The following is a 144179-nucleotide window of genomic DNA, read 5'->3' as shown; positions in this document are numbered from 1 at the left end:
TGAGACTTGTAAGTTTTCATTGTGACATACGTTTGCACATTCTGAACAATTTTTAGCTTTCTAACTGCATTATTTAGCGCCACTTATTTTTTTCTTAAAATAATGTATTTAGCAAAGCTTATTCATTTGATCATTCGACTGGTCCCGGAAGAGGTTCGAGTACTCCCTCGGGCATGGGTGTGTGTGTTTGTCTTTAGGATAATTTTAAGTTAGGTAGTGTGTAGGCTTAGGGACTGATGACCTTAGCAGTTAAGTCCCGTAAGATTTCACACACATTTGAACATTTGATTATTATCAGATTTAACAATTTTAACATTGGTGTACTGAAGCATACACTGGCAAAGTTTGGTAAAGCTATTTCCGGTTTTTAATTTCACTCTTTGATTACGGTGCAATACTTTGTATGCTATGCACAGGCACATTATGATGACGCGGCGCTAGTAGTAGTGAACTGGGGCAAGTTCCGACACCCTCGCTCGCATCTGTGTCTCTCACAGTGATACAGCGCTTCCTTCGCCACAACCGTACCACTGAAGGCATAGCAGAAGGGAAGAATACAAAATGCAGATCGAGAATAGGATACAGCAACCAGGTCATGGAGGATACTCGCTTTACCACCTATACCGCCCTCAAGAGGAAGGGCAAGGAAAGAAATGCATGGGGAACTGCTGCTAACCAACCTGATGATTGAAGATATAAGAAGAAGAAGAAAATCAAATGGTTCAAATGGCTCTGAGCACTATGGGACTTAACATCTGAGGTCATCAGTCCCCTAGAACTTAGAACTACTTAAACCTAACTGACCTAAGGACACCACACACATCCATGCCCGAGGCAAGATTCGAACCTGTGACCGTAGCGGTCGCGCGGTTCCAGACTGAAGCGCCTAGAACCGCTCGGCTACACCGGCCGGCGAAGAATAAGAAGAAGTTCAGAATGCACAGCAGATGTATCAAAAGTTTTTAATCACTTTACAGGTAGTCAGTGTGCACACTATTTGTGACGTTGCGAACATCAGTATGTGTGTGAAGTTAATGGCGTCTGGAAAGGTGCCAAAGCAGCTTGCTTTGGAAACTGTTCATTGGTTAGCCCGTCTGCGGACACGAAATACGCCATTCAGTCACAATAATGTGACCACCCGCCAAAAGCATGAGTGACCAACTTTTGCGATACTGACCTCTGCAAGATGTGCGGGAAGGGAGTCAGTGAGGTTCTCGAAAGTAGCAACAGGGACGTGGAGCCACACTGATTCCAGTGTCGTGGCCAGCGGCGCTACGTTTGGCTGTTGAGGATCCGAGGCGCGAACGGTCCGCAACAACGTGGTCTCATAGATTCTAGGTTGGGTTAAATCTGGAAAGTCTGGTGGCCACTGCAGTGCGGTAAATTCGTGCTGGTGCTCTTCTAACCGCACACACATACACACACACACACACACACACACACACTCTGCGAGCTGTGTGACATGTTGTATTCTCCTACTGGTAGATGTCAATGTGTCGAGAAAAAATGAAGTGCATCTATTGGTGGACATGGTCCCCAAGGTTACACGCACACTTGCATTGATCTGTTCTGCTTTTCAGAACGATGAGATCACCAGGGAATGTCCTCCAGGCTGGACCCTTGTTGCAGGGTGTTTCCTTTTATACATTTCACGCCGCACATGCCAACGGCTGTCTGTCCGATGGAGCATAAAACACGATTCATCTGAAAAGACGACCTGTCGCCAATCAGTGGACATACAGTTGCCGTACTGGCGTGCACATTCCAGCCTTAATTGCTGAACATCAGTCAGCGTGGATATACGAGGTGCATTCAAGTTCTAAGGCCTCCGATTTTTTTTCTCCGGACTGGAAAGAGATAGAAACATGCGCATTGTTTTAAAATGAGGCCGCGTTCATTGTCAATACGTCCCAGAGATGGCAGCACCGTACGGCAGATGGAATTTTACCGCCAGTGGCGAGAATGAGAACTGTTTTAAATACTTAAAATGGCGACGTTTTCCTTACTTGAACAGCGTGCAGTCATACGTTTTCTGAATTTGCGTGGTGTGCAACCAAATGAAATTCATCGACAGTTGAAGGAGACGTGATGATGGAGTTATGGATGTGTCGAAAGTGCGTTCGTGGGTGCGACAGTTTAATGAAGGCAGAACATCATGGGACAACAAACCGAAACAACCTCGGGCTCGCACAAGCTGGTCTGACGACATGATCGAGAAAGTGGAGAGAATTGTTTTGGGGGATCGCCGAATGACTGTTGAACAGATCGCCTCCAGAGTTGGCATTTCTGTGGTTTCTGTGCACACAATCCTGCATGACGACCTGAAAATGCGAAAAGTGTTATCCAGGTGGGTGCCACGAATGCTGACGGACGACCACATGGCTGCCCCTGTGGCATGTTGCCGAGCAATGTTGACGCGCAACGACAGCATTAATGGGACTTTCTTTTCGTCGGTTGTGACAATGGATGAGACGTGGATGCCATTTTTCAATCCAGAAACAAAGCGCCAGTCAGCACATAGATTCACCGCCACCAAAAAAATTTCGGGTAACCGCTAGTGCTGAAAAAATGATGGTGTCCATGTTCTGGGACAGCGAGGGCGTAATCCTTACCCATTGCGTTCCAAAGGGCACTACGGTAACAGGTGCATCCTACGAAAATGTTTTGATGAACAAATTCCTTCCTGCACTGCAACAAAAACGGCCGGGAAGGTGCTGTTTCACCAAGACAAGGCACCTGCACATCGAGCTAACGTTACGCGACAGTTTCTTCGTGATAACAACTTTGAAGTGATTCCTCATGCTCCCTACTCACCTGACCTGGCTACTAGTGACTTTTGGCTTTTTCCAACAATGAAAGACACTCTCCGTGGCCGTGCTGCTATTGCCTCAGCGATTTTCCAGTGGTCAAAACAGACTCCTAAAGAAGCCTTCGCCGCTGCCATGGAATCATGGCGTCAGCGTTGTGAAAAATGTGTACGTCTGCAGGGCGATTACGTCGAGGAGTAACGCCAGTTTCATCGATTTCGGGTGATTAGTTAATTAGAAAAAAAATCGGAGGCCTTAGAACTTGAATGCACCTCGTATGAATCACGCGCCTGCTGTGGACGCCCAAACGCAGCAACGTTCGCTGAACGCTCGCTGAGGAGACGCTGTTGGTAGCCCCTTGGTTCATCTGGGTGGTCACCTGCTCAACAGTTGCACGTCATACTTGGCCCGTGGTGCACTACAGTTGACTCAGTGCCTGTTTCGTATACAGGGTGAAAAGTATTTAAACCGACAAACTCTGGGAGGTTGTAGGGGACATCAAAACAAATATTTTTCCCTAATGTCATTATTTCCTATGAGGATTATTTAAACCGGTGGAGACCGTATTACGGTCTTCAGTTGTTAGAAGGTGTATTACGCTCTTCAGTTGTAGGCAACTGCTGTCCACCAGTGTAGTAGTGCATTGTCTCTGTTTACTAATGGAGCGATACACCTGGGGTGAGTACACTGATATGGTTGGTGTGTACTACGCAGCGCACCACAACGGACGAGCTGCGCAGCGGGTTTATCAACAACAATATCCTAATCGCCGTATCCCGCATCATACGACCTTTGCTGCTGTGTACCATCGTCTGCGTGAGACCGGGTCATTTAACAGATTACCTGTACAGGGACACCATCGCACGGTAAGAACGCTGCAATTTGAGGAAGCTGTCTCGCACCATGTGGAGCGGGAGCCTTCAATCAGCACTCGTGCAATTGCACGTAACATGGGGACGAATCAGACGAATTTAAGGACAGTCTTTCGAGAGCAATTGTTTGACCATTTCATTTACAGCATGTCCACAGCCTGGAACCAGTTGATTATCCACCCAGAGCACAGTTTTCGCAGTGGTACCTGGAACAGTGTGAAATGCATCCTACATTTCCATCCTCTGTGTTGTTTACCGATGAAGCAACGTTCGGGCGTGATGGAGTCTTCAACATGCACAATTCGCAAGTTTGGAGTGAGGATAACCCACATGCCACAGTTACTAGCGCTCATCAAGTACGGTTCTTCGTTAATGTGTGGGTCGGTGTTGTTGGGGACTGTTTAATTGGGCCGTATCTGCTACCTAGGCCATTAAATGGCAGGCACTTTTACAATTTTCTCGCCAGAGCATTGCCAGAATTGCTGGAAGACGTCACGCTCCCTACAAGACAACGCATGTGGTTCCAACATGACGGGGCGCCGGCACGTTTCAGTCGTCGTGTGCTTCGATTCCTGGACCGACGGTTCGCAGAATAGTGGATTGGCATAGGTGGTCCTGTACCATGGCCTGCTCGATCCCCAGATATGTCCCCTCTGGACTTTTTTGTGTGGGGAGGGATGCGCAACATTGTTTACGTAACTCCTGTTGCATCGGAAGAGGATCTGGTAGCCCGGATGGTAGCAGTAGCAGGAACAATTCAGGAAACTCTTGGAGTTTTTGCCCGTGTCAGACAGAACATGATCCGACGGTGTAGCCTTTGTTTACCTGTCAGTGGAGGCATTTTTGAAAATCTACTGTAACTGAAGTTGGGTTTTGTTAATGTGTTGTGTCTTTCATAAAAAAGTGGAAAAGTGTTTGTTGGTTTAATTAATTTGCCGCCATAGAAATCTTCCTCTACCGGTTTAAATACTCCTCAAAGGAGAAAATGACATTAGGGAAAAATATTTGTTTTGATGTCCCCTACAACCTCCCAGAGTTTGTCGGTTTAAATACTTTTCACCCTGTAGCACCATTTTGTCATCACGGTATATTTTAACCACGGTGGCACGTGAACAGTTTACAAACTTAGCCGTTTCGGAAATGATTCCACCCATGGCCCTAAAGCCATGGACGTCAGATAAAGCGCTCCGTTTCCATACCACTACAACGACTGTACTTGTTTTCCGCCCCTACCCCCCCCCCCCCCCCCCCCGCTGCAATCTGCCCTCTGTGAGTGGTTATTGAACGTTGACATCGAACATAGCTGGCGGTCACATTAATGTGACTGGACCGCGTAATTCGATGCGATAGTAGGAAGCGGATGATGTAGCTACATGTTGTGACACATCTGCCTCCTAGTGCAACTACGCCACGGCACGTATTACGAATTGAAACTTAAGAGAGCTGATGTGTGTGTCACTTTCTGTATGTGTCTATAGTTTTTGCGCAGGGTACTTCCGAAACCCCAGAGGTATTTACGGAAAACCATGTGTATTGTGAGCAGCAGCAGTCCTATACCCCTTCTTTACAGTACGCCCGAAGCTTAGGCTGGTACATATAAGTTTGTTAACGTTTGTCTTTTGCATGTTGGTATTATGATTGCTATTGGTTTATTTATCGACTGCTGTTTTTTATTTGTAGTTCACTGTTGCTATCTGAGTTTGCACGTTGTCACTGTCATTTGTAGATAGAGAGTGGAGCTGTGGACGCTAAGAAATGGAGTGCCATGTGGAAAAATCGGAATGTTTCCAGCATATCCCTCTGTTTCAACTCATTGGAGGGGAGACAGTAGCGGAGGCACCCAGCAACATTTGCACCGTGTATGGGAATAATGACACCGAACAGAGCACAGCAAGAAAATGATTTTCTCTGTTTAAGAAGGATCGTTTTGATGTTAGTGACACTCTGTGTTCAGGAAGATCGTTTAAATGCACGTCATTGTACTCGATAACCGACAAACTGTGATCATCCCACCATCGTGCAATCTTTGCATGCAGTGGGGAAGATTCAACAAGCAGGTTTATAGGTACCGTATGATCTACCTCAAAATCACAAAAATCAGCTGGTGGCCATATGTGCATCTCTGCTTGCTCGTCATCAATTGGCTCGTGAACAACATCGACCGTTACTATGCTGCATCGTTGCTGGTGAGGGGAAATGGTGTATTTATGCTAACATATGGAAAAGAAAGGAATGGTTGTGACAAAACGAAGCAACAACTCGTCTTACTAAGACCTACGCGCATCCACAAAAGATAATTCTATGCGTCTAATGGAACAGTGACTGTGTGGTGTACTTCGAATTGCTTCCGCAAGATGTAACCATCTCTCCTGGCACTTGTTGTCAACAACTGAGACGTTTTGCAGACGCAATCCAAGAGCAAGGGAGATTGCGTGAAGTAATGCTACTCCACGATAAACACGAGCCCCGCCCTCCCCCCTCCTCATTCTGCTTGTTGGACTGCCAGTTAACGCTATACAGGAGCCGGGTTAGGAAGTCATTCCTGACGCAACTTATTCAGCTGATCTTGGGCTCTCAGATTTTCACCTTTTACGTTTGTAATAAAACTGGTTGTAGTGACATAAAATGCATTAACCGATATTGAATAATATGAAATGTTTGATCCCCAAGTTCAGACTCAAAACCCAGAAATTAACTAGCAAATAGCTACAAGAAAATGTATAATCGGTAACATATACAGGGTGTTACAAAAAGGTACGGCCAAACTTACAGGAAACATTCCTCACACACAAATAAAGAAAAGATGTTATGTGGACATGTGTCCGGAAACGCTTAATTTCCATGTTAGAGCTCATTTTAGTTTCGTCAGTATGTACTGTACTTCCTCGATTCACCGTCAGTTGGCCCAATTGAAGGAAGATAATGATGACTTCGGTGCTAGTGTTGACATGCGACTCATTGCTCTACAGTACTAGCATCAAGCACATCAGTACGTAACATCAACAGGTTAGTGTTCATCACGAACGTGGTTTTGCAGTCAGTGCAATGTTTACAAATGCGGAGTTGGCAGATGCCCATTTGATGTATGGATTAGCTCGGGGCAATAGCCGTGGAGCGGTACGTTTGTATCGAGACAGATTTCAAGAACGAAGGTTTCCGACAGGAAGACGTTCGAAGCAATTGATCGGCGTCTTGGGGAGCACGGAACATTCCAACCTATGACTCGCGACTGGGGAAGACCTAGAACGACGAGGACACCTGCAATGGACGAGGCAGTTCTTCGTGCAGTTGCCGATAACCCTAACGTCAGCGTCAGAGAAGTTGCTGCTGTACAAGGTAACGTTGACCACGTCACTGTATGGAGAGTGCTACGGGAGAACCAGTTGTTTCCGTATCATGTACAGCGTGTGCAGGCACTATCAGCAGCTGATTGGCACAACATGTGGTTCATGCACGATGGGGCTCCTGCGCATTTCAGTCGAAGTGTTCGTACGCTCCTCAACAACAGATTCGGTGACCGATGGATTGGTTGAGGCGGACCAATTCCATGGCCTCCACGCTCTCCTGACCTCAACCCTCTTGACTTTCATTTATGGGGGCATTTGAAAGCTCTTGTCTACGCAACCTCCAGCGCATCAGGGATTCCATGCGACGGAGGGTGGATGCATGTATCCTCGCTAACGGAGGACATTTTGAACATTTCCTGTAACAAAGTGTTTGAAGTGTTTGAAGTGACGCTGGTACGTTCTGTTGCTGTGTGTTTCCATTCCATGATTAATGCGATTTGAAGAGAAGTAATAAAATGAGTTCTAACATGGAAAGTAAGCGTTTCCGGACACATGTCCACATAACATATTTTCTTTCTTTGTGTGTGAGGAATGTTTCCTGAAAGTTTGGCCGTACCTTTTTGTAACACCCTGTATAAACAATTTATGTAATTACGATGATTATTATGAACTTCTGATAAAGATAGGCAATGATAAACAATTATTTGTACTTTGTTTTCGTAATGCGTGTTCCAAAGTTTATTTTGCATGAATGGATTGATATACGATAGTATTTTATTTGTTATATATTGTCATATGTAAATCTTTGTTCTTGTTCAGTACGAATATGGCGTACGAGTCACGTGTGTTGCGTTAGCATCGAGGTTGAACTTAATTGTACTGTGAAGTGGAATAACTAAAAATGTATCTATTCGACAACAGAAACTCAACCATTGTTCATATCATTTAAGAAAATGGAGCCGAGCATCCCCTAGACCAGTATATGAAATTGCATCTCAGAATTTAGCATGGACATGGATTATGAACCTACAACTTTCGACAACAACGAAGAACAATAACAGATGAGTATTATGAAAACTGTTTCTTTAAATTCTACAGTTGCTACCTCTCTCTGCAGTGTGTCACTATCTGAGCGTGCCAATTGCTGTGAAATTACGACCAGCCGCTCAAATTAAAATTCACTTCAGAATTAATGAATTGACTGTGGGTTCTAAGAGGTTGGTGGCGGTTAGACACTCTCTAACGAACAATCTTCAAGGAACTTCATTTCCGGATGAAGATGCTCACCGAACATACACTATGTAATCAAAAGTATCCGGACACCCCCAAAATATACGTTTTACATATTAGGTGCATTGTGCTGCCATATACTGCCCGGTACTCCATATCAGCGACCTCAGTAGTGATTAGACATCATGAGAGAGCAGAATGGGGCGCTCTGTGCAAGTCACGGACTTCGAACGTGCTCAGCTGATTGGGTGTCACTTGTGTCATACGTCTGTACGTGAGATTTCCACTCTCCTAAACATACCTAGATTTCCGATGTAATAGTGAAGTGGAAACGTGAAGGGACACGTACAGCACAAAAGCGTACAGGTCGACCTCGTCTGTTGACTGACAGAGACCGCCTACAGTTGAAGAGGGTCGTAATGTGTAATAGGCGGACATCTATCCAGACCATCACACAGGAATTCCAAACTGCATCAGGATCCACTGTAAGTACTATGACAGTTAGGCGGGAGGTGAGAAAACTTGGATTTCATGGTCGATCGGCTGCTCATAAGCCACACATCACGCCGGTAAATGCCAAACGACGCCTCGTTTGGTGTAAGGAGCGTAAACATTGGACGATTGAACATTGGAAAAACGTTGTGTGGAGGGACAAATCACGGTACACAATGTGGCGATCCGATGGCAGGCTGTGGGTATGCGAATGCCCGGTGAACGTCATCTGCCAGCGTGTGTAGTGCCAACAGTAAAATTCGGAGGCGGTGGTGTTATGGTGTGCTCCTGTTTTTCATGGAGGGGGTTTGCACCCCTTGTTGTTTTGCCTGGCACTATAACAGCACAGGGCTACACTCATGTTTTAAGCACCTTCTTGCTTCCCACTGTTGATGAGCAGTTTGGGGATGGCGATTGCATCTTTCAATACGATCGAGAAACTGTTCATAATCACGGACTGCGGCGGAGTATTTACAGGACAATAACATCTCTATAATGGACTGGCCTGCACAGATTCCTGACCTGAATCCTATAGAGCACTTTTGGGATGTTTTGGAACGCCGACTTCGTTCCAGGCCTCTCCGACCGGCATCGATACCTCTCCTCAGTGCAGTACTCAGTGAAGAATGGGCTGCCATTCCCCAAGAAACCTTCCAGCACTTCATTGGACGTATTCCTGTGACAGTGGAAGCTGTCTGTCATCAAGGCTAAGGGTGGGTCAACACCATACTGAATTCCAGCCTTACCGATGGAGCTCGCCACGAACTTGTAAGTCATTTTCATCGAGGTGTCCGGATACTTTAGATCATATAGTGTAGGTCGATGAGTTCTTCGCTTCAAAACCATGTGATTTCTACAATCGCGGAATGGAAAAGTTACCCCAGCGTTGGCAGACTTTTTTAAATGGGGGGGGGGATATATTATTGATGACTAAAGTCTCTGTTATGTGTATCTGTTGTGTTTATTAAAAGTAAGGAATGACGCTGCGAACTTATGCACCATCCCAAAACTTCCAGGTCTAGAGATTTCTCGTCATTAATATCGACTTGATAAGTTCCTTTTGCTAGAAACAGTCCAGTCCAATTGCAAATTTGTTTAGATTTACAGTGCTCCCCCCCCTTTTTTTTTAATGAAGCAGCAGTGGCGAAACTACGCCGAACGCCACTCAGTAGTCAAGAAACAGGATATCAACCAGGGAATCGGTATCTGCTGTCTTCTGGATTTGGCGAAAATACAGAGCAAGATGAGTTTCATTAGGTCGTTGTTTGCGGATTCGACGGAGATTTCTAAAGAGGAAAAATACCCGAAATTTAAAAAGAGATTGACGTCAGCGATGTAAGCCAGTTCCTTTCGACAACCCTACTTGAAAAAGAGAGTGACCTGTCGTTTTTCCAGAAATTTTCATCGTTAGTTCCTCCGACATACAATAACCAGCTGCTAGAAGAGGACAAAACTCGTTACCATACTCTGTACAGAAACGTATATGTTTCACATCAGGTGCAGTCGCTTCTCCTTTATTGAGAGTTTTTAGCGGATTTTCCATACAGCTGTCACTTTCGTGTTTGCAAGATAGTTGAGTGGAGAGATCGTAGTGCAATCTTTCTCATTGTATCAACCGCTGAAAACTTAATTTAGTATCGTGACCTTGTCACTCTCCTCTTACATTTCGGGACCAACAGGATCACTGAGTGACTGGATAAATGGTTTCATTAGTCTACTAACAAAACGTAATAACATAACTTTTTACTACTTTCTGTCAGATCAGTAGATACAACTTTATTTTCAAATTCGTAGAACGCTTTACTCACAGCTCTTCTTATTTTTATTTTATCTTTGTTAAATTTTCGTTCCTCAACAAAGATTTGCCTAATATGTAACAAAGCCTTAATATTTAATATCGTTATCGTTGGTTTCGGAGGACGTTCCTAACAGAGCTATTGAACCAGGGTAGGTCCTTCTCATCCTTCAGAACTTTATTCGACACTTGCAAAACTCCTGAATTTTGTTAATCATCTTCAGGTATGCCTTAGAAGACTAAACTAGGCTTTCTATACCGCAATGTTTGTTAGTGTGCTGTACGCATTTTGCACATATCTCAAAATCGGTAGTAACGAGATTGTCAACTCTACCCTGTAAGCGCCTTCGATGGTGTAACTGCGGAACTTAGCTGTCGGATGGGTTGCCGCGTTCGTACTGTCTTTAGGCGCATTGTGCCGGCCTCGCTGAGAGCGGAAATAGGGTATTCCAAGCGTTATCTAACTGATAGTAATTGCCGCGGTTAACGAAGTTTTTTGCCGTACATACCATAACATATTCTATAATAATAGAGCCCCACAACGGTGTTGCTGTCGCTGTCTTATACCATACTCGATTGAATGCCCTTTGGTGCTATATTTCTCGGCAGTAGTTATTTTGGAGGTTGCATACAGTGACTGCGACAAAGTTATGGATTTTGCAGGCATACTACTATCCCCCTCCACCCCCCCCCCCCCTTTCCCCAATGGCTAGCTACTGACTTCCGCTGACAGTTGTCTGTTACTCTCTCGAGTAAAATATTGGTTTTCCCTGAACACAGATTTGAGGTGGACGAGATCCATGAGCAAACTATCCACTTATGCCTTTACTTCAGTTACAGACCACAAAATGAAAGGGTCACTTTTCGAAATGACACAATTGTCTCCCATTGCGATACAGAAGTTTGAAATTTGGCTCGAAGTGCCTACAACCTTCCAGTGTGGCGCTCAGTTCGGCAATGCGCTCTTTATCACCTACACGTCTTTGTTGGCCATTTTAAAAGTGTACATGAGGAGAAACAAGCAGTCATTGATTCCGATGCCCACGTGACATGCATCCCTTCCGATACCCCTTAGATTTCGCATGCAGCCAACAGGCGCTAGTTCAGCGACTTAGGGCCACTAAGACCAGAGGCATCGAAATGGTTGCCTGTCACATCGGCGCCTAGGAATCAATGATTGACCGTCTCTATACAGATAAATTTTTAAAGTAATCATGTAACAGACGTATGGGTGGTAGCGAGGGTGTTGCCGAACTGGGGGATCGTAGAGGGACCCTTTGCCGTTTTATTTACGCTTGTGTCAATGTCGCCATCATTCCTCCGTCTAAGAAGATCGTCAGGGTATGGCAAGCAACCATATTTTCTTGTTACCAAAGTGAAATGCATATTCTTATCTACATCTACATCTACATGGATACTCTGTAATTCACACTTAAGTGACTGACAGAGGGTTCATCGAACCACCTTCACATTAATTCTCTGTTATTGCACTCTCGAACAGCGCACGGACAAAACGAACACCTATATCTTCCCGTTCGAGCTCTGATTTCCATTATTATATTATGATGATAGTCTCTCCCTACGTAGATTGGCGCCAACAAAATTCGGAGGACAAATTTGGTGAATGAAATTTCGAAGGAAGATTCCGCCGCAACGAAAAACGCCTCTGTTTTACTAGTGTCCATCCCAAATCCTGTATCATGATATCATGTCGGTGACACTCTCTCCTCTACTTCGCAATAAGACAAAACGTGCTGCTCTTCTTTGGCCTTTCTCGTTGTACTTCGTCAATCCTACCAAGTAAGGATCCCAGACCGCGCAGCCGTACTCCAAAAGAGGACCGACAAGCGTAGTGTAGGCAGTCTCTTTAGTAGATCTGTTACATTTTCTGGCAATAAAACGCTGTCTTTGTTTTACCTTCCCCAGAACATTTTCTATGTGTTCCTTCCAGTTTAAGCTGTTCGTAATTGTAATTCCTAGGTATTTAGTTGAATTTACTTCCTTTAGATTAGACTGATTTATAATGTAAAGTGAGTTTGACGGGATCCTTTTACCACTCATGTGGATGACATTACACTTTTCATTATTTAGAGTCAATTGCTAATTTTCGCACCACATAGATATCTTTTCTAAATCGTTTTGCAGTTTGTTCTGATCTTCTGTTGAGTTTACTAGACGACAAAAGAGAGCATCAACAGCAAACAACCTAAGACGGCTACTCAGATGGATAAGGAACAGCAGAGGGCCTACAACTACGTTTATGAACGCCAGAGATCACTTCATTTTACTCGACGACTGTCCGTCAATTACTACGAACTGTGACCTCTCTGACAGGAAATCACAAATCCAGTCACATAACTGAGACGATATCCCATAAGCACGCAATTTCATTGCAAGCCGCTTGTGAGGTACAGTGTCAAAAGCCTTTTGGAAATCTAGAAATACGGAATCAATTTGAGATCCCTTGTCAATAGCATTCAGCACTTCGTGTGAGTAAAGAGCTAGTTGCGTTTGACAAGAACGATGCTTTCTAAATCCGTGTTGATTGTGGCAGTAGACTATTCTCTTCGAGGTAATTCAGGATGTTCGAAAACAATATATGGTCCAAAATCCTGCTGCATATCGACGTTTATGATATGGGCCAGTAATTTAGTAAATTACTCCTACTGCCTTTCTTGAATACTGGCGCGACCTGCGCAATTTTTGAGTCTTTGGCTACGGATCTTTCGTCGAGCGAGCGGTTGTATATGATTGTTAAGTACGAAGCTATTGCATCAGTATACTCTGAAAGAAACCTAATTGGTATACAGTCTGGTCCAGAAGACTTGCTTTTATTAAGTGATGTAAGCTGGTTCGCTACTCCGAGATTATGAGTGAAGCTGAAATGTTGCGACAGCTATATTAATTCACTGTGGGGCTACACATTCGAAGTATCGTCAATATACCAAACAGTAGTTGGCTTTCGGGTTGCTGTTTTCGAGGCTCTCTCCTCAAAGTCCTCCATCAATATAGTTGACCGCCGAGGTAGAGACAGGGTTTCATATGGCGACCGCTTCAGTCTGTTCAGAATATTTGTGGTTAAACAAAAAGAAAGTATAGGAAAGTCCATGTCAGACTACCAGTTGCGTTCACGCGAAATACACAGATAGACCAAAAGGTAGGGTTTGGCAAGCACGAAGACAAGCAGTAGAAACTCTCGCAGTGTGCAGGCGGGCATTATCTTGCTAAAATGTAAGCCTAGGGTGGCTTGTCATGAAGGGCAACGTAACAGGGTGTAGAAAATCGTCGACGAACCGTTCTGCTGTAAAGGTGCCACGGATGACAATCAAATGGGTCCCGATACGAAAAGAAATGGTACCCCAGACCATTGCTCCTGGTTGTCGGGCAGTACGTGGGGCGACAATCAAGTTGGTATCCCACTGCTATCGGAGGTGTTTCCAGACACGTCATCGCCGATCATCGAGATTCAGTTCCAAGCGGGACTCATCAGTGAAGACAATTCTAGTTCATGAGACTCCAGGCATAATGTGCCCAACGCCATGCAAATTGGCTTAGTATACTGACGTGAGTAATAGTCAGCGTAAGGGACGCCATGAGCTCAACCCACTATCTGTAAGCCGCCTAATTATCCCTGTGGTCACTGAAACAGCAGTTGCAAGTCAGGTCGATGACAATGATGGATCCGGATCTCTTAGTGTCTGTCTGTCGTCTCTCTAGATCGACCGCTTCCTTCTTGACGCAGTATTCGGCCACGGTACACCCATTGGCGCCAAAATCGTCGAATGATGGCTTCGCACCTATTCAAATGTCGAGCGACTCGCTGATTACTGCAACCAGCTTATTTGAGCCCCGTTACACGTCCACTCTCAAATGCTGACATCTGCCTAAACATAAACAAAAAGCACCTGCTCACCTTACATGAAAACTACCACATTCAAAAAACCACAACAGAAGGGGAACAACTCATAAATGATCAGACGAACTTGGCAAAGCATACACACTTTAAACTGATTGTCCACTTAATATCACATTAAATTTACACATTTAACCACAGGCTTCGTTTACCACTACCACCCCTTCCTTCCAGATTCTGTCCTACAATTACCATCCAGGCCCATCCCCGCCTCCCCCCCCCCCCCAAAAAAAAGAACATTTGTAATCAACCCCCCTCCCCTTTCCTCTCACAAATGTACCCAAGATACAAAAAATTTTCATTAATTTACACTAAAACACCCACCCACCCACACACACACATACACATAAAAGTAATTTCATAGGTTGGCAACATTCATATCGTGAACGAAAACAACGAACAGACATAAACACTGTTGCTGTGCAGAGTTGGAAACACAGTTAACTTCAGGTCAGTTTACACAAGTGAAGTGTTAATAGTGCAGCGCAAGAAAACCTGCCAAGTACATACGTGAATCGAAGTCCTTCGACGTCAACTGCTGCTAGTAAAGAGGCAAAAGGCAGAATATGTAAATAAACACTGTAAGTAATTTGCACACCAACTTTATAAACAAAACGTTGTTTTAGCCTAAAACAACCAAAAATGTACAAAAGTATGCATCTAATTTGCAGAATAACGACGGACAATTAAGTTGCAGTGAGCTCAAGACGGATAGATCTGATTCTAACAGCTGCTGCAGAAAATAGCCATACAAACAAACGTATTAATAATTCGTGGCTGCGCGTCTAAATGCATGCAAGCTCTTGATAGCACACGGCGAAGATAAGATCTTCAGTGGGTACCTTTTCAGTTGAATAATGCTTTCTCGTGGGCCTTGCACGGAGCTGAGCGTTCACATAGTGTGGCGGACAATCCAACTAATGTGACGTCACAAGTTCTTTACGAAGCACGTATTTCTCGTGGGGGCGGTTTTTGGTAAAGAAACTCTGTGGTTTGCGACCCAAATAAAACCGACAACGACGGCTGGAGGGCGCTGAGAGCGCAAATCGCGTTAACCATCTCGTCCCGTGTGTCGACGGTGATACACTATGTGATCGAAAGTATCCGGACACCCCCAAAAACATAGGTTTTTGATATTAGGTACATTTTGCTGAAACCTACTGCCAGGTACTCCACATCAGCGACCTCATTAGTCATTAGACATCGTGAGAAAGCAGAATGGGGCGCCCTGTGCAACTCACGGACTTCGAACGTGGTCAGGTGTCATACGTCTGTAGGCGAGATTTAGACACTCCTAAACATACCTAGGTCCACTGTTTCCGATGTAATAGTGAAATGGAAACGTGAAGGGACACGTACAGCACAAAAGCGTACAGGCCGACCTCGTCTGTTGACTGACAGAGAGCGCCGATAGTTGATGAGAGTCGTAACGCACAATAGGCAGACATCTACACAGACCATCACATAGGAATTCCAAACTGCAGCGGGATCCACTGCAAGTACTATGACAGTTAGGCAGAAGGTGACAAAACTTGGATTTCACGGTCGAGCGGCTGCTCATAAGCCACACATCACGTCGGTAAGTGGCAAACGACGCCTCGCTTGGAGTAGGGAGCGTAAACACTGGACGATTGAACAGTGGAAAAACGTTGTGTGGAGTGACGAATCACGGTACACAATGTGGCGATCCGATGGCAGGGTGTGGGTGTGGCGAATGCCCGGTGAACGTCATCTGCCAGCGTGTGTAGTGCCAACACTAAAATTCTGAGGCGGTGGTGTTACGGTGTGGTCGTGTTTTTCATGGAGGGGGCTTGCACCCCTTGATGTTTTGTGTGGCACTATCACAGCATAGACCTACATTGATGCTTTAAGCACCGTCTTGCTTCCCACTGTTGATGAGCAGTTCAGATATGGCGATTGCATCTTTCAACACGATCGAGTACCTGTTTATAATGCACGGCCTGTGGCGGAGTGGTTACACAATAACATTCCTGTAATGGACTAGCCTGCACAGAGTTCTGACCAGAATCCTATAGAATCCCTTTGGGATGTTTTGGAACCCCGACTTCTTGTCAGGCCTCACCGGCCGACATCGATACCTCTCCTGAGTGCAGCACTCCGTGAGTAATGGGCTGCCATTCCGCAAGAAACCATCCAGCACCTGATTGAACGTATGCTTGCGAAAGTGGAAGCTGTCATCAAGGTTAAGGGTGGGCCTACTCCGTATTGAATTCCAACATTACCGATGGAGGTCGCCACGAACTTGTAAGTCATATTCAGCCTGGTTCAAATGACTCTGAGCACTATGGGACTTAACATCTGAGGTCATCAGTCCCCTAGAACTTAGAACTACTTAAACCTAACTAACCTAAGGACAGCACACACAGATTTTCTCTGCCTCGTGATGACTGGGTGTTGTGTGCTGTCCTTAGGTTAGTTAGGTTTAAGTAGTTCTAAGTTCTAGGGGACTGATGACCATAGATGTTAAGTCCCATAGTGCTCAGAGCCATTTGAACCTTTTTTTTTTTTTTTTGACATCACACACATCCATGCCCGAGACAGGATTCGAACCTGCGACCGTAGCAGTCGCGCGGTTCCGGACTGAAGCGCCTAGTACCGCTCGGCCACCGCGGCCGGCTATTCAGTCTGGTGAGAGGTCGGATTTCCTTTCCGCGTAGATGTCGACGTTAGCTGCCTCGTCCCATGTGAGGACGGCTTAAAGGAAGAAACGAGACAGAGGCGGATAGGGCCAATTAATGGCAGACGCTCGGCTCGTGCTGCGACGGGAGCAGGCGCTGGCCGACCAGAGCGCGGAGGTTGGTGACCGCCGACCGTCGAGCGCCGAATGCCCGCGACCGTCGCCAGGGTCAGTGCCGGACAACTAGTTCTGCGGGAGCAGGTCAGCGGCCTCGGCCCGCATGCCGGCTACCGGTTTCTCTCGCGGCTGGCCGGGCGTCTTCTGCGCTGCTGCATCTGCATCTACTTGAAGTCTCCTCAGTCCATCGTACACTGACTTAGCAAATGCCATGGGATAGTGGGGCACAGATGGCGCAGGTGTTATTGTCTCGCACCACACTCCCCCTGTGGCAGCTGCAGTTGTGTGGGAAACATTCTGAGAAGTGTCTGTGCAAGTGATTTGTGTAACATGAAAAGTCGTCGTGAGGTGAAGCCGTTCGAACGGGATATGTCGGTCGCTCCCCAATGGGTGGGAATTTCGGTTTCGGTAGTAGTGCAGGAATTCGGCTTCACACGTTCAGCAGTGTCCAGGGCGTATCGTGGATAGTTGAATGACGGCGTCACAGTCCACAATAGACGAACTACCGGCCGTCCACCCACCCTCGATGACCGTGACGTTTGAGACAGATCGTCAGTAGTGCCAACCGCTGTCATTTGTCGCCAATCAGCAGGAATGGACACTGGAACAATGGCGTAACATGATATGGTCGGACGAACCACGATTTCGACAGCACCATTCCGATGGGAGGAACATGGATCGATGGCTCCCGCCTTCGAAGAAGGTGTGGTCCAAGGTAGTGGTGTCTATGCTACGATCTGAGATGCATTTTCCTGGTACAGATTGGGCCCCCTAGATGTTCTGAAAGGGACTTTGAATAGTCCACGGGGGGACCATCTGCATCCCTTTTTGTCCCTGGAACACACTGACTGTTCTGCAGTGCTTCAAGATGATAACGCGCCACCACATCGCTCCCACGTCGCCCGGGAATAGTTCCAGGAACGTGCAGGGGAGGTACATAGACTGAGATGACCATCCCAGAGCCCTGATTTCAACAGACCAGAATTGGCTTCTACACTGCAAACGATTTAGTGTCAGCTGCTTCCAGAGGAATACCAGGGACTTGTAGACTCACTTCCATGGTTACTCACTGCAGTCTGCAGGACCAGATATTCCAAGCGATATTATGTCTCTATCCCAGTGACTGACGGAGGGTTTCATCGCACCAATATTTTCGATTCTCTTTCCCACTGCATTCGCGTACTGATCGACGGAAAAGCAAGCGTCTGAATACCTGTGTAGACGCCTTAATCTCCCTTATCTTTCTCATAATCCCACACTGCCTGAAAAAAGTATCTAAAGTACCTATTAGCCCTTTCGCTGCTACGTACGTGCTCTCTGCATTCCGTACTGAGGGCGGATTTTATTATGATTGTACTGCTCGCCAAATGCTGGTGCCTGTATTGAGAGACGGGGCTCTGCCTGCTATGAAATACTTATCATCTGATTTTAGGAAAATAATTCGCTGAAAAAATTTGATTTCTCCACGTCTGACAGTCTCATATCTTCGCTCGATAACAGACTGAATTTCTTTTCGTTACTCATCATAGTTACTGTGCTGCATCAAATTAAGTAAAACATCGCACGGAATTTTAAAAGACTTTGCAAAGGTAAAAACGCGTTACGTAGCCTTTGCTAATTTTGGAAATTTGTGGTACGATCTTATGGGACAAAACTGCTGAGGTCACCGGTCCCAAAGCCTACACACTACTTAATCTAACTTAAACTAACTTACGCTACACACCCATGCCCGGGGGAGGACTCGAACCTCCAACGGGAGGAGCCGCGCGAACCGTGACAGGACGCCCCAGTCCGCGCGCCTACCCCGCGCGGCTAAACTTTGCGTACGATTGATTTTATCTCATACATTGCAGTAAATGAAATGTAGATAAGATATAGAATTTTTATTCAAAATTAAGAGCAGGACATTATCTCATTTTGTTCTCGAGTTATTGGGTTTTACATCCAACGGACGATCCAGTGCGACGTGCCCAGTTCCGTCCATGCAAACTTACTGGCTGCTATGAAATACTTATCATCCGATTTTTACAAAACTCAGGGGCGAAAAAAATTGAGTTTTACAAAAAAATGGTTCAAATGGCTCTGAGCACTATGGGACCTAACTTTAGAACTTAGAACTACTTAAACCTAACTAACCTAAGGACATCACAAACATCCATGCCCGAGGCAGGATTCGAACCTGCGAGCGTAGCGGTTTCGCGGTTCCAGACTGTAGCGCCTAGAACCGCTCAGCCACTCCGGACGGCATGAGTTTGACACATCTGACAGTCTGATATCTTTACAAGATAAAGAATTGAATTTCTTTTCGTTATCCATCATACTTTGTGCGCTGCATCAAATTAAGGGGCTCCGGAACGCCCTATACTTGCAATGTTAAAATAACGCTTATAAATTACATCTTTCCTCACAAAGTATTTGAGGTAGGAAGTTGAACTTTTTACAGATTATTTATTGGAATATGGGCTACAACTTAACACAGGGATTTTACAAAATTTTAGTTCAGTTATTAAAGATGATTTTTTTTAATTGTAATGAAAATTCACGACATTTTTTGCAATTTTTTATTTATATATTCAAAAATATACATTTTTTTGGAAAAAGGCTGTGTTAAATTATGCAGAAGGTACTGTGTAACATTTACTGAAAGTTTTAAACAAATATGTTTGGAAGATTCTTAGAAAACATGTAATTAGTATGAGAAAATAAAAGTTTTGGGAATCGAGCGACAAATAATGGATTAACTTTTTAGTGGATTCCAGGTCCATAGGATGGATTATCTTCATCCTCAGCTTCCTCTTGTTCCTCCTCCTGTTTACTCTTGCTTGTATTTCTAGACTCTTTACAGCCCTGTCTGAAGCCCGAAGGCGTTCCTTGTCTAAAGCAAGCATCGCTCGTACCATGTTAGAAACTATCTTCATTCCCATATTTCTAAATACCTTGCACCTTACAATGTTGCCATCATTGAAAGTCGCAACAGCAACTTTACTTTTACTCATTATTATACTTCAACAAAACAGAGACTCAAGAAACAGAATTAATTACGAATATTTTCGAGATAACGACACAGTAAATAAACATGAAACAATCGACAATCACACCAGCGATATATATTGAACCATCACAGGTTAGCCACAACACATACTTTATCTCACATCACTAAAATGTACCTGATGAACACGGACGTTAATAATAACACCATTTGACAGCAGTTTAACAGCGCTACAGTGGGTCACGCCCATGTAGAACACATTTCAAAAAAAAATTAAAAATAGTTGTAGTCTTCGGAATTGAATAAATTATATATCTATTAAAAGGTAATAGTCTGCAGATTCAGAAAACGCAAAAAAGTAAAAATTGAACTTTTCATGATTTTGAGCCTTTCCGGAGCCCCTTAAGTAAGACACTGCATGACATTTTAAAGAGTTTACAGAGGTGAAAACGCATTGCAGAAATTTTGCTTGTATTTCATTTAACTTATACACTGCAGTCAATGAAATGTGGATTAGATATCGGAATTTTATTTATAATTAACAGCAGAACGATATCTCATTTCGTTCTCGAGTTATTATGTTTTAACTTCCGAGAGACCGTCGTGCGCGACGCACCCATCCACATGCTTGCGCACCACGAATCATATGGTTATAACAGTCGCCATATCTCATAAACGACTGAAGATTCGAAACGAGGTTTTTGGAAATTATATCAACCAAGTAGGCACATATGTTGTATGATAATTACTCGAAACATTTTTATTCATCGAGATATTGAAGTAACTCATATGCAGCAGCGAGAGGTCGCCAGCTCAGGATCCATACAGACGTCCATAGTAATGTAGGCAAACCCAAGTGGCGCCCTCAGCACCTGGGGAACGGCATAACGGCACCAAAGGGCTAGAATGGTTACTAAGCAGTAACAGGGGTGTACCAACCCATCGCCTTTATTACAGCTTGAACTCTGATCAGGATACTTTCAGTAGGGTGTCTGAATTTTTGTGCAGGAACAGAAGTACATTCTTCAACCAGAACCGAAACCAGAAAAGATAGTAATGTTACACGGTAGGGAATGGAGCGAAGCTGATATTCTAACTGATGCCAAAGGTCTTCCAGTGGCTTCTGGCTAGGGTTCTGTGTGGCCCAGCCCATTTCAGGAATGTCACTGTTCAGAAAGTATTGGCTCACAAAGGCTGCTAAACTACAGAGATCATTGTCCTGCTGATACAATCACCGTCTCTGAACTATTCCTCTATTGTACGCAGCACAGAACGCTGTAAAATGTCTTAATTTGGCGTTTTTATATATAGGAGGAGCATGCCCTAGCCACTTAAAACACTCTCATACCGAAACTCCATAACATCTGTACTTCACTATTGGCACAGCACACGATGGTAGGTAACGTTCACCAGGCTTCCGTCAGACTCAAACCCTTCCATCGGATAGCCAGAGGATGCAGTTTGATTCACTGAACCGAATCAGTCATTTCCAGTCATTCACTACCTGGCGGCGTGGTTCTTTGTATCACGTCAAGCGCCGTTTAGGACAAGGATGTGTGATTTACTGTTGCTGCTCGCCCATTGTACCCGTTCCTTTTAACTCCCTACACACAGTCATCGTGCTAGCTTGACTGCTGATAGCGCTTTGGAACTCACTACTAATTTCTTCAGCTGGTTTCACGCCACTTTCTACAAGCATACTCCACAATGCTCGACGGGACATGTCCGTCATCACATGAGGTCTTCCTGGTCTTGAAACCAAGATCAGGTTCCTTCACGTTTCCATTACACAACCAGCCTACCAACAGTCGACTTTGGCAACTTTAGAAGGGCTGAAGGGTCGCTGATGTATTTGTCACTGAGGTGAAGTCTGATGACAAGTCCATGTTCGAAGTCACTTCTATCTCCTAACGGACCTGTTCTGCTATTACTGCTTCACTTCTGACCACACAATACTCCCCAGCTCATTTTATACTGGCGGATCCGCCTCTCGTGACATCTAGTGGTCAATTCCGCACTGAATGTGGGTGTCCTATACTTTTGGTTCCATAGTGTACTTAAATTATTCGCAAGCCGCTATACAGTGGACGGTGGAGAGTACATTGTAGATTTTCTGACTTATTCCGTTTGCATATGGAGCCAGACAAAAATGAGTAGGTGTCCTAATCTCATTTATGATAATCTCGTGAGCGCTACGCAATATGTAGGGTGTATTGTGTATTAAACTGGGGACCTAGAAACGATGGAGAGGCTTCGTCCCGCCGTAGCCCTCAGTGGTTCACAACCCCACAACAGGCCACAGCAGTGCACCCAGCACACCGAACCCAGGGTTATTGTGCAGTGGACCTCCCCCCCCCCTCCCCCTCCGGAGCCCGCATCTCGTGGTCGTGCGGTAGCGTTCTCGCTTCCACGCCCGGGTTCCCGGGTTCGATTCCCGGCGGGGTCAGGGATTTTCTCTGCCTCGTGATGGCTGGGTGTTGTGTGCTGTCCTTAGGTTAGTTAGGTTTAAGTGGTTCTAAGTTCTAGGGGACTGATGACCATAGATGTTAAGTCCCATAGTGCTCAGAACCATTTGAACCTCCCCCTCCCGGAACGTCTCATAGCAGACGAGTGCAACCCCAAATGTTTGCGTGGTGGAATAATTATGTGTACATGTACGTGGAACCGGTGTTTGTGCAGAAATCGCCGACATAATGTAACTGAGGCGGAATAAGGGGAACCAGTCTGTATTCGCCCAGGTAGACGAAAAACCGCCTTAAAAACCATCCACAGGCTGGCCGGCACACCAGACCTCGAGACTAATCCGCAGGGCGGAGTCGTGCCGGGGACCGGCAAGCCTTCCCGCTCGGAAAGTAGCGCGTTATGCTCGGTTTACACAAGCAAGTTATTGCAGCAATTTACTTGCGCGGAGGAACTTGCCGCGCGATTTGCGAGTGTAAACATATCGCCAAGTCGACTTGCGACCGTAGCAATTTATTGCGGAAGTGACTTGCTGCACGTTTTCCGCTTCCAGAGTGAACACCACGCAAGAAGTATCTCAAGTAACTTGCAGCTTTAAGGATATATTTCTATTTCCTGCAAGTAGGAAGCGCAAGTTATAGTAAATGTCGTCTGCATAACACTCATGTCGAACATTTTACTTAATGTGGTGACTTAATTTTATACAACCATCTTACGTATTATATGCAAACAAATTTCAGAAATGGAGGAGAAACGGGAATGGATAAAGCAGGATACAAAACATTTTATTGAAGCCCTGGAGAGCTACCCCGAAATATGGGACGTGCATAACCGGGACTTAAAAGATGGAGTGAAGAAGATGAGCGCATTAAATGAAATCTCGTCGATATTCGACACATCTGTGAAAGAAGTACACAGAAAAAGTAGCATAACTTGAAGACACAACCCGTTTCCCACCTGCATCCACTCGCTTGTAGTTTCAGGAGTCTAGAAAAAGACGATGTGTAATTATTACATGTTCTATTTAATTAGCTTGTCACTTTCCATTTTATGAGCATCAGAAAAAAAAACATTTTTATAAGCATATCATTCTGTAAAATGCAGTTTATTTCAATAATAATTTAATTTCATTGTCGTGTTTTCACATACCTTCAAATAATTTTCCCTTTTCATGACGTCAAAAATGGCTCTACATACATCGGGTACGATCAGAGAAATCGTACTGACGGTAATATGAAACAAGTACATTAGGGACTTGTATGAGTCTCCTACAAATAAAAGATTTCAGAATTCAAACTTTTTTGGTTGTATGTTTCACATAAATAAATGAAAAGGTCTATTTTATTCGTAGCTCACCTGTAGCTATAAATCGTAGAGTGACTAGGAAACGTTCCTTTGCTGAAATAGCAGTACGGAAGTTTGTCTCTCGTTTTGATATGACGGGCGCTAATAACGTCAACAAACACTCCAGATGATTTGAGAACATTCTGCAGAAGTTTTCAAAAGTATCCGTGCTCTCGATACTAAGTTCTTGCAAAAGGTTGTTAGAGGCATCATTCTGCGTTCTTCTCATTATCCACCCTCTAACCCAAATACTTCTGTTTCTCTTTTTCACGTTTCTCATTACAATTACAAGAGCTGCAGCATATCCCACCCGCCTACTTGTCATTTTATACTTCGGCTGACACTCGTAGTAGTACTGAGAGCATATGTATTATGTAAACAGTATCAGCAAGTTGTTCTTGCCAAAGAACTTGCAGAAGAATCTTGCCTAATTCTTGCGCCGCTGTGTAAACAAAGCTGCAAGCCGCTCGCAGTAACTTGCAGCAATAACTTCTGCAAGCGACTTGCTAATGTACACCCAGCTTTAGACCGCGCGGCTAGCCCGCCCGGCAAATGTAGGGTAGTAGGAGCAGAATGGGGTGCTCAATCTTGTGCGAACACAGGTTCTCTAAATGAATGCAAAATGGTCTCCCAAGAACCACGTCGTCTTTGTTCTGAGGGTTATGTATATGTTCTCCTAGAACTTCTATTACACTAGTGCACGTCCTATACGATCCTGTCAGCGCATCTCTTGACTCCGATGATTCGTGGCAAGCATGTATGTAGCAAGAGTCTACATGGTAAGATTTCCAAACTCTGGAACAATGTTCTAGAACTGGTTCCACTTTTATCTTGTATACGATTTTTTTAGAGGTGCATCGTGCTTTCCCAGAACCCTTCTCGCAAATCTTTGTCTTCCATGCGCCTTCTCTAGTACTGATTATATGTGATCATCCCATTTTATCCTTTCGCTGCTACAGATGTGCTCTCTGCATTATGTGCCGGGCGCGGCTTTGTCGTGGCAGTATCGCTCTCCAAATTATGATACCACTCCTCAGGGACGGCGTTCCCGCCGCTGTGAAATACTTATCATCCGATTTTAAGAGAACTATTCGCTGAAAAAAAAATTTTTTGCACATCCCCCAGCCTAATATCCTTGCACATTTTCGCTCGATGAAGGACTCAATTTAGTTTCGTTATTCGCCATAGTTACTGCGCTGGGTTAAATTAAGTAAAACATTGCCCACTATTTCAAAGAGTTTGCACAGGTAAAAATGTATTCCGTAAACTTTGTGTATGGTCGGTTTTAGCTCAGACATTGCAGTGTATGAAATGTAGATAAGATATCGATATTTTATTTAATATTAAGAGCAGAACAATATCTTATTTCGTTCTCGAGTTATTCATTTTTATAAACAAGTGACGATTGCGTGCAGTGTGCCCAGTTCTGACCATGAAGACTTGCTGGCTGCTATGACATACTTTGCATTCAATTTTAAGAAAACTATTCCCTGAAAAATTTTGGTTTTCGCTCGTCTTACAGTCTAATATCTTTGCTCAATAAAGGACTGAATTTCTTTTCGTTATACGTCTTAATTACTGCACTGCATGAAATGAAGAGGAACACTGCACGAATATTTAAAGAGTTTGCAGAGGTAAAAACGCATTGCATAAACAACGAAATTTGGTTTAAAATTTAAAGCAGAATGATGTCTCATTTTATTTTAGAGTTAGTGATTTCGATATCCGCCAGAAGGTCGTGCACGACGCGCCGATTTCCGTCACTGCGAATATGGAGTTTTATGGTGATGATGATGTTAGTTTGTGGGTCGTTCAACATTGTGGTCATCAGCGCTCGTCTAAGTTCCAAATCTTTCCATTTCCAGTCTCGGCACTTCCCGAATGATGATGAGATAATGAGCCTCTGGGTGGAGTAAACCTCGACCCGCCTAGACCACAAGCTGCGGACGGAATTGACGGTCATAACAATCGTCATATTTCATATATGGTTCAAGATATCAACATGAGTTGTTTGTTTCTTTCTTTTTCTCAAATGACACACCGGAAAGAGGGCATATGTTGTTCGATAAATACTCGGAACTCTTTTATTCGCCGTGATACGGAAGTAACTCGTTCATAGCAGTGAGAGTTCGGCGGGCCAGGACGCATACAGACGTCATTAGGCACTGTAGGAAAACCCAATCGGCTTCCACTGTAGCTATCATGCCTGAAACTTTTGTATCTATATTTTGTTTATTGACTTATTATGTTTTTATATCTTTTTCATTATGCAAACGTTTGTCAGAACGTTGTATCCTCCACAATATCACAGAAACTGAATGCAGCATGAATACCTCATATATGTAGTTAGTTAATGAATATTTTACTATTTTGCCAGTAACTTTATATATGATTACCATCGATATTAAAAAAACCGTGGTAATTTAAGAAGTGGTCAATTGCATGCATTAGCTGACACTACTATTGAAAAGAGTGCCAAAAGACGGTGCCAATAAGCAGACATAAGTAATTGTTTAAGTAATATTTAATATTTTGTTCTCATATAATGTGAGTGAACTTGTGAAAGAATGCTAGATTATTTATTAATGAATAGACATTTATTTATATTTATTGTAAACCGCCTGAGTGTGACTGAATGTTTATTTCTTTCTTTAAATATTGTTTATAATATATTAGTTCAGTCCAGAAAGTGAGAAAGCTGAGTCAAAATCATGTCTGTAGATCATATGAACGAAGTGTTTTTGGTGGGGATGGTGTTCAGCCAATGAGAATTAGACAGTGGCGGAACACTGCTGGAGTCAAGTGGAGACACTTAGACACTTTTTGAGTGGTGCACTCAGAGGAAAAATTATGTACTCTTTTACGTTTAATCTTGAAGAAGGCAGACCCGTTTGTGGTAACGTGTGTTATTGGTCGAAGGGTGACCAATATCCGCTACAATAGTTTACCTCGCGAGATCCGAACGTACATCAGTGCAGAAGTTGAACTTTTCCGCTTACATTACGCAACTAACAGTAGACAGAATATGAATTCTTATTCGCTGTCTCTCATGTGTTAATGTGTAAATCTGAATTATTTTGAGCTGGCGAATATCTCGCGCATTGTGATCACGAAATGGTCATAGTTTTTCGTGCGTCTTGGATGACTGTTTAGCTTGGGGATTCTGCTACCATTCTCGTACTTTCACCGAATCTGCTTTACTGCGCATGACGTGTCCGTACCATCTTAACCTGTTTTCCCGTAGTTTGTCTGACATGGGTGTAACTCCAGGTCGCCGTCGAACTTCGATGTTTGTTGCATGCCAAGTCGGGTAAGCCCAAGAGACCATCGGAGCCTACGCATTTCCACCACGTGGAGAGTCTGCTCATGCTTCGTTGTCGTTGGCCAACACTGCGACCCATAAAGTGCGACTGGGCGTACTGCAGTCCTATAAAGGCACACGGCGAACAGACAGGACGCCGATCATCTGGCGCCATTTCATGCAGGCTGTGTTAATACGGCCACGGACATCCGGTTGAATTTCACATCACTGCATATGAATGAGCCAAGGTATTTGAATTGTCCCACTTCCTTCAGGTCTTCTACACTGACTTTGGTGGTCCAGTCAGTTCGAATACCACACTCTATGTATTCTGTCTTCTTGATATTCAATCGGAGGCCAAGTTTAACCAAGTCGTTGATTCCATTGCTGCGTCTGTTCATCGAGGTCTTCACGGCGTCCGCTTGCCAGTGAAACATCGTCAGCACATAGGAGTGACCAAGGGTGGGTTGACCGTAGGTCGTATGTCACAGTGTCCATATAGAGGATAAACAGTAGAGGTGACAATGCTGAACCCTGATGTACTCCGACACTGATAGTAAAAGGAGGCGATGTTCCCACTGCACATTGGACATTGCTGGAGACATGTCGATACAGCAGTTGGACCCATTATAATAAGGTTTCAGGGACACTCTGAGTTCGGAATACGTGCCAAATAACCTGATGTTGGACACGGCCGAAGGCCTTTTCCAGATCTGTTCTTCTCCGGTGTCCTCTGCATCAATTACTGACGTTAGAACAAAACCATTTTTATCAATTCTTCATTTCTCTTGTATTTAATATTTCCGTACATTCTGTTAATTCGTAATGCTAGCCAATGCATGCACTGACTGCAGGATCACAGCTACAGATTATTATCTCCAGCGAGGTAGCTGCCAGGCATGAAAGCAGATGTGTGCGGCTCACCCTAAGACATTACGAAACTATTCTTTTACACAGAGGCATGCATTTCCCAGTTACCTTAGATACGAGTAGCCAAATGCAAAGTCACAATTGATTTGATCTTATGGGATGCTGGTTAAAGAAGCTACCGCTCAGCAGAATGTTCCTTAGGTAACGTCCCAATGTGACGATGAAAATGATCAATTGGTTGGAGATACGAAGAGCTTAGCGTACAGTGAAATTATTTCCATACCACTTCCATGCCTATTGGCTCATGGCAAGGTGGGCTATCTTACTGAAAGACATCATCCTTCTAATGGAAGACAATTATCACCTACGGTTACATACGATCTCAAGGATAGATTTCTGGTTAAATCACTCAAGAGCGCGTTCCGAGTTTATTGATAGTTTTGCAGAAACTTCTTCTCTTCACTTAAGGAGTGGACTTTATAGCCTTTTCTGTCTTCACAAAAGCCATCTTTTCCTTGGTCTTCCTGTATCTCCCTTTCCTTTAGATCTATAGTCTGTTAAATGTCTGACTATCCTTTCTGCCATCATTTTTTCAATGTGCTTCTTCCATTTTGTTATCCCGTGTTCTGTTCGTTCATTCACGGACAATGTATTTAATTTTTGAATGAAAACAGTCTCAGCAAAATTGTTTTTATTAATAACAGTTGCGGGTTTTGCCCTTGTGAATGGTCATCAGATTACGCAAAAATATAGTAGAATAAGCTTTATCTGTCAATTGCCGCCAAAGGGCATTAAATAAGAATAAGAATAAGAAGTGTCTGTATATAACACGCGGTCGTCAAATGTATTATCAGATAAGTGAAAGGAACTTACATGTACTTAAGCAGGCTCAGCAACCGCGACTGTTTTCATTCAAAAATATTCATAAGCTGTTGCTGCATCAGGTAGTCAAAATGCGGTAGAACCTATATGCATTTAATTCTTTCCTTATTTCTGAATCCTCTACTTGATCTCTCACAGAACATTCCTTTACTTTTCTTAAAAATTTCATTTCAGCTGATCGCAGCTTTCTTTGGTATTTCTTATTTATTGTCCAGTTCTCACTTAGGTATGTGAACATAGATCTTTCCATTATTTTGTAGAATTTTATCTCTGTTTCTTTTCTGATTATATTGGCTAATGTTCTATGTATCATTTGAAACTTGTTTCGCTTGTTGGAGATGTCATTGTCATATTGATCAAATAGCTTACAATCCAATTAAATTATTCATAACTTATATAACATATTAATTGCTTAAAGTGAGATAGCTGTTTAACTGATTTTCCATTCAGCATTATTTTAGAATGCACTATATATTTTCCTTTAAAGGACATAATTTTGGTTTTATTTACTGTTACTTTAGAGTTAAATACTTTGCCTATTAAGTCTGGGTGATGTGGAGCAAATTTAGATCATTCTCCTTCTTTTGTAAAATTGTTTGGTCATCAGCAAAGAGGAGTATTTAATTCTTGGAATTAATTTTATTCCTGTGCGAACTTCTTGTTTCCAGTGTCTTAACAATGTCATTAAATAAACTGCATGAGGGACTGGACCCTTGTCGCCCTCCTCTGTCATCTGCTCTTTGTCTTGTTCTCTCTTTGCCTGTATTAATCAAAATTTCGTAATATAAATACAAACTTCTTATCAGTTGTATTAAATGTTTAGGATAACCTCGTCGTTCCATTATATTCCACAGCATACATTTTTTTCACTCTATCGAAGGCTTTTTCAAAATCTGCAAATGCAATGTAGGTCTCCAGATTATGTTCTCGTCGCTTTTCAGTTATCTGCCGCACTAGTGTAATATCGCGACAGCGTGATCATCCTTTCTGAACCCACTTTTTTCCTCCAGTAAGAAGGCATCAGCTATTCTTTTCAGTTTGTTATTAATTATTCTGCAGAATAGCACGAAAATGTTAAGCCTCGTTTACGCTGGTGAATGAGCACTCACAGAATAATTCACTAGTGTTCAACACCATTTGCTTATATCTGCGTAGACTGGAGGGAACGGTAGACAATGCGAGATGATGAGCATCTCAGCACACTATGAAGAGTGTATTAGATTTTTTGGGGAGGGGGGACTACAGTCGTCATTCAGTGCAACACTAACTACAGTCGCGATGCAAAACAGTGATATTCAAAAAGGACGTCTCTGCATGGTGAGCGCATTGTTGATAATGCTGGCAGCAAATTAACGTGTCCAAAGTTTTACGCGACAGTGAAATTCGTGGTGGTTGTGAACTTACCACTGAGTTGCCACTCTAACCTTGCTCCAAAACTTTACATCTGTTTCGCTGTTTCGATGGGCGATTTTCGGTAGCTGCTTCCAGCAGTTGTGGTAAAATTGTTTTTTTTTTTTTTTTTTTTTTTTTTTTTTTTTTTTTTTTTTTTTTTTTTTGACACAACAACCAGCTGTGACGTCCATGTCCTTCTATTAGCAGTTTTCAGGCAGAAGACAGCCGAGCCATGCAATAGATTGAGTTACATCAATATTGACTTGTACACCAAACCAAGAAGAACGCATTCTGCAGGCTGTCAAAGATATATTGCTGTAGTATGTGATAAGTCGTACAGCACCACATGGGAAGTAATGCATGAGCTGATCCTGTAACAATATCATCAGCGCTTGGAATGCCTTTTGCCAGCCAGTCACAATCACAGAAGAATTTTTGCTCTATTTTACAAGTTGCAAATTCTTGTTTATATATACACTTCTGTTTACTCACAATGCACCATTAGGAAGAGATGAAATAGCAAGTATTTGCAAACTGCGTGTCCAGAGCCATTAACATTTTTATTGCACAGTTTTGTGTAACGGAAAATTATTCAGAATACTCTCGTGGATTTCTTACAGTTTCTACCCCAGCAATTAAGAGGAGACGAATATTTATGCATGATACTATCGACGTTCGCCAGATCTCAATCATTCCGATCGCTGTTTTATGGATATGCTAATACAACTGGTTAATGCAGAGGACATTCTTAATGCAGAGTGCTTCGTCAACCTGTCAGGGGTATCAGCGAAACTGTTTAACAATGTCGGTGGTTGTCTGAAAGTGTGTGGCAGTTCATGCTCCGACGACACGATGCGAAGTAGGATACAAGTTTCCAGTTTCACTGTAAGTTAATTGAAAATAGTGTACTCCAGTCGTCTAAGAGGTCTGCTGTATCTATTCTCAACATTACACTAGATTCTGAGTTGTTTAAGTAGTGCAACATTTATCTAATCATTTGTCTACATTCTCCTAAGAACAAATTTGGATAGGTTTAAGTAACTGATTAGAGATACATCAGAAAACAACAAAATTATATTGCCAGTTCATTAGTCATAACATAACATACATATATAACTATATTATTGATGCTAATATTTGTGTAGATTTCGACAAATGCAAACTGCACCGAGGAATTACATCTATGAAGAATGATTCGTTACTGTAATAATGTTATTATTCAGGGTGTTTCAGCTGCCCCTACCACAGGCTTTTACGCAACTCGCAACACCTCCAAATACCGGGTGCAATATTGTCATATTATCTCACTTGCTACGTGCAAACTATTAGTCCTACGGAAAAAATGAACAGTACCCTTTTCTAGGAAATTTAATGTAGTTAAATTTTGCACTGGGACATGTTTTTGCTAGAGGCCATAGTTTTCGAATTATTCAAGGAAAACTAACAAAAAACGCGTTTTGTACTTAAACTTTACTATTACAGTATGTTTCCTAAAATTTAAGTACTTCTACCTACATTTTCATTCTTTTACAAGAGTTTACCAGCAGTTTTGTAGGTTTGTGGCTATTAAAACAGCAAAATGAAGTGCACCTGGATTTATGTATCACATTTCCTTAAAATACTATCGTAAAAGGTGGATATATATATTGTAATTTATGCCATGTATCTGTCGGATGCAACAACAGAAAAGGCGCAAATTTTTTGAAGATAGCACTCGAGTGTCATATGTCTGTGTGAGATGTTCTCGGATATGATACTCCATCGTGCGTGAACCACATCTCCAGTCGTTGTTGGAAGGGTACCTCCTGTAGCAGGACAGACATCTCGTTTGATAGAACCTGACAAATCCTTTCACCGGTCGACTTGTTTGGAAGCATGTAATCTTGTGTTTGTCTGTCGCCAATAGTTCCTGCCAATAATTCCTGCCCATCTATTAACTGAAAATCGGCTCTGGCGCCTTCATTCATCATTGCCTGTGGATGTGCAGCAGGCCACACATTTTGGTTATGAAAACTGACACTCCCATCTCGCTTGGTTCAGCCTCGTCTGTGAGTAGTGTCCTCGTTGCGAAAGGTGGACCTTGACCACATCTTTGCAACAGCCATTGGGGGAACTATATTCCGGCATGCTGATCTTGTGTCCCGCACGCTGTACATGATATGGGTGTAGCATCTGTTCATGCACGATTTCCCATACTAGAAGATGAGTAACCCCGATAGACGCCGGAATTCTACGCACACAAGTTCCAGGATCTTCTCACACTCGTTGCAACACTCCTTCCTCGACAACAGCAGTACAGATGGTGCGAGGTCTGCTACGATCCGCCGCAGTTGGAGCTATGGAGCCAAGTCTGCTAGTTGCTAGAAAAGATGGCTGAATAATTATGCAGGTGGTACCCTGCGTTCTGTGTATTTTCAGCATAAAGGACACGGATTCGGTGGTTGCTTCCATTCGCCAGAACATCACAGAAGATCATCGCTGCCATTTCCCTTGTGGAATAATAGGTTTCCACTATACTGGTAAGCGCAAAGATAAAACTACAACGTAAGAGCTTTTCAGAAACCTATCAAAACACAGACTGGTTCCATTAGAGCTGATGTACGCGCTGGACTTACCTGGAACTGTGAATACGGGTTGCAATAACAACACCAACAAAAGTTTACTGCATGCTGTATGCACGGACAATAACAGAAGAATTTGTCCTTATTTGTTTACTCCATTCGGTAAGTCTTTTGCGAACAGCAAAGAGCTTGCAGTGGAAGAGATGTGTTTCACAGTAACAAAGGTGAACAAGTGTTCATATCTCTTAAGCTATGCATTTTAGAGCCCACGTTTACTAGACTTCTTGTCTTGTTTCCGGTCTGTATACCACTCTCCAAAATATAGAATCATTTATTTAATACTGTGTATAAAGTAAACCAGAAGTAATTGCCAATCATATCTACATCTACATCTACATCCATACTCCGCAAGCCACCTGACGGTGTGTGGCGGAGGGTACCTTGAGTACCTCTATCGATTTTTCCCTTCTATTCCAGTCTCGTATTGTTCGTGGGAAGAAGGATTGTCGGTATGCCTCTGTGTGGGCTCTAATCTCTCTGATTTTATCCTCATGGTCTCTTCGCGAGATATACGTAGGAGGGAGCAATATACTGCTTGACTCCTCGGTGAAGGTATGTTCTCTAAACTTCAACAAAAGCCCGTACCGAGCTACTGAGCGTCTCTTCTGCAGAGTCTTCCACTGGAGTTTATCTATTATCTCCGTAACGCTTTCGCGATTACTAAATGATCCTGTAACGAAGCGCGCTGCTCTCCGTTGGATCTTCTCTATCTCTTTTATCAACCCTATCTGGTACGGATCCCACACTGCTGAGCAGTATTCAATCAGTGGGCGAACAAGCGTACTGTAACCTACTTCCTTTGTTTTCGGATTGCATTTCCTTAGGATTCTTCCAATGAGTCTGTCTGGCATCTGCTTTACCGACGATCAATTTTATATGATCATTCCATTTTAAATCACTCCTAATGCGTACTCCCAGATAATTTATGGAATTAATTGCTTCCAGCTGCTGACCTGCTATATTAATACTACTCATTATTTACTGTTAGTACACTTTACAGAGGAAGGCTACAGGGGCTTCTTCCATCTGTTAATCTATATCTTGATTTGGTACACACCCTTCAAAGCTCTCTTTCGCGATGAGCTTTATAGAATAGGATGTGGGACTCGACTGAATGAATGAGTAAGTGCTTACAAAAAAAAGGGGAAGAAGGAGAAGAAGAAGAGTGCTAGCGGGCAGAATTCAGCCCCATTCCGTCCACAACGTTCATCACGCCACTCTTAAATCCTCGCTAGAGTGACTTCTCTCAGTTCAGACCCCATACTTCTGGAAGCGACACAGAAACCTTAGTGTTAGTTACCTTTTCTGCCTTTGAGGTGGAGCAAGAGTTCTGTAAAAAATTGAGCTATTCTGGAAGTTTGATTAATAGAAAAAGAAGGCATTTGAAAAAGAAATGGTTTATTTGAGAGTGGCTTGGATGTGATACAGAAACTAGGGAGTAATAAGTTAGAGGTGAAGCTGTGACAGGTGCTGGTGAACTAGGAGTGTAGTTTGGCCATGGAGCAGTCAGTCCGGTGGACATCGTTGGGCCGGTCGCAGACGCGCAGCTGCGGGTTCCAGACGGTGCCCTCGTAGCAGCTGAACTCCACCGGCTTCCCGTACACGCACCGGTAGTACTGCAACAGACATACACACACATACAGTGTCACACATACCAACGAAGTGAGTGGACAATTTACTAGCGTTCACGCTGAGTTCTCCGAGTGCTCAGAATTGAGGAACGAGGTACGAAAGAGACATTTTCCCACAAACATCCAAAAAATGAGTTTTTTTCCTGCTTCGACAGCTTATGGCATTTACAGCTGTTAAAAATCTCACACCTAGCATCTTAGGCCATTATATTAAGCCCCAAATTTTGAATTGTCGTCACTCCAATGCCAGATGAAGCCGACCCACACCAAAAGAAGGGGGGGGGGGGAGGGGGGGAACTAGACACACTAGGCGATGCACGGAAATGTGTCCTATCTTCATGTCGCAATGAATCGATCTCCGCTGTCGAACACCATCCTCTCAGAATGAATCTGTAAACTTCTGCATGCCATCTTGAAATGGCTCTATAACCAGCTCATGAAAACGAAGTAACTCGTCGCAGCTAGCTGTAGATGCATTTCATTTATTATCCAGTCATCGCAATTTACAGAACCCATAATGAATAAGCTTACTTAGAAACAAAATTCAGATGGAGAACGTTAAAAACTACAATAATTCTTTGGCTTATGATCCGTGGATGGAAGCATAAGCGGCCAAAGACTCTACCACCCATGGCGAGCTAACATACACCTACAAGCGATAACGTCGACAAGCCCCTGCAAATCAGCAACACTGACAGTGTATGCCAGCTGCTATTAAAGCCGACCAACAAGCTACAGCAGAGAAGTCGACAAGCTCGCACACTAACGCACAAACAAACTGCCAACACTACCCTACAGTGTGAATCCGATATCTGACCTATCGGACACAAAATGATGACGAACCTGTTACAGATATGCTGATGCTTACCGAGAAGCCAACACCGGCACCCAGCAGCAGCCGCCGAGTAACACCATCACACAAAGCCAAAGGTATCGACCTGCATGATACCCACTACTAACAAAGCCTACCCTTGCCATGACCTGTAGCAAGCAGTAACAAAATCGGTACTGCTCTTACCACCCGACCAACTATCGCAGAGGTTTTTTTTTCCCTTGGCACTTTTTTTCCGTGTCCGTAACAGAATGGAAGCGTGTATTTCCGCTGCCGATGGTCATCTTGAACACAACCTCTGATGGTCAGTTGTCTCGTCACTGGTCAGCAATCCACATAAATAGTGTATCTACTTGTGTTGTTCTTGAATGTGTGTACCTCAGGTATTGTACAAGTGTTGGTGTGGGAATTTATCAAAAATGATATCTCGTAAACGTCTCGTACTAGCATCCTGCAAGAAACACCACTGACATTCTAATTAATCCTACGTTTAGTTTGTTAATGCCAATAGGCAATTTACATTTAAAAAGTGTATTTTTGCGCAAAAACATATTTTCTAAGCGTTATTAAAATTTGCTGATTGGCTAACAGTACGTGCCCCTGACTACCAGTCCATTCGGTGAAAACCGCATATCAGCAGCACTTTCCATTTCCGAAATGTTTACGGTGCAAGTTTTAGGTGATTCACCCTGTATAGGTTGAATTTGGTAAATGGGGACAAACTGCAGGAAATGATCGCTGAAGGAATAAGAAGCAAAAAAGGTCATATGGACATTTTGCAGGAAATGCCTTCCAATGGAGATACACCCACTTGCAGGATTAGGTTCACGATCTGTGACAGTGACTTAGATATCAGCACCAGATAGGTGACCCGCCAGACGACCGTGTAGAACATTCTCCATGACAACTGCCACTATCCGTATCACTTACAAGGCTTGTAGGTCTTGTCACCTATAGACTTACCTCTGCGGCGACGGCGTTGTCGCTGATTCGTCGCACAGGCCATTCATCGTATTCACAGATGAAGCTACATTTATGAGCGACGGTACCGTTATCCTACGCTGCACCCATCTGTGCGCTGTGGAGAATCCCCATGGTACGGTGGCAGCCAACCATCAGCACCAGTTCAGCTTAAATATGCGGGCGGGGATTATTGGCGACCTCCTCGTAGGACCAGTCATCTGTCCACAGCGCATCACGGACGAGCATAAATGCACTTCCTGCGGCTGACCCTGCCTTCCCTGCTGGAAGGCGTGTCCTTCCTAGTACGAAGAGTAATGCGGCTAGTAGTTGATAGTGCTCCGACTCATTGCCCTCTTGAGTGGGGGGTAAAACACTAACACATTCAGAATGCTACCACTTGCCTGGTGTGTTTACATATGTGCTTTCAACCACTGAAACCTACGCTGCCAGAGATCTTATCTGCACCTTCAAGTGGGTGTAACTGCCTCTGAAGACATTTCCTGCCATATTGTAATATGATATTTGTAGCTCCCAACTCTCTCAGGGACGGTTTCCTTCAGTTTGTACCCACTGAGCAAAATCATCCTGTAGACGAGGCCAGTTCGCATAGGCCTATCAAATTTCTTTGTCAAATATCTTTGTCAAAAATCTTTGTCAAAGATATTTGATGGTGTAATAGGGAACTTTGTCAAATGTCGTCCAATATTTGATCAAATCTAGAGACTCGCTGTAGATTTGATCAAAGAAGTCGCTTGTCTTCTGTTCACTGCAATGTGACATGCTACCACATGGAGCGCTAGCATCCTTGCAGCGTTCTGTAGTCTGTAGTGTTTTTATAAATATTGCCGGTAAATACAGTTGGTGTGTGCCGACAACTACAAAATTAATAGAGATGTATGAATCTGATAAGGCGCTTTACAACGTGAGGCACTCTGAGTACAAAAACAGATTAAGAATATTGGAGATCTGATCTGACCTGACCTGACCTAACCTAACCTAACCTAACCCTCTCCTGTAGCAAGGAATCGGAGTGTTACAGTGAGTCTGTCTTCTACAGATGTAGCAGTTCTTAAGTGAATAGTATGCCTTGTGATATGAGGATACACTTCACTCAGCACATACAGAAATGTATGCTTATCCATTCTTAAGTAATTGATGTACGGCTTGACGTCCTCCACTATAAGCTCACGTAACAAGGTTTGTTGAATGCTTTTATCGTGTCGTCGGTAAAACCCACGGCTTCACCCAGGTACATTTCCTTTTTTTCCCCCGCTTCTCTTCCGCATGTGCACACATTGCAATTGTGGTACATGCAACTGCTGCGGTTAATAACAAGTTGTTGTTGTCAGCCATCTTGAACTTTGATGAAAAACATTATGACAGTGTAATACCACTTCTAGCGCTACGTCAAAGATCTTTGTCAAATATATTTGACGGAATATTTGATTACATCTTTGATCAAATCTTTGACAAAGAAATATGATAGTGTAATACCGGCCATAGTACAGTTGATTCCGGCCATCTCGACTTTCAAATTTAGCGCATTTCTCGTATGAATTTCCAAAAAGTTTCTACTTAAAAAAAACAAGCGTTATACTACGGCACTCACCTTTTCAAGATCTTTTGAATGCCGCTACGAAGTTATATCGTTCATTTAGAAAGCCATATTTGATTCAATTACTCGTTGATGCGCGGGCTAAGAGGATTAAACGAGCCACAAAATCTCGTGCTCCCCTACAACTATCGCTTGCCAAAACGCACATTTCGGTACCTTGAACCCATCACCAGGTAAAAATATTTGACTCATTCTCCACAAAAACAGTGGCAGAGGACGTTGGGTGTGGGTTCTAGTTTGAGATGAAGAGACTGGTACAGGAACAGAAATTTGTCTGGTTGCTTCGCGCCAGGCAGAGCACCGATGACGGAAGCAAGTGTAAGAAGACAAGGCAGCTGGTGGAGGGAATGGGATGACGCACCTTGCTGCAGTCATGGTGCGGCACGAAGTCGCCGTCGCTGCAGTCGATGGCGGCCGGCGGCAGCTCGTTGTCGTCGGGGGCAGCCGGAGGCGGCTGCGTCGACGGTCGGGAGGCGGTAGTGGTTCTCCTCGTCGTGGTTGTGCTGCTCGAGGAGGAGGGGGCGGCGGTGGTGGTCGGCGCTGGTCGGCGTGTGGTGCTCTGCGTGGGGGCGGCGGTCGGGCGGCGCGTCGTGGTGCTAGCGGGGGCGGCACCGGGCTTCTTGCCGTCGCAGGGGGGCGGCCGGTCCCAGTCGGGCTGCAAAAGGGGACTCACTCAGAAGCGCGGTACGTGAGGACGTGAGGTTCGCAACAACGATCCGTCGGCAGACTACAACTTCATGTGTCTTCAACTACCGCAACGATAACACAGCTCGACATGAGTTCTGTCGTTTGGAAAGTAAGTCGTGTTCTTCACTAACAACCCTGAAAATGATTTCAATTTTTTTCCGTTCATGCAGTTGTCTCTGCACAGATGCCCCTCCTTCCAACTTACAACTGGCTTCGAACTCTACGTTATGCAGTGTAATTTAAATTCCTATCACATAATTGCAAGGTATAAGCGGCTCAGAGCTTTAGCAGTGAGCCGCTACTGCTTCTCCAATATCACACAAATCTGAAGTCTTTAAATTCAACTAAATACTTAGGGATTACAATAACAAATAACCTGAATTGGAACGATCACAAAGACTATATTGTGGGTAGAGCAAACCAAAGACTGCGATGCATTGTCAGAACACTTAGAAGTTGCAAAAGGTCTGCTAAAGAGACTGCTAACACCACGCTTGTCCGCCCTATTCTGGAGTATTGCTGTGCGTTGTGGGATCCGCATCAGGTGGAACTGACGGATGACATCGAAAAAGTTCAAAGAAGGGCGGTTCGTTTTGTATTATCGCGAAACAGGGGAGATAGTGCCACAGGCATGATACGTGAATTGGAGTGACAATCATTAAAACAAAGGCGTTTTTAGTTGCGACGGGATGTTCTTATCAAATTTCAATCACCAGTTTTCTCCTCCGATTGCGGAAACATTCTGTTGTTACCCAACTACATAGACAGAAATGATCATCACGATAAAATTAGAGAAATCAAGGGTCGCAAAGAAAAATTTAAGTGCTCGTTTTTCCCGCGCTCCCTTTGAGAATGAAATGGTAGACACACAGCTTGAAGGTGGTTCATTGAATCCTCTGCCAGGCACAGCAGAGTTATCATGTAGATGTAGACGTAGATCTGGTCCCGCCTGAAGCTACACTAATTTTCATCCTGATTATCCTCAACTACTACCCGCACCCTACTGTCAATAAAATCTAGGAAGATTTTGTCCACAACTACAGAAATGTGGCAACACTGCATTGTTTGTAGGTCAGTGCAGTAGAGAGGGATAATGAGATTCTAAGCCGACGTTCCGTTATCCCCGCAAAAATCGTCGAGTTAGTGCTACAGCTGGAACAAGGTGCTTACAAGCTTTGTCGTGAGTGGTTTTATTTCATTGAAGCCATGTTAAAAATATCAGGGAAGCAGTGTGTGAACAGCCCGGATACATTTTGTTGTATCTGTGGAACTTATGTGATAAGTGCAAGACGTCGGCAAATAACACAGTTCGTGCAGAAATCATATTTTGCTTATTTCGGAATGAAGCTCGGAGATACGAACAAGCCACTTTCTCCACACATTGTGCTTCACACATGCTTTGAGCAATTTAGGAAATGCAGTGAAGGTGCTTAAACTTCGCTATTCACATAGCACGACGCGAACAGAAGAATCATGTCGATGATTTTTATATTTCTTTATGACAAAAGTGTAGACCAAACAAGAAGAAACATGAGCAAAATCTTATATCCAGACTTAGATTCGGCTATTAGACCTGTCCCTCTTGGTCCAGGTCTGCCGACCACTCTCCAGTAACACCACCGGTACATATGAATTCTCTGAACCAGAGGTTAGTCAAGAAAATAGTGAATATGATTATCCCGAGTGTGGTACCGATAGCAATCCACAATCTCTTACTCAAACATAACTTAACAATTTGGTGAAAGACTTAGGACTCTCAAAAGAGGGAGTTCAACTTCTGGGATCAAGTCTCAGTGAAAATAATTTACTTGCACATGGTACAGCATATTCAGTGTACAGAAATGTTGATAAAGAGTTTAGGGAATTTTTGTTGAAGATGATTTATTGCTGTTTTGCAAAGACGTCGCCGGATTAGTGACGAAAGTGGGATCTCTGAAGTATGAGAGTAAGCAATCTAGATTACTTAGAGTCTTCGAAGCGAAGTCTGAACGCAGTATTGTTACCTATTGGAAATGAGCTAGGATCAATTCCAATAGCATATTCAGTACACTTAAAAGAGACATACAGTACCATGACAGTACTCCTTAAAAATGTAAAGTATGAAGAACCTCAGTATCTTATGTGTGGGGGCTTTAAAGTGATTGAAATTCTTCTTGGCCAGCAAGCAGGTTACACCAAGATCCCTTGCTATATATGTGGATGGGACAGTGGACCATAACATTAGTACTGGAGTAGGAGAGAGTGGCCTAAGAGGCAAAACCTGATAGCGCGATCAAAGAATATTGTGAATGAACATTTGGTTAATCCATAACACATTTTCATGACTCCACTGTACATAAAATTAGGACTAATGAAGCATCCTGAGAAAGCTCTGGACAAAACAGGAAACTGTTTCCAACACCGATGTAGCCAATTCCCAAATCTTTCGGCTGCAAAGTTGAAAGAAGGGATGTTTATTGGATCAGGTGTACGTGAGTTGATGCCTGATGAGCACTTCGAAAATAAAATGACAGAAATAAAACAGCAAGCTTGTAGAAGCATTGTTTCCTTGACCAGAATAAGCAGCATGATTACAAGGAAATAGTGGAAGATATGCTATAGTCATTTTAAACAGTTAGGATGCAAGGCTTCTCTAAAACTACGTATTCTAATGTCACACTTAGACAATTTTCAAGAAAATTTGTCTGACACATCAGAGGAACATGATGAACGGTTCCATCAGGAACTTAAAACTCTGGAACATCGCTATCAAGGTCGTTGGAGAATAAACGTGATGTCTGACTACGCTGGTGCATCATACGTAAGGTGATCTGACACACAAAAGGAAGGATACCAAGCGTTCATTCATGGGCAAACGTCCAACATAATATATGCTTCTTCTAATTTATATGTCTTTCAAGAGTCTTTTTTAACGATTTTGTTGTTCCAATTCCCGTGCATCGTCCTGTAATTGCATTCCAATTTCATTGGGTACAGATTTCGACGACGTCGTTGATGATGGTGGTGGTGCAAAGCCTGACGTGATGTGGAGAAACAGGCTTCATATTCATGATGAACGGAGTCGATTTAGTAAGAAATTCATATTTTCGTGGAAACCACACACAAAAAGTCAACACTTGTCGACCTATGTAATTAACTGTACTGTAGTTGCGAAGTCTAGAGACTGCGTGAAATAATTTTGACAGACTGCTACCAGTTGCATTTACATTTATTTCGTGTTTAATTTAACATAACGCTAAAAGTTTAGAGTATGTTCTGCTCATCTTCAGACGTTTATACGTACGTACACACACACATACATAAATTTCACTTCTCATTATGTTTTTACATGACGCTTACTACACTGTACTAGTACCTTACATCTCAATGTATAGGTGATTCTTATAGGAGGTCTGTGCATAAGACTCGCACCAAAATTATAACTAGCTCGTTATCTTGTGTTTCTATAGTGATGTTTGTATCCTCAGTAATTTATCAATCATCGAAAGAAGAATGCTTTCCAGATGCTCTAAGGTAAGTTGAAGCAAAGCTCTTCCCAATCATATCAATTGTGTTTGAAAAATTGTTGCAATTCAAATTCAGAATTTCACAAAAAAATACAATATGATCTCAATAAAATGAACTGTCTTCACACAGATAATAGCACAGTTTGCACTGTCACTAAATTTGTAGAAAATAACTAATTTAATTTCGGACAGATCCCAGAAGGACAAGAGGGTTTTCTGTTATTGCGCATACCACTCCCTTCTGTTCTGTGATTCGAAAGATACGAAATCAGGGGTAATGTTTTTATGTAGCTCAGACAAAAAAAGAGAGTTAGTGAGAAAGCAAAGGCCAGTGTAACATCAGAAACAGGTAATTATTTCTTAGACTAGAAAATAATTTTGGAGCGAACCCTAATGTTGGCAATTTTTATGCAAATAATTTATCCTCAGATATAAATTTATACTCAGTTTTGTTTTCAGATGCCACATCTGCAATCACAGATGAAATAACAGATGAAATAACAGAAAAAATTATCTCAAGTATCAGACATATGCCATACAATGTAGAATGTTCGTCTGATTCAAACTGATCGAAAGTAAATGGGACAAAGATTCAACTAAAGCAGTTTCAAATTCTGAAGTTGTATTCAAACGAATTACAAATTACTTGTAAAAATTATATTCATAACGAAAGTAATTATGTCAAACTTTTGGTATTACTTTTGGGAAGTAAACATCTATCATGGTCGATACACATACACATTCCCTGGCAAATAAATCAAACAAGATTGCATCTGCAGCGACAATACTGTATTTGGTTACTGACAAGGATACTTTCAGCGGACTACGCACAGATGTTTTGTATCTATTGTAAGGCATAGAATTATCGTTTTGAGGGACCAGTCAGTCTAAATAGAATTTTGTCACTACAAAAAAGCTATATAATACGTATGGTGAGCACTGTTTAGAAAGATAAATATTTTACATACTTGTATTCCATTACGAACTATTTCTCTTTATATACACTCCTGGAAATTGAAATAAGAACACCGTGAATTCATTGTCCCAGGAAGGGGAAACTTTATTGACACATTCCTGGGGTCAGATACATCACATGATCACACTGACAGAACCACAGGCACATAGACACAGGCAACAGAGCATGCACAATGTCGGCACTAGTACAGTGTATATCCACCTTCCGCAGCAATGCAGGCTGCTATTCTCCCATGGAGACGATCGTAGAGATGCTGGATGTAGTCCTGTGGTACGGCTTGCCATGCCATTTCCACCTGGCGCCTCAGTTGGACCAGCGTTCGTGCTGGACGTGCAGACCGCGTGAGACGACGCTTCATCCAGTCCCAAACATGCTCAATGGGGGACAGATCCGGAGATCTTGCTGGCCAGGGTAGTTGACTTACACCTTCTAGAGCACGTTGGGTGGCACGGGATACATGCGGACGTGCATTGTCCTGTTGGAACAGCAAGTTCCCTTGCCGGTCTAGGAATGGTAGAACGATGGGTTCGACGACGGTTTCGATGTACCGTGCACTATTCAGTGTCCCCTCGACGATCACCAGTGGTGTACGGCCAGTGTAGGAGATCGCTCCCCACACCATGATGCCGGATGTTGGCCCTGTGTGCCTCGGTCGTATGCAGTCCTGATTGTGGCGCTCACCTGCACGGCGCCAAACACGCATACGACCATCATTGGCACCAAGGCAGACGCGACTCTCATCGCTGAAGACGACACGTCTCCATTCGTCCCTCCATTCACGCCTGTCGCGACACCACTGGAGGCGGGCTGCACGATGTTGGGGCGTGAGCGGAAGACGGCCTAACGGTGTGCGGGACCGTAGCCCAGCTTCATGGAGACGGTTGCGAATGGTCCTCGCCGATACCCCAGGAGCAACAGTGTCCCTAATTTGCTGGGAAGTGGCGGTGCGGTCCCCTACGGCACTGCGTAGGATCCTACGGTCTTGGCGTGCATCCGTGCGTCGCTGCGGTCCGGTCCCAGGTCGACGGGCACGTGCACCTTCTGCTGACCACTGGCGACAACATCGATGTACTCTGGAGACCTCACGCCCCACGTGTTGAGCAATTCGGCGGTACGTCCACACGGCCTCCCGCATGCCCACTATACGCCCTCGCTCAAAGTCCGTCAACTGCACATACGGTTCACGTCCACGCTGTCGCGGCATGCTACCAGTGTTAAAGACTGCGATGGAGCTCCGTATGCCACGGCAAACTGGCTGACACTGACGGCGGCGGTGCACAAATGCTGCGCAGCTAGCGCCATTCGACGGCCAACACCGCGGTTCCTGGTGTGTCCGCTGTGCCGTGCGTGTGATCATTGCTTGTACAGCCCTCTCGCAGTGTCCGGAGCAAGTATGGTGGGTCTGACACGCCGGTGTCAATGTGTTCTTTTTTCCATTTCCAGGAGTGTATTAAATGCAGATTTCGTTGCAGGAAACAAATTTCATTATTTTCAACATATTTACAAAAAGAAAATCTTGTCACTTTCCCACAAACAAATAGTCAGACTCCACATTACGCGGACGTAAAAAATCTATAAAGAACTACAAGGCACCGTATTTTGTAATATGAACTTAGTAGTTCCAAAAATCAAAGTTATTCTCTATCCTTATGTAGAAATGTTATTATTCTGTAAAATGTTTTAGTTCTTCATTGAAAAATGTAGAAAATTTTCGCTGGGGGCTGTAAGCAATTAGTGATTTATGTTTTTAAGATTATACGTAATCTGTTTCAGTTGTACTTCTGGTCTTTAAGAAATTTTTTATGAGTCTCCTGTACATTAATTTATTGATTTAAATTTGTGTGGAAATATAGTAAAACTGACTCTGGTTCTGAAGACTCTAAAGTGTTTTACTGCTTCAGGTTTTGTTTTCTTTTTATGATCCAGTGGGGTCCTATTGATGCTACAATATTATTATGCACAGTTGTAGGGAAAAACATAATTAATTTAAAATACAATCATCTGGGTAATCGAGCCTTTTCATACAACCTCTTCAATATTCGACGTTTCTAACCCTCTGCTGGGATATTTTGCAGGAGTCTTTTGATGTCCCTAGTTGCAACAATGTGGGAATATGAGAAGACTCCTTACGAATATTCCAATAGTGGGATCAAGACGCCTACTTCTGATGAAGAACTTTGACGCGTAAAATGACGGTTCGTGATCACCCACCAAATTCTACCTTCAATGACAACGCCTTGTAAGCCTGCAGACTCATATAAAAAGTTGAATTACTTTTCGGTAGTGGCCTCACTACTCACCCTCTTGGTGGTGGAGTACTGAATGTCCGGCACGATGTAATCCTTCATGTTGTTGTACATGACGGAGATGAGGGCGTCCTTTGGACCACATACTCCGCGGAAGTCGTCCATATCGATAGCCCACGTCATGGCACCACCGTAGCCCTTCGCCTTGATGAAGTCCATCTTGATCTGTACACTCTTTGGATTCTCGAAGCCCACCCACTGAGTACCTGCGACCAGGGAGTAACATTAAGTCAGTGTCTCGCAGACCATGTAAATCCTAATAAATCCTAACCTATATAGCGGCGTATGTTTCAAAAATCACTTTAAAAATGTTTTGTGGCATTTTGCAAAGTAACAATAAACATAATCTGAAAGAGTAAATCTGTAAGGTTTTCTTCTCATTGCAGGTTTGATGTGTAGTTCCATGTATGGTCGCTAGGTGGCGTCATATTCAATACGGCGCTTTTTGGAGTTCAGAAGGCATTCTGCCTGCTACAATTTGACAAAAACAAAGAGTGCAACAGATGTCCAACGAAAATTTAGGGTGAAGTATGCGAAAACATCAGCAACGAGAAAGGCAATCTACGGCTGGCATGTGAAGTTTGTTGAAACTGGGTGTTTCTGTGACAAGAAGAGAAGTAGTCGGCCAGGTATGAATGCAAATGACACTGAACCAGTGAGAGAAGCGTTCACAAGGAATCCGGCAAAATCTCTGCACAGAGCTTCAATTGAGTCGGAAATGTCAACAACGACTGTGGGGCGTGTCTTGTTTAAAAAATTAAACATGAAACCATACAGACTATGGTTAGTGCAAACGTTATATCCTGTAGACGAACGCCAATGATTCAAGTTTTGCTGTGCATTGCAGGTTGAAGAAGATGGTTTTGTGAATTCGATAATTTTTTCGGACGTGGCAAAATTTAATGCAAATGGGAAAGTTCACAGACACAATTGTTGGATTTGGGGAACAGAAAACCCGCATAAAATTTCTGAGCAAGGACGAGATTTTCCGAAGATCAGTGTTTTTTGTGCCACGTCTTACACGAAATTTTATGGGGCTTACTCCTTTGAAGAACAAACTATTAATGGAGAGTGCTTACTTCAGGAACTGGTTAATGCCCTTGTTACAAACAGAATCAGATAACTTTGTCCTTCAGTTAGGTGACGTACCCCCACATTTTCAGCATGATGTTACGGCGTATCTGAACATAGTGCTACCAAATCGCTGGATTGCTCGTGGTGGAGAAACAGAACAGTGTGCTCTAAAACGGCCTCCTAGGTACCGGATATTTCCTCTTGTGATTTCTTTTTATGGGGTTATGAAAAGGAGATATTTTACGTCATGGTGTGGGATTGAAAGGGAGAACTGAACAATCAACAGCCACAATCTCGGAAGACATGTTGGCCCGTGTGTGGAAAGAGTTCGATTATCACATCGACGTTTGTAGGATCACACATTTATTTACTCTTTCAAATTATGTTTATTGTGACTTTATAATTCTATTCATTCAGCTACAATAACATTTTAATGTGTTCTCGGATTTTTGAAACACAGTTTCATTACAGTAATAATTATTAGTATTCAACCGTAATTTTTGTCCTACACGCAATTACGGCTGAATGCTACCAATTATTACTGTGGGAACGTAACAGCCGTCACCTCACGTGGGAAATGGATAATAATAAATTTAACATTTTCTTTATTTTAAAGACATTAATTTTGTTATGAATCGTGAGTACGTTCAGACGAAGGTCTCACAGTGCCTTCTTCCGTGCGTCAGTTAATCAGTGTATGGTTTCCCAGGTGTAGGAAAACTATTGTGCATGTTCGAACCCTCCAGTTGAGGAAAATGACAACTGGATATCTCGAAGCACGATTTTTAGGCGGTCGCTGAGCTGATACTGAATTTTGACTGGTAAATGTAAAAATCGTGATGAAGATTTAGGTAAGACTTGAGCATTCCACATGGTTGGTATATAATCTGAGCTTACCTTTGTATGCATACGGAACCTTTCCAGCTTCATCCCATTTCTCCGTCCATCCACCCACTTCTTGGATTTCGAGACATATCTGTAAGCCGCAAACACATCACTGAATTAATAACTGTCTGAGTTCCTCCCCTTCAGAGGAGTAAAAATTATCACTAAATTTATAAAACAAAAAAATTGCGTCTCTTCTCCAATTACACCGGCTATACTCTTACGTAAGCTTGTTATTTTTGGATCCGTCATTTAATATAGATCCTAATGCTAGAATGCGTCATTAAATTTCATCCCGAGACAGTTAGGCTGCTTCTGTCTGAGCGTTCCTAGGCCCTCCCCACACCATTCCTCCCTCTCCCACATTATCTCTGGCCCACCTCTACCGCCATGCCTGCTGTTCCTCCGCCTTAGTACACCCCGGTCCCCTCAGTAGCGTCCCACTATATTCCATAGCACTACCGGTCATTCTCTACTTATTGTTTTGCCCTCACTAACCAGAATAGCATTCATCATTATTCTTAGTATGCGGAAGGAATTTCGAAGGCACCATAACTCTAAGAAACAATCACTATTGCTAGAAATGGGGAACATTTTGTGGTCAGCTATGTGTTAATGGAGTAAGATAAATCTGAACAGCCATATGAAGATGAACCAACAAGGGCGCTATTTTCTAAGTAATGGAACAATTAAAAGTTTTTGGTTATTCCCGTCACTTTCAGTAAGAAACTACCTGTATTTAAATCATTATCATTGCTACTACTGTTCTTAAAAATGGCTCTGAGCACTATGGGACTTAACAGCTGTGGTCATCAGTCCCCTAGAACTTAGAACTACTTAAACCTAACTAACCTAAGGACAGCACACACATCCATGCCCGAGGCAGGATTCGAACCTGCGACCGTAGCAGTCTCACGGTTCCGGACTGCGCGCCTAGAACCGCGAGACCACCGCGGCCGGCAACTGTTCTTAATATAGCAAGTTATTTCATTTAACAAAAAAAAATGTGGAGATATGGAATACAAACAGTGGAGACTGTTTTATTGTCCAACGTAAGTCAGGCACACCAAGGTAGCAAGATTATAAAAATGCTGTAAGTATTTAATTTTACAGGTTACACTACTTTGTCTACACGGTCTATCAGTAACATTTATTCCTTCAGTTCAGTTGGATAACAGCGACAGTGACAAATCCAATCTAAATCAATCTTCGTTCCAATTTAAATTTTACATTGCAATACCAGTTATGAGAGTTTCATACAACAAGCTGAAAATGTGCAGCGCTAAGAAAAACAAATCAGAGTACTCATAGATGCATATATATGTTATTTTTTAATACATTCGGTTTAACAAAATCTGCAACGGGCATAACTAGAGTCATTTATCTGTAATATCAGTTATAATATGTATTCGTACATGTCTTTTTGTTATAAAAAGTTTATTTCTTCTACCAGAACCTCTGATTACAAAACGTCCGTGATCGTTTTACCCTATTTTCCTCTACCTCTACATTAATCTTCTGGAATATTCTTCTACTTCACTGACGGACATATCCCCTGCATTCATATATTGTGTGGTGCCCCACTTTTTTCTTCATATAGTATGTGTTTTGGAAGTCTTTCCTCCTGAATGCTGTTAACCCATCCATACAACTATAGGTGCTGCTGAATGTTGAAAAGCATTCCTGTCGCGTACTGTTTCGGTTCTCATTTCTTCTGATATTGATATTCTTGTCGAAAGTCTCAATAAATGCATTTAATGGTTCAAACTTCCGAATCATTTGTGATAATGGTCCTAAGAACTGTGTTAATTTTCTTTGTTTTTGTATTAACTCTTATACGTTTATCCAATAAAAATCTCGTTGATAAATAAATATTCTTCTTTTAAAAATTTATAATTTTATATATGTTCTTGGACTTGCGTCCTATAATGTGTAATTTTCATCTCTAGGAATGCATAACTTCAGTAGCTGCTGCTGTTCCTATCCCTTTTCCAATGTATCTTCACTTATTGCACCAATTACTTTATCATTATCTCGTTATGATCTTTTTGCATTTATTTCACAATTTTTATATTTCTGCATCAATATTTTATCTTCGACGAATTGGCCAGTGGCGTACTGTGATGAGTAAGTTACTGTTACTATTTATGTAATTCTCAAGCTTTTACTTTTTTTATCATCGTACAGCGTTTTTCTGTAAATATTGTATGTAGTGTGCAGTGATTTGAATAAATTTGTAATATTAAATCTAGATTTTGGTGTACAATTTTTATTTAGTGTTTAAATTACCATTATTAATGGTGGATTGGTTTCGATTGACTTTAAAGCTCCACATCGTTTGCCTAAAAATGTACTTTCATTGGAATTTTTTTGTATTTATGAATACAAAATTGAATATTGTCTTCAGTTATTTCTTATTGGCAAAGAGTGTGATGTAATGTTGATCCACCAACTCTAAGGCCTACTGATTATTCAGCATCCATGTCTTAGTATTTCTGCCATAGGGCGTGTAGAATAATTTCTTCCGTAAAGTAGAGGGGAGGACAAAAATGTGAAAACATCAGAAACACGACACAATATCATGCCTAATACGGTGTAGGAAGCCCGTTGGCTGTAAAGCGACCTTGCAGTGTAGCCATGAGGACTATGCAATACTACGATATGGCTGTCAAAATCATCTCCGATCCCCGCCATATTTCACCCTTGGGACGTAAGCTCGGCCAGAAGTTGGAAATAGTGTGAAACAGAATGTGCTCCATAATACAGATTTTCCGGCTTTGGCACCGCGCTTTTCTGTTGTTGGCATTTGCATCACTGACGAGTGGTTTTGAAATTCCAGCTCGCCCTGCAGTCCTAAGTTTATGGAGCTCCCTTCGTGTTGTTATAGTGCTGACAGAATTCGCGAGTGTGACATTCAGTTCTGCAGTAACTCCTGCAGCTGTAGCCCTCTTCTTTTTCGTAACATTTTCTTCAATAACCGTCTGTCACGGTGACTCAGCACACACTTTCGTTAGCGGATGTTTTTTTTCGGCTTTCCTTGTATCTAGACAAATCTCCAAAACGGTGCCCCTAGAACCACAAAACATTTTGCCTACCTTGGGTATGGAAGTACCCACCATACGAGAATCAACTTCCGCCCACTTTGGAGTTTATTTAGCTGCCACATAATGCACTCACAGCTGCACACAATACTGTTCTGACCACTTCCGATACTTATAATGCATTGAAGACACTGCACAGGTGCAACTTGCAAACTTGGCTAGTAACTGCATTTATGTTCAAGCATCCATTTTTCGCGGTGTTTCTATATTTTTGTCCAACCCCTGTATGTTCAAAGTGGTTACTGAACTGTGTGCGTCGATTCCTGTACTTGAGGAAACTCTTTGTTTAGCGTTGCCCAGCTAAGGCTTTCTTGGCGTGCCGAGCCTGGGGTTGCTGGCTCAGCAAGTGATTTAAGTACTCACGCAGGTCAGCCGTGTTCTACTGTGCTTCGGCAGTTATAATGAAATCTCACGTGGTGTCGAGGCTTGTACCTCGGAGCCGGTTGGCTGCTCATCGTTTCTACGAGACTGTTCTTTACTTCGCGGGCCCGCCTACTGGGGTGTTGCAACTTCAACATGGCTAAGCCGTGATGGGTTCTAATCTGGAGTTGGGCTTCAGGCATATTCCTGTTGCCTTGGTTGGTGGATGAGGCCACGTACGCTGTCCCTGATTTGCGCCGGCCCGATATAGGAACGATATTGAGCAACATTTTTGTGGATTCGCGAGTCCCCCTCCTTTTGCAGTCACTTCTGTGTGTCGTGTTTTCTTTTTTTTTTTTTAATCGGATTCGGATCACTGTAATGGCCGTGTCTGGCCGATGGCTTTGTGTGGATCAGTGTGCCGGTGATAACAGTTTCTCTAAAACAAGTAGTCATTTAATTGTAAGAAGGTATCAGCTTTAGGGGTGTATGGATTAATTAAAGTTTTAGTTTCTGTTGATTTTTCTTTGTAAGTGCCGTTTTATATTTATTTCCTTATCAGATACTAGTGGGCCTCATGGACTCAGCTGTGTGGCTTCATGTTTCTGTTGTGATAGGGGGGTGGGAGGGGGGGGGGGAGCTGCGTACTGACTTCTGTGTAAACTTATTTTTTACTTGGTGTGTATGTTTTAGAACTTGTCGAGCAACCTGTCTTGGAGATCGGCCGCATTTCGAGCCGTTACTCTATTTGTCTAATTTACACACATCAAAAAAAGTTTTGTATCACCTTGGGTCCGAGAGTTCCGGACCCCTTACAGAAAATTGGAATAGAGATCAACATAAGCATCGTTTCCACCCTTTTTATTGCTCATGAAAATCACACATTGCATGTTATATCACCATACAGCGAGACCTTCAGAAGTGGTTGTCCAGATTGCTGTACACACCGGTACCTTTAATACCAAGTAGCACGTCCCCTTGCACTGATGCATGCCTTTATTCGTTGTGGCATACTATCCACAAGTTCATCAAGGCACTATTGGTCAGGATTGTCCCACTCCTCAACGGCTATTTGGCATTGATCCCCCAGAGTGTGTGCTGGGTCACGTCGTCCACAAACATCCTCTTTCAATCTACCCCAGGCATGTTCGATAGGGTTCTTATCTGGAGAACATGCTAGCCACTCTAGTCGGGCGACGTCGTTGTCCTGAAGGAAGTCATTCACAAGATGTGCACGATGGGGGCGCGAATTGTCGTCCATGAAGACGAATGCCTCACCATTATGCTTCCGATATGGATGCACTATCGGTTGGAGGATGGCATTCATGTTACGGCGCCTTTCATGAGGACCAGTGGCGTACGTCGGTCCCACACAATGCCACCCCAAAACAACAGGGAACCTCCACCTTGCTGCACTCGCTGGAGAGTGTGTCTAACACGTTCAGCCTGACCAGGTTGCCTCCAGACATGTCTCAGATGACTGTCTGGTTGAAGGCATATGCGACTCTCCTCGGTGAAGAGAACGTGATGCCAATCCTGAGCGGTCCATTCGGCATATTGTTGGGCTCATCTGTACCGCGCTACATGGTGTCGTGGTTGCAAAGATGGACCTCGCCATGGACGTCTAGAGTGAAGTTGCGCATCATGCAGCCTATTGCGCACAGTTTGAGTCGTAACACGACGTCCCGTGGCTGCACGAAAAGCATTATTCAACATGGTGGCATGCTGTCAGGGTTCCTCCGAGCCATAATGCATAGGTAGCGGTCATTCACTGCAGTAGTAGCCCTTGGGTGGCCTGAGTGAGGCATGTCATCGACAGTTCCTGTCTCTCTGTGTCTCCTCCATGTCCGAACAACATCGCTTTGGTTCACTCCGACACGCCTGGACACTCCCCTTGTCGAGAGCCCTTCCTGGCACAAAGTAACAATGCGGACGTGATCGAACTGCGGTATACTCCGTCGAGGCATGGCTGAACTACAGACAGCACGAGCCGTGTACCTCCTTCCTTGTGGAATGACTGGAACTGATCGACTGTCGGACCCCCTCCGCCTAATAGGCGCTGCTCGTGCATAATTGTTTACATCTTTGGGCGGGTTTAGTGACATGTCTGAACAGTCAAAGGGATACAACATCCACAGTCAACGTCTATCTTCAGGAGTTCTGGGAACCTAGGTGATACAAAACTTTTTTTGATGTGTGTACATGTTTGAGGCCGTAAGCTTGCCCAGCACTTCGTTCTCATAAAAGTGCTTGGTAAACCTCTCAGTCTGCTCCACAGGCGTGTACGTTATTCTATTACACATATTAGCGAAACAGGTTGTTTCACAGCCATGCACGTAGAGTTAAAAGTCAAAAGTCTGCTTCATAGAGGTGTACATTATTTTAAGTTCATTACCTCCAAAGATTATGGATATTAATGAAATGGTAATTCCCTTTGCCAGCTTCATAGCACAAGTAATTTTGTCTGTGTGACTGCAATTTGTTGAACCTAAAGTCTGCTTCGCAGGCTTGAACGTTTTTTTTTTTTTTTTAAATTCTGCTTTGTATGTAATTGATGTTTATTGATGGCAAAGTTTCCTTCACGAACGTGTACATTATTGTAAATTTTTTGGTTTCTATGAATATGGAATTCCTATTAGCTGCTTCACAGCAGTATGTGTAAAGTTTTAAAATTTTTTACAATTTTCTCATCTTGTGGCACCCAGTGGTCCAAAAACCTGCTTCACACACATGTACATTGTTTCACATTTCTGCTTTCCATCATTTTGCAAAGTAGTGAGGTATCGATTGAATCCGCTTGCTTTTCGGCTCTCTATGTAATTTTTTTAAAATTTTTGATATTTACTGATGCTACTGTCTATTCTGTACCTGTCGGTTTCACATACGTAAATATATAATTTCTTGAGTCACCTGTTTGCCGTTTTGTAGTACAGGATCTGTTTGAATAAATTTTTTGATAAATTTTTGGTTATTTCTCAGAACCTAAAGATTTGTATTAGATCTTTCCCTACGTAGAGAACAATTATTACTTTCTTTGAAATTTAAATATCGCTTTCTGGGACAAATCAATAAATAATTTTACTTCGAAAGATTTTTCTTTGCTTAATACCTTACTAAACCCAGATCCTAACTTACTTGCGGTTCAGTGATTTCTAAATTAAGGGTCCGCGTTCTGCCCTAGACGAGCTAATGACGCCTGACCGACCACCGTGTCGTCCTCCACCAATGGCGTCATCACATGTGGCATTGAAAAGAATGTGGACAGCACACTCCCCACTCCCGGATTTCTTAACTGTGGAACCGTTACTAATCGGTCGAGTGGGTCCTCTGTTGGCCTCGCGAGGCTCGGTACGCCTCAGGTTAGTCGCCCCACGAAAGAAAAACGTCTGGCAGTACCAGGAATTGAAGCTGGGTGCCCCAGCATGACAGTCGACCACGCTGCCCACTCACCTACGGAGGTAGTCTGTGGCGCTACTCGACTGATTACTACTCCCAGAACCACACTCTGCTACTGATGAATTTATAGGGAGTGCTGATCTGCGAGTAGTAGGGTTCTGAGCGAAAATAAAATGTTTGAAGTATAATTGTTCATTGATTTGTCCCAGAGGGCCATTTTTAAATTTGAAAGCGAGTAATATTTGCTCGCCGCATAGGCCAAGTTTCAAAACAAATCCTTAGGTTCTGAGATGTAGCTAAAAATTTATCACACATTTATTCAAAGAGATTCTGTAATACACATCAGCAAATAGCTGACACAAGAAATAATATACGTATGTCTGTGAAGCAGACAGAATACGGAACAGACAGTAGCACCAATAAATACCAAGAATTTGAAAAAAAAATGATATACGCAGCTGAAAAGCACGCAGAAGGAATTGTTGTCTCACTAGTTTGTACAGACAGGGAAAGCAGATATGTGAAATAATGTACACGTCACTAAAGCAGATATTCGTACCACTATTATCACTAGATGAGACAATTTCTACAGTTTTAAAGCGTTGCGTATGTGGCTGTGAAGCAGCTAAATAGAACTGCACATTCATAGAAACCAGAATATTTAGATTAATGTATACGCCTGTGAAGCAGACCGAGGCGTTTACCAAGCACTTTTATGAGTAACGAAATCCCAGGCAGTCTTAGCACCTCAAGCACGTAAATTAGGCGAATGCAGTAACGGCTCGAAGTGGCGCCGACGTTTCAGACAGTTGCTTGACAAATTCTAAAACGTACACCCAAAATACAAATTAAATTTGGACAGCAAGTGCATGAAATCAGTAGGCAGTCCCCCAATCACAACCGAAGCACGAGAGTACACAACTGAGTCAATTTGGTCCACTAGTATCTGATAAGAAAATAAATATAAAAGGGCATTTCAAGTGAGGGGACAACAGGCAAAAACGTTTAACTTAGAAAACACACACGCCTCTTGAAACTGATACCTCCTGACAATCAAATAAGTACTTGTTTTGGAGCAGTTCTTATCGACAGGATGTTGATCCACAGAAAGGCATCGCCCATACACGGTCAGTACAACGTTCGGAATCTGTTTAATGTCAAAAAACAAATGACTCTCAGAGATGACTGCAGAGGGAGTGGGTATCGTCTCGTCAATCTTGACCAACACTTATGCCCACAAAAACGTTTCTCACCTTCGTTTCTGTATCAGGCTGACGCAAATCATGGACAGCGTATGTGGCCGCATCCACCAGTCAAGGCAGCAGGAACATGCCTGAAGTCCAATTCCAGAATATGCAGAATATATGACCCATCAGCGCATAGCTGGGGTGAAGTTGCAACTATCCAGTAGGCGAAGGCTCACCCCGCCTCACGAAATTAGCATGAAACGAAAAAACTGCAAAGAACGAAACTTGTCTAGCTTGAAGGGGGAACCAGATCGCGCTGTGGTTGGCCCACTAGATGGCGCAGCCATTGGTCAAACGGTTATCAGCTGCGTTTTTTAAAATAGGAACCCCCATTTTTTATTAGATATTCGTGTATTACGTAAAGAAATATGAATGTTTTAGTTGGACCACTTTTTTCGCTTTGTGACAGATGGCGCTGTAATAGTGACAAACGTATAAGTACGTGGTGTCACGTAACATTCCGCCAGTGCGGACGGTATTTGCTTCGTGATACATTACCCGTGTTAAAATGGACCGTTTACAAATTGCGGAAAAGGTCGATAGCGTGTTGATGTATGGCTATTGTGATCAAAATGCCCAACGGGCGTGTGTTATGTATGCTGCTCGGTATCCTGGACGACATCATCCGTTCGCCGGATAGTTACGTTATTTAAGGAAACACGGAGGTGTTCGGCCACATGTGAAACGTCAACCACGACCTGCAACAAATGATAATGCCCAAGTAGGTGTTTTAGCTGCTTTCGCGGCTAATCCGCACATCAGTAGCAGACAAATTGCGCGAGAATCGGGAATCTCAAAAACGTCGGTGTTGAGAATGCTACATCAACATCGATTGCACCCGTACCATATTTCTGTGCACCAGGAATTTCATGTGCGACGACTTTGAACGTCGTGTACAGTTGTGCCACTTGGCACAAGAGAAATTACGGGACGTTGACAGATTTTTTTGCACGCGATTTAGCGACGAAGCGTCATTCACCAACAGCGGTAACGTAAACCGGCATAATATGCACTATTGGATAACGGAATATCCACGATGGCTGCGACAAGTGGAACATCAGCGACCTTGGCGGGTTAATGTATGGGAGGGAGGAAGGATAATTGTCCCCCATTTTATCGATGGCAATCTAAATGGTGCAATGTATGCTGACTTCATACGTAATGCTCTACCGATGTTACTACAAGATCTTTCACTGCATGACAGAATGGCGATGTACTTCCAACATGATGGATGTCCGACACATAGCTCGCGTGCGGTTGAAGCGGTATTGAATAGCATATTTCATGACAGGTGGATTGGTCATCGAAGCACCATACCATGGCCCGCACGTTCACCGGATCTGACGTCCCCGGATTTCTTTCTGTGGGGAAAGTTGAAGGATATTTGCTACCGTGATCCACCGACAACGCCTGACAACATGCGTCAGCGCATTGTCAATTCATGTGCGAACATTACGGAAGGCGAACTACTCGCTGTTGAGAGGAATGTCGTTACCCATATTGCCAAATGCAATGAGGTTGACGGACGTCAAATGGTTCAAATGGCTCTGAGCACTATGCGACTTAACTTCTGAGGTCTTCAGTCGTCTAGAACTGAGAACTAATAAAACCTAACTAACCTAAGGACATCACACACATCCATGCCCGAGGCAGGATTCGAACCTGCGACCGTAGCAGTCTCGCGGTTCCGGACTGAGCGCCTAGAACCGCTAGACCACCGCGGCCGGCGACGGACGTCATTTTGAGCATTTATTGCATTAATTTGGTATTTACAGGTAATCACGCTGTAACAGCATGCGTTCTCAGAAATGATAAGTTCACAAAGGTACGTGTATCACATTGGAACAACCGAAATAAAATGTTCAAACGTACCTACGTTCTGTATTTCAATTTAAAAAACCTACCTGTTACCAACTGTCCGTCTAAAATTGTGAGCCATATGTTTGTGACTATTACAGCGCCATCTATCAAAAAGCGAAAAAAGTGGTCCAACTAAAACATTCATATTTCTTTACGTACTACACGAATATCTAATAAAAATGGGGGTTCCTATTTTTAAAAACGCAGTTGATATCCGTTTGACCAATGGCAGCGCCATCTAGCGGGCCAACCATAGCGCCATCTGGTTTCCCCCTTCAAGCTAGACAAGTTTCGATCTTTGTAGTTTTTTCATTTGACGCTTATTTCGTGATATTTGGCCCGGTCACGATCAATGGACCACCCTATATGAAGGGCTTATTTCAATAGTGGTAGAAGTCCATTTTTGGTCATCTTGAGATACAGAGTCCTTAAGTTAAATGAGCGCTGAAAAATCTGCAGCTGAGATACCAGAAATATTCACGCATATAGCTTCTTGCTAGAGATGAACCTCTCTTTCTGTTTGTTTGGATCATTAATTGCAGAAGCATTATAGGCATAAAAGTGGAGGTAATGTGTGTGTATGATATTTTTAAGGGTTACAATGTTTTAAATACTCATATCCTTATATTTCATTATTATACAGTTATTATACTCATTCCTATATTTTATTGCTATGTTTTTTTTTCAGGAAGATTTCGTGCATTCCCTTAGATGATTCCGGTCGTAGAAACATTCGAACCATAGAAATTCTGAACACCACGAGCGTCTCCAGAAGGCAGGTTTGCCACAGTGACATTTTTTTGCATGAATCTCATTTGGGAATGACACGTCATTAACATTACTCAGGGTTTCATGCCCTGGCAATAATTTCGCTGCAAACCACGCATAACAGATCACTTTAGCGAAAACTGGCGCTTAAAAGTGATCGTGAATCAAGATACACACAAGAATTCCACCAAAAACAATTTGAAATAAATTCTCATTTATTTATTTATCTAAATTAATTTGTCAGTAGACGAATAAGGGCAGCGTTGTTTCAATAAAGATTGGAAAACATTGGTGTAGTCATGTTCTACGGTCATTCCTAGAAAACTGAAACATAATAACAGTAATCAGGTTTAGAAAAATTATGGAGCCGTGACGCTAGCTACTGTATCACTGCTTCTGTTAAACCAATCGCTCGCTAAAAGGCAAACAAAATACCCCGAAAACTTTGAAGGTCGTTTTCCCAGAAATTGGTGAGTATCTATGGCTAAGCCGAGACACTTATTTGGTTATTTTGACTCTTCTTTCACCGACCGAAGTTGCTGGGAAATCCTGTTATGGCACTTGCCCTCTTTTCCTCGTAAGCAACACTAGGCAAAGAGTTTCTTCAAACACAGTAATCGATATAACCACGCGCATGACTCAGTTACTCATAGATCGGTATAATTTTTTCAGTCTTTCTCACTTTCTTATGGATTACCGAAACGCATTCTATTTTCCCATCACTCGCTAGATCCTCTTTGTTGAGACAAAGGTAGCGTACGCACCTCGTAGTAGGCGAGGAAGCCCTTGGCCTGCGTGTAGTTGCCCGGCTTGCCGCCGCCCGCCTCCTTGTTGATGTACGTGCCGAGCTTGTAGTCCTTGTTGCCCGCGCTGAGCGTGAAGCTGCGACCGTAGAAGGGCACGCCCACCACCAGCTTGTGCGCGGGACAGCCCATGTCCTGCCACAGCTTCAGCCCGTCGTGCTGCAAAACACACACGGCGACGTCACGTCATTCCTGGACAGCTGACATAGTGTATTACAGGCTAAGAAGGAAAGGCTCAAAGGTGGAAGGAATACACAGAGGGGCTATACGGAGGAGAGGAACAGGAAGACAACACTGTGTGAAGGAAAAGGAAGTTCACATATACTGAGGCGACACAAGTCATGGGATATCGCCTAATATCGCGCCGGTCCTCCTTTTGCCCAGCGTAGTGAAGCAACTGAACGTGGCATGGACTCAACAAGTCTCTGGAAGCCTCCTCCAGAAATATTGAGCAACGCTACCTCTATGTCGTTGTTGTTGTGGTCGTCAGTCCTGAGACTGTCAGCTCTCCATGCTACTCTATCCTGTGCAAGCTTCTTCATCTCCCAGTACCTACTGCAACCCGCATCCTTCTGAATCTGCTTAGTGTATTCATCTCTTGGTCTCCCTCTACGATTTTCATCCTCCACGCTGCCCTCCATTACTAAATTGGTGATCCCTTGATGCCTCAGAACATGTCCTACCAACCGATCCCTTCTTCTAGTCAAGTTGTGCCACAAACTTCTCTTCTCCCCAATCCTATTCAGTACCTCCTCATTAGTTATGTGATCTACCCATCTAATCTTCAGCATTCTTCTGTAGCACCACATTTCGAAAGCTTCTATTCTCTTCTTGTCCAAACTATTTATCGTCCATGTTTCACTTCCATACATGGCTACTCTCAATACAAATACTTTCAGAAATGACTTCCTGACCCCTAAATCTATACTCGATGTTAATAAATTTCTCTTCTTCAGAAACGCTTTCCTTGCCATTGCCAGTCTACATTTTATATCCTCTCTACTTCGGCCATCATCAGTTATTTTGCTCCCCAAATAGCAAAACTCCTTTACTACTTAAAGTGTCTCATTTCCTAATCTAATTCCCTCAGCATCACCCTACTTAATTCGACTACATTCCATTATCCTCGTTTTGCTTTTGTTGATGTTGATCTTATATCCTCCTTTCATCTACATCTACATCTACATCCATACTCCGCAAGCCACCTGACGGTGTGTGGCGGTGGGTACCTTGAGTATCTCTATCGGTTCTCCCTTCTATTCCAGTCTCGTATTGTTCGTGGAAAGAAGGATTGTCGGTATGCCTCTGTGTGGGCTCTAATCTCTCTGATTTTATCCTCATGGTCTCTTCGCGAGATATACGTAGGGGAAAAGTGTCCTTTCAAGACATTATCCATTCCGTTCAACTGCTCTTCCAAGTCCTTTGCTGTCTCTGACAGAACTACAATGTCATCGGCGAACCTCATAGTTTTTATTTCTGCTACCTCTATAGTCGTCCATAATTGCGAAACTGTTGCCGGTGCAAGATTTTGTGCACAAACTGACCTCTCAATTAAGTCCCTTAAAAGTTCGATTAGATTCATGTCGTGCGATCTGGGTGGCCTAATCATTCGCACGACTTGTCCAGAATGTCCTGACATGGTGCGACGTCATCCATTAAAATTCCTTCGTTGTGTAGGAACATGATGTCCATGAATAGCTGCAAATGATCTCCAAGTAGCCGAATATAACCATTTACAGCCAATGAGTAGTTCAGTTGGACCAGAGGACGCAGTCAGTCCACACCATTATGGAGCCGTCACAAGCTTCCACAGTGCCTTGTTGACAGCCTGGGTCAATGGCATTGTGGGGTCTTCGCTACACTCGAACTCTATCATCAGCTCTTACCGACTGAAATCGGTACTCATCTGATCAGGTCCCGCTTTTCCAGTCGTCTAGGGTCCAACCAACATGGTCACGAGCCCAGGAGAGGCGCTGCAACGATATGGTGCTTCTAACAATGCCACTCGCATCGGTCGTCTGCTGCCAGAGCCCATTATCCCCTAATTTCGCCGCACTGTCCTAACGGATACGTTCGTCGTACGTCCCACATTGATTTCTGCTATTATTTCAAGCAGTGATGCTTGTCTGTTAGCACTGATAACTCTAAGGAAATGCGGCTGCTCTTGGTCATTAAGTGAAAGCCCTCGGCACTGTGTTGTCTGTGGTGGAAGGTAATGTTGACATTTGGTATTCGCGGTACGCTCTTAACACTACTGATATTGGAATACTGAACTCCTAATGATTTCCGAAATGGAATGTCCCATGTATCTAGTTCCAACTACCATTCCGCGTTTGAAGTACATTAATTTCCGTCGTGCTGCCATAATCACGTCGCAAACTTTTTCACATGAGTCGGCTGAGCACAAATGACATCTCCGCCAATTAACTGCCCTTTGATACCTTGTGTAAGTGATACTACGGCCATCAGTTTTATATATGTTCATGTCGCTATCCCATCACTCTTGTCATCTCAGTGAAAAGGACAGAAACAAAGATAACATTTTGTGAAGGAAGAGGAAGATGATATACATATGTTCTAAAATCTTATAATATATCACGAGCTCAAACGCAATGACGTATCTCGAACAGAATGTCCTCCAAGCAGCGTGGATTTCAGAGACATCCGTCATGCGAAACTGAACCCATTCTTTTCTCACATTACATCAATGAAGTCAGTTGGATTCAACATTTTTTGATATCTGAAAAGTATTTGATTCTGCTTCACACCTCCACTTATTATCGAAAGTACTACCTCATGGGGTATCGAGCTTAACTTATGACTCGATTGAGGATTTGTTAGTAGGGAGGACGGAGCATGTTATGTTGGACGAGAATCATCGACAGAAGTAGGAGGCACTTCAGGTTTACTCCAGAAAAGTGTGTTGGGTCTCTTGCTGTTCATGTTCTTCATTAATAATCCGGTAGATAATAGTTCGCTATTACGAATGTATTTTTTAAAATAGGGTATGTTTTCAATAAGAATAAAAATACTGTAAATACAATTAAAATTTATTTCTGTCCGTTTCTACGTATTTTTACCTAGTTTTCTACGTAATTTCCGTGGCTGTTCAATCATTTGTCATACTGCTCAACAAGTATTTAAATTCTGACATCAAAGGAATTTGCCGGCTGTAAAGAAACCCAATCAATGACTGCAGTTTTCTCTTCTTTGTCGTCTTTCGAGCGTAAACCACCAACGAACACCTCTATGTAACGAAACAGGTGTAAATCATTGGGTTCAAGGTCTAGACTGTAAGTTGGATGATCCAGTTGTTCCCACCCAAATTACGTAATTAGACCTTGTGCTTGTACAGAAACATGTGACCTTGCATTGTCGTGAAGCAACATAAGATTGGAAGACACTATACCACGCCGTCTGTTTTGTACGACATGCTGGAGCATTTTCCACTCGACAATCAAATTACAGATCGTATCTCACAATTGTCGGGGTACTTAATTTTCTTAAACATTATAGACTTATACAACTCAGCACACAGACAGACAGTACAACTGCAAATGGTATCTAAACATGCGCAAAGCACGGGGGGAGCCGTCGCGCGCACGCACTGCAGCCTTTCATTCGCAAATGTGCCTTATCTAAAAAATATCCTTCGTAGTAACCTCAAACCTTTTGCAAATGATGCAGTTATCTGAAATGAAATTCTTTCTGAAAAAGTCTGCACAAATATTGGCAGACATTGACAAGATTTCAGTGTGGTGCAAAGATCGGTTAGTTGCTTTAAACGTTCAGAATCGCAGAGGTGTCCAAACAGGGGTGAAATGTGAGTTAGAGGGGCTGTGACGACCTTCCCACTCTGTGACACGTACGCAGTAGCGTTGGGGGAGAATTGTGGTGACGTTTAGTACCAATGTGGCATCATTAACCTACCCCACGGCTCACATGAACTTCTGACCTATGGCATTATCCTCGCATGTGTCGACGCCTTGCCGGTAGAAGCATCATCAAGATCGAGGTTGACGTCGCAGTGTGGCACGTCTTTGTACTATTACCGAAAAAGGTTGTACGCACCTTTGAATCAAATTTCAAACCTAAGCTTTGCAACGGGTGTGAATTACGGGATTTCGAAAAAGTGATCCTTTAATTCTGTTACGCAGTGTATAAAGTTTACAGGCAGCAGCTGTAAGAGTCAAAGGAATTGAAAGAGGGGGTGTTTTCGAGAAAGGAATAAAACAGGCTTGTAGCTTATCCCTGCGTTTTTCTAGTCTGCCCCTGCGTCTGCTTCCAAACTCCACAGTATCTTTTCTGATATCCGCGGATGGACAGCATCTTCGGAAAGTTGCAAAGTTTACATTCTGTGTGAAACCGCGCCATCTATTAAGAAGTGAAGAGGCTGAAAATGAGGGAAGACATAAGCTATAATATGATGGAGACCATTGTTTGCACGGAAAGTAACTGCTAATTAAGAAATTAAGGGAAAGCTTCTTGAGTAGCCCAGTTCTATTTTCTATATGCACTGCAGGCAGACGACGTATGACAAGATAGTCTTAACCAGACGTGGAAGCATCAACCTAACAGGCGATAATGTAATAATGTGGTCTTTATTATGCTCAAACGGAATTTTACAAAATTCTCAAAAATTATTTTACACCGCATGCATATCAGTGAACGTTGTGGGTTGAGATTCAAGACGACCAGGAAATGAAAGGCTCTAAACAAATTAAAGAGAGGTACTGGAATAGCAAAGGTTGGTTTGGAAAAGGTAGAATCTCCTTCAGGCTCAAGGCACCATTTCAGGCTATACAGAACTTTTCCTACTACTTGTACGATGGGATATCTGCATACGGCAATGGAAACTCTATTGAGATTGCTAATTCTTTGTTCCGAACCAACAATGTTTCTACAAGTTGTTTAATATTAAGGGTGTTACTGTTTCTTTTACTGATGTTCGCTGCACGTATTTCAGGTTGACGTGAATTAGGTTGAGTGAGAAATGCGACGGGCCAAAGTGTAGCGTAATACTCACGACGTTGAGCTTCTCGTAGGCCCACTGGTCGTGGGGTCGCTTGTAGAGCGGCGAGTGGGTGTCGGCGAAGCCCGCCCAGTTGCCTCGCAGGTCGTACGACATCACGTGGATCGCGTCCACCAGCCTGCAACACAGGGGAACCATAGGGCCGCTCTACAGTTTAGGTGTCCTGAACCTAGGCCCCCCAGTTGTCCCACATTCCAGTCGACTTTCATACGCAGTTTGGGAATATCCAAACTTTTCCACTGTGAGCGAAATTCGCTCAGCAAAGAGGCCAAATATTTTATTTCCGATTTATGACATCGTCGAAAATAAATAAGATTTAAAATGACAGTTGCAGTTATTGAGGATGCTGTTCCAAAATTTATTCTGGAAAAAAGACGTGGCCTAACCTGAATATTTTAGTAGAGCCTACAAACATTCATGGAAAATGTAAATGATAGATTGCAGCGATCAGTCGTCCTTTTTAAATTTTTTATTGTGCTGATCTAGATTTCGGCTAGAAGCTAGCCATTCTCAATGCTAAGAATACAAGAGGTACATAGTTAGATGATGTCGTAAAAAGTTACAAGTAATGGCTTAGGTCGTATGGTTTGTACATTACATACTACTATTATTTTCGCTCAATGCATGTAATTCCTGTTGGTCGGGCTTCATCCGCAGTTCATTGAAGACTACTGTTTGCGGAAGGCAGGCTGTATGCAGAACAAAAAACATGGCTCTGAGGACTATGGGACTTAACTTCTGAGGTCATCAGTCCCCTAGAACTTAGAACTACTTAAACCTAACTAACCTAAGGACATCACACACATCCATGGCCGAGGCAGGATTCGAACCTGCGACCGTAGCAGTCGCGCAGTTCCGGACTGAAGCGCCTAGAACCGCTCGGCCACCGCGGCCGGCTATGCAGAACACATCGGTTGGTCATAGTAGTGGTATATAATATACAAACCATATAAGTTAAACCATTACTTGTAACTTTTAACGACATCATCTAACTATGTACTTTTTTTATCCTTAGTATTGAGAATGGCTAGCTTCTAGCCGAAATCTAGATCTGCACAATAAAATTTAATAAGGACGACTCATCGCTGCAATCTATAATTTACAAGTCAATATAACAGTCGCTGAGTGCAACAGCTTTGTGAATGGAAGGTAACCTGATCCACGGAAAAGACTAGACATTCTGGTTGGAATTAACGTCTTGTCGCAAATGAACGATAAGCCACAACTGCCAGTGGCATCGTTAAAATACTGGTAGCTTAGCTCGACTGCTCAGTGTAATGCTGAAATGGAATTTTACAAACTGGTCAAAGAGTGTTTTGCGCCACACTCGTATCTGTGAACGTACATGAGATAAAATGAAAGAATAACGATTATGCATCTAAACAAATGAATACAGTGAAATAAAAAACAGTAATAAAAAAGACAGTCTGTTCGAAGTACACGTGTATGAACTAAATTCTACTGCTGGGTAACATTCCTGGCGGATTAAAATTGTGTACCGGCCCGGGACTCGAACTCAGGGCCTTTCATATGGCCCACACTCTGCTGCAGAATGAAAAATTCGCTGAGGGATTCCGTTTCTTGTCGCTCTTACCCATCCTCTGTAACATGCTTTGTTGTTCATCGGGAATGACGGTGCACCCCCTGAAGCCATCCAATGTGCGAAGCGGGTTCTCGCGACGAGACTGCAAATTTTTACTGCTGGCCTGGATATTTACTAGAGGACCACGTCCCGTTACTACACTGCTGGCCATTAAAATTTCTACACCACGAAGATGACGTGCGACAGAAGCGAAATTTAACCGACAGGAAGAAGATCCTCTAATATGCAAATGATTAGCTTTACAGAGCATTCACACAAGGTTGGTGCCGGTGGCGACACCTACAACGTGCTGACATGAGGGAAGTTTCCAACCGATTTCTCATACACAAACAGCAGTTGACCGGCGTTGCCTGGTCAAACGTAGTTGTGATACCTCGTGTAAGGAGGAGAAATGCGTACCATCACGTTTCCGACCTTGATAAAGGTCGGAGTGTAGCCTATCGCGTTTGCGGTTTATCGTATCGCGACAGTGCTGCTCGCGTTGGTCGAGATCCAATGACTGTTAGCAGAATATGGAATCGGTGGGTTCAGGAGTGTATATACGGAACGCCGTGCTGGATCCCAACGGCCTCGTATCACTAGCAGTCTAGATGACAGGCATCTTATCCACATTGCCGTAACGGATCGTGCAGCCACGTCACGATCCCTGAGTCAACAGATGGGGACGTTTCCAAGACAACAACCATCTGCACGAACAGTTCGACGACGTTTGCAGCAGCATAGCCTATCAGCTCGGAGGCCATGGCTGCGGTTACCCTTGACGCTGCATCACAGACAGGAGCGCCTGCCACGGTGTACTCAACGACGAACCTGGGTGCGAGAATGGCGAAACGTCATTTTTTCGGATGAATCCAGGTTCTGTTTACAGCATCATGATGGTCGCATCCGTGTTTGGCGACATCGCGGTGAATGCACATTGGAAGTGTGTATTCGTCATCGCCATACTGGCGTATCACTCGGCGTGATGGTATGGGATGCCATTGGTTACACGTCTCGGTCACCTCTTCTTCGCATTGACGGCACTTTGAACAATGGACGTTACATTTCAGATGTGTTACGACCCGTGGCTCTACCCTTCATTCGATCCCTGCAAAACCCTTCATTTCAGCAGGATAATGCACGACGGTATGTTGCAGGTCCTGTACGGGCCTTTCCGGATACAGAAAATGTTCGACTGCTGCCCTGCACATTCTCCAGGTCTCTCACCAATTGAAAACGTCTGATCAATGGTGGCCGAGCAAGTGTCTCGTCACAATACGCCAGTCACTACTCTTGATGAACTGTGGTATCGTGTTGAAGCTGCATGGGCAGCTGTACATGTACACGCCATCCAAGCTCTGTTTGACTCCATGCCCATTCGTATCAAGGCCGTTATTACGGCCAGAGGTGGTTGTTCTGGGTACTGATTTCTCAAGATCTATGCACCCAAATTGCGTGAAAATGTAATCACATGTCAGTTCTAGTACAATATATTTGACCAATGAATAACCGTTTATCATTTGCAATTCTTCTTGGTGTAGCAATTTTAATGGCCAGTAGTGTACAAAGACCAAAAATAACTCCAGATAGCTAGGAGTTATGTTTGAAATCGGTACATAATACTTGCCAGCCATTCATTCTCTCACTTCACAAACGAATGAAACGTAAAAGTGTTCAAATGTATGTGAATTCCTAAGGGACCAAACTGCTGAGGTCATTGGTCCCTAGGCTTATTCACTGATTAAACTAATTTATGCTAAGAACAACACACATACTCATGCCCGAGGGAGGACTCGAACCTCCGGTGGGAGCCGGCATGCAATCCGTGACAAGGCGCCCCAAACCAAGCGGCCACTCCGCTCGGCTAAATGAAACGTAAGGAAAGCCTGATTCGCGGTGCAGTGGGAGGCGGCAGAATGCGGGCGCGCTACTCACTCGCAGAGCTCGGGCACGTGGTAGCCCTCCTGCAGGCGGAACTTGGCGAGCGGCACGGCCATGGTGATCTCCCAGCCCTTGCCCTCCGCGTCGAACGCCTCGCGCAGCTCCTGCACGAAGCACTTGAAGTGGTTCTTGTCCGAGAAGCTGCCGCCGCGGTCCGCCGCGCCGGGGTACTCCCAGTCCAGGTCGAAGCCGTCGAAGTCGTAGCGCTTCATGTACTCTGCGGGCAGCCGAGACGCAACTTAACGCCCTTCTCCAAAGCTACATGCCTCTGCAAGTGTGCCATACTATTTTCACGAATTAGTCACTGTGCGAGCAAGAATTAACAAATCTGGCTCCTTTTTTTATCGGCACCAAAGATACGAGTGTTAATACATGTTATGCTGGAGTGTGTAACATGCAATATCTCTAGCTGAACTCATATTGTGTGTGTATGTATGCAGTGAGTATGGCCTATGGAGTAATACTGTCGTTGTTGCGGATGTAAAGAGAAGTATGTGAAAGGAACATCAGATACTTTTCATAGGTATGTACAACAAATGTATTGTTGTGAGGCACTGTATATACTGAAAAAATCTGGGGACAGGTATTATAAACTCTTTTATTACAGAGATAATTTCTGTGATTTTATGGCCATGTGTTTACGAGACAAGTGCTAGATAAATTTGAAAGTCTGTTTGAGTAAGCTACCATTCTCTGTTTACATATTGGTGCTATGTTCATATGCAGATAAAGCTTATGCATGACAATTTGATTGATTTCCCCCAATTAATGCAAACACTTGTGTGTAACTACGCATTTCTGCATAAGACAATTTCCTGTACAGTGTCTTGTAACGTAATTGATCAGAACAAATTCGACAATATCAATCAGTACAACAGAATAACTAAAAAAAGATATTGTTGGCGCCACTTCTTTTATTACTCCGAAATACGAGCACTGAAATTGTATTTTTATTTTCTTGCGCGCACCGTATGATTTTCCTTTTCTGAAGAGATGTCGAGAAAATGTTAATATTTTACTTGTCTATTAAAAAGCAGAAAGGCAAATAAAGAAAAATTGAAAATAATAGTGTACAAGCAAGTGGTGCAAATCGCATACCGCATTCACTGTAACAATTTCATAGGTCCAAATGCATTTTTTTCCTTGATACTTCGCCGCAGTCACTTGCACAGGGTGAAAATTATTGAACTATACGAAATAAAATCGTCATAACTTTTGAACGGTTTGCGTTAGGACGTTCAAACTGCACGGTTAGCCGCGGGGTATGATGGGAATTAGTATGCGCATTATGATTTCGTTTAGCGACGAAGCCCACTTGCATTGGGAAGGGTTCGTCAATAAGCGAAACTGGCTCATCTGGGAGACTGAGAATCCGCATTTCGCGATCGAGAAGTCTCTTCACCCTCAACACATGACTGGTGTGCAGTGTCCAGTCACGGAACAATCGGTGCGGTATTCCCTGATGGTACGGTGACTGCCGAAAGGTACGTGAAGGTTTTGAAAGGTGGTTTCATCTCCATTATCAAAGTGACACTGATTTCGACAAGATGTGATTCATGCAAGACGCTCGACCCCATCGAAGCGTGAGAGTGTTTGATGTCCTGGAGGAGCACTTTGGGGACCGCATTCTGGGTCTGAGTACCCAGAGGTTATTGACATGGGCCTCGATTGACCGCCATATTCTCCGGGTCTGAACACATGCGACTCTTTTTTGTGAGGCTATATTAAAGACTAAGTATATAGAAATAACCCCAAAATCATTGCTGAGCTGAAAACAGCTATTCAGGAGGTAATCGATATCATCGATGTTCCGACACTTCAGCGGTCATGCAGAATTTCGCTATTGGTCGGCGCCGCATCATCGCCAATGATGGTAGGCACATCGAACATGTCATAACCTATATCATAATATCTGCAGTGTCGTTTACATGTTCAAAATATAATGTGTGCGTGTTTGTAACTAATTAGTTTGTAACTAATTTACGTTTTTCAAATATGGTCCAGTAATTGTCACCCCGTACGTAATGATTAGAACAGAGATTCTGAAATATGAATAAGTGAAAGAGGAAATGTAAAAAAATGGCTCTCACTTTTTACTCCGTTATCGAAAAGACGCGAATTAAGTGGAATCTGAGCTATGACATTGTGGCGGAAAAGTACACTATCATTGCTCCTCATATCTTTAACGAAAATTCACTTTATGGTACCAAGCTGTTAAGATGTCTGTAAAACACGTATACAAAGTTTCACGGTATTTCTCAAGGTCATCTATTTGTAGCAGTGGAGTAATAAAACTCAAAATACGCTAAGCGCTATACAGGTAAGATGCCTAAATTGGATGCTGAAGTACAGCTGTCAGTGTGTGCCAGTCAAAGATCCTCGTATTTCGTTTCGTGCCTAACCAGTTTTCACGAAATACTACGAACTCTGCTTGCTAATGCTATAGCTAAAACTGCTTTCCTTTTTCTCTGTTGCATTTGCTTCTAAGTGTTCTGTCTCACTTGGGGTGAGGTTAATAATTACTCTTGTTTCAGTACTCTTTATTAAAGATCAGATATATTGGTATAAATTTGATAGGTTTTGTTAGGCAATTTTTATTCCAAATTAAACGTCCAAGCTACCTTAAATATCTGCAAGGAGCATGTTCCACGACATGGCGTCACAGTCCACTACTGGAGACACTGAAGGCAGTCATTCTACAACGACAGACTACGAGGATCAACTAAGACGTATTTGGTCCTACATGTTTTCAGTCGCGACCATACACATAAACTTAAACCAAAGTATACGAGTAATAAGTGTTCCAAGTAGGTTCGACTATTTTCCACATAATCCCCGATGCAGCTTAATCATTTGCCCATTCTAAGTTAGAAACTTTGGCTTTAACGTGCTTGCCTTTGGCTTGAGGCGCGAAATCTGGGTTTGAGTCTTGGTTCGGCACAAATTCTCACTGTCGTCATTTCATTTCACAGCTGATGTTCATATTCGCAACTGCGAATGCATTTCATGAGAATACTGGTGGTAAACATTCCGCAAGGCTAGAATTCGTGATTAATGAAAATCAGTTGGCATTCCTAAAATGACTGAAAACTCAGTCCCTTTCGACAAGCAGCCTTTTAATCATTTGCAGTGACCGCTGTCAATATACCTACGAAAGTGTGAAATCTTGTGCGTAAGGGGAACAGCTATACAAGACGCAAGGAGAGACATTAGCGATGTGTGCCTATAGTGCACATGGCCCCCGCAACGCCTGCGTGGAATGTCTGGCTGTTACGGCCAGTGGTGACGGTGGGTGTGTGATTGTGAGGTGGTCACACAGACTGGGAGAGCGCTCTCGTTTGTCCTCCGTACTCTGTACTCGCGGTACTCGTTACTGGTTTCTAGATACTAAGTACTCGGTACTAGGTACTCAATATTCGTTACTAGGTACTCTATACTTGGTACTCGTTACTAGGTAGTAGGTATTCGATGGTCTGTACCTGGTACTTGTTACTCGTTGCTAAGTACTAGATCCTCGGTACTAGGTACTGTGGTACTCGTTACTAGGTAGTAGGTATTCGATGGTCTGTACCTGGTACTTGGTACTCGTTGCTGGGTACTAGATCCTCGGTACTAGGTACTGTGGTACTCGGTACTCACCGACGACGCTGGCGATGAGGCTGCGCCTGCGTGCCGGCACGGCGGCCATGGCGGAGTACTTGCGCCCGCCCTCGGCCCAGCCGCCGATGGCCAGCTGCGTCTTCAGGCCTGGGTACTTGCTCTTCAGCGCCGTGAAGTTGGCGAAGCCGTGGTTCTCCACGTCGTTCTGCCGAAAAGCGCCACACACACATACATATATATCGTATATGTCTATGAATTTACCATTAGAATAGTATCTGAAATAAGTAACAGCTCAACACGAAAAGTAGTCTACTTCGCATATTTTCATACGCTTATGTCATATGGTATTATTTTTTTGAGGTAATTCGTCTGATTCAAAAAGGGTATTTTTGGCTCAAAAACGGGCTGTTCGAGCTGTATGTCATTTAAGTTCGAGAACCTCTTGTCGACCCCTATTCAATAGTCTGGAAATTCTGACATTGCCCTCACAGTATATATTTTCTTTAATGTCGTTTGTTGCTAGCAATATTAGCTTATTCCCAAGATTTAGCAGCTTTCACTCAGTTAATACTAGGCAGAAATCAAATCTGCATGTGGAATGCACTCCCTTGACTCTTGTGCAGAAAGGAGTGCACTATTCTACTGCATCCATTTTCAATAAGCTACCACAAGAACTCAAAAATCTTAGCAGTAGCCCAAACGCTTTTAAGTCTAATCTGAAGAGTTTCCTCATGGCTCACTCCTTCTATTCTGTCGAGGAGCTCCTGCAAGAGCTGAAAAATTAAGCAAATTCCAGTGTTACATTGTTGATTTTCTTTATTTAAACTTACGAATTGTCGCCTGAATACGTTTCTTGTATTTCATTTTATGCGACAGCATGCGTCCCTAAAATGTTCCAAACCGCGTGGCATAAAACGTGATTTTCCGGTGTTCGTACCTCGGGTTCTGTTGGTGGTAAAAAGGTAGCGTCAAGTGTTTTGGATAGCCGTTGGGCTAGGTACGGACCATTTGTGTACCCAATAAAAGGATCGTCTGCGTGTCACAACCTACAGTACACATCACACACTTTCTCTTGCTTAGGCAAATGGAGCCTGATGAGCCTTATGGAGCCATCATCAGTTCCTCGGCGGTTCCTCGAAAGACCCCACAAATAGCGTATTTTTACTATATTTTCGCCGTCACCAGCGGACCAAAACTCAATCGAGGATTCCAAGACGGCTATGCACAGCAAATGGCTGAAATTTTTAAGATCTCGAACAGTCTTGAAAATTTCCATCATATCTTTTCCCGTTTTTGGGGTGCAGAGGTTCATAGTTACCCTAACCGTGCACGTAAAGTACGCACGTAAAACCCGATGTGCGGCAAGAACGTAGATTATAAACTGACAAAGCAAAGAGAAATATGCAGCAAAGTGTCTCCTTTATCATCTGGGAGCCCCTTGTTTTAGCACTGAATCACACGTAAATTTTTTTCACTTAAAATGCGGTTTTGTGTTATTTGAATTTCACATAAGTAAATTATCTAAATTTTACTGACCAACGCACTTGTTTTCATATGAGTTACATGCCATTCCGGAACAGGGAAAAGAATGAAACCAGCGGAAAAATGCTCCTATCGGAGCATAAAAAATGCGAATATGTTCCTGCTTATTTAAAAGACTGAAAAGAGGGGTATAAGCTCCTGCATCCTACCCTCCTCAGTATTTTTTAATTTTGAAAGAAAAAGAATGCTAACATATTCGCGCTTTTTTATGCCGGGGGAGAAGACAATGGCAGTGGTAAAGATGTGGAAAAGTAATAAATACTGGAAGATAGTAAACAGTGGTTGTGTTATATAAAGATCGAAGAACACAATGGCAGTGTGAGGGAAAAAGAGGGACACAGTGTCAGTGGAACAAAGTTGACAGTGACAGAACGGTTCTAGTAAAAGAGTGAAGGAGGCACTGCTATAGGAAGGGGAAGGAATAAAGAGAAGGAGAAAGGAAAAGTGAGTGAGAGCCAGTGATAAGGAGAGACAGGGTATATGATAACTGCAACGAGGAAGAGAGAGACAGCGACATTGAGAAGAGAAAGCAGCAGTAGCAAGGAAGGAATGAGATATTAGAATTAAGAAAGAGCAAGAGGGAGACAGAACGAAGGGGCTCTGGCCGTGACACAGGAGACAATGACAGAGAGACACAAAGGGATAATGGCAATGAGTTGCGCTGAAAGAGTGATTGAGAATGGGCAACTGGGAGTGGGTGGGTATAAGCGACTTGCAGCAATGGACTGGTGGGTATGCGTGACTTACTGTTTGGGGGGCAAGTGGGAGTTTGCGGTGAGCTGCATGTTAAAGAGAGCGCGAATGCGTTGGCATGCCAAAATTTTTGAAAAAATTTTAAAGGTGCTGAGGAAGGTGACTAAGAGCATATACTTCCACGAGGTTTAGGGATTTCACCTAGATGACGTCGATATCTTGCCACGATAGTTTGGCTGACAACGAGGAAGGCGTCCGATGTGATTATGGCAGCACGACGGGACTTAACAGACTTGATCGCTAAATGGTAGTTGGAGCCAGACGCATGGAACATTCTGTTTAGAAAATCGTCAAGGAATTCAATATTTCGAGACCCACAGCATCAAGAGTATGCCAAGAATACCAGATTTCAGGCATTACCTCTTACCATGGACTACACAATGGCTGTCGCCATTCACTTAACAGCCGAGAGATGATGATGATGAAGATGTTTGGTTTGTGGGTCGCTCAACTGCGTGGTTATCAGTGCCGATACATCTTCCCAACCTTTGTTCAGTCCAATCCCGCCACGTGCATGAATACAACGGAGAGAAGCGGCAGAGTTGTCAGTGCTAACAGACAAGCAATTCCGCGTCAGACAACTGCAGAAATCAACGTAGGACAAACGACCAACGTATCGTTAAGACAGTGCTGTGAAATTTTGCGTCAGTGAGCTATGGCAGCAGACGACCGACACGAGTGCCTCTGCTAACAGCATGGTATCGCCTGGGCTCGTGACCACATCGGTTGGACCCTAGACGAATGGGTAACCGTGGCCTGTTGAAATGAGTCCCGATTTTAGTTGGTAAGTGCTGATAATAGGGTTCGAGTGTGACGTAGACTCCACAAAGCCATGGACCCAAGTTGTCAACAAGGCACTGCGCAAGCTGATGATGGCTACATAGTGGTGTGGGCTGTGTTTACATGGAATAGACTTGGTCCTCTGGATGTTCGGCTACTTGGAGACCATTTGCAGCCATTATTGAACGTCATGTTCCCAAACGGCCGTGGAATTTTTATGGGTGACAATGCACCATGTCACTGGCTCACAATTGTTACGATTGGTTTGAAGAACATTCTGACCAGTTCGAGCGAATGATTTGGTCGGTCAGATCGCTCGACACTAGTCCCATTTATCATTTATGGGACATAATAGAGCGGTCAGTTCATGCACAAAATTCTGCTCCGACAACGCACCGCGTATACAGACGTCATTTTGAATGCTGCGCTTAGCGCCGAGTCTTATTGGATCTTCATGAAACTGTAGGGACTAAAGCGGGGAAATTTTCCACGATCTCCTACGACAAATTCCGCACTTTTTCAACTGAGAAAAAATTGTGTTGTATTATTTACTGAGTGCCTCTCGTACACCACCGTATGCCATGCAACTCTTTGTAAAGTAAGTATCAATAAATTTCCGCGTTCAGCGCATGGTACGTCGGTTCCCTGATGACTGACTTCACTGAACGAAGTTATGCTCTTCGGAAAAGAAAATATTAATCACTCCATCCAGCATATAGTCTCTTTGGCGTGCTGTGGATGGTGTAGTACCAGGCAGTCATGAGATCGTCCACTGCTTACGTAAGTAATGTCCAAGAACTGGTGTGTATCCGCCTGTCGATTGTATAAAATCAGCACAGTGAAATGAAATGATCGTATGGCATTATTGGCCGGGAGTCCTTACCTGGGTTGTTCGGCACGCTAGTAGATTGCTTTTTATTTGACTTCAACTCGGTGACGTGCGCATCGATGATGATGAAATGATGAACACGATATCACAACGCCCAGCCCCGGACGGATAAAATCTCTGGCCTGGCTGGGAACTGAACCCGGCTCCTCCGCATAGCACTCAGCCACACGGATGGGCCACGAAGAGAACACGGCAAGTGTCAAAAACCTATTTCTCAGAAACTTTGTTCGTTAGAAGATGGTTCAAAATAAGCGAACGGGTATCTCAGCTTATCCATAGATATTCGACCGTTCCAGAAAAAACGACGGTCACAGTTTCCAATGTACTTTATGTGCCTTTTGGCGAGAGCATTTCGGTAGGAGTGGTGGTACAGTGGCTCGCGTCGCGGCTTCGCACTTTTGTGTCCCGTTTTCGAAACCCGAGTATTACTTTTGTTTCTATTTTTGATTCTCATTTATCCACCCATGTCCATAGAAGATTATTGCACAAATGTTTTCAAATGAGCGTTGAAATAACGTTAATTCGTCTACTAATTGTATGTCTGGTGAATGTATATAGAAAAAAAAGAATAAAAAAATATATGTAATTGTTTTTCGTGAAATTCCAGTAGCGCATCTTGATTCATAATCAAATCGCAAACGCCAGTTTTCGGAAAGGTGATCCGTTATGTGTGGTTTGCTGAGAAATTATTGCTAACGCGGGAAATCTTCAGCAATGTTAACAACTTTGCTTTCCTGAGTGAGACTCACACGAAGAAATCTCGTTGTGGAAAACCTGCCTTCACGCGATGCTCGTGGCGTTTGGAATTTTCTGCGTGCTTCTACGATCCGTATCGTCCAAGGGAACGCAACAAATCCTCCTGAAGAATAAACATATGAACAAAATAGGAGAATTAAAAACTGATATAGGAATATGAAAATTTAAGAAAATTTTAACCCCTGTAAGTACCATACACACATATACTACATAATAAATTTATAACGCTTATTGTGAAACTTGGTTGTTATGTTAAGTTAATATAACGCCCTTGGATCCACTATTTTGATAAGAAACAATAATCGAGTTTCGAGCACACATCTAAATTACGTCGAAGACTTTGACAGTCATTTTCTCAGAAGCGGTCGAGTATCTACGGTTAAGCTGAGACTTGTGTTCTCTTATTTTGTCTCCTCTTCCACTTAGCGAAGAAAATCGAGTTATGGCACTTGCCGTGTTCTTCTCCTCAGACGCGGACACCTGCGGAGTAAAATGCGTCGACGTCAAGTCGTGACAGAAATGAGCCATTGTGTTTGGACGCGTCCACGACCGCACCATGAATGATGGCCCTCATTTGCTGGTGTATCAACATGAACTGTCGAAGTTTCTACAAGAAATGGTGTGCCACTGGCAGCCATGTCGTACGCCGAAAGGTCAGTGGTCGTAGAAAGAACAATGGCCGGAGAAGAGTGTCACATCTTGTCAGTTGCAATCGCTTTCGAACCTGACAGAAATTTCTGCTGTTGGCGAATGCAGGTATATCTCAACCAGTTTCCGAGCGGGCATTGCAACCATGGAAACTTGGGTGTTTCGCAAAAGATCATTTCTCACAGCGCCACATCAAGATGGCTGTCTTTAGTGAGCCAAACACAGAGACTGGACAACAACTCACTTGAGGCGGGTCCGAAAAGTCGCCATTTTGTCTCTTTTTCCAGTGCTGCACGGCATCGAGTGCACTGACGACACGATTCTTCTAGCCCACACTTTGTGTATATTTTATTTCAGGCCAGAGATTATTAAGTCGTGTTTTGAATTTTTTTCGTACCATGACTAGAACCCAACGATTAAAGGTACCGTGAACATAACCTGTATGTCTGTTTCAACATTCTCTGTGAGCAGCTGTTGCCAAGTCTTTTACTTTTTCATAATGAGTATACAGTGGACACTCCAACCTGCCACGATGACAACATCGTATCTCGGCTGGTGTGCTAAATCCACCGACTCGTATCCAGTAGTAACTGTCTAAGACTATTTGTTAGTTAGTTTCATGTTCAATGCATTTCTGCACGATAAGCCATAATGATGTGGAACGAGTCATTTTACATACACATCACAACTTAATTTTTAAATATGGCATCATGCTCAACTTTTATAAAGTTTCTTTAAATATCTACAAAGGTGAGTTAGCAATTCCTACCCTCCACCCTTTGAACATTACAGTTTTTAGTTTGTTTTTAAATTTTACTTTCCTATCTGTCAGATATTTCATATACTGGGTAAGTTATCAAAACTTTTTGCTGCAACATAGTGCACCCCCTTCTATGCTAAAGACAACCTTAATGTGAAACAATGAATGTCATTTATCCTTCTGGTTTCTGGTACTGTAATTATAAACGTCATTGTTCCTTTTGAACTGCAGTGGATTATTTACAACAAACTTCATGATGGAATAAATATACTGTGAACCAATATTCGGAATGCCAAACTCTTCAAACAGATGTCTACAAGATGATCGCGGATGTCCACCACATATTACACTTACACCATATTTTTGAGCAATGAAGACATTGTATTGTATGTTAACCGGGGGGCCTAGAAACGACGGAGAGGCTTTGTCCCCGCAGTGGTCCACAGCCCCACAACCCCACGACGACTACCGCAGTCCACTTCACCCCACCGCTGCCCCACACCGAATCCAGGGTTATTGAGCGGTTCGGCCCTCGGTGCCCCCCCCCCCCCCCCCCTGGAACGTCTCACACCAGACGAGTGTAACCCCTATGTTTGCATGGTAGAGTAGTGGTGGTGTACGCGTACGTGGAGAACTTGTTTTCGCAGCAATCGCCTACATAGTGTAATTGAGGCGGAATAAGGAGATCCAGCCCGCATTCGGCGAGGCAGATGGAAAACCACCTTAAAAACCATCCACAGACTGGCCGGCTCACCGGACCTCAACACAAGTCCGCCGGGCGGATTCGTGCCGGAGACCAGGCGCTCCTTCCCAATCCGGAAAGCCGTGCATTAGACCGCACGGCTAACCGGGCGGGCGTGAAGACATTCTTTCGTAAATATGAGTTACCACAGAACTTTGCCCCGTGTTACATAAAAATATGCAAAATATGTCAACTTACTGAGTTGTCTTACCCCAAGATTTGCACTTATAAGTTCAAATGTGACTGAACTAAGTTGTTTTAGGAGTTCCAAAATGTGCTCTTTCCAGTTTAAATTCTCATCATAAGAAAACCAAAGAACTTTGAAGTTTCCACTGTATTTATTATTTCCTCACTGTGTGCTACACTTACCATTTGTGTAGTACCCCTCCCTAGTTGTGCAGAACTGAACGTGTTGTGTCTTTTAAATTTGGGGCTGAGACCTTTCGTAGAAAACCAGTCAATGATAGTTTTCAAAACATGTTCACTATTTTTTCTGTTTCTATATTTTTACTTGGACTACTGGGTGTTGTGTGATGTCCTTAGGTTAGTTAGGTTTAAGTAGTTCTAAGTTCTAGGGGACAGGTGACCATAGATGTTAAGTCCCATAGCGCTCAGAGCCATTTTTTACTTGGACTCATTACCATACTAATGTCCTCTGCAAAAAGGGCTAATGCTGCTTGCTGTATATTAGGAGGAAGACCGTTTACGCATACAAGGACTTCAGATTGTGCCTTGGGGAGCCCTGTGTCTGATTTTTCCCCAGCCAGAATAATGTCTCCAGATTATATTGGTTCACTTACAAAGTAAATCTTTCTGCGTTCTTTTGTTTTTGCTATGATATTATCCACTGGTTGGCTATACCATCAGTCACATAAAACTTGAATCTTTCTACGAGAATATTGTGATTCACACTGTCAAATGCCTTAGACAGGTCGCAGAAAATACCAACCGACGCTATTTTATTATTTAATGCTTGTGAAATCGGTGAGTGAATATATAAATGGGATTACACAGTAGAATAACATCGATTAAATATGTAAGTCAGTATCCCGCAATTTGGAGTTTTACTGTCTTTAACTGACTATGGCGTACCTGGAGAAACTTGTTGGCTAACTTCCTGGCCGATTGAGGCCAAAATTAAGTCGGGAGGCGGTGGTACACGATATTAGCGCGCTGTCTCTCTAGGTTGACTGTTGTTATTTTGCTGGTATTTAACTTAAGCGTAAAGAATTACCATGTCATGTGGATGTTGTGTCGCCTATTTTGTCGAACGAACATACATTAGGCAGAGAAACTCTCACTGGCAGTTAAATTTTAAGAAATTTGTAATGATGCTCTGTCGAGTGATCGCTGAGCACCGTAATGCGCTGCGCTGCAGTTACCTCCGGGTCGATGACGAGCACGCCCCAGGTGACGTTGCTGACGCCGATGAAGGAGTAGACGAGGTGGGTGCACATGCTGGCCGGGACGTCGTCGATGCCGTAGCGGCCGATGCCGGGCCGGTAGATGGCCCAGTTGCTGAAGTAGCAGACCACCCGGCCGCGGTCGCCCACTGCACAGGCACACAGCTACTGTAGCCGCCACACACAGTAGCTCACAACTGCAAGCCTCTCACACGTGTGACAGAGGAAACGAAATAAAGTTTTCTTACAGAGGAAACTAAAGGTCGAATAACTACAGCTAGCAAGTCGTCATTTTAACTGCAGTAGCATTTATTGCTGTCGTAGTCCTCAGCTCGAAGACCGGTTTGGCGCTTCTCTCCACACAAATCTATACTATACAAGTCTCTCCAGTCCTGTATAGCTAATACGTCTGTTTGAAGTTGCTTAAGCCTTGGTGTCCAACTACATCTTTTCCCATTCCCCTTCACTTTCGTACTTACTCCCATTACCAAATTAACAACCCCTGAATGCTTCAGGTTTTCACCTCTCAGTCTCTTACTTTTTTACTCGAGGAGCAGTATAAAGCTTTTTTCCTCAAACTCCCTTTTTTGATACACAAGCGACAATGTACAGGGCTGAAAAGACAACAGGGTCAAGCTGAGATTGTTGAGGTCTCTGTGGTTAGAGATAGAACATAAAGACTTGGATGTGAGGCTGAGTAGGTGATAGGGAAATGAGACTCTGGGTCGGCTTGCTGGTCTGATTTTTACTGCTCCTTCACATATTTGCAAGGAACAAGCGGAATAGCACAGATACCAGTTTATAACTTCAGCAAGCGTAAAACATAGACGACGCTTTCAAACAATTACCATAAGAAATGGCCACTCCAGTCTATAACTTCGTTAAGATTTGGGTACATACCGGGTGATCAAAAAGTCAGTATAAATTTGAAAACTGAATAAATCACGGAATAATGTAGATAGAGAGGTACAAATTGACACACATGCTTGGAATGACATGGGGTTTTATTAGAACAAAAAAAAAATACAAACGTTCAAAAAATGTCCGACAGATGGCGCTTCATCTGATCAGAATAGCAATAATTAGCATAACAAATTAAGACAAAGCAAAGATGATGTTCTTTACAGGAAATGCTCAATATGGCCACCATCATTCCTTAACAATAGCCGTAGTCGAGGAATAATGTTGTGAACAGCACTGTAAAGCATGTCCGGAGTTATGGTGAGGCATTGGTGTCGGATGTTGTCTTTCAGCATCCCTAGAGACGTCGGTCGATCACGATGAACTTGCGACTTCAGGTAACCCCAAAGCCAATAATCGCACGGACCGAGGTCTGGGGGCCTGGGAGGCCAAGCATGACGAAAGTGGCGGCTGAGCACACTATCATCACCAAACGACGCGCGCAAGAGATCTTTCACGCGTCTAGCAATACTTTTTTTTTGTTCTAATAAAACACCATGTCATTCCAAGCATGTGTGTCAATTTTTACCTTTCTATCTACATTATTCCGCTGTTTATTAAGTTTTCAAATTTATAGTGACCTTTTGATCACCCGGTACATTAGTATATGGTACTTCACACCACGAACCATGGAAGTACCAGATTATATTTCTCTTACTGAACGCATAAGTTCCAGCACTCGTCTCAATAAATGTAAATGTCGTGTGACTAGGGCCTCTCGACGGGAAGACCGTTCGCCGGGTGCAAGTCTTTCTATTGGACACCACTTCGGCGACTTGCGCGTCGATGGGGATGAAATGATGATGATTAGGACAACACAACACCCAGTCCCTGAGAGGAGAAAATCTCCGATCCAGCCGGGAATCGAACCTGGGCGCTTAGGATTGACATTCTGTCGCGCTGACCACTCAACTACCGGGGGGCGGACACTCGTCTCAATGAAACTGACGTACAGAAAAATGTATGGTGGAAACCAGTAAGCTTAGTCCAGAGGCACTCACAGGCGAGCTTTTTGCAAGTTCTTCTTAGTATATAACATTAAGATAGTTTATGCTCACTCACATCCACTGCCGGAAAAATAATTAGTACACCCATTTAGAGGTTCCCAATTCACTCAACGTTTATTGGTGCAACAGTGCATATGGAGTACACGAAATGATTACATATCAACAGCACTAGTGATTCTGAGGCACCAGGTATCGACCCGTGCTGAAACACCCATATTAGTACGTGGTGAAGCCTCAATGGGCAGCAGTGCAGGCGCTGGCAGTCAGTCGATCGTGCAGGTATCGACCCGTACTGAAACACCCATTTTAGTACGTGGTGAAGCCTCAATGGGCTGCAGTGCAGGCGCTGACTCTGGCAGTCAGTCGACGATCGTGCAGGTATCGACCCGTACTGAAACACCCAGTTTAGTACGTGGTGAAGCCTCAATGGGCTGCTGTGCAGGTGCTGACTCTGGCAGTCAGTCGATCGTGCAGGTATCGACCCGTACTGAAACACCCATATTAGTACGTGGTGAAGCCTCAATGGGCTGCAGTGCAGGCGCTGACTCTGGCAGTCAGTCTATCGTGCAGGTATCGACCCGTACTGAAACACCCATATTAGTACGTGGTGAAGCTTCAATGGGCTGCAGTGCAGGCGCTGACTCTGGCAGTCAGTCGACCGTGCAGAAAGCGATTACTGTCCTGGGATACGTTATTCCTCGCCTGCTGGACCTGCTCACTTAGTTCTGTAAGATTTGTTGGTTGACGACTTGGACGAGTCATTTCTCTAGCATCACATCCCACACATGCTCGTTTGGAGACAAGTCGGAGATCGAGCTGGCCAGGGAAGCTGCTGCACGTCTTGCAGAACATGTTGAGTTTCACGGGCAGTGCGTGGGCGAGCATTATTCTGTTGGAACAACATATCACCGTTCTATTGCATAACGACAAAAGAACGGCTCCAACAACATTCTGCACGTACCAAGCTCTGGTTATGTCCCCTCCAGAAGGTGAACGAGAGTTGTAGGTTGGGGCCAGTGTGTCTTGAACGAATGCACTCTACGGGACAGCGTTCACCAGGTCTACGTACCAACGACCATTGCTTACCTGCAGGCAGAATCACTTCTAAACGGAAACAAAATGACATTTCGTTGAATTATGCCACACCACCTCTTCACCCTCAGCCAGTAAAGTCACGGCAATGGTCTTCTGGGATTGTAAAGGGGTATTTTATTTGGTGTTCTCCCTCATCGTGCAGCAGTCAACACTGAAATATATTATGCTACCCTTATGTAATTGAAGAAATGACTTCAACGTATTCGTTGCCAGAAAAATACAAACGAACTTCTCGTTCTCCGTGACAAAGCAAGGCTTCACACAAGTCTGTACACCCGAGAGGAGCTCAGAAAACTTCTTTGGATTGCTCTTTCTCATCCTCTCTACAGCCTCGATCTCACACCTTCCTACATCCATCTGTTTGACCCAATGAAGACACACTCCGCGGGAATCAGTACATAGATGATGGAGAGGTTTTTAACGCCGCAAGGTGTTGGGTCCGACGTCGACCGGTAGAGCGGTACTACGCGGGCATACAGGCCCTTCCAGTCAGGTGGCGCAAGTCCGTTGCACTGAACAGAGATTACGTTGAAAAATATGATGTTTTTAGCCAAAAGAATGGGGAATAATATGTTACTGGAAACCTGAATAAAACCAACCTGCTTTCAGAAAAATGTGTTGCGTTATTTCTTGAACGCCCCTCGTACTTTATATTACGGTTTTTCTCTAAAAATAAAAAGTAAATAAATAAAGGTGTATGTTATGACTTCGCCTCACTTTTCAAGGACTTTTGCGTATGCCTGACCCCACAACACAACTATCAATCCAGTTGGTTCCTAACAGGCTTTAATTAGCCGAATAAAGTACTATGATTCATGTCACCCGGAAATTAGCGTTCTATGCTATTACGACATGTTACATGAAGCAAGCTCTCTTTTTGTCGCTTCTGCGTACAGGTTTCCCTGTCGCCTTCGCTGCCAATGCTAATTCCATGTTTAAATGTTCAGATTTTCCACAAGGTTAATGAAATCATGTTATTATTTTGTTCATGATAGAAAAAGTCCCTCCCCGGTAGCTGAGTGGTAAGCGCGACAGAATGCCAATCCTAAGGGCCCGGGTTCGATTCCCGGCTTGAGTCGGAGATTTTCTCCGCTCAGGGACTGGGGGTTGTGTTGTCCTAATCATCATCATTTCCTCCCCATCAACGCGCAAGTCGCCGAAGTGGTGTCAAACCGAAAGAACGGTCCACCCGACGGGAGGCCCTAGTCATACGACATTTATTTTATGATAGAAAAAAACCTTGAAAGCCTGTGAAACCAGTTATAAAACTAAGCTTCACTGGTATTGTTTACGATGACAGCGAATAATCCCTATAAACATCAGGTACAATAAAAAGAAGAACTTTGGCTCTTTGCCGTACAATGTTAGCTGTGGCTTACCGTAATCACGAGTAATTTCATTGGCAGATTTACGCCTTTCAACCTCCTGAAATAAAATGTTTATCCGTTTTCTGTACATGTTCGGTCGCAAGAAGAGAGGAGACCACACATACTACTGAGCAGCTGTTGTTACTTTGACGAGTAAAAACTGAATCTAAATCTGGTAGTTTCTCACAAGTACGCAGTTATCGACAATGTCAAAGCGCCCTTGAACTCTATGACATACAGCAGAAGTAGGCAGTTTCGCAGTCTACCACAAACATGTCACGTGTTAAACAAGTATCTTCATTCTTTTTCCAGTCATTAATTTCCGCACAGACGTTTCATACAAGCAATTTACTTAGAAGGTCGAAGCTAACGCAGCTCAAGTAACAATTTCACAGCAGAACGAGCTGAGACACCAGCGTTGTCTCTCGGGAGTGGCTGTGCTTCGCATCCAGTACTGACTGACCTTCACAACACAACCTGCCTCGTAGTACGGTTACAACCTTCAGCATTTGGTCATCAAGCAAGAAGACAAGAGGCGGTGATGTAAATCTGTTTCAGATTTGAAGATCACATTGGAAAAAGTGTATGTCGACTTCTTGCGGAAGTCATTTTATGCTCCAACCGAGTTGGTACAGTGCACAAATGCTTTACGGACGAAAGAGGTTGGTCAAAGAAATGTGGTTTTAATATAAAAATGCAGGAGAGAAAGGAGGCAAGTCCAGCGCCTACTGCGAGGGAAAACGGGCACCTTCATAAACGTCGTAATTTGTTAAACTATAAGCGAAAGTTTTTTTGGTGGTAATGTACGGCAGAAGAATATAATAAGGGACTTGGCATCATTTTATAACACTAATGTACGGGAAAATGTGTTCATTAAAAACACGACCGACAGAAGTTTGGAAGGTGGGAGGTGAGGTACTGGAGGAAATAAAGTTGCCTGGACGAGTCGAGAGTCGTGCTTGGATAAACCAGTCGGTGGGTCACTTGCCCGCAAAAGTTCCGATCAGGCATACAGTTTTAGTCTATTGAATACGTTTTCGCGAAAATACGCAGGGTACTAAGAACACATAAGATTAAAGTGATCTTTCGTCCTCTATCAAAGATATCAACGCTTCTAGGGTCAGTCAAAGACGACACAGCGCTGTGAAAAGTCGGCATTTATCAGAGTCTGCGTTTATCTTATATAGGGTAAAAGATACGTATTGTTCAGAAAGGTATAGCGAAACATCAGCAGCATACTGGCATCGTGTGCTAAGTCAGCAAATTCCATATTTCTACTGGTCATCCGATATGATATACATTGAAACAGAAGTTGTGGGCCAGACGTCAAACTTTTGTTGGTACTAGATCAGTGGAACTGCTACTGGGTTCCTAACTGTTGGGGATAGGGCTTTACCGTTAGATAACGCATAGAATACTGTCGTAGAAAAAACTTCGTGCTCTGCGCAGCCAGCATAGTTCTGCGATTATAGTGTGCGTAGACGATCGATCTGATATCGATGAGGCTTGCTTTCACCATGGAGGGCGCTCAAAGCAGCGTTCAGACTTGCAGCACAAGCGCATGCACTCAAACAACGCATGCTCAGTGACGACTCAGTACACTGCGCATGCGCCGGCGGGGTTTTAAATACACGAAATCAGTGTACTTTCGCCAGTATACACCTGAAGATGGCCAGAAGACTCTATTCCGAAACATCGTGGTAGCAAGCTACAACGTCTGGCAGTTCTCCCGAAATTTCATGGAACCTCTAAAGTACTTCCAAAGTCCAAGACTGTTATCTGGAACAGTAAATTATCGACTCGTTAGCGCTTGAATAACGAAATGAGACGCTATGGTCGCTCAGAAGCTACCACCCAACTGAAAAGGACGATTGATAAAGCAACTGTACATATATTTAAGAAGGCAATCACTTCTTCCCGTGTTCGTACAGTAGCATATTTTTGCGTGCTGATGTTAATGAATGAAGTACAGTAGTGCTCACCATTTCCCGAAACTAGAGACGGGCAGAAGACGACACACAGGCCGGCGACGGCCAGGAACCACGCTGCCGAAGTCCTCATTGTCCTGCAACAAAACCAAAATACAATGACAAACAGCTAGGCAAAGTTGTGTACGAAACATGCCGGCCATCACCCTTAATATGTACGTGGTCTGTTTCATCTTCCTTTCTTGCATTTCTTACTGTATTGTATCTTTTGATGCTCTTTAGAGAAACGAAAAAGTTTAATCAAAGATCGGGATGTCCACATTATTATAAATTGAGCTGTTAGTGTTAATTATAGCTATATTTACGTTGTTTTGATCCTAAATTTAAAAATTAACGCAAGAATGAAGATAAACGTCTGACATTTCTCGGGTCTTACTTTCTTTGGTCATCAAGCAGCGAATCTTAAAATAGTTGGCAAATAAGACGCAACATGCTCCTTTTGTCAGTAGATGACATTTTACAGATTCCGTAGTAAAACAATAGCTGGCAACTATTAAATTTATGAACATGCCGTTAGCTGGTTATAAAATCTGCTTTTATAACACGCTTCGTGCTTAAATGTACACAACTGGCCATTAAAATTGCTACACCATGAAGTTGAAGTGCTACAGACGCGAAATTCAACCGACAGGAAGAAGATGCTGTGATATGCAAATGATTAGCTTTACAGAGCATTCACACAAGGTTGGCGCCGGTGGCAACACCAACAACGTGCTGACATGAGGAAAGTTTCCAGCCGATTTCTCATACACAAACAGCTGTTGACCGGAGTTGCCTGGTGAAACGTTGTTGTGATGCCTCTTGTAGGGAGGAGAAATGCGTACCATCACGTTTCCGACATTGATAAAGGTCGGATTGTAGTCTATCACGATTGCGGTTTATCATATCCCGACATTGCTGCTCGTGTTGGTCGAGATACAATGACTGTTAGCAGAATATGGAATCGGTAGGTTCAGGAGAGTAATACGGAACGCCGTGCTGGATGCCAACGACCTCGTATCACTAGCAGTCGAAATGACAGGCATTTTATCCGCATGGCTGTAGCGGATCGTGCAGCCACGTCTCGATCCCTGAGTCAACAGATGGGGACTTTTGAAAGACAACAACCATCTGCACGAACAGTTCGACAACGTTTGCAGCACCATGGACTATCAGCTCGGGGACCATGGCTGCGGTTACCCTCGACGCTGCATCACAGACAGGAGCGCCTGCGATGGTGTACTCAACGACGAACCTGGGTGCACGAATGGCAAAACGTCATATTTCCGGATGATTCCAGGTTCTGTCCGCAGCTCGTGGTCGTGCGGTAGCGTTCTCGCTTCCCACGCCCGGGTTCCCGGGTTCGATTCCCGGCGGGGTCAGGGATTTTCTCTGCCTCGTGATGACTGGGTGTTGTGTGATGTCCTTAGGTTAGTTAGGTTTAAGTATTTCTAAGTTCTAGGGGACTGATGACCATAGATGTTAAGTCCCATAGTGCTCAGAGCCATTTGAACCATTTTGAACCAGGTTCTGTTTACAGTATCATGATGGTCGTATCCGTGTTTGGCGACATCGCGGTGAACGCACATTGAAAGCGTATATTCGTCATCGCCATACTGGCGTATCACCCTGCGTGATGGTATGGGGTGCCATTGGTTACACGTCTCGGTCACCTCTTGTTCGGATTGACGGCACTTTGAACAGTGGACGTTACATTTCAGATGTGTTACGACCCGCGGCTCTACCCTTCATTCGATCCCTGCGAAACCCTACATTTCGGCAGGATAATGCACGACTGCAAGTTGCAGGTCCTCTACGGGTCTCTCTGGATGCAGAAAATGTTCGACTGCTGCCCTGGCCAGCACATTCTCCAGATCTATCGCTAATTGAAAACGTCTGATCAATGGTGGCCGAGCAACTGGCTCGTCACAATACGCCAGTCACTACTCTTGATGAACTGTGGTATCGTGTTGAAGCTGCATGGGGAGCTGCACCTGTACACGCCATCCAAGCTCTGTTTGACTCAATGCCCAGGCGTAATAAGGCCGTTATTACGGCCAGAGGTGGTTGTTCTGGGTACTGATTTCTCAGGATCTATGCACCCAAATTGCGTGAAAATGTAATCACTTGTCAGTTCTAGTATAATATATTTGTCCAATGAATACCCGTTTATCATCTGCATTTCTTCTTGGTGTAGCAATTTTAATGACCAGTAGTGTAATTCATAACAAACACCTCAGTATAAATTGTTTGTTCTCCCACCCACATTCGTCTTGTAGAAGTGTTTCGTCTATCTGCTTTCGTCATCCTTTTTATATATCCCTACCATCTCAGTATATCCAACATACCCAACATACATATTTTCACTCCACAATGCTTCCTAAAATAGCTTAATAAACATTAAGTTAAGATTGAAGTCTGATTTAAACTTTAGGTACAATGAATAAAAATTGATAACATAGATATTAGCGATATTATTTATTGATGAAATGAAATTTCAGGGTACCCATAAAATTAAACAATTACAATGACTGACAAAAACATCCCCTTGGGAATTTTGGGTAAGTTAGGTATGCATGTCGCAATTTTTCAATTTTGCATATACACCCCTTCCAACTCTCCCATTCGCACTCGACTTGAAGACCTGTTTCGTCTACCTCTTTTCGCTCATTCTGTTTATATCTCTGGGTTCGTGTGTTGTACTTTTTAATTTTAGGCATGATGTGACATTCTCACGGATAAGAATTCTCAATTTACTCCTGACGTTTGAAAATCACTGTTCGCTCAAATTATGTAGACCCAAATAGGTAACGAATAACAAACTCTAGTTTTTTCAGCTGATTATGAATCAGGAATGCTATTCCAGGTGTTAAAAATCAACATATCCTCGCTTCAGTGCACTCGCCTAAAGATGACACATCAATACCAACTAAGTATGCAAAAATAAAAATAAGAAAACCAGTTTAACTACAAGTATTTTTATTTGTTATTACACAAAATTATGTTTCTTCGTCACTTTCATTATCTTTTCACCTATCCCAGACTCAGAGATATAATTAAATTGCATTCGAGACTATCATTATTCATTATTAAAATAATTCTCTAATTTTTCGCCAGATAGCCTGCTTTTTTCCACACTTCACGAGAAACAGTTCCACGCTTTTCAACGGAAAAGATATTCGTTTCACTGATCATTTTGTATGAAGTTCAGCACGTTAAAAATTATCTCGGGCGCCCGACCGAGGCATTATCCAATACACACTTTCGAAGACATTGTCAAACGCAACAAAAGCGGGGCGGGTAGCTGCCATAGGACGTGGTCTGACTCCCGAGAGAGTATGACAGTTTCACATAAACGCCCGTCTAACGCCACTTATTCCAAATAGGCCAAAAACCGACTCTGCGTGTGGGTATCATACTTTCAGTCGCACTACGCGGGCGCCCACATGTTATATTTCATGTAAGGGCTCTATGGGGCTATAGAGCTGCACGTGGTTCGCAAGCCGCGGTTTACGGACCACTGTCCTAGAGCCTGCGAACTAGATTCACACCGGATTCGGCAGGCTCCTACAGCCGAACCAACACAGTTGATCCTCTCTTTTATTAATGGGCAAACACGCGTCAGGCCGTGCCGCTACACCGCCACGCTCTGGATTGCTGAATACAATAGTCGTGCACCTGCAAGTTACCGTTGGTCAGTCGAGCGGCGGGTGGGCTGACACCCAGCCAGGCTCCTGATACAGTTACTCGCACGCCACCGCGGTAACTGTTCCTCTGCGGTCGACTCTGCTCCGGACTTCCTACTTGGAAGGCTACAGTGACCAACAGTGGGATTCCGTTACGCAACAAAGACGCTACGAGGTGAACATCGGACGCCGCTAAACAAAGCTGACCTCGACGAACAGTATTCGCAGAGGGACATCGAGAAATGAATTTGTTAAGGTGAAGGTTAGCCTTGGCAACGGACGCGCTCGGCGAGCTAAGCACGCGGGCCTGTGTTTTTCGTATTTTCGCTGGTGGCTTACTGCAATGTGGCAAGACTCGAGTGAAACCTGTTGCTAGCTCCACAGCGATGTTCGGAGAGATTCGAGCTCCAGTGCGAATGGATGTCGCACATTTCAAGGTTTCTTAAACGTCACCTTCACTCTCGCTAAACTTAGAACTCAACACTGCCATAAATACTAAAAGCTGTATAGTCATTCGAAGTATACTTGATCTTTGCCACGATGTTTTACACGATCAGGTTTTCTTTGTTGAAAAATCCTTTCTTCAAATACGCTGTCCTTCATATTTTCTGTAGATAGCGATCATTTCATCATCTGAGTGTTAACAGACGTTTTACAGTGAGGGGACAAACGTCATGAGATAGCGGTATGTACACTACTGGCCATTAAATTTGCTACACCAAGAAGAAAGGCAGATGATAAACAGGTATTCATTGGACAAATATATTATACTAGAACTGACATGTGATTACATTTTCACGCAATTTGGGTGCATAGATCCTGAGAAATCAGTACCCAGAACAACCACCTCTGGCCGTAATAACGGCCTTGGTACACCTGAGCATTGAGTCAAACAGAGCTTGGATGGCGTGTACAGGTACAGCTGCCCATGCAGCCTCTGCACAGTACCACAGTTCATCAAGAGTAGTGACTGACGTATTGTGACGAGCCAGTTGCTCGGCCACCATTGACCAGACGTTTTCAGTCGGTGAGAGGTCTGGAGAATGTGCTGGCCAGAGCAGCAGTCGAACATTTTCTGTATCCAGAAAGGCCCGTACAGGACCTGCAACATACGGTCGTGCATTATCCTGCTGAAATGTAGGGTTTCGCAGGGATCGAATGAAGGGTAGAGCCACGGGTCGTAACAATTCTGAAATGTAACGTCCACTGTTCAAAGTGCCGTCAATGCGAACAAGAGGTGACCGAGACGTGTAACCAATGGCACCCCATACCATCACGCAGGGTGATACGCCAGTATGGCGAAGACGAATATACGCTTCCAATGTGCGTTCACCGCGATGTTGCCAAACGCGGATGCTACCATCATGGTGCTGTAAACGGAACCTGGCTTCATCTGAAAAAATGACGTTTTGCCATTCGTGCACCCAGGCTCTTGTTGAGTACACCATCGCAGACGCTCCTGTCTGTGATGTAGCGTCAAGGGTAAACGCAGCCATGGTCTCCGAGCTGATAGTCCATGCTGCTGAAAACGTCGTCGAACTGTTTGTGCAGACGGTTATTGTCTTGCAAACGTCGCCATCTGTTGACTCCCGGGTTCGAGACGTAGCTGCACGATCCGTTACAGCCATGCGGATAAGATGCCTGTCATCTCGACTGCTAGTGATACGAGGCCGTTGGGATCCAGCACGGCTTTCCGTATTACCCTCCTGAACCCGCCGATTCCATATTTTGCTAACAGTCATTGGATCTCGACCAACGACCAACGATAAACCGCAATCGCGATAGGCTACAATCCGACCTTTATCAAAGTCGGAAACGTGATGGTAGGCATTTCTCCTCCTTACACGAGGCATCACAACAACGTTTCACCAGGCAACGCCAGTCAACTGCTGTTTGTGTATGAGAAATCGGTTGGAAACTTTCCTCATGTCAGCACGTTGTACGTGTCGCCACCGGTGCCAACCTTGTGTGAATGCTCTGAAAAGCTAATCATTTGCATATCACAGCATCTTCTTCCTGTCGGTTAAATTTCGCGTCTGTAGCACGTCTTCTTTGTGGTGTAGCAATTTTAATGGCCAGTAGTGTACATATACAGATTGTGATAGTATCGCATTCACAAGGTATAAAAGCAGTGCACTGGCGGAGCTTTCATTTGTACTCGGGTGATTCCTGTGAAAAGGTTCCGACGTGATTATGGGCGCATGATGGGAACAGACTTTGAACGCAGAATGGAAGTTGGAGCTAGAAGCATAGAACATTTGATTTCGGAAATCGTTGGGGAATTCAGTACTCCGAGATCCACTGTGTCAAGAGACTGCCGACAGTACCAAACGTCAGACATTACCTCGGACACGGACAACTTAGTGGCCGACGGTCTTCACTTAGCGACCGAGCGCAGTGACAAAATGGTTCAAATGGCTCTGAGCACTATGGGACTTAACTTCTGAGGACATCAGTCCCCTAGAACTTGGAACTACTTAAACCTAACTAACCTAAGGACATCACACACATCCATGCCCGAGGCAGGATTCGAACCTGCGACCGCAACGGTCACGCGGTTCCAGACTGTAGCTCCTAGAACCGCTTGGCCACTCTGGCTGGCAGCGCAGTGACATTTGCATACAGTTGTCAGTGCTAACAGACAAGCAACACTGTGTGAAATAACAGCAGTAATCAAAGTGTGACGTACGACGAACGTATCCGTTGGACAGTGCTGTGTGAAACTTGGTGTCAATGGGCTGTGGCAGCAGACGACCGAGACGAGCGCCTTTGCTAACAGCAAGACATCACTTGCAGCGCCTCTCCTGGGCTCCTGACCGTATCGGTCGGACCCTAGACGACTGGAAATTCGTGGCCTGGTCAGAGCGCCCTCCATTGTGTTGTGCTTGTGGCGTACAGATCACAGTACGCCACATTTTACTACAAACGGAATGTGTTTTATTTTCAGACCAAAGGGCGGGTGCCCATTTGCCGACAGATTTGCTCTCTTTTCTAGTTGACAATCAAACTACTGTGATACGACTTTTAAGGTTTTGTAAATTGTCCGACTTTTTCCCTAAAATTTTAGAACGACGTTTATAAAATGTTATCGGAGGTTTGGCTCATTCGTGATTTTTTGTAAGTGACCAGCAACCCAAATATTCCCCTGAATCTATTTTCGTTTTCCTTTTGTCTTACTAAGATATACTTAAGTTTTAGAACATTTGGACATCTTAGGCGCAGCTTTCCATGATACGAGCTAGTGTGATTGTGCTGCTGATCATGGATGAGATTTGGGGACAGTGAGAGAGATTTTATCTCAGACTGGTTCTTATCCATTTTCTCTCATTTTCTCCTCTTCATTCCCTAAAATTTTAGGACGACGTTTATAATGTGTTATCGGGGTCTGGCTCATCCAGTTTCCCATGGGCCCTAATAACAACCTCGTCGTAGTGCATCCACGTCTGTGCGTCCTGTAATTACTCCATATTTTCTTTACTGTCCCTACAGCAAAACCTAGGGGGTTGTAGTACATTCCTAGATTCCTTACTTAATACTAGTTCTCAAGACATTTTAAGGCCTTTGAGGAATAATGGGGCAGGTTTATCAGCATCTTTGTGCTTATCACCTATGGTTCAAACAAAACTTTGACCATGCTTACTGTTCTTCTTTGTACACGTTCAGTATCCCCTGTCAGACCTACTTAAGCGGTATTCTAGAATGAGCCTCGCGAGTGTTTTGTAAGCAATCTGATTTGTAGACTTGCGTTTTCCCTGTATCGGAGGTTCGAGTCCTCCCTCGGGCATGGGTGTGTGTGTGTTGTCCTTAGCGTAAGTTAAAGTTAGATTAAGCAGTTTGTAAGCCTAGGGACCGATTATCTCAGCAGTTTAGTCCCATAGGAACTTACCACCACATGTAATGGCTGTAGTCGCCTCAGTCCCTATTTTTGCATTGCATCGTATTTATGAACAACATAGGCACTGCAATATTGTATTTATCCGCCGAAAACTGGCAAGCGACTTTCAATTAAAATGTTTCCTCCTTACGAGAATATACATAATGGATGTACGAGTGCAGGCTGTAAACCCATGGTTGACGACGTATGGCCGTAAAGCGTGTTCGGATAGCCTAATGGTAAGGGTACCGCTCGCTAGAGGTAGGAAATCCGGTTTCGAGTTCCGGTCCGGCTCAAATTTTCGTTGTTGTCTTTCCATTACACACCTGAAGGTTGCCACATTTGCAACTGCGGGTATAGTTAATTTATGAATGAGCACCAAGGAACCTATTATATTGCCTTGGGGCATTCTACAACCAAGAATACGTGCGATGCCCCATATTTCCGTTTGAGCTTCAGCCGTACTACCTCTCTTCCAAATGTCCATATTATTGCACCTACTGTAGCTCATAACCACAATTTTGTCTGTGAGAATACACAGTATCGCACAGCAATATGCAATAAAATTTCTCGGGCTTCCAGATAGACTACGTCAAATGATTAAAATGCCACGAGCTTTCGACCAAGTACTCCTCGGCCATAGCCTTTGGGGAATAACTGCTGAGGGCGTCTGCTGATATTTTCACGGAGAAATTCATTCTCTGGCGAATTTCTGGAGCTCAGCTGCAGGTACGCCTTTCTACACTCAAGCTGCTCGTCATGACGTCACCAGTGTTCACAGCATTTCCACATATGGAATTACGAGACTCAGCGTTTCGTATGTTCGCTTCATCCTCGTGATGGCTGGACCTCACGTAGAACTAAGCTGTAGGTTGCCGTCTCCATTCTGCAACGTTTATTTCTCTAGCTTCTTTGATTTCGGCGTCCCAGATGCCATCAATGAAAGGCATGACAGAGACGTAATCGAGCTTTCTCCGGTGATCATTATCTGAACTAGATTTTCATGATAGTCTAGGCAATACTATACGCTCCTTCGTACATTGCTCCACAGTGCGCACTGTTTGCCTGACTTAACATTGTCCGCACTCATAGTTTCTTCCTGTGATATGTCCAATTTCGTCTGTTCCAATTTCACTACGTTCTCTTCGGTCTTCACAGAGACGTTCATTCTAATAGGTTGTCAAGCAGTATTAGCCTCGGAATATTAATCTCCGGCATTGACAGTACTTCATTTTGTTCCGAATTGTTTTTAGTGTTATTTGTAGCAGACCCAGGCCTCTCCGTAAATAGTCCTTTCTGATTTTGTTTATTCAGCTTTTACAGTTTGCCTAGCTGAGGAACTTCATTTCAGAGGTTCGTATTTGGTTAACTCACTTCTTCCTTGGAACTTAGGACTGTGATGTTGTAAGAACCAATACCGTTTTCCAAATTTCACCTTTTCTTTTTTGTTAGCAATTACCTGCAGTGTTAGAAGACTCTGAAGTATTAATTGCTTGTCAGCTCCATCTACACTTCCTAAAAAATTTCTAGCAGGACTAGCTGACATGCTAACTGTATTAAATAATTTCAACTGTGGGTGATATCATACACTGAGGTGACGTACGTGGGATAGCTATGTGCACATACACAAGTGGCGGTAGTATCGCGTACCGTACACAAGTCATAGAAGTGCACTGCATTAGCGGAGCTATCGTTTGTACTCAGGTGATTCGTGCAAAAAGCTTTCCGATATGATTATGGTCGCACGACGGGAATTAACAGACTTTGAACGCGCAATGTTAGTTGGAGCTAGAAGCATGGAAACTCCATTTCGGAAATCGTTAGGGAATTCAATATCCGAGAACCGCAGTGTCAAAACTGTGCCGAGAATAGCAAATTGCAGGCATTATTCCACACCACGGACAACGCAGTGACCGACGGCCTTCACTTAACGACCAAGAGTTGTCTGTGTTAACAGACAAGCAACACTGCGAGAAATACCCGCAGAAATCAATGTGGGACTTACGACGAACGTCTCCGTTAGGGGAATGCGGCGAAATTTGGCATTGATAGGCTACGGCAGCAGACGACTTACGCGAAGGCCTTTACTGACAGCACGACATCACCTTTAGCGCGTCTCCTGGGCGCGTGACCATACCGGTTCGACCTTAGACGACTGGAAAACCGTGGTCTGGTCAGATAAGTCCCGACTCTAGCTGGGAAGAGCTGAAGGTACGGTTCGAGTCCATCGCAGACTCCTAGAAAATCTGGATCTAAGTTGTCAACAAGGCACTGTGCATACTAGTGATGGTTCCAGAATGGTGTGGCCTGTGTTTACCTGGAATGGACTGATCCGATCATTGACTGGAAATGGTTATGTTCGACTGCTTGGATATCATTTGCAGCCATTCATGGACCTCATGTTCTCAAGCAACAATGTTATGTTCTCGCTCCAAAATTGTTCTCAATTGGTCTAAAGAACATTCTGGACAACTCTAGCGAATGATTTGCCCAACCAGATGGCCCGACATTACTACCATCGAACATTTATAGGACATAACAGAGAGGTCACTTCGTGCACAAAATTCTTCACAGACAATACCTTCACTTTCTTTTCGAAGAGTTCCTGCAATGTTGGTACATATTATCTGGTAATGGTAGTCTCACTAATAATTTGTTTGTCCAGCTCATCCAAGCTGTTCCAACATATATATATATATATATATATATATATATATATATATATATATATATATATATATTTCGCTCTGAGTTGCATGATACACCGTATATGATTCACATATGCCATGCAACTGAGAATGTAAAAATGTTGTTACAATGTCCGTAATTAGGCACAAAAGCTCGTAAACGATATCCGTAACGGAGTTGCGTCCTCAGTTTGTTTTGGAAAGCGCGTCTGCCTTCCACAAATGTCATGTGCCGCTTGCCTGGGTGCGGGGTTATATTTCGCGCGATGTTGACTCAACGCACCTGTCAAGGAGCGCGCTTCCCACGCCGAAGTCGTAAAATGCATATTTCACCCCAGTTCTGCACAAGGTTGTTGTAGGGACTGTGGGAATTTTCCCAAATGTACGTCGTAACATTACCTAACGTTTGCCTGATTCATTTTTACTACACCCCTCGCTTTCGTAGTTCTGACGCCACTGTATACGAGTGTCACTACGTGGTTCTCCAATATTTGCCGTTTCCTGCTTTAACACCGTGACTGTTGGAGTGTATCAGTTATGAGACTTCTGTAACAATGGGCTACGCGAATAAACGTTACTTTTGTGACCTCAGGCCTAAGACTTGTTTGGTGCTGCTTCCCACGCTACTATGTCCTGTGTAGTCCTCTCCGTCTTCGAATTACTGTTGCATCCTACATGAATATGAGTGCATTTACTGTATTCAAACTTTTGTCTCTCTCTACGATTTTTAACCTCCCAACACCTCCTTCCACAACCAACCTGACGATACCTGCGGCCTCAAATGTGTCCTGTCATCCGATCACTTCTTTTAGTCAAGTTGTGCCCTAAATTTCTTTTGTCCCTTACTCGATTCCGTAGTTTTTCATTAGTTAGCCGATCTATTCCAGTAATGTCCTTCATTACTCTTTAGCCCCACATTTCAAAAGCTAGAATTCCCTTTGCGTCTGAATTGCTCCTAGCCGAGGTTTCACTTTCGCACAAGGCTACACACCAGAAAAGCAGCTCCTAAAAGACTTCCTAAGATTTAAATGTACTGTATACTTGATGTAAATAAATTTCCCTTTTTCAGAAACGCTTTCCTTGCTGCTCCCAGTCTGCGATTTACATCCTCTGTACTTGTTGTATCATTAGTTACTTTGCTGCCAAACAGCAAAGCTCATCTACTACTTTTAGAGTCTCGTTTCGTTAGGTAATGCCGTTAACGAAAGATATTTACAATAATTATAACACTCTAACGTAACGTATTACACCTCAGGTTATTGCAGAAGCATTCCGCGTAAAATTTCCGTTTTTTTTATTTTCTAGGCACGTCCAGAGATTTGGAAGAATAATTCACGGGCTGTTTCACATGCGGCAAATGAAAAATGTACTATCTAGAAGTGCAATGGGCCAAGCCTCATCCAAGTGTTACAGAGGTTGAACAATATATATTATTATTATAAAGAATGTAGCAACCAGTCGCGGAAAAATAATTTATTTATTTTGTTGCAAATCGGTTTCGACTGATATCAGTCATCATCGGTGCATTTTTCTAATTGATGCATGCCATAAGTTGAAGTACTGTCCTTGGCAGATTTCTATCATGATAGAAATCTGCGTGAATTGATAAATGAATATTTAAACAACTTTTTATAACTGTCCTGAGTATATTTTCACACACAACCTATATGTAATACAATCACACCTTTACTTATACTTTGCATGCATACAGGTTTCACACATGCATCTAGTCTCTTTTAGATCTCAGCACAGACAGACAGACAGAAATCTACTAATTAATTAGTGCAGTGTTCATTAATGATTACCTGTGGCCTTGTTATCTCCTATCATTATCACAGATGTTATCCCAGGAGGGGGCTCACCATTCTTTCGTGAGTTTCTACTAGACTGCCACGGGCCCCCAGCCGCAGTATGTCTATCCTCCTGCTACTCTTTTTTCCCTACCTTGGGGAACATGTCTGGGATATTTTTTGGAATGTGTTCTTAATTTTCAGTAGACTGACATCAGAACAGTCCCTCCACTGTTTTTCCTTTATTTGTTTCCCTTTTCCTATCCTTCCTCCACTTCGGCATTTGAGGTTCCTCTTTTACTACTTCCTCCTCCTTGTGCTCTCCTGAAGGCTGGCCCATGTGTCTGACATATAACAGGTGACTAGGTAACGCATAATTCCCATCCCTGGGTCTACTGGTAGGGTTTGCATGTACTGCCTGGTATAGGCCAGGCCCAGGGAGGGGTGGTTGCCTTCCCAAGTTGACATGTGGTCCCTCTGTCAGGTATTCAGGAGGTGTGACCTGAGGTGTGAACAATCACTGAAGGGTGCCCCCAGTTGGTAGGAGCGAGCCGCTGGAGACACTGGCAATCGTGGGGGATTTTCTTGCCATGAGCCAAACATCATCTTCTCAGTCTGTGTCTACAAAAAAAAAAAAAATGGAATGAGTCTAATGATTCAAAGGCTCTCCCAGCTGCACATCGGTTCCTCATAGTTCTGCATACTGAAGAAGCATACTTTGGTATATTTAATCCGTTTATTATTCAGAATGGTGTTGATGCAATTGCTGGCCCTTGAAATCCTACTCTCGTTTCTGCAGTGGCACTTTGCTTTTGGAGACTAGTTGTGATTCGTAAGCAGAAAAACTGCTTCTGGCTTTGTTCCTCCACGGCTATCCTGTTCGTGTTGAGGCCCGTTGAACATCAGTTCTTTGTGTGGTGATATTTACACTAGGCTGCTCAGTGGTCTGACTGACGCAGAAATCCAAACTTACCTCTCTGATCAGGACGCCGTTGCAGTCCATTGTATGATGAAAAATATATTCAGGACAGTTATAAAAAGTTGTACTTCTACTTATGGCATGTATCGGTAGCAAAATGCACCGATGATGACTGATATCAGTCGAAATCGATTTGCAACAAGATAAATAAATTATGTTTCCGCGACTGGTTGCTACATTCTTTATAATGTTATATCCACGGTCCCTGCACAGAAAGGGAACATTGTGGAGCCCAATATTCAAAATATACCGGGTGATCAAAAAGTCAGTATAAATTTTAAAACTTAATAAACCACGGATTAATGTAGATAGAGAGGTCCAAATTGACACACATGCTTGGAATGACATGGGGTTTTATTAGAACAAAAAAGAAAAAAATACAAAAGTTCAAAAAATGTCCAACAGATGGCGCTTCATCTGATCAGAATAGCAATTATTAGCATAACAAAGTAAGACAAAGCAAAGATGATGTTCTTTACAGGAACTGCTCAATATGTCCATCATCATTCCTCAACAATAGCTGTAGTCGAGGAATAATGTTGTGAACAGCACTGTAAAGCATGTCCGGAGTTATGGTGAGGCATTGGCGTCGGATGTTGTCTTTCAGCATCCCTAGAGACGTCGGTCAATCACGATGCACTTGCGACTTCAGGTAACCCCAAAGCCAATAAATCGCACGGACTGAGGTCTGGGGACCTGGGAGGCCAAGCATGACGAAAGTGGCGGCTGAGCACACGATCATCACCAAACGACGCGCGCAAGAGATCTTTCACGCGTCTAGCAATATGGGGTGAAGCGCCATCCTGCATAAACACTGTACGTCCCAGCAGGTGTTTATCAGCCAGGCTGGGGATGATGCGATTCTGTGACATATCGGCGTACCTCTCAAGTGTCACGGTAGCAGTTTTTCTGTCCAGTGCCATCTGTCGGACATTTTGTGAACTTTTTTTTTGTTCTAATAAAACTCCATGTCATTCCAAGCATGTGTGTCAATTTTTACCTCTCTATCTACATTATTCCGTGGTTTATTAAGTTTTCAAATTTATACTGACTTTTTGATCACCTGGTATATTATGTTAACATAAAGGTTTTCTGAGTCTGGTACCACCTCATAATGTAGAAACCTATGCTGGAGAAACCAACGTTTTGATCACCGTTACAGTGCCATGTTTCTGGGTGTACTGGCATGTGACACACCAGTAGACCCGGAAGAAGGCCACGCATCAGTAGATCCAGACGGAGATCACTGCAACCCTGGGCCGAAACGCGGGTTTGTCCAGTATATTCTTTTACATTATGACGCGGTACCATACTTAGAAACCTTTTATGTCAGTTAGCCGAGAAAGACCACCAAATTATAAAATATGTTATCACTGTACAGGATCAGTGTACTGACAGCCTTTAAGGAACAGTGTATTGACCCAACCTGTGTTAGTATACTGAAGAATGTACAAGTCATTACTACAGCTTCCAAACCACTTCATCAGGACAGATGCTCTAACAGAATTCAAGACAAGAGAATCCATACCATCAAAACTATTCTCATGAGTGCTCGGGATAGTTTTCAGATCTTTAAACAGGGAAAACAGAGAAGGAGTTAACGGTACGTACACCGCGCAGCCACGTTAATACGAACACCAGTCAAAAGCCTGAATAACCACCTTTCACAGTGTGGACCGCAGTGAGATGTACAGCAAGAGAGTCAGTGAGGTTCTTGAACGTACCGGAGTGTTGTGGAGCCATGCCGATTGCAGTGCGGTGGCCAGCTGGGCTAGGTTTCTCAGTTGGGAATCTCTGGTGTGACGAGCCTGATCGAGTAGGTGCCAGAGAGCCTCAATTGGGTTTAAATCCGGGGACACTGGTGGCCATGGTGAAATTCTCCTAGTGCCCTTCGAGTCCCGCACGTACGCTGTGAGCTGTTACACATTCCATTGTCGTACTGGTAGATGCCATCTTGGCGAGGGAAAACAAACTGCGTTCAGAGGTAGACATGGCTCCCAAGGATTGATGCATACTTGTGATGATCCATTGTGCCTTCAAGAATGTCGATATCGTCCAGGGAATGCCATGAAAATATTGCCCAGATGCTGACGCATGTAGAGTGTTTGCATTAATACGTCACACGCCGTACATACTAACGGCCGTCTGTCCAGTGGGGCATAAATCGCGATCCATCTGAAAAGGTCACCTGTCGTCACTCAGTGGACTTACAGTTGCGGTATTGGCGCGCAAATTCCAGCCATCGTCGCCAATTAACAGCAGTTAGCATTGGTGCATGAACCAGGTGCCTAATGCAGTGGCCCTTATACAGCAATGTTCGTTGAAAAGTCATTGAGGAGTCACTGTTGATAGCCTCTTGGTTCATCTGGGCAGTCAGAAACTCAACAGCTGTCCATCTATTCACCTGTACAAACCTCTGCAGCCGTCATTCACCCCTGTCATCTATGGCCTCTGTGCCAGTTTTGGATAGTGCAATTTTGTCATCCACCATATATGAGAGCAAATCAGAAAGTCTTTGCACCGATTTTTAGCCAAAGTGAGGTACACATGTTGTTGTTGTTGTTGTTGTGGTCTTTAGTCCAGAGACTGGTTTGGTGCAGCTCTCCATGCTACTCTACCCTGCGCAAGCTTCTTCACCTCCCAGTACCTACTGCAACCTACATCCTCCTGAATCTCTTGGTCTCCCTCTACGATTTTTACTCTCCACGCTGCCCTCCAATACTAAATTGGTGATCCCTTGATGCCTCAGAATGTGTCCCACCAAGCGAGCCCTTTTTCTAGTCAAGTTGTGCCGTAAATTTCTCTTCTCCCCAATTCTATTCAGTACCTCCTCATTAGTGATCTGATCTACCCATCTGATCTTCAGCATTCTTCTGTAGCACCATATTTCGAAAGCTTCTATTCTCTGCTTGTCCAAACTATTTATCGTGCACGTTTCACTTCCACACATGGCCACACTCCATACAAATACTTTCAGAAACGACTTCCTGACGATTAAATCTATATTCGATGTTAACAAATTTCTCTTCTTCAGAAACGCTTTCCTTGCCATTGCCAGTCTACATTTTATATCCTCTTTACTTCGACCATCATCAGTTATTTTGCTCCCCAAATAGCAAAACTCATTTACTACTTTAAGAGTCTCATTTCCTAATCTAATACCTCAGCATCACCCGATTTAATTCCACTACATAGGTGATGAAAAATATAAAAGTGCATACTATTCTACATATCTTACACTATTTTCCACATAGTCCGCACACCAGTTCACTCATTTGTCCCATCGCAGCACTAAATTTGAGATGCCCCTGCGGTGAAATTCGTCTATCTGACTATGGAACCACCGTCGGACTATTGTTTTGACTTCATCATTACTTGTAAATCGTTGTCCTGCAAGGAACTACTTCAGTGGTCCAAAAACGAGGAAATCACTTGGGGCGATGTCTGGCCTGTATGGTAGGTGGTCCAGAATCTCCCAGTGAAATGCTCAGAGCTTTCGATATTTCTGATTGCCACAAGTGGTCTTGCATTGTCGTGGAGTTCACATCGAGAATCCCTCAGTGCATTCGCCTGATGGCAGCCCTCAGATGTGACACTGTGGAACAATAACTTTCAGCATTGATAGTTTCACCTTGTGGCATGAAATCCAGCAGGAGCAGTCCACAGCTATCCCAGAAGGCCACTAACATCACGTTTCCAAGAGATGGCACTGTACGGAATTTTTTTTGTCAGAGACAAACCCGGATGTTTCCACACCATGCTCTGCTGCTTGGATGCCAGCGTGAAATGCAGTATCCACGTCTCATCGCAAGTAACAATGCGGTCCAGGAAAACTTCATCGTCCTTGGAGTACCGCTCCAGATGATTCAGTGAAGACATCATTCGCTTGCCTTTCATCATGTCTTCCAACTGCTTAGGCACCCGCCAAAAAGAATCTTTCCGGTACGCTAAGGCCCCATGAATGTCGTAAGCACTCCCATACGATATGCCAACCTCGCGCTTAATGGCTGTGATGTGAAGTCGCCGATCTGCATTTTAATGGCCGTGATGTGCACTCACTGATCTGCTTTCACCATTACATCAAGGCGGGTAATGTCATCGGTCGGCGACGAACGCGGCCTCTCCGACCGTTCATTGTCATGCAAGACTTCACTGCCGTTGTCGAACTCACAACACCATCACCTCACAATTCTCAAAACGAAACAATTTTCTTCATATGTGGGCCACATTTCCCTGTAGCTCTCGATGGACGCTTGTCCCTTGCTCCGCAGAAAACGAATCACACTTCGTTGCTCTAACATCGTGGAGTTGTGAAGCACAACCGCCATCTTTAACAACTGACAGCAGCGCAGTGCGGCGGAGCTACCACCAAATAAGGCAGCCACGAACAAAAAAAGGCCCAAAACTGAGAATGGATAGTTTGAGTTCGCATTTACAGCCATAATTAGGCTAAGAAAAAATAGAGACAAAAACTTCCTGATTTATCGTCGTATTTTAGCCACGACAGCACGCGAACCGGTTACAGACTCAGCCGTTTCGGAGATGTTTCCACCCTTGGACGCAGAGGTGTAGAGCATACACAATACTGTGCTTTTCGTATGTAATTATGAAGGTATTCTACAAAGCCTCCGTAGGTGAGTGGTCTACACGGCTCACTGCCATGCGCAGAACCCAGGCGCAATTCCCGGCCCTGTCAGGGATTTTTCCATGGTGGGAGGTCTGGAATGGAGGTCTGTCGCGTGAGGCCGCTTGAGTAAATACCTGATTGAGAAGTGGCGACCATGCATCTTGAATGTGAACCACATCTTTATTTCAACATTCTTGTTGTCTAAGAACGGTCGTTTCTTCTAGTCTTAATGCTAGAGTATGATGTGGACACGCTCGTCTTCTAATATCACCAGGGCCATGTTCACACAGCTGCACGCTCGCGTTCCTGGTTTTATGAAACACACGGTCAACATATCGTACTTCGAACGACCCACTAAATCACTCGATCTTTATCCCGTAGAAAATGTCTGTGACTACGTGGATAAAGATCGGGTGATTTGGTGGGTCGGTCGAAGTGCGATATGTTGACCGTGTGTTTCGTTAAAGAAGGAACGCTACGACAACATAGCTGTTGTAATATTATAAGACGAGCGTTCTAGATCCCTGTAATTTTGTGCCTCCTACCTCAACTAGATTTACTCGTTAAAGCGTGGCTTCAGCAGGATGTGGCGTACTGCAGATGGGAAAACCGACTGGTTAAAACCGTTACCGGTATTTGAGTTCCAATAAGTGGTATTTTGCGGTATTTGTTTTGTCTCTGTCGTAATATGGCTTCCTTTCATTTCTTATTAACAATCGGGTAAAAGCGGGCATATCAGTCTGCCACAAAAGCAGTATTAAATTTTTATTTTTTAAGCAAAATATTTTTTAATAACGAGCAATGTTTATTCATAAAATTTTCATTGCTTTGAAATATTGTATTATTGTAGAAATTGGCCAAAAATGGTTCAAATGGCTCTAATCACTATGGGACTTAACATGTGAGGTCATCAGTCCGCTAGACTTAGAATTATTTAAACCTAACTAACCTAAGGACATCACACACATCCATGCCCGAGGCAGGATTCGAACCTGCGACCATAGCAGCAGCGCGGTTATTAATTGGCAAGAGCGATCAGCACTATACAGGGTGTTTTACTAAATGTGTTTGCCTCTGTAAATTACGAAGTAATAGGCGACGGAAATATTTATTGCGGTAGGTCACCATAAGAAACTTTACACTGTCTGCGGAGCTGTGAACATAGTTTATTGCATTATTATCCAAAGAGTTACCGCAAAAAGATACAATTTTTTTAATGGAACAATAGTTGTTTCTATCATGCACTGGAATCAATAACACCAGCTGTGTATACATCAATTTAAATTACATTCCCATCACTTTTAGTTTGGGAGCTACCACCCTTGAAAGCTTCAGGGGCAGATACCACACACGCTGCGCATAATGCAATGCGCCTTCTAAATGTGGTGCGGCCGAGTTGTAACGTCGCCGGTGTCACGGAGCGAGAGGCTTCCTCGATGCGCTCTTAGACTGCCGACTGTCGCCGCACACGGCCGTATACCCGACTATTCGAGCCACACAAACAAACGAGGCACAATATAGCACAGTTACTGACATCGGATGAAGATGTCATACACGAACAACGAGTACGTTGACATGTTGCTGATACTTCGTAACTTAAAGAGGCAAACACATTTAGTGAAACAGCCCCTGTATTAATAACAACGCTACCAGTTAGAAACTAGCAATAAACCCACAACATAGAAATCAGTATGTCAATGCGGAGATAATAATGCACCTGTTGCCGTGTGGCGTAGCCTATTAGACGGTAGGTGTGTACGTACAGTGTGCAAGACTTTTATCACGCGTTCTGGGACGCCAGTGCCGTTTCCCGATGTTTGCTAAGTGTTAATCCAAGGATGTTAACAGGGGCTGAGTTGTGTATGGCATGCCGGCCGGGGTGGCCGAGCGGTTCTAGGCGCTACAGTCTGGAACCGCGCGACCGCTACGGTCGCAGGTTCGAGTCCTGGGTATGGATGTGTGTGATGTCCTTGGCTTAGTTAGGTTTAAGTAGTTCTAACTTCTAGGGGACTGATGACCTCAGAAGTTGAGTCCCATAGTGCTCAGAGCCATTTGAACCATTTTTGTGTGTGGCACAATCTCTAGGATTAAATGGTTTTTAAGTAGAGTGTCCAAGCGACGAGCAAAGTGCTCGTACACGCACGTCGGACACAATGGCCTGATTTCTAAGTTTTTTAAATTTTATTTCTTGACTATTTAAATTTCATTAATTTTAATTTAGTTCTATTTTTTAATGGTATGTGCTTTTCGCATGAAAGTTACATATACTGAAGCGTCAAAGAAACTGGTATAGGCGTGCGTATTAAAATACAGAGAAATGGGCGGAATACAGCGTTGCGATCGGCAACGCCCACATAAGACAACAAGTGTCTGACGCAGCTGTTAGATCGGTTACAGCTGCTACAATAACAGGTTATCAAGTTTTAAGTGAGTTTGAACGTGGTGTTATAGTCGGCGCGCGAGCAGTGGGACACAGCACATCCGAATAGCGATGAAGTGCGGATTTTCCCGTACGACCATTTCACGAGTGTACCGTGAATATCAGGAATCCGGTAAAACATCAAATCTCCGACATCGCTGCTGCCGGAAAAAGATCCTGCAAGAACGGGACCAATGGCGACAGAAGAGAATCGTTCAACGTGATAGAAGTGCAATCCTTCCGCAAATTGCTGCCGAGTTCAATGCTGGGCCATCAACAAGTGTCCGCATGTGAACCATTCAACGAAAAATCAATGATATGGGCTTTCGGAGCCGAAGGCCCACTCGTGTGCCCTTGATGACTCCACGACACTTTGCTTTACGCATCGCCTGGGCCTCTCAACACCGACATTGGACTGTTGATGACTGGAAACATGTTGCCTGGTCGGATGAGTCTCGTTACAAATTGTATCGAGCGAATGGGCGTGTACAGATATGGAAACAACCTTATGAATCCATGGACCATGCATGTTCAAGCTGGTGGAAGGTCTGTAATGTGTGGGGCGTTTGCAGTTGGAGTGATATGGGACCCCTGATACGTCTAGATATGACTCTGACATGTGACACGTACGTAAGCATCCTGTCTGATTACCTTCATCCATTCATGTTCATTGTGCATTCCGACGGACTTGGGCAATTCCAGCAGGACAATGTGATACCACACATGTCGAGAATTGCTACAGAATGGCTCCGGGAATACTCTTCTGAGTTTAAGTACTTCCGCCGACCACCAAACTCCGCAGGCATGAACATTATTGAGCATATCTTGGATGCTTTGCAACGTGCTGTTCAGAAGAGATCTCCACTCGCTCGTACTTTTACGGATTTATATACAGCCCTGCAGCATTCATGGTGTCATTACCCTCCAGCACTACTTCAGACATTAGTCAAGACCATTCACGTCGTGTTGCTGCATATTTGCGTGTTCGCGGGGTCCTACACGATGTTAGGCAGGTGTACCAGTTTTTTTTTTTTTTTTGGCTCTTCAGTGTATAGTGGCCCTTTCAATTTTAGTTACTACATTAGCTGCCCAAAGTAGGTATGATGTTCTCACAGCGAATAAATAGTATAGTACTGCGCACTGTATGACACGTAGCACAATGTTTCACACGAGAGCGCTTTGTAGTGTATGTCACATCATTTGAGTGTAATCCGTAATTAGAGGTGCATATCAAGCCAGCTAACATGTTAAATCAGGATGTTTGAATTTGAAACAATGTTTCGTAGGAGAACGTTTCAAGTGCATCTGTAATTGGATTAGCAAGTCTGGTTAGAAAACTATGTCAGGTCATGGTGTGTATATCTGCAGGGTGGCGTAATCGTAGTGGCATTATATGAAACAGGCTCTTCATGCGGCATGCATGACGAGTAACAGAAAATTGTTTGTAATTTTGTAAAATGCTTCAGTATGTGTATTTCAATATTCGTCCTCTGTAATTCACAGCAGAACTGCATGAACAGATACACACTCTGAGTATTGGAGAAGGCGATTTCAAGGCGGTCGCGCATAACGTGATGTAGTAATGGTTCGGTGCTATGAAGCGCTGTTTTAGTAGGACTATGTAACTGTTTTTTTACAGAACTTATTGGCTAAACAAACAATATGTATTGTATTCAAATGTTTTATGTTTGCTAACTACATGTATGTAGGTATTTGAAAGACAACCATATATACGTACAAGGCAAAATTTGTAATGGAGCAACAAATGTGATTTGTTCCATTGCACTTTGTATTCAATGACCCCTATTTTAATTCGATGTGTCCTTTGGCGGTGGACGCGCACTTGAACATGAAATCGTTGTCTTCTGTTCAAATATGTGACGGGTACACGTCACACTATATATGTTGTCATTCACTGCACTGATGTAAGGTTTAATAAAAGTGCTTAGACGCATCCCCGTTTTAAAACCCGACACGACCATTGTCTGCGGACGTGCGCTTATATGTGAGACTTGATGCTAGTGCCATCGAAAGTTTCCTGGTGTTGCTGGCTACATTAACCTCCAGTTTGATTTTGACTTGGTAATAGGCATGTTTGGATTGGGGCATTCATCCTGCAAACATTTATGGGGCATGTGTTGCCACTAAATGTTTATTAGCAAGATCAGGCACTGTCAGTGCAGGTATATTTGTATTCAAATAACTAATTCCAGTTTCCCGTTACATTTCAACTTTATATTGTAATACTACTTTTGTATTCAGCGTTTACTGACAACTATGTGCTGTTTTTGTAGCCTCAGTAGACCAGGCCTGAAAATCAACCCATAAGGTTCGAAACTAGTTGCCTAATAAATACTACAACTGAAACGTCCTCTTAGAAAAATTAGTGAATTACTTTGCTGGTAAACCCCTTACGTTATTTGATTTTCAAACAGCTGAGCAAAACTGAATGTACTCAGACATTTCTCTCTTTACTTATTCTGTTCATCACTAAACTGACTCACAATATTTTTAGAACAACGCAATCTGACTTTTAATAATCCCTACAAAAGAATGGCCCTGACTAACAATAACCTATACCTTTCATGAAAGCCGGCCGCGGTGGCCGTGCGGTTATAGGCGCTCCAGTCTGGAACCGCGGGACTGCTACGGTCGCAGGTTCGAATCCTGCCTCGGGCATGGATGTGTGTAATGTCCTTAGGTTAGTTAGGTTTAAGTAGTTCTAAGTTCTAGGGGACTGATGACCTAAGATGTTAAGTCCCATAGTGCTCAGAGCCATTTGAACCATTTGAGCCTTTCATGAATCACTTACCTCACAAAAATCTTCATTACTCGAACAACTGCAATACAGCGAGCGCCAATAATGCCAGCTAAATAAAAGATTCTAGCTACTGAAGTCACTAATTACTGATAAGCATAGTTAGAAAATGAAAGATTTTGATAAAGAACAAACAATGTATTTACCTTAACAGTGTTCAGAAGTCAATATATATATATATATATATATATATATATATATATATGTATCAGTTCATGACATCCAGTCTTACAAATTTACTAACTCTGATGGACACACGTCCAGATCAGTTTTGAGAGCGGATGATCTGGACGTGTGTCCATCAGAGTTAGTAAATTTGTAAGACTGGATGTCATGAACTGATATCTATGTATATATATAAACTCCGCCATCTCTCTCCCCACATCCACCACTGCTGGCGGCTCACCTCCAACTGCGCAATGCTACGCGCTGTTAACAGCCAACTGCCGAACACTACAATGGCGACTATTCCAACAATGAAAACCACCCATAGACTGCACACAGCACAGTCAGTGATTTTCATATAGAGCGCTACGTAGCGTTACCAACATAAAAACCTAAACAGCCTACTTACACAACTATTGATAGAACGATTGATAAACGCTTTAAGGAATTTAAATAAAACTGCTGTTCCATGTCAACGAAATGATGAAAGGTAAGAATAAACTATAGACGATAAGAAATGGTGTAACCGAAAACCGGTTGTTTCAGAGATAATCGCCATTTCTATGGCATATCTGATGAAAGCTGGGAACTCTCTTTCCCGCTGGGTTGGGGGCACTATCAAGGCCAGGGTCGGTATTACCTGCCATCAGTGTGTTGCCTGCTGCGGATGACTCACTTTCTGGTGGGTGTGGTTACTGTGGCACGGTAATGCCCTGCACTTGTAGCTACTTCAGTATCTTCACATTGCACTCCTGTGGGGTGAGATGGGTAGCCAAGCCTGAATATCTTCCCACGATGGAGCCACCGCCAAAGCACCTCCCTTCTCAAAACGTTCGTTACGCAACGAGGCTTCGTCCCTGTGTCCCGGCCGGCCTCGACACCTTACTTTATGTTTAGTATTTGCTCTTTTTTCCCGTATTCGGGACGCCAGTGCCATCTGCATCGGAGCAGGAGCGTCTCCAAACAACTTTCACCGCCGTTGCCTCACAGTTCGGTGACAGAAGAAGGACGCGCGGGGCCACGTGTTGTCGCCGGTGGGTGTTAACGATCCTTTGTGTCGCTGTCTAAGGAGCAGACGACACCCGCACGAGGCCCTCTGGAGAAAGTCCTTCCTGTCGGCTGCAATGAAGCAGACGTCCCAAGTACAGGTAACTTCGGTCTTAACGTCTTTTAAAGGATCCCCCCCACGCACACACACAGCAGCAATATATCGCTGGTAACTCCGTCAGAAATTATCTTCTGCAGTCGGTCGAGTCCTTTGTGCCCATCACATACGAGCCACTCACAAACCAGTATTTCGAACATGAGAGTGTCGTAAATTTCTGTTATGGAAGAATTGCAATGTTTAGCAGCGGTGGTAGTTCTCCAACGTAAGCCGACTTATACTCTTAAAAATGGCGTTATATTTTATTAAACTTGGTTTTGAACATTGTTTTGGGAGCAGTAGAGCTGTTCGGACAGAAATTATCTGGTACTTAAGCCTACCGAAAAGATTACTGAAAGTGCCTGCAATTATGGGGCTATTTTAGATCAGTTCATTCTTTATATTTAATGAATTTTTTTCAGTTTTATGATTCCTTGTGTTTGTTGCCAGAGAAGCTTATCAATTCTTGAAAATGCAAATTTTTGCGCTCTGATAACTTTGCATATAATTTCACAATATAATTTGCAATGTCACTTAATGTTAACTAAAGTTTTCCCTTAGATTGAATCATATTCTGATTTTTTTTGTAAACCTGGAGCGTAGGGGCATTTAATCTACTTACGCATGTTAATTTCTTAGGACAACTGCTTTCAGAACAGTTTATGTTACAGAATGTACAATATTTTCCGTTAAAACCGGTCTATATATCGGAAATACATCTTGAAGTGCTCGATTCCTTTTTCATTTATGCACTTTTCAATTTTACTACGGCATTACTATCTCGCTGTGTCTTTAACAATCTTACTATCAGCAGTGCTACTAGGTCCCATAACTCCTGTTGTAAATTGTGTGAGAGGAGAATTATGTTATATAGAATAGACAGCGACTGAAGTATAGCCTAGAAATGGTATGTTATAAAACACTGAAATTAAAATCGTCACCTAGTATTACCCATCCTACTAAAATAGTTTAATAATGCATTCAGTTGTTTCACGAATAACTTAATATCATCACCAGAATCCTATGTGTTGTGACTGTTACTATTAACTTTTCATTAATTTCAAGTTCTACAGCACAAGCCTCAAAATTCTGATCACTGCAAAATCTAATAGCATGGATGAATTTTGTATATTGTCCGTCCTTAAGGTACGTGACAATTTTCTGGCTTTACTTTTCAGTGTGGTTCGTGCTCCCTGAATAGCTCTACAAATTTTAACGCAAAGACCACAGCGTAACGAAGCAAAACTGCAAAATAAAGCTTAATAGCCAGACAAACTCGTCGCAGGCGGACAGCAGTACTGCGATACACAGGTGATTCAGTGCGAGCGTTTCTGCGGAATGCTTGGGATCTAAGGGCGGCCGGTGACCTGTCGCTGCTACCTGCTATTTGCGCATTCAAATGCGATCTGCAGACTGATCTTGCGATCTGGCGACAAATTACTGCATTCCGTCGCTATTGATGGGTCCCTTAACTCATACTAAATCCAAACTTGGGTTTCCCTCGCCTCTTGGCTATGCATTAGGTGTGGTTATCCTTATCTGTTGTACCAAGCAAAGGCTTGAAAGCTTTATTTATGAAAATATTCGTTGCGCAAGAACTGAAGGATATTAATTACACACGAACATGTGTATCGACTCCATAGTCTACACACTGTAATGCCGGTCGCATACCTTCCAGCATTACACCGTGTGCCTTATCCCAAAAGTTATCCCTCCTAACCAAGACATAAGAACAAGAAACGAACTTTAACATTTGCGGATGACACCGTATTTCTGAAACAGACGGCGAAGAACGTGCAAGATCAGTTGAACTGAATGGATAGTTATAAATATATAAATGAAAAGCTCAATATCGTGTATGTTCTACAGATAAATTTATGTAGTTAACCGGTTTTCGGCTCGCAAGGCCATGCTCAGACTTTAACTATCGTCAAGAAAGGCGTTACAACATTTGGAGACAACGCTGGAAAAGATGTTCCTCATCTAGACTGAGGCAAGAACACATGGTGAATGCCATCTTTGACTGTACAGTGTTATGCAACTAAAAGGTAAAAAGTTGAACAGTAAATGGATATAAAAAATGCAATCCGGGAAAAACATTAACCCTAAACTCGACATAAATTAATGCTAGCAAAGAAGCGTCGGGAGAGTCAGTTACAAGAATTGATAGTGTGTTGAAAAGAAGTTGTAAGATGAACAACGAAATTAAAACACGCCTGATGGAGTGTAATCGAATTAAATCGGATATTATTAGGAAATTAGACAAGCAAATGAGACACTAAAAGGAGTAGCTATTTAGGCAGCGAAATAGCTGACGATGAAAAAGTAGAGCAGGGTGTAAAGTGTAGGCTGGCTGCAGCGAGAAAAGTTCTGCCTAAAAAAGAGAAATATATTAGACTGTAATAAAAATTTTAGTGTTAGGAAATCTTTTTTGAAAGTATTTGTGTATCCATACTTTAACCAGTGAAGCGGTACTAGCCGCGCGGAGTGGCCGCGTGGTTTAAGGCACCATGTCACGGACTGCGCGGTCCCTCCCGCCGGGGGTTCGAGTCCTCCCTCGGGAATGGGTGTGTGTGTTGTTCTTAGCATAAGTTAGTTTAAGTAGTGAGTAAGTTTAGGGACCGACGACCTCAGCAGTTTGGTCCATTACGAATTTACACACATTTGAACATTTGAAGCGGTACCGAGTGTATAAAATTGTGGTACAACTTGACTAAAGGAGAGGATACGTTGATTGGACAGATCCTGTGGCGTCAAGGAATAGTCAGTTTAACTAGAGGGAAGTGTGTGTGTGTTTGGGGGGGGGGAGGTAAAAATTGTTGAAGAAACCCAGGTTTGACAGTTTCAAGCAGTCATGCCGAGATGAAGAGGCATTCAAGATATGAAGAGGCTTCCACAGGACGGAAAAGCACGAAAAGCTGCATTAATTCTTCGGACTGAAGGCCACAACATTAGTTTAAAGTAATAAATATTCAAAGGAAGGAAATTACTTTTCTTAAATATATCGGGCACTAAAGACAACACCTTCGATGTTTTATTTAATTGAAGTGTCTAACTAATTACGTTGGGACGATGGACAAGCACGAGTAGAAGTGATGTACTGCCACGCAGAGGCGTCTAACTTAGCGACCGAGGGAGCTTCCGTCAATAAATGAATGTTAATAAAAATGGAACCAGCATCGAGAGATAGACGAATGCGGCCAAGGATTCGCAATTAAATAAGAACAGGGTTTCGCATGATCAAGCAGATTAGCCGGCAGTCGAGCATGTAAAAAATTGAATTTGTTTCAGAGGTGCTAGAGCTACTGTAAGTCATTTCTACGGGGCGTAGATTGAGGGCAGTCTACCGACGATCTAATAAAATCTACCCTGACACATGGTAGTAGACATTAATATGGGGTGTGTCCACCCTTCGTTTCATGACGGCTTGAACTCAGCTAGGAGAACTTTCAGTGAGTTGTCTGAATGTCTGTGGAGGAATGACAGCCCATACCTCCTCATGATCCGAAACCAGAGAGCGTAATGGTGTGGGACGCTGGGATCTGAAGCGAAGTCGACATTCTGACACATCCCAAAGGTGTTCCATTAGGTTCAGGTCGTGACTCTGGGCAGGCCAGTGCATTTCAGAAATGTTACTCTCCACAGACCATTGCCTAGCAGATGCTGTTTCATGACAGGGTCTACAGTCATGCTGAAACAGTTATCATCCCAGAACAGCACCTCTGCTGTGCGCAGTTCACAGTTCCGTAAAATGTGTACATATCTTCAGCATTTAGCGTTCTCTTGAGCGCAATACACGGACTACTCCGCAGCCACGAAAAACACCCTCATACCGCAACACCACCCCTCCGTACTTCAGTGTTGCCACTGCACATGATCATGGGCAACATTCTTGACATTTGACAAACGCAGAACTTCCCATCGAACTGCTACAGGGTATAACGTGATCGATCACTCCAAATCACTTGTTTCCTGTCACTCATTGTACAGTGAGATCATTCTCTGTGCCACCTCAAGCATCGCCTAGCAGATATTGTGGGTGCTAAGTGGACTGCTGGTAGAAGTTTTGAATTTACGAATGATCCTTCCGCTAATATCTTGCGATTTTTTTACAACGATCCTCTGCAATGCTCGACTGGCCGTGTACGTCAGTACATGATGTCTGCATGGCCTTCAGTTACCTGTGCTTGTTATTTCGAGGTTACAGTTGACAATCACCAACAGTCAATTGGGCAACATTAGAAGGGTTGAAATTTCGCTGACGCATTTCTTACTCAGGTTACGTGAAATTCTGGCCGGGGAGGCCGAGCGGTTCTGGGCGCTACAGTCTAGAACCGCGTGATCGCTACGGTCGCAGGTTCGAATCCTGCCTCGGGCATGGATGTGTGTAATGTCCTTAGGTTAGCTAGGTTTAACTAGTTCTAAGTTCTAGGGGACTGATGACCTCAGCAGTTAAGTCCCATAGTGCTCAGAGCCATTTGAACCATTTTTTTGACGTGAAATGACTAGTCCATTTCCGAGTTCATTGAACTCGCCTGACCGACAAATTCCGGTATTACTGCTTCTCTAATGACGACGCATTGTTCCCTGTCGTCTTTTGTACTGGAGGGGCTGCCCCTCGTGATGTCTAGCACCAGATTCCGCGTTACATAGAAATGTCCCGATAATTTTGATCAGATAATACAGGGTGTTTCAAAAATGACCGGTATATTTGAAACGGCAATAAAAGCTAAACGAGCAGCGATAGAAATACACCGTTTGTTGCAATATGCTTAGGACAACAGTACATTTTCAGGCGGACAAACTTTCGAAATTACAGTAGTTACAATTTTCAACAACAGATGGCGCTGCAAGTGATGTGAAAGATATAGAAGACAACGCAGTCTGTGGGTGCGCCATTCTGTACGTCGTCTTTCTGCTGTAAGCGTGTGCTGTTCACAACGTGCAAGTGTGCTGTAGACGACATGGTTTATTCCTTAGAACAGAGGATTTTTCTGGTGTTGGAATTCCACCGCCTAGAACACAGTGTTGTTGCAACAAGACAAAGTTTTCAACGGAGGTTTAATGTAACCAAAGGACCGAAAAGCGATACAATAAAGGATCTGTTTGAAAAATTTCAACGGACTGGGAACGTGACGGATGAACGTGCTGGAAAGGTAGGGCGACCGCGTACGGCAACCACAGAGGGCAATGCGCAGCTAGTGCAGCAGGTGATCCAACAGCGGCCTCGGGTTTCCGTTCGCCGTGTTACAGCTGCGGTCCAAATGACGCCAACGTCCACGTATCGTCTCATGCGCCAGAGTTTACACCTCTATCCATACAAAATTCAAACGCGGCAACCCCTCAGCGCCGCTACCATTGCTGCACGAGAGACATTCGCTAACGATATAGTGCACAGGATTGATGACGGCGATATGCATGCGGGCAGCATTTGGTTTACTGACGAAGCTTATTTTTACCTGGACGGCTTCGTCAATAAACAGAACTGGCGCATATGGGGAACCGAAAAGCCCCATGTTGCAGTCCCATCGTCCCTGCATCCTCAAAAAGTACTGGTCTGGGCCGCCATTCCTTCCAAAGGAGTCATTGGCCCATTTTTCAGATCCGAATCAATTACTGCATCACGCTATCTGGACATTCTTTGTGAATTTGTGGCGGTACAAACTGCCTTAGACGACACTGCGAACACCTCGTGGCTTATGCAAGATGGTGCCCGGCCACATCGCACGGCAAACATCTTTAATTTCCTGAATGAATATTTCGATGATCGTGTGATTGCTTTGGGCTATCCGAAACGTACAGGAGGCGGCGTGGATTGGCCTCCCTATTCGCCAGACATTAACCCCTGTGACTTCTTTCTGTGGGGACACTTGAAAGACCAGGTGTACCGCCAGAATCCAGAAACAATTGAACAGCTGAAGCAGTACATCTCATCTGCATGTGAAGCCATTCCGCCAGACACGTTGTCAAAGGTTTCGGGTAATTTCATTCAGAGACTACGCCATATTATTGCTACGCATGGTGGATATGTGGAAAATATCGTACTATAGAGTTTCCCAGACCGCAGCGCCATCTGTTGTTGAAAATTGTAACTACTGTAATTTCGAAAGCTTGTCTGCCTGAAAATGTACTGTTGTCCCAAGCATATTGCAACAAACGGTGTATTTCTATCGCTGCTCGTTTAGTTTTTATTGCCGTTTCAAATATACCGGTCATTTTTGAAACACCCTGTATATATCTGCCAGAAAGTTTCCAAATGCGGCTCTAGTAAACCGTTTATAAGGGGGATATAAGATGAACATCAACAAAAGCAAAACGAGGGTAATGGAATGTAATCGAATTAAATCAGATGATGTTGAGGAAATTAGATTAGGAAATGAGACACTTAAAGTAGTACATGAGTTTTGCTATCTAGGCAGCACCTGTACAACTCTCGTGTCCGAAGTTTCGATGCTGAAGCTGAGAGCTTGTGTTCTTCATTTCGAGCTGCTTCCTCTTTTTTGTCGGTAGACCGATTTCCATGAAACCTCTGTTTCCGAACACAGTTCTTCCGTCAACCATTATGCATAAATCTTGACTTCCACGTAAAGATTTGCGAATTCAACCTCCCACCCACAAATATGTCTTAGTATTGTCCAAACGTAAATAAGCCACACGAAAGAAAGTTTTCAGGCAAAGATATAGATGTCAGCCAGATATACAGATGTCAGCCAAAGATATAAAAAGAAAATTGCCTTCATACTGACAAAAATTCCACTGAAGCAAGCAGTTTCCTAAATGTCGGAAAATGTGGGAGTGGCCACCAGTGCAGAGTTAGTTTAATAGTTTAAAGGCATTTCTAAAGCTGCTATCACGATAAAATCCACATATAACATGGATTAAACAGTGTAAATCAAGAAAATAATATTTTTGAAAAATCTATTTTTCGGACCAAAATGAATTATATCCACCTTTAAAGTAGTAGATGAGTTTTGCTATTTGGGAAGCAAAATAACTGATTATGGTCGAAGTGGAGAGGATATAAAATGTAGACTGGCTATGGGTGGCGTGATGGCTGGGTGTTGTGTGCTGTCCTTAGGTTAGTTAGGTTTAAGTAGTTCTAAGTTCTAGGGGACTGATGACCATAGATGTTAAGTCCCATAGTGCTCAGAGCCATTTGAACCATTTTTTGAGCTATGGGTGGGAAGGAAAGCGTTTCTGAAGAACAGAAATATGCTGACATCGAGTATAGATTTAAGTGTCAGGAAGTCTTTTCTGAAAGTATTTGTATGTAGTGTAGCCATGTATGGAAGTGAAACATGGACCGTCAACAGTGTAGACAAGAAGAGAATAGAAGCTTTCGAAATGTGGTGAAGAATGTTGAAGATTAGATGGGTAGATCACGCAGCTAATGTGGAGGTACTGAATTGAATTGGGGAGAAGAGTAATTTGTGGCACAACTTGACTAGAAGAAGGGATCGATTGGTAGGACGCGTTCGAGGCATCAAGGGATCACCAATTTAGTATTGGAGGGAAGCGTGGAGGATTAAAACCGTAGAGGGAGACGAAGAGATGAATACACTAAGCAGATTCAGAAGGATGTAGGTTGCAGTAGTTATTCGGAGATGAAGAGGCTTGCACAGGATAGAGTAGCATGGAGAGCTGCATGAAACCAGTCTCTTGATAACAACAACAGTATATATTAAATTCAGACAGGAACTATTACCTGTGATCTCCTTGAATGAAACCCGAAATAGCACCCAATTTTGAATGAACGACGCTGCTCGGTAGTATCAATGGTTTACTACTCCCATATTTCGACACTTTCTAACAGATTACAGGTGTGTGTAGGTCTGAGACACAAGCTCGGAACCCTGCCTTTCGCGAGCACGATGGGGCATCAAGGAACAGGTTAATTTGGTAATGGAGTGAAGTATGGGAGAGTGCCATTAAAAATTGTAGAGAGAGAGCAAGGAGTGACTACAGTAAGCAGGCTCAGATTGATGCAGTGTGCATTAGTCATGCATAGGTAAAGAAACTTTCAGAGGATAAGCTAGTATGAAGAGGTGCATCAAACCAATCTTCAGACTGAAGACTATAACAGCAACAGCAACAACGAGATCAACAACAGGTTACGGTGTAAGCTCGTGTAAGCCTTTTGAGATCAACGTAACTTAAATCAGGAATGAATTGAATTTTAACTCCCGTTGTGTAATACAATGTAACCTTGACGCACGGAAAAAAAAACATTGTTAGTGTTAGTCTGTGTCAAAATGGAATACTGTTCCCATACAGGCGACTATCAATCAAAATAGTTCGCCACTCGTTTAGTAGCTAAAGAAATGAATTATGTTTCTGTCGGTAACAGCATCCGCTGTTAATCTTATTTGGTACGTGTTATTTGGTACGTGTCCTGCACACTTGATCAATATTTTGGAATGGATCGCACTCTCCTTTGTAGAGTGTATTTTCCGAGTACCCTACCAATGAAAAGAACCCTACGACCTACGTTTCATACGACTGAGGCTATGTGATTATTTCATATCCCCACGTACTGATACACCCAGATATTTGTAATAATGTTGTGTTCGTATTAATACCGTAGTCGTAAGATACGACGTTTTTGCGTTTGTACGATTTTACATTTCTGAACGTTGAAGGGAATGAAGCTCTCTGATGTTTTCATTAATGAATTAAGATGAATGCTGGATGATTATTAATCTTTTTACTTTAATGAGAGTGTCGCTATCATTTCCCTGATTCCTACAGCATTCGTGATCTATTTTCTTAGAGGCATGCTCTGATACATGCGCTCTTAGTATGAATTGTAATTACACCAATTTGTTAAAATAACCAAACCAAGATAAATTCAAAGCTGTGAATAGGATGCTTTGGGGTTCAAATTTTATTATTGTTTAGGTGTGTAAAAAGCCGCTTAAGTGAACAGTAGAACGTTCTGAATCCTTGTTACCCAGATCTATGCAATAAGGCGACTCCAGAGTGACTTGATGGAAACGCACAAGATATCGACTTCTTTCAGTGGTTTCCTCTCATAGGTTTTAACAAATTAAGCGCCATCACTCACATCCGATCGTGCCCGCTTTCTTCGAAACACGATTTGTAATCCAGTGTCACTTTCATCTTCGCTTAGTAAAACAACATTTCTTCGTTTTTGGATGAAGTTAATGTGTTACATGACTGTACTTTTACACATATGTTTTCAACAAACAGGCTCAATCGTAAAGAAAGCAGGTGGCTGACCGTCCATTGGAAGGGTACAAGAAAACGCAAGTCAGCTTACAAACCACTCCTGCCACCGATCCTAGATCACTGCTCAAGTGTGTGATGTTACCCTTAACAAATAGGATTATAATTAACATAAACAGAAGTGGGACAGCAAGAATGGTCACAAGTTTATTTGTCTCACTAGAGAGATTTAGGGAAATGTTGGCATACCTTTACTTGCAGACGCTTGAAAATAGTTCTCAGCTACCCCATAAGAACTAGTATTAGTAGGTACTTTCGCGAGGAACCCAAAGAGGATTCGTGAAACTGACGGCACCCAAGTCTTGCTCGTGCCGTTCGTCAAACTTCCTAGCTCCCTTTACTCTTTCTTACCTCTCTCGGTAAGCACGTAGACTGCATGATGAAGGATTCCTGGTAGCATTCTGATCTATCTGTATTCGAAAATAGCGCCTCGTGTTTTGATGTTCTGAGTTGAGTGGATAAATCAGCCCAAATTATTCCTTGTCATCCTTTCAAGAGACCTCAGTTCAGATTGAGGGCAAAAGTGTTCTCCCATTTGTGCTGGGCACCACGAATGCATTCATGCTACGCAAGGAGACACGGAATATGGCTGAAAGACAGAAGTGCACTCTTTCGCAAGCACGTCGAGAGATTCTTTCTTCTCCAATTCATGGACTGGGCAGACTAGATTAGAGACATTTTGCCATAAAGATACCACTTGGTGAGAAAAAATAGCGCCCAAAAATGCCTACAAAGTGCGCACTGATGTTAGTAAGAGCGAAAAGGAAAAAACATACGGAAAAGAAACATTCTGATGATGTCCAAATCGTAATACAGATATTTGTATGTCTGAGTGTTTCGAAATATACCACACTCAGGCAAATTATGTGTATAAACGGCGTGCACAAGTATTTTACATGTTTCAATAAAACTGTTTGTACCTCTCCTAATTTTATTATCTCTTAATCCACTTTTTACGAATAGTTAAAGCAAGTTTCATCGTTTCGAATGACACTTCACACTAATTTATTGGGTTCGTAGTCAAACTGCAATGAGCGTCGGTATATGTGTGAAAAGGAGGCGCCCAGTTGCCTCAAACACGGTGACCAAAGCGTTAAGGAGGGATTTTAGGCACATATGACCGCTTCCCCCCCCCCTCTAGTTTCGCTGCCGTACGTACCGCAAAGATAAGGTTGAAATGTTAAAATCAGTTTGGGTGCACTGTCGTGTTATCTACTAAAACACTTAAAATGGTTCAAATACTAAAATAAACGACGTTTCGGACATGTTGCAGACGCTTTCCTCAGGGCGTATTCCCTGCATGGTTAGTATTTTAAGTATCTTAAAAGGTGGCGAGGTGGTACAACCAGAAGCATTTGAATGAGATTGATTCCGGCCACAGAGGCCTACGTATTTATGTGAGTTTAGTGTAATTACAGAGACCAGCATTACCTCATTTGAGCAGTCACCCTTTTAGCGTTCCATACTTTCTACTATACGATATATTCACTTCACTGTGATGTGCTGAGAGTTAATGTAAATGTACGTTTATTAAAAACATATTCCATTGCTGAAATGCTATCGTCATACGTTACAATGTTATCGATGCGAGGGTGTTAGTACTCAGTGTAGGCCGGCCGCGGTGGCCGTGCGGGACTGCTACGGTCGCAGGTTCGAATCCTGCCTCGGGCATGGATGTATGTGATGTCCTTAGGTTAGTTAGGTTTAAGTAGTTCTAAGTTCTAGGGGACTGATGACCTAAGATATTAAGTCCCATAGTGCTCAGAACCATTTGAACCAAGTACTCAGTGTAATATTTGTTTGCATGATGCGGTAGATTGCATGTATGTGTGTGTGTGTGTGTGTGTGTGTGTGAGAGAGAGAGAGAGAGAGAGAGAGAGAGAGAGATGGAGGGAGACAGACAGCATTCGTAAGCTCTTTCTCCTGCTAAGGTATACGTTAAGGATATACCATTGACATGTACCACATTTTATTCCATAAACCGCTTTGAAATTAGTATGATGATAATTTATATTAATACGTGCTTATCGTCTGTTTCAGAATTGAATTTGCTATATGACAACTGATCCCCAATAAATTCAATCTTCAAGTTACAGATGTCATAGTGGCTGGTAGAAGTAAAACGAATAAACAGATACAACTTGCAGCTATTAGTTACAATCTCCTTTGTACGAAATATGACAAAACCTCTCAAGATTTTCGCATCAAGTTATAATTATCGTCTTCTATCTCCTAACTTCTCGCTCTAAGACTGCTTTAATTATTTGATTTGGTCATTTCATGACTAAAATCAGATGAACATGGAAGTAAGTCCTTTGATGTATTCGCTTCACAACAGCAGCTTTCGATTGGCCCTTTTCAAATGGTGTCAGTAAATTTTTAAGAAATATGCGCCTGACTTTACGAAATCGTGTCGTAACTGTCGCAGTAGGACGTGATATCCCGTGTAGTAAACTGAGGTGGAAGTGCTTGTCCACCTAACACTAAAACCGTAACGTCGTGGAAGTGGCGTTTCGGACTCGGCGCGCGGTGCGTCTTCAGGACACTCACCTGCGTGTGCCGTTTGCGCGCTGGGCCGCGTCCGCTGTCCGCGCCGCGACTGCGCCGACCTGCGTCAACCCGCCGCTACTCACTGCCGCCGCCTCTGGTCACGTGACGACGCCGGGGAGGGAGGCTCGGCGGACAGTGTGCCGGCCCACTTTCAGCATTCAGATCCTCCCTACTTTACGGAACACTAAGCGGGCACCATCCCCGAAACCAGTTTGTGTACTGTATTCTTGTGTCAGGTGGCCTAGTGAAATTGTTCGCCATATAGTTTCTGAATATGTAAAATAAACAATCAGTCACAAACCCAAAATGATCGCTTATATTTTATTTTTTTCTGCAAGAATTCCACAATTTTGCAAATGTGTGAGTGTCAACAAATGCAAGCAAATTCGTTCCTGCGTCGAGGGCAGCCAAAGACTCGCGGTGTTCGTCTTGGATCGATCCACAGTCGCAGTATGGTGATGGTATGACGTAGATTCCATGGAGGTATTGAAGTGTAACGACGCGTATGTCTCAATGATTTTTGTTTGAAATATGACAATGTGCAGACTTCGTCACCTGCGTCGTTTACAGAACACTTCAAAAAAATTATTTAAATTCTTTTGAAGTTCTCTGTAAAAGATTCTTGGACGAAACTGTAATTAAAACACCTTCAGTTGAGTCGTTTGTTCAAAATTACGTCACTCAGACCAACTGGTTTGTGCAAACTTTTGAAATTTAGATGTCGTTTGTTTCTTCTTGTAAATTATATTCTTGCAAGTTATCTTATTTTTCCCATATTAAAATCAGACTGTAAAACCTTTAAGATTCAAAAATCGAAATCAAACTCTTCCGAACATTAATATCTTGGAAAAATTCAGTAATAATTCTTCCTCAATACAACTCTTCATAAATAATTCTCGAACACGTATTTAAGCTTTAGAGCATACACTGTTTTATCGTCCTCGTATATGCTACAAACAGATGTGAACACCAGACTCGACAAAACAGAACTGAACAAAATACAACATGAACTAAACATTCTGTGACGTCATTACAATGGAAAATTACAATTTTTTATTTATTTGAATGTTGGAGGTTAGACGCAACAACCCGGTCACAGGACCTTCTGCTGCTCTTTGGCCGTTAACCCGCGACGTCTAGTGGCCAGCAATTTTCTTTCTGGTTCCGGCAGTGAAGATGCTGTGTCCGCGAGTTGCGCTGCTCTCTCCAAACAGGAAACATACAAAACAAAAATACAAAACTTAAAAATATTTTACAAACATAACAAAGTATTACAAATACATAAACAAGACACTGAATTAAACTTATATTTACCTGCAAACTGAGCTGATCCTTGTGGATGGGTGACGCTTCAATTTCGCGTCCCATTACAGTATTCCAGGTAGCCAGTCGTGATAGAATTTCAGTTTGGCAGTACTGGCTTCTTGTTCCCTTTGCCAGTGTAGTTACGTTATATAACACTTCTGTTTTAATGTTGACGAAGATTGGTACAGAATTTACATGTACCTGAAGTTTACTCTAAAACACTGAATTTATTCCAATTTATGCAAGAACTGGTAACGAAGCGTGTTTAGTACTTAAAGAATCGATGTTCTGGGGGATTCTTGGTTCAAATGGCTCTGAGAACTATGGGACTTAACATCTATGGTCATCAGTCCCCTAGAACTTAGAACTACTTAAACCTAACTAACCTAAGGACATCACACAACACCCAGTCATCACGAGACAGAGAAAATCCCTGACCCCGCCGGGAATCGAACCCGGGAACCCGGGCGTGGGAAGCGAGAACGCTACCGCACGACCACGAGCTGCGGACTAGGGCGATTCTTGATCACAGTTATTCCATATTGAAATATTACACTTGGAAGTGGTGATTTTCCTGAATATCATGTTTTCGTGCACGCACAACATTAAAAACACACCTTTCCACCTCTGCATTTTCAGCGCCAACATTTTGCAATGCTTCGCCAACCTGGCCAATCAGCAACAGCAATGAATACTGATTACATCTCTATCAAATGGTTTAAATGGCTCTAAGCACTATGGGAGTCAACATCTGAAGTCATCAGTCCCCTAGACTTAGAACTATTTGAACCTAACTAACCTAACGACATCACACAAATGCCCGAGGCAGGATTCGAACCTGTGACCGTAGCAGCAGTGAGGTTCCAGACTGAAGCGCCTAGAATATCTCTATCAACTTAGTCTTTTAGTGGCCCTTGTGCGTACACATCAACAATTGTTATGAACTATTTTTATATTAGCCTTTTCCATGCGGTTTCACTCCCATACATATTCGGCACATATATTGCACACATCTCCCCTCTCCCCTCGCTGTGTCCACATCTTCTTCCCCTCATTTCCCTGCCCACATCATCTTCTCACCTCCATCTGTCCATCTCCTCCTCCAACTCTCTCTGTTTCACCTTCTCTTCCCATACTCTCTTTGTCCATCTCATTTACATCCTCGGCAAACCATTTAATGGTGTGTGGCGGAGGATACTTTCGGTGCCACTATCTGATCCCCCCCAACCCTGTTCTGCTCGCGAACAGTGCGTAGGATGAATGATTGTCGGTAAGCATTTGTCTTGGCTCTAATTTCTTGAATTTTCTCCTCGTGGTCAATATGCGAGATATATGTGGGGGAAGTAATACGTTGTCCGACTCCCCTTGAAAATTGCTGTCCCGAAATTTCAATGGTAATTCTCTCTGTGATGCACAACGCCTCTCTTGTAACGTCTACCACCTCCGTAACGCTCTCTCGCCAGCTAAACGACCCCGTCACGAAACGCGCCACTCTTCGTTGGATATTCTCTATCTCCTTTATCAGTCCTACCTGATAGGGATCCCAGATCGATGAACAATACTCAATAATTGAACGAATAAGCGCCTTATAAGCCACTTATTTCGTGGATGAGTTACATTTCCTTAGGATTCTTCCGATGAATCTGAGTCTGGTGTCTGCTTTTCCCACTATCTGTTTTATATGGTCGTTCCACGTAAGGTCACTCTGGATATTTACACCTAGATACTTTACGGCAGACGCTGTCCCCAGCTATTTTTCATGAATAGTGTAGCTGTGCAGTAGTGGATTTCTTTTCCTATATATGCATAATATGTTACATATATTTACGTTCAGGGTCAACTGCCAGATCATCAATCATCAATTCTCTGCAGGTCGTTCTGCAGATTCTTACTATTTTCTGGCGTTGCTACTCTGGTATACACAACTGCATCATCTGCGAATAGCCTTAAAGAGCATCCGACGTTTTCTACCAGATCATTTATATATATCGTGAACAGCGACGGCTCTATCACACTTTCCTGTGGTACTCTGGATATTACCTTTACATCTGTAGATTTTGTTCCGTTAAGGGCGACATGTTGAAATCTGTCTGCAAGAAAGTCTTGAATCGAATCGCAGGTCTGCTCCGATACTCTGTAAGCTCTTATTTTTTTCATTAAACGGCTATGCGTCACGGTGTCAAATGCCTTACGGAAGTCAAGGAACACGGCATCAATCTGAGCGCCTTTGTCCACTGCGCTGTGGACCTCACGGAGGAGCAGAGCTAGCTGAGTTTCGCAGAATCTCTGTTTGCGGAATCCATGTTGATTTTTATAGAACAGATGTTCATTTTCCAAAAACGTCTTAATTCTTGAGCATAAAAATGCCTATAATTCTCCTCCTGCCACTCTCTCACTCTCCGTTTTCTCCTGATTCAATCCTTTTCATCTCCTCAAGCTCCCTCTGACTATCCATCTCCTCCTTCCGGTTGTTCATAGTCTCCTGCCCCTCTCTCTCCATCCATTTCCTCCTTCACACAGCTCTCTTGCCATCTCCTCATCTCCCTCTCTCCCTGTCCACCTCCTCCTGCCCACAATCCCCTATTAATATCCCCCTACCCCCATGTCCTTATACATTTCCTTATGCCCAAGGTAAAATGTCCATGAAGTGATAGTGACAAGCTCACCTAACATGGGAACTCAACGTAATCAAGCACCCCAATAGTGAGAGCCAAGGGGAATCATGGATATAAAACATTCTGTTGGGAACGGAAAACTATTATTTTCACATTGCTGTTCCTGGATCATAATTTCTGAGCATACACTGAAATAGATAATCTTGTAGACTAAGAAGAATTCTTTTATGTTGTTAGAATTTTAATTTATCTTGGTTTACAATGGGAAAGGAACGCTTATAAAGTATTAAGTAAGAAAACATATTCTATGTAAACAAATAACAAATTTGTAATACATATGTTTGCTAAATACTGAACTTTCGCGCAATAAATTTTGTAAAATGTTTAATTTTCATAATCGTTTCTAAAATACGCAAATTTCAGAAATACAGGGGAAAATCAGAATTCCTATTACAGGCTCCTAAGGGCTGTAGAAGGAGCCTCAGTGGATTAAGTTTTAAGTAGGAGACCCACATCCAGAAATATACCATATGGATATAAAATAAGTTTGAAGTTTGGATTCTTTCAAATCTACCACTTCGTGGTACAAACACATACTGAAAAGAGGCGCCGTTGTCAGTCTCTGACCAGAAAGTGGTGTCTGATGCGCAGTGACGATTTTCCATCTATAGGGCTGGGTGAGTTCACTCGTTTCTTTACAAGGGGAGCCCGATATGTTTGCCCGCTATTGGCTGGTTAGCGACACACTGCGGTGACAGACTCACCCTGCAGTCTTTTTCTAGCGATTTTACAGAAACAATTCGGTAAAAAAATTCATTTTTGCCTTACTTGTAGCTTTACATGTCAGCTCCTTGATGACATGCCCATGATTTCGTTAATGATCATAGTTCTTGGATATTTTCATTTATGTAAGACACTGCGTGAAATTCGGAAAAAGTTTGCAATGAAAAATAGGTGTCGCTATGATTTTGAGTTTGATGCATATTATATAATAATTCGCTGCTAATGAAGTTTAGCTAAAATACTGAATTTTTCTTTAGGCTTAGGTGGAGGTCTCTGTCACCAATCTCGAGAAAATTTAATTTATGTACCACACTCATTTTCAGTAGAGAGCGTCAGCAATAAAGCCAGAATGAAATATCGGCAACAACTCTGATATTGCATAAACGGTTTGAGATATCGAATTGTGATTTTGGCAAATTATAGCATGCAAAGACGAGAGTATTTTGCAATATGGCTATATGCAAAACTTCATTTCTGCCATGTTATTCCACTAACTACAGACTTTTCCAATGAAAGAATGTTATTATTAAGGGCCATTGATAGCTGGTGAAACGAGAAATGCAGTGGGTTTTGGAACAACATAAATGAAGACATTACACGTTTATTTTTGTAATGCGGATGTGCTTTTTCATAATCTATTGACCTTTCTTTTTCTCAATGCCTCACTTAATGAATTTAATAAGCCACTGCTTCAGAATTCTCTCGCAATTGCGTCTGCGCACCTTTTACTGAGGTGACATTATGTAAACTCCACTGTGTTTTGGCAAAAGAACCAAATTTTAACATGGCAGCAAGACCAGTGTAGGTTTTACTCAAAATGCGCCTCTCATGACGCGTCTCTGAAAGCCATGCGAAAATAAATTGCTGCTTTTGTTACATTTTCAGCGGAATTCTTTTTAGATACTAACCAAAGTAGAGGTGACAGTAGATCTTTCTGAATACTCACCAGTCACCACGTAAGTGTGGGGATGGAGGGGCTCCACTTACTATTTACAAAAACTGTAAGCCTAGACTGCAGTTTAGAATGGCACTTCCCCTGCAGCACTCGGCATTTACCCCACAATGACTGCCCACAACCATCACCACGCGTGCCCTGCCAATTACGCATATACTGACCACGTTTTTCTGCCCACATTCTAATTTTGACATCAGGTATCATTTAGTCCGGTCTTGACAACTTCTGAGACATACTCTTACGTCCCCAGCTCAGAGGGGTGACTGTCGTGCTTCACAGATGCACTTCACTCTCGACTTCGAAGAGGACATCCTTCGTCATTTAGAAGAGAATCCGACGACGAAGTCTCGAAAAATTGCTCACAGCCAGCCGGGGTGGCTGAGCGGTTCTAGGCGCTACAGTCTGGAACCGCGCGACCGCTACGGTTCGAATCGTGCCTCGGGCATGGATGTGTGTGATGTCTTTAGGTTAGTTAAGTTTAAGTAGTTCTAAGTTCTAGGGGACTGATGACCTCAGATGTTAAGTCCCATTGTGCTCAGAGCAATTTGAACCATTTTTTTAATTGCTCTTACCGTGAGGTTCTGTACAGCAAGCAACACTGAACCCTTTGACTCTTCTGTGTACGTAATGTGAAGTTGTAGATTTGAATGTGATCTGATATTCAAACTTATTTTGCATCCGACACACTTTCAGAGAAGCATTCCTTATCAAACCTTTTCAAATGGTTCAAATGCCTCTGAGCATTATGGGACTTAACATCTGAGGTCATCAGTCCCCTAGACTTAGAACTACTTAAACCTAACTAACCTAAGGACATCACGCACATCCATGCCCGAGGCAGGATTCGAACCTGCGACCGTAGTGGTCGCGCGGTTCCAGACTGAAGCGCCTAGAACCGCTTGGCCACACCGGCCGGCAAACCTTTTCACTGAGGTGACACAAGTCGTGGGATACCTACCAATATCATTTAGGAGATTCGTTTGGTCGGTGTAGTGCAGCAGTTCGAATTGTCATGGACTCAACAAGCCGTTGGAAGTCCCCTGCACAAATACTGAGCCATGCTGCCTCTATAGGCGTCCATAATAGCGAAAGTTTTGCCGGCGCAGGGTTTTGTGCACGAACTCACCTCTCGATTATGTCCCATAAATTTTTGATGGGGTTCATGTCGTGCGATCTGAGTGGCCAAATCATTTTCTTTAACTGTCTTGAAGCTAAATCCGAACAATTGTGGCCTGGTGCCATGGAGCACTATCATCCATAAAAATTCCATGGTTGTTTGGGAACATGAAGTCCATGAATGTCTGCAGATTGTCTCCAAGTAGCCAAACATAAGCATTGCCAGTGAAGGATCCGTTCAGTTGGATGGTTCAAATAGTTCAAATGGCTCTGAGCACTATGGGACTCAACTTCTGAGGTCATTAGTCCCCTAGAACTTAGAACTAGTTAAACCTAACTAACCTAAGGACATCACAAACATCCATGCCCGAGGCAGGATTCGAACCTGCGACCGTAGCGGTCTTGCGGTTCCAGACTGCAGCGCCTTTAACCGCACGGCCACTTCGGCCGGCGTTCAGTTGGACCAGAGGCCCAGTACATTTCATGTAAACACAGTCCACACGATTGTGGAGCCACCACCAGCTTGCACAGTGCCTTATTGACAACTTGGCTCTTACCAGCTGAAATCGGGACTCATCTGACCAGTCGTCTAGGGTCCAACCGATATGGTCACGAGCCCAGGAGAGGAGCTGCAGTCGATATCATGCTAAGGCACCCGCGTTATTGGCCTGCTGCCATAACCCTCTGACGCAAAATTCCGCGGCTCCTAATGGAAACGTTCGTCGTACACCCCACATTGACATTTGCGGCTATTTCACACACTACTGCTTGTCTGTTAGCACTGACAATTCACACAAACGCTGCTGCTCTCAGTCGTTAAGTGAAGGTCGTCGGCCACTGCGTTGTTTGTGATGAGGGGTAATGCCTGAAATTTCGATTCCTTGGCAAACTCTTGACACTGTGGATCTCGGAATACTGAATTTTCCATTTCAGAAATGGAATGTCCCACACATCTAGCTCCAAGTACCACTCCGCGTTCGAAGTCTGTTAATTCCCGTCGTCCGGCCATAATCACGTCGTAAACCTTTTCACATGAATCATCTTGGTACGAATGACAGCCCTGTCAATGCACTGCCATTTATACCTTGTGTACACGATACTACCACCATCTGCATATGTGCATATCGCTGCCCCATGACTTTCGTCACCTCAGTGTAAATGCCCTCTACACTCTGTAGAAGTCTCTAACACCAAGTCGGAATCACGTTGTATAAATTATTATAGTTGTCTTTAATTGCGGAGCTTCCAATGCAAAACTTTATTATTGTTCACGAAGAACTGACTTTACAATAGGGCTGGAAGTTGTTAATGTGCTAAACGTTTACATTTTGAACATCTGACTAAATCGTTTTATAATGTTTTCCAGGAACTTGCATTACACTGTTCTACATTTTTTATACAAAAATTTCATTACGTGAACAAATTTCTGTCTTCCAGGATTTAAAAGCTATGGAAACATGTATGCAAAAAGTTTCAGTTTCTACAGAATCATAACGTTCCTTAGGAAATGAGATGGTGAACCATTGTACTGCAAGTCATTAAATTACTTTAAATGGTATTAAACATTGATTAATAGACAGAAATTGTACATTTCTCCCACTCCTTGTCCCATTCGCTTCTGACTATTTTTATGACTACAGCAATTTGATCCCAACTGGAATCCATTATATTCCATTCTTATCAACGGTTCTTGACATTTGGCCAGTATTTTAACTCCTCAGAATCCCGAATGGTTCTTAGTCAGTACAAATCGCATATTTGTACCGTTTTTTTCATAGGTTGTATGCATTAGCAGCTATTTGAGATGACAAATTGCAGTTCTATTTGCCCTTACCTATTTGTAACATAGAGAGCGAGTCTATTATTTATTACGGTATGGTCCTCTTGGATCGATACAAAAGTAGTTCACTTTCAATCGCTAAAGTTTCCGCCGTGCAAACTCACGACTTTTTCGGCAGGTGGAATAGTCCACTCTTTTCATTTTTGACATCTACAGAGGCACAGCCAATGATGTCATCTTATTTGATCCCATTTTTATACAAGCGCACAGCACTAGGCCACTATTGGAGAAGGCTTTCTAAACTGCTTCAGTAGGCATGTTTCTGCTTTTTTATTCCTTACTCAGCCACGAGTAGGCCTACACGGAACTGCAAAAAATACGACGGGTCGCGGAAATTTGCTCCCTACGAAGTATTGCCGAAACTGAACGAAGCGATAGAAACTTCCCCAGATGTTAATACGGAGGACACTACGAGAAACATTAGATTTAATTTAAGTTTGATTGGCGTTGTGACAACGTACAAAAGGAATTAAGTATCATGGAGGAAAAATAAAATCTTTAAGGTTTGCCAATGAGACAGTAAATCTGTCATAGACGGCAATGGACTTACTTCTCTCTTTCTTAGCGTTTATCCTCAGATACGTGACCCGCTGTTTTCATGATTTGGAAAATTTATTTTATTCTAAAAATGTTGTCGGATGTCCTTCCTGCCGCCACAGCTACAGGTTAATCTGTGGGAAGGGAGTCGTGTTTGTCGTCAGCCTTTGAATCGTAAACTTTGTTCTATATATATAGTCAGATCAAAAGTATCCGGACAGCCCCATGTAATGCGAAACTGACCACCAGAAGACACGAGATGCAACAGTGACGCAGTAACAGCAGGCTGGGATGGTCAAGAGAGCTCAGTGGCTTCGAACGTACACCAGTCACTGGACGTCACCTGAGTCACAAATCCATTGCGGATATTTCAACCGCCGGCCGTTGTGGCCGAGCGGTTCTAGGCGCTACAGTCTGGAACCGAGCGACCGCTACGGTCGCAGGTTCGAATCCTGCCTCGGGCATGGATGTGTGTGATGTCCTTAGGTTAGTTAGGTTTAATTAGTTCTAAGTTCTAGGCGACTGATGACCTCAGAAGTTAAGTCCCATAGTGCTCAGGGCCATTTGAACCATTTGATATTTCAACCCTTCTACGGAAAGCAGGTAACAAGACTGTGACAACTAAGGTCTTTGATACTACCGGTGTTTCTAATGCGGAAACAGTCAGATGCAAGTACTGCAAATGAAGCGTTAAAATTCAAAGTACGACATTTTACACTTCCACTAATTTTTCAGGAAATACGCGAAACTATTTTATTTGGTAACATAACACTTATTGCTATCCACGCTTTTGTCACATGGACTCAGTATGATAAACTGCTTAATTTTATATCAGGCGGGCAAGACAAACACACAATTTTCAAAATAAAAGAATTTATATTTTGGGAAGAATAGGAAATATATTATTATCCGTAATCGCAGTTGTCAGAAATGGTAACTAAATTGTTCAGACTATGTCTGCGATGAAAAATAATTACTGTGCACTTCAGACATTTTAGTAATAGGTTACAAAAATCACACAGTGTTTAAAGTCCAAATCTGGAGACGTTATAGGCTGATGGAAGTGTCTCTAAGGGGCTGGAGGAATTGTCGGGATCTGCACTGAACCTGTGATTTTCATAAAACCAAAGTACGAGAAATTTTCAGCGTTGAATGTTATGGTCTACAGAGGTACTTCAATGTAAAGAATTCAGGGAAACATAAAAATGGTTTTTCATGAAGAGAGAAAATGACCCATTTGAGCACTTCCCACTTGTTATGAAAATCAGCTGAGATCAAATACCGTGCCTACCTCTCACACAGCGTGCCTAGAACAATCTGCTGGTGTCCGTGGACACGGCGGCCGACGTAAGCTGTTTCCCACAGAAGGAAGGAAGGCAGGAAGATTAGGGGGTTAACGTCCCGTCAACGACAGGGTCATTAGAGACGGACGTAAACTCGGCTAGAAGAAGTATGGGAAGGGAAATCAGCCGACCGCTTTTCAATGAATCCATCCGTTTCATACACAGTCCAACACGAAACCATTTTCGTTAGTAACAAGTTCCGATGCTCCTGTTCACGACAAAGATAGCAATAAGACGCGTGCCGTTGTTGTAAGAATATACGGCTCCAATTACAAATACACGATTACCACTTTTATATAAATTTCGAATATTATGTAGGATGATTTACCTTTAAAGATATTACTGCTGTGTATTAACTCCTAGTTTCCTTACACAGTTTATCGAAAAATATTAAGGTAATATACACCCCTCCTATAGGAGCCCAAATTTCAGTACAAGATAATGACGGGTAAGTAGTGGGTGACAGTGTTAATGTCTAGAATATGTATGACTGGCAACGCAAATGTAATGTTAAATTTTTCTGTTGTGAAAATAAAATATTTGTTCATCATCATCATTTCATCATCATCATCATCATTTAAGACTGGTTATGCCTTTCAGCGTTCAGTTTGGAGCATAGTCCCCATTATAAAATTCCTCCATGATCCCCTATTCAGTGCTAACATTGGTGCCTCTTCTGATGTTAAGCCTATTACTTCAAAATCATTCTTAACCGAATCCAGGTACCATCTCCTTGGTCTACCCCGACTCCTCCTACCCTCTACTGCTGAACCCATGAGTCTCTTGGGTAACCTTGATTCTCCCATGGGTGTAACATGACCCCACCATCTAAGCCTGTTCGCCCTGACTGCTACATCTATAGAGTTCATTCCCAGTTTTTCTTTGATTTCCTCATTGTGGACACCCTCCTGCCATTGTTCCCATCTACTAGTACCTGCAATCATCCTAGCTACTTTCATATCTGTAACAACCTTGTTGATAATGTAACCTGAATCCACCCAGCTTTCGCTCCCATACAACAAAGTTGGTCGAAAGATTGAACGGTGCACAGATAACTTAGTCTTGGTACTGACTTCCTTCTTGCAGAAGAGAGTAGATCGTAGCTAAGCGCTCACTGCATTAGCTTTGCTACGCCTCGCTTCAAGTTCTTTCACTATGTTGCCATTCTGTGAGAATATGCATCCTAAGTACTTGAAACCGTCCACCTGTTCTAACTTTGTTCCTCCTGTTTGGCACTCAATCCGTTTATATCTCTTTCCCACTGACATTACTTTCGTTTTGGAGATGCTAATCTTCATACCATAGTCCTTACATTTCTGATGTAACTCTGAAATATTACTTTGGAAACTTGCAATCGAATCTGCCATCACAACTAAGTCATCCGCATATGCGAGACTGCTTATTTTGTGTTCACATATGTTAATCTCACCCAGCCAGTCTACTGCTTTCAACATATGATCCATAAATGATATGAACAACAGTGGAGACAGGTTGCTGCCTTGTCTTACCCCTGAAACTATTTGTTGATACGCAAAAATAATTGGCTCGAAATACAGTCCCTTGCGGTATCGATAAATGAAAATGTGCAGTAATATTTCTTCAGTGATATAGTTACGTGCCACCAAAGTTGGTATTATGCTATTAGATTAAGTGTGGTCACCCACAATGCGCGGTTGATCACCAAATGTCGCGGGGGGCGCACTCACCAACATAAAAGGAGGCGGGAAGTATTGCTTTGTCACCAGAGAAACAGTAACAGCGTAGTGCGTCGCTCAGGAGGGCTCATTGATTTCGAAAGTGGACTAATAATTGGATGATGCCGCGCGGGGTAGCCACGCGATCTAGGGCGCCTTGTCACGGTCGGTGCGGCTCTCCCCGTCGGAGGTTCGAGTCCTCCCTCGGGCATTGGTGTGTTTGTTGTCCTTAGCGTAAGTTAGTTTCTTCTATAAATGTTTGTTTCCTTAGCCAATACAGTTACGCTATTAAAATCGATGTCAGAGCCACATTTCTTGTGATGTTGCGCTACTGCCAATTTTGCACTTTGCTTTGGCCGCATGTACCGTTCGTGTTCCTTAATGCGTTTTTTAACAGTTCTTCTCGTATCGCCTATATACACTTCGATGGATGCAGCCACATGTCACTTGATAGACGCCTGCATTGTGGAGGCAATCAGGTGCATCCGCTTTCCGTCGGAAAAATCTTTTATTTTGTTTTGACTAAAGAAAGATTTCTGAATACAATTTTTCTTTAAAATTCTGCTTATGTGGTCAGTGACCCCAGAAACGAACGGTAACCTGACGGAGTGAGAAGTCGGTTCCTCGTCATTCTTATTAGCGGTATAAATATTCCGCCTAAGAGCCCTGTCGATTGAATAACTATCATACCCATTTGCCTTCAATGTCCTCTTTAAAAAATTCAACTCCGATTCCAAGTTGTCGCCATCGCTGATACGGAAGGCACGTGAAGACAGAGGGTTGACTACTGCTTGATTTTGGGCTGGGTGGTGGTGCGAAGTGGCATCTAAATACTTGTTTGTGTTAGTCGGCTTTCTGTACACTCTGTGACCTAGAGTGTCATCAGATCTTCTGTATACCAACACATCTAGGAACGGGAGACCGACCTCATACTCAGCCTCCAAGGTAAATTTGATTTTGGGGTGAATTCCATTTAAGAAATTGTGGAACGCGTGAAGTTCTTCTTCGCCGTGTGGCCATATAAGCAATATGATCACTTCTCCAGCACGAACGCGTGAAAACTCCCCCTTTATAAGAGGATGCGACACTCGTCTCTGACACTGTTCTAGCAGTAGTGGACACCAGAAGATCCTGAGGAAGATCCCAGCAGAGGGGTCGAAACGTCAATCATTTTAGAAGATACATGACGCGGCCTAATAACCCAAAAGATTTTAACTTCAACCCTTATTGTGCTTAACAAACACTAAATGAGGAAGGATATGAACACAATTTACAGCACTGTGTATTGCATACAGTTGCAGAGAAAGAGTTCGTAGTGGATGATTACTTGTATACCGTGTCACACATCCTGACATAAAGTGGCATCTCTGAAGCAGTGATTTGTGGACGATAACATTCTTTAAATGGATTGGTCAAGCCAGACATGAACATTATTCGCTTCAGACCCCACCGTCCGACATCACCACTTTCCCTGGTTCCGAGTCCTGAGGAAGAACGAGCTGCCATTCCTCCAAAGACAGTTAGATACCTCACTGAAAGTGTGTCCAGAAGACCTTTCGCCGTCATAAAAGCGAAGGGTGGACACACACCATTTAAGGGCCGACTTGGAGCAGGAGAGGCACCACAGGACATTTTAATTTCCACTGTCTATACTTTTACAAATAAATCCATAAAACTTTGTCAGCATGACCAGGAAGGATTCAGGATTCATACTCATAGCAGTGCAAGTTCATAAACGTAATAGAATAATTTTTTTTAGATGTGAAATTTCATCATTTTTTCACTTACTATTGGCTGCATTTGTTGCTATAGGTACACTTTTCTTCGTAAGTAAGAGAGATTCTTCGATGAATTTCACACAGCATACAAACCATACTTACAGGTGTATGAAACTCTACAATTTATTTATTTTATGAAAAAATCAATGAGCTGTTACATTTTAAATTTATTGTTTAGAGAAAGCTCAAATTTTATAGTTAATTATCTCAATTTTTACCACAGTTTTCAATAACTTTGGAAAATTCTAGAGTTTTGCATTAAGGAGGTTGTGTTTAATAATCATACCAAGTTTGAAAGTAATAGGATGTTTATTTTGGATGTTACATGTACCTAACTACAGAAATTTGTGTACCGCGGAAAATGCCGTTAAAGTTTCTGCTTATATTTGGCATTCTTTTAGAACTGTTCAGCAAGATAAGCAGGTTCTTTTTCATTTTATAAATCAGTTTTCTTTCCTTTCACATTACTATGATGCACTCTTCTTGATTTTATCAACTCCAAAAATGGTTTATCTGCTTTCACTTCACGATCTCTGTCCATTACATACAAAACTTCGATGCAGTACATTCCGAGCTTAATTCCATTTTCACTAAGACATATTTCCTGCTTTGCACACCATCATTACAACACGAAATTGCATCATAAACACCAATAGCAAGTGCATTTCTTTCCACACAAATGATTTTTGGCAATCTTTCCCACACACATTGGTTAAAACTTTCATTTGGGTTTTGGGTGCCGCCACGAAGACATTTCTTCAATAAGTTTTCATTTGCAAGGTCCCTGAATACAGGTTTGATGGCTTCTATTACGGCGGTTGGTAGATAATTCCTGTGGTGATATTCTTCACCACCAGCAATTGACCTCTGGTAAAATTCCGGAGGTAAAATAATCGCCCATTCGGATCTCCTGGCGGGGATTACTCAAGAGGACGTTGTTATCAGGAAAAAGAAAACTGGCGTGGATCGGAGCGTGGAATGTCAGATCCCTTAATCGAACAGGTAGGTTAGAAAATTTAGAAAGGAAAATGGATAGGTTAAAGTTAGATATAGTGGGAATTAGTGAAGTTCGGTGGCAGGAGGAACAAGACTTTTGGTCAGGTGAATACAGGGTTATAAATACAAAATCAAAGAGGGGTAATGCAGGAGTAGGTTTAATAATGAATAAAAAAAATAGGAGTACGGGTAAGCTACTACAAACAGCATAGTGAACGCATTATTGTGGCCAAGATAGACACGAAGCCCGCGTCTACTACTGTAGTATAAGTTTATAGGTCAATTAGCTCTGCAGATGACGAAGAAATTGAAGAAATGTATGATGAGATAAAAGAAATTATTCAGATAGTGAAGGGAGACGCAAATTTAATAGTCATGGGTGACTGGAATTCAAGAGTAGGAAAAGGGAGAGAAGGAAACATAGTAGCTGAATATGGATTGCGGCTAAGAAATGGAAGTGGAAGCCGCCTGGTAGAATTTTGCGCAGAGCATAACTTAATCATAGCTAACACTTGGTTTAAGAATCATGGAAGAAGGTTGTATACAAGGAAGAACCCTGGAGATACTAAAAGGTATCAGATATATAATGGTAAGACAGAGATTTAGGAATCAGGTTTAAATTGTAAGACATTTCCAGGGGCAGATGTGGACTCTGACCACAATCTATTGGTTATGAACTGTAGATTAAAATTCAAGAAACTGCAAAAAGGTGGGAATTTAAGGAGATGGGACCTGGATAAACTGAAAGAACCAGAGGTTGTACAAAGTTTCAGGGAGAGCATAAGGGAACAATTGACAGTAATGGGGGAAAGAAATACAGTAGAAGAAGAATGGGTAGCTTTGAGGGATGAAATAGTGAAGGCAGCAGAGGATCAAATAGGTAAAAAGACGAGGGCTAGTAGAACTCCTTGGGTAACAGAAGAAATATTGAATTTAATTGATGAAAGGAGAAAATATAAAAATGCAGTAAATGAAGCAGGCAAAAAGGAATAGAAACGTCTCAAAAATGATATCGACAGGAAGTGCAAAATGGCTAAGCAGGGATGGCTAGAGGACAAATGTAAGGATGTAGAGGCTTACCTCACTAGGGGTAAGATAGATACTGCCTACAGGAAAATTAAAGAGACCTTTGGAGAAAGGAGAACCACTTGCATGAATATCAAGAGCTTTGATGGAAACCCAGTTCTAAGCAAAGAAGGGAAAGCAGAAAGGTGGAAGGAGTATATAGAGGGTTTATACAAGGGCGATGTACTCGAGGACAATATTATGGAAATGGAAGAGGATGTAAATGAAGATGAAATGGGAGATACAATACTGCGTGAAGAGTTTGACAGAGCACTGAAAGACCTGAGTCGAAACAAGGCCCCCGGAGTAGACAACATTCCAATAGAACTACTGACAGCCTTGGGAGAGCCAGTCCTGACAAAACTCTACCATCTGGTGAGCAAGATGTATGAGACAGGTGAAATACCCTCAGACTTCAAGAAGAATATAATAATTCCAATCCCAAAGAAAGCAGGTGTTGACAGATGTGAAAATTACCGAACTATCAGTTTAATTAGTCACAGCTGCAAAATACTAATGCGAATTCTTTACAGACGAATGGAGAAACTGGTAGAAGCCGACCTCGGGGAAGATCAGTTTGGATTCCGTAGAAATGTTGGAACACGTGAGGCAATACTGACCCTACGATTTATCTTAGAAAATAGATTAAGGAAAGACAAACCTAAGTTCCTTGCATTTTTAGTCTTAGAGAAAGCTTTTGACAATGTTGATTGGAACACTCTCTTTCAAATTCTGAAGGTGGCAGGGGTAAACTACAGGAAGCGAAAGGCTATTTATAATTTGTACAGAAACCAGATGGCAGTTATAAGAGTCGAGGGGTATGAAAGGGAAGCAGTGGTTAGGAAGATAGTGAGACAGGGTTGTAGCCTATCCCCGATGTTATTCAATCAGTATATTGACAAACAATAAAGGAAACAAAAGAAAAGTTCGGAGTAGGTATTAAAATCCATGGAGAAGAAATAAAAACGTTGAGGTTCGCCGATGAAATTGTAATTCTGTCAGAGACAGCTAAGGACTTGGAAGAGCAGTTGAACGGAATGGACAGTGTCTTGAAAGGAGGATATAAAATGAACATCAACAAAAGCAAAACGAGGATAATGCAATGTAGTCGAATTACGTCGGGCGATGCTGAGGGAATTAGATTAGGAAATGAGACGCTTAAAGTAGTAAAGGAGTTTTGCTATTTGGGGAGCAAAATAACTGATGATGGTCGAAATAGAGAGGATATAAAATGTAGACTGGCAATATCAAGGAAAGCGTTTCTGAAGAAAATGTCAGGAAGCCGTTTCTGAAAGTATTTGTATGTAATGGAGCCATGCTTGGAAGTGAAACATGGACGATAAACAATGTAGACAAGAAGAGAATAGAAGCTTTAGAAATGTGGTGCTACAGACGAATGCTGAAGATTAGATGGGTAGATCACACAACTAATGAGGAGGTATTGAATAGAATTGGGGAGAAGAGGAGCTTGTGGCACAACTTGACTAGAAGAAGGGATCGGTTGGTAGGACATGTTCTGAGGTATCAAGGGATCTCCAATTTAGTATTGGAGGGCAGCGTGGAGGGTAAAAATCGTAGAAGGAGACCAAGAGATGAATGCACTAAGCAGATTCAGAAGGGTGTAGGCTGCAGTAGGTACTGGGAGATGAAGAAGCTTGCACAGGATAGAGTAACATGGAGAGCTGTATCAAACCAGTCTCAGGACTGAAGACCACAACAACAACAACAGCCACACTATGATTCACTTCCTTTTGGCACAAGTTGTGGATAGTGTTATTGTCTGTGGACTTTTTCTGGAAGTATAACGCCCAAACTGCTTGCTTTATATTTTCCAGTCCCCCATATTCTTCTTATTGCCAAACCATATTATGTCTGTAGCTTGTCAATTTCTGCATCCGTCAGCTGCCCTCACCCTTTTATTCCCTTATCATAATTTCTTTCCTGGCAAACCTTGTCTCAGTCTTTTAATTCTATGCACATCGACAGCAACAGAGAAAGTATCGATATCAATAGTCCTTTATTTCACGTATGGCAATCTCTGGCGTAAACATAAACATTAGAATTCAACAGAGCGAAATACACTTACGTATGACAGAAGAATGCTGTGAAAAGGGGTGTGCCGCTGCAGCTTGGTACACTTAAGACCAAATAACGTGCCTTATAATCTCTAATATATATGTTTTATGTATAAAACTATTCAGGAAGATGTGCGCTACAAAATAAGCATATTTTGAAAACTCGTTTTTTTTTTTTTTTAAATTTTAGACGTCCTACCCCCTTAATATCCAGTAATAGTTTTCCGGATTCTTTTGCTGAGATAGGGTATTTTAGGGTGACTGCAGTAAATGCAGGAAAGCTATTTTTATTTAGATTGAATACTCATCGACTGAACCTAATTGACAAAAGACGAAAATACAGCAATACAACAAATGAAGCAGACAAAAAGGAATACAGACGTCTAAAAATGAGTTGTCTGAAAGTGCCAAATGTCAGACGAAGAGTGGTTAGACGAGAAATGCAAGGTTGTAGAAGGATGCACAATTAGAAAAAGAAAAGAAGCAGATTATAGAAAAATTAAAGAGATCTTTAGAGAAAAGAAAAGCTGCTGAACGACTATCAAAAACTCAGATGTCAAGGCAGTGCTAAGCAAAGAAGAGAAAGCTGAAAGGTGGGAGAAATATAACATATAGGGAAAAAAATTATAAGGGAAATGTACTTGAAGGCAATATTACGTACGGGAAGGCAAGAGAAAGTAGATGAAAATGAGATGGGAGATCAGTAATGCCAGCATAATTTGACAGGGCACTGAAACATCTGAGTAGACGACATTTCCTCAGAATTAGTGAGATCCTTGGAAGAGACAAATATGAGATAACTATTCCACCTGATGTGGAACGTACGTAAGACTGCTGAAATACCCTCTGTAACAGTTCTAATTCCAAAGAAGGCAGATGATGACACGTGTAAGCTACTGACACAAATTTGAAACGCCCGCTAAACTCGCTGAGCAGAACAGGTAATTAGGATTGTGGAAAGGGGCAAATAAAGTTGGAGTCAGTTTCACCTTCTAATTGTAATTTAACAACACATTTACAACCAAAGCGGCACATAGCCGAACCTTTACCAAATGCATCTCTTTCACGACTGAAGGCCTCCAAACAAGAAATCTTAAAAATCAACAAGATAAAAATGCAGTTAAAATAGAAAATAAAATAATTAAAAAACATATATCACAGCTAGGTGGAAAGCCTCGAGGCAAAGTAGATAGAAAAAACATATGCAAGGTGCAATACAAATGGCTGAAGTCCACAATAAGCTTCAAAATTTTAAAATATATTACTTCAATCTTTTAAAGGCAGAAGGCATCAAAGTTTAAGCTTGAAAGATAATTTTATGAATAAGTTGCAAGGCTGAAAGCCCACAATTAATTTACCAAAATTAAAAAAATATATAACCATAAACCTTAAATTTTAAGCAGCTGAAAACAGATAATTAAACCCCGGTGGGAAAGACAATAAAGACAACGGCACTCAGAAGCCTCTATGGAGGTCGGCCTGCCCTCGTTCACTTAGGTGAGACAGGCGGTGAGACCAACTACACTTGATCCGTCGGAACCCAACCAGGGTACAGCCACGGACCGACGGACACAACGACTTGCTTGCCATCAATCAGTACATGAGGATTCAAACACAAAAGGCTACCAACGTGATAATCCACAATGAAGTAGGTATTTGCTGTCAAAATTATACACCATGTTGGACAGCGACAATAGTTGAGGAAAGGGAACAAACAGCGCTACAGTGGACTCCAGCTTTTGGAAGCTCCATAAATATCCTACTTTTATGTAGAGAAGCATAACAGTGGCAAATTCCAAAAGGCTCGCAAGATAATCCAAATTAATAATTTATCGTATATGACTAACAAAATTATATACCAAAGTCTCACAAATTTTAGTATCTTTGAAACCCCATATTCAGTTTTATTCGCGACGAAATAGATAATTTTCTTTCTTTTTCTGAAACTATGTGGCAGAAAGGTACGTGTTACCTAATTTTTCCATGAGGTGTTCTTCAATACACGTACCTGTTTTAGTCAATAACTACATCGAGATTTATCTTACGCATGTTTCCTTACGTTAGGTGCTGGAGGGTCCTTAGTGTATACTATTATTCCCCGTTTCTTTCAGTAATAGTAAGCGGAAAGAGCGTTATTCTTTGTAAGGTTCCTGGTGACCTCGAATTTTTCTTATTTAATCGCCATGAATATTTCGTGAGATACACGTAGGAAGAATTAATATGTTGCCTGGCGTTTGCTGGGACGCAAGCTCCCGGAATTTCAGAAGTAAACCTTTCCTTGATGCATAATGTATCTCTAGTAGCGTCTTCCACCAGACTTGAATAAGCATTTCTGTGACGCAGCTCTTCTCTGAATCTTCTCTGTATCCTCTATAAATCACTTTTGGAAAGGGACCCACACTGACGTCCTATGTCGCATTTTTAGCCAACATCAAAACCCATCTACTGAAAGAGTCTTCTTCTTCTTCTTGTTTATCGTCGCCTTGTCCCAAGTCACGTAGGGTCGGGTTGCTCTTCTGGATCCTTCTCCTCCATAGTACTCTATCCATTGCCTCTTCCTTCTTCCATTCTTTCTCCCTTAGGTCCCCGGAAAGAGTCTGCTGCACATTAACTATTAAGTAGGACTATATCCTTTCCTTTAATATAAATACTGCCATACTCTATACATGTCCTCCCTCTCTCACTTGATAAGATTCTCTTGTTCTGTGATGCAGTTATAGGTGCTGGATCACTAAATTCGTTCCGTAACAGTATTGTTCGTTTTGTAGAGGAAGAGACTCCACAAAAAGCTACATTTTTTTTATGCAAAGCACATCTAGTAATTTGATGGTAACTTAAGAAAAGCGAGTACAGGGTAATGTTTTCCCCACTGAAACGCTTCAGGGTCGTTGATATTCATAGGCAATATGAACCATCTGCCAAGCAAACTAAACAAATCTCTCCTGTGTTCGACGATGAAGACGATGACATCCGGGGCGATGTGAAAAGTTTTCCACTGCATAACGCTAAATCGAAGTAAATCCGAGACAATTCGTACAAAAGGTGTGCCAATGCACCATGCCAATAAGACAGTCACAGGGATCGACTGGTTAGTTAGTTGGGTAGCTAGTTAATTACATACGTGGTAAACGCTGTTACGCGAAAGACGCAATTCGAGAAATAGTTACGTACCTTTATGAAGTGTATGTCTTACGTGTCTATTGCATACTAAACTAAGGTCCGTCGGAACGGGCCTAAGGTCCAACGGTACCGACCGACCACCGAGTCATCCTCAGCCTAGAGGCGTCACTGGATGCGGATATTGTTGGGCAGGTGGTCAGCACACCGCCCTCATGGCCGTTGTCAGCTTTCGTAATCGGAGAAGCTACTTCTCAGTCAAGCAGCTCCTCGGCTGGCCTCACAAGGGCTGAGTGCACCCCACTTGCCAACAGTGCATGCCACATCCGGACTAGTGACTAATTGAAAAATTGCTATAAAATTTTATCTAGACAACAGTTATAGTGTAGATACTAAATGTATCAGCCCACTGTTTTGTGTCACCGAAAATTGTGAAGAGGAAAAACTTGAAATTTACACACTTACATATAATTATGGCGATCGCAAGCCAAGGATCATTTCTGTGCGGACGCACACAAGCTCGAACTCATGCGGGAATAGGCCTTGCCACGACTATTGAGATTAATGGGCAGCGAGCACTACTTTCGTAGTGTGTGGAGTAATCTGCGAATGCGGGTTTGCTGGGGAGGGGTCGGAGGGGGGGGGGGGGGGGCGTGTGCTTGGGGTAAGTACGCGCAGCCGCGCTAATTCCCGTGGCTTCGGTGGCTTAGGGGATAGAGCAGCTGTCTAGTAAGCAGTAGATCTCGGTTTCAAATTCCGGTCGGACACACATTTTAAAGTCTCCCCGTTGATGTCCGAAAGAGCAGACACCATACACATACAATAACTAACGCTTTTCTTATCTTAACAGACTGGTTTAGAAAATGCAGGGCTAAACTGTAGACTTCCAGAGGAATGAATGCGTTGTTTCTTATCGAAATCACGCCGTAAAACCCACGACACTAAGGCAAGAAAAGTTGTAGAGGTGTGACTCATTGCTTCTTCATACACGTGGAAATAATTTTAACAAAATCACTTCAGTAACACTGAAAAGTTCCATGAAGACTTGGAGTATGAATAAAAATGTCGGCC

At 43.1% G+C, this 144179-nt stretch overlaps 1 protein-coding gene across 1 annotated transcript; it reads right to left on the bottom strand.

Annotated features, from left to right (window-relative positions):
- Window positions 1–34451: 34451 nt before the first annotated feature.
- Window positions 34452–121946, bottom strand: LOC126094828 (endochitinase). The gene is made up of 11 exons (XM_049909422.1): window positions 121890–121946; window positions 85920–86002; window positions 79488–79657; window positions 71275–71440; window positions 67630–67852; window positions 64107–64230; window positions 59042–59239; window positions 47558–47636; window positions 45581–45792; window positions 38473–38766; window positions 34452–34686 (listed from the first exon to the last, which is right to left on the bottom strand). The coding sequence occupies exons 2-11, from the start codon at window positions 85996–85998 to the stop codon at window positions 34549–34551; spliced, it is 1683 nt and encodes a 560-aa protein (XP_049765379.1). The 5' UTR covers window positions 85999–86002; window positions 121890–121946; the 3' UTR covers window positions 34452–34548.
- Window positions 121947–144179: the final 22233 nt, after the last annotated feature.

The sequence above is a fragment of the Schistocerca cancellata genome, chromosome 8 (genome assembly GCF_023864275.1).
Source record: "Schistocerca cancellata isolate TAMUIC-IGC-003103 chromosome 8, iqSchCanc2.1, whole genome shotgun sequence".
Lineage (NCBI taxonomy): Eukaryota > Metazoa > Arthropoda > Insecta > Orthoptera > Acrididae > Schistocerca > Schistocerca cancellata.
The sequence above is the reverse complement of the archived record's forward strand: the minus strand, read 5'-3'. Positions and strand labels throughout refer to the sequence as shown.

Bases quoted from the DNA above. Each gene is read 5' to 3' on its own strand.
- LOC126094828 (XM_049909422.1), bottom strand. From the start codon at position 85,998: ATGAGGACTTCGGCAGCGTGGTTCCTGGCCGTCGCCGGCCTGTGTGTC. The intron at 79,658-85,919 runs GTGAGCACTACT...GTGCCTGTGCAG, and splicing joins GTCTCTAGTTTCGGGAAATG to TGGGCGACCGCGGCCGGGTG. The intron at 45,793-47,557 runs GTAAGCTCAGAT...CCCTGGTCGCAG, and splicing joins GGTTCCGTATGCATACAAAG to GTACTCAGTGGGTGGGCTTC.